Source organism: Lynx rufus, unplaced genomic scaffold (assembly GCF_022079265.1).
Source record: "Lynx rufus isolate CCGP_SWC_20201006 ecotype Redwood Valley unplaced genomic scaffold, mLynRuf1.p SCAF_8, whole genome shotgun sequence".
Lineage (NCBI taxonomy): Eukaryota > Metazoa > Chordata > Mammalia > Carnivora > Felidae > Lynx > Lynx rufus.
In genome coordinates this window covers 10,976,360-11,098,255 of record NW_025814896.1, presented here as the reverse complement: position 1 = coordinate 11,098,255, position 121,896 = coordinate 10,976,360, and the positions used below count along the sequence as shown (strand labels likewise).

Here is a 121,896-nt window from a genome sequence, read left to right as displayed (position 1 = left end):
CAAAGATGGCACAAGAAAGTTTCTTGATGTACTGAAGAGAGAGAAATCATGCTGCTAGTCGGACTCTGGAACTCCTGGCCACTAGAAAACCTGAAGGGCAAAAAGTTTCCTGGAAAGAAAATCCACAAAATTGTTCAGTCCACAGAGACATTCTCTGATTAGAAGGTGCAGATTGCTGCAGCTTTTTACTTCCAGATTATTCCAAAAGCAAACAGTAGCAACAACATTCTTTTAAAATGGCTTTTATTGAGACACTTTTAGGACTTCTCCAACATTTCTAGTTGGGGATCTTCTTTATTTCCATTTCTTAGGTGGCTAAATTCTTTTCCGAATGCCAACAATGCCCACTCCCACCACCTTAGCAAGGAAGCATGCTCATCTGTCTCTGCTCAAAAGTCCAACCAGGAACATACCTCCCCCCTCCACTAGTCTATTCAAGTCTCATTAGACCTCCGAGTAGGATTCGAGTCCAGGCTAAGTCCTTCCCACCTAGTAATTAGGCAGACTACTTTCAAACCAAGTGTGAGATGGCTTAAATTCAGCTGCTATTACTATCCTTAAGTAAGAGAAAACAGGCTTTATCAATGCCAGTTTTTCTGATTTGGTAATCTGTGGCATCTTAATTTGGAGACATCCTGTCCTAAATCTTATCAGCTGGGGTCTATAGAATTTATAATCTACTTGTATAACAGACTTAAAAATAACTCCATGCCAGCCCCAAATGCCCGAAAGGTTCTAGTCTATTCTTGCACTTTCTCCTGTAGTTGAGAAGCAGGACTTAACATTTTAGAAGGAAGTCGTTCCAACTTTCTTTGGTCTTGTTAATGCTTTCGTTACACCTATCTATGGGAAGGAGTCTTAGAAGTTATGGAAGCCAGCCACTTAACTCTTTAGACCAATGGCCCCGAGAGGTAGGTGCCTGCTGTGCTTCTGCCCTTTGTATGGACTGGAGCTTTCTATCATAGTTGTAATTACTGAAAATGTTGCCTAACACTGCCTCCTTGTAACCGTTCTTTAGTCCAAGTTGCTATTGGGAATCTGTAAATATGCTAGCTCCTTCCATCTTAGCCCTCCAAGTGTGTGATCTCCAAAGCCTTTTTAATAGCAAGATGGTCAAGAGAATTACAATAAAAGCTGACAGAAGTTGCCTGTTGAGTACAATTGTTCCCATTATAAGGTGAAGACCAACATTTACTTCCTTTAGAAGAAGGCCAGGGCATTAACATTCTGCTTGCACATTAATGCCAATCTGTTTACATCCTTTTATCACGGAGACATTTACACATACAAGCAGGCTCTGCTCCTTAAAAAAAGGGGAACTGAAAAACTCAAGGATGTTTATTTTAGCAGTTAAAAAAGGAAAAAGACGAAAACAAAACCAAAAGATTTTGTAACAGGTGCCTTGAGAGAAAGCATTCTTTTATGCCAATGGCACATTGTGGTCTTTCACAAGTTTCCTCAGTGGCCATGGCTTGTCTCTGATGAAAGTGAGCCATGGCATCAGCTGGCACAAGACATAATGGACACAGGACTGTAATGTGTAATAAAGCAAATATTTACATTAAGCACAATACAGCAATTTATTTAGATGCTTAAAATGAATACAAAGGGAAATAAAGATCACAAAATTATACATACTACAACAGTGTGTCATATATTAGATGGTATAAATGAATACACCAGGGTGGTGTTTAACTAAAGATAAAACTAAATATCCAAAAATGCAGCACTCATTGGTTTGCTGCTTCAACACAACACACTTTCATACAGATCTAAAAGGTGTCAAAATTAGTAGCTGCAAAGTCAATTCTTGCATGTGATTTTAGCTTAAAAGATTTCAGAAAACAGATCTGAAATACCAGTTTTTGTTTCTGTCAGCTGTAATGTCAAGGATATTCAGAACAAGAAAAATTCTATAATACAAGAGAGTCCAGATATATATCTTACGTGGCTGGCCTCTGTTGCAAGATTGTACAAGGTTATGTGCAAAAACTAAGTCTGTCCAAAGGTCCATACTAGCGCAGTTTCAAGCTTTTGCTAGGTAAACTAGGTATAGCGTTTATTACACAGCAAGGGCAACACTAAAAAAAAAAAAAAAAAAAAAAAAAAAACAAATCTATGATGGGTACACAATAACAATATCATAGGCATCACTTGAATAGGTCTAAAAGACTGTACAAATATACATTTCAACTATTCAGAATGAATACATGAAAAAAAATTGATTTTCCCCAAAGTCTACTATACACACGGGACTGGCAGCTTGTCTGTTGGCCCTGCACCACCACGCGAATCAGGAGAACGCCTCCCAAGGTCATCCAACCAAACATTTTACAGAGGGAAAGAAACGTCGTGAAGGCAGAAAAGTAAACCTCTGCTTTTCCTCGTGTGCGTTCGTGAGCCACCAGCTTCTTGGGTTTTCACATTTATTTACCGTGTCTGTCACAGCAAGTTCTGAAGCCAGATCAGCCGATCGTGTGTCACAGACTTGGAAACCACCACCGGGCTGCAGTGGCCACGCGTCCCCACAGCCCGATGACCCGGCGCTCAGAAGGCAGTGCCAGTGAGAGTACAGCTGTGCAGTCCTGCCGCCAGGAGAGCAGAGTTCCGGGCTGCAGCAGGTCCCCGATGCCAGAGAGCCTGGCGCTTAGGCCTGCTGGCTGCTCAGTTTAACTCCGGCGAGGCTGCCGTGCATCGGCTCAGCAACCCCATCAGTCATGTTGTCAAACTGCTCCCCGTCCTCACTGTCAATTGTGCTATTCTGCCACTCAATCTGTGGGTTAGATAAGCGCTCATCATTTTCAGATGCATTCTTCCACTGTGACTGGTCCTTGGACCAAAACCCTTCGACTTTTCCATAGGAACTATTCTTCCATTTCAACTGCTCTCTGTCACCTTGCACGGTAGCCTTTTTTTTGGCAGCTGGCTTACTGCTTCTTGCATCTTCACTCTGGGAAGACTCATCAGACCAGGTTCCTGGTTTCATTTCACACGCGTTGTCCTCAAAGTCTGACACTTGCTGGGAACCAGGACCACTCTCAGACGGAGAAGCACCGTCTTTCCACTCAACAACATCATCCTGGTCAACCTCACTGTCAGAAGCATCATGCGTTAGTTTGGTTGGTTCCTCAGTCAAATGAATAGTTCCATACTTTGAACCATCCTCCTCTTTTTGGTCTAGCTTCTCCGATTCTAAAGCATCCTCAGAAATGACCTTCGGTATGTGTTCCTCCGGGTTATCATTAGGGAGTTTAGGCTCAACTTCAAACACAGGGTCAAAAGGGCTACCACTTCCATTGGACTCTTCTTCCAAATTTTCAAAACTGTCTGAGGAGCTGTCCTCTTCCTTCCCAAGGCTGAGCTTTTTGTCAGCAGTTTTACTAGCATTCACTCTGGAATCCTTCTCATCGTGATTCTCAAACAGCCACTCGGCATCAAAATCCATCTCGTGCTTAACTTTGTTTAGTTCTTTCATGTTGAAGCCCAGTAACACACCGGGCTTGTACTTTTCACAGTCTCGGACACACTTCTTCCTCTTGTTGCTAAAATGGGAAGCAATGTCACTCTTCCACAACCATAAACTGGCAGCCAGCTTCTCAATTTCTCTCCGGGTGGGATAGGGCTGTTTGTTGAAATACTTCGTTAGGAAGCTTTTCCTGGCTTCGTAGGAATCATCTTCGTGACCCTTGGGGTCTAAAGCTAACACAACAGGCTCCTCGGGCTTCTCCTCAAAGAAGCTGGGCGAATCGCTATCCTCATCTAACTTTCGCTTTTTCAGCAAGGGAAATTCCACTTGCTCGTAAGTGCGCTTCACGGGTGCTAGGCCTGGTGACTGATTAAGCCGAGAGGGTGCGTTTGTCTTATCCTGGCCGTTCTGGGTCTTTCCGACACCCCTACAGTGAACGAGATGCAGAGTGATAGTCGAGGCGGTCATGTTGCTGGTATACACACCAAGGCAATGGATGCACTTGTAGGTGAGCTTTTTTTCCACGGGATGAACCGTCTGAATAACTTGGTGCCTCTCTCGTAGGTGATGTGCAAGTGCATCAGATATGGGTCCTTTTAGGATTGAAAAGCAAAGAGGGCAAAGGGTTTTCCCGACATCTTTTTTATAGGGCACTGCTGCTTGAGGTGAACTTTTAACAGGGATATCTGCCTTTTCCTGAACTTTTGGCTGTGGCTTTGGAGGGACTGGAGGGTTATTTTGGGCATGGTAAGCAACAGATTCGGCTGGGGCATCCCTCAGGTTGTATGTGGTTACAAGGAGATGGATGTTAGTGTGGCTACCCTGCTGCAATGTCAAATCAAAACTCAAAGTAGAATCTGTTTTAGGTCCCATCTCTTCATCAATGTGAACCATCCGCATGTGCGCCGCCATCTTTTCCACATCATTGAAAGTTGAACGGCAATATGGACAAGACAGACCGTGAATTAACATATGGTTGAGCAGGGTGTCTGTGGGCAAATAGCGATTACAGTAGAGGCATTTGCTAGTAAAATTGTGAATTTTCATAATGTAGTTGGCTACTGCTGGGACTTTCTCAGCTTTATGTTCTTTTTCGAAGTGCACACTATAGACATTTTCAGGAAAAAGCTCGTTACAGATTGTACATATTTTCCACTTTTGAGTTGAGGAAGTATTGGCTGGGGGAGGGCCCGTGGCAGCTGCAGTAGGTTTGGAACTGGACTGACCTAATACTCTGGATGCCTGTGACTGGGAGAGGGAGGGAGACTTTAACTGGCCTGATGAGAGAGCAGAGGCATTAGCAGACTGCAGGGAGTATCTTGCTGGTGCCTGGGACCTCTGCTCTGACCCAAGCCCATAAGATCTTCCATTTCCACTTGGAAGTAGCTGCTTCACAGACTGAGACTGCTGAGGGATGGAAACTGGTGCGTTGCCACCTAGACCCAGTCTCATTGACTGACCAACGCCATAGCCCTGGCCTACAGATTTGACTCCATAGTTATTCTGCTGGAGGTGAACATTAGACATCATGTTGACTCCTGTAGAATTTAAGTTAGGCTTTGGTATTGAGAGTCGATTTACCATCTGCTGTGATGGCAAAGATCGGACATTTCCAGAAGCAAGGGAACCAATTCTCGACTGGAGTCCCATGCCCTTCTTCTCTTGAGGTTTGGGAGCAATCAGCATCAAAGGTTTAGATCGGGGAACCACCACATTTGTGTGCCCAATCATGGCAGTGACCTGATAGCCTATGCGTTCGTGGTCTTCGATGACATGTTGTACCAAAGCTTCGTAGGACTTTGGCATGAAAAGGCATCGCTTGCAGTGAATACTGCTCTCTTCCCGGGCATTTGAACCTAAAGGGACTGCACCGTTGAGTGATTTTTCACCTGCCTTTGCTATGTAAGGTGCTGCCACATGCTGAAAATGTTCCCTGTAAATGTGCTTCCTAACTATTTCATAAAGAGGATCTCGGTAAGTGCACTTCTTACAGTAATAAACAGCTTGTTCTACACTGTCAGCCTGCTTAGGTTTAAGGCCATCATTTTTGCTTTTATCTTTGAAAGTGCTGAGGCTGCTACTTGGTGCGCTGGCGTTTGGAGCATGAAATATTTTAATGTGTGTTTCCAAAGTCTTTTTGTCTGCATTGAAGGTACAGTAGGGGCAATTAAGGAGAATCCTATTTTCAAAGTCTTCACTATGGACATTCCGGAAATGACTTTTGTAGGCAGAGAAAAATTTTGAAGAAAATGGACAAGCACTGCAGCAAAAAGGTTTTGTCCGGTAGTCCTAAAGAAAAGACAAAAACTAGAATGAGAATGCCACTTCAGACAGGCGCTAACAAGTTCTGGGTGTTCCCCCAGACATCCTCTATTTTTAATAGAGATATAATGATATTTTTAGAACTGAAACTCTAATGCATTAATTATTTTTCCTTCTGCAAAATGGATTTATAAAATATAAACCCAGATGGAAAAGCAGTTTGAAATCAAATAATTTTATTTTGTTTCCAGAGTATAAACAAAATACCCCGTTCCAGTTTTCCTCAATGTTTAGAAAAGATCAAAGTCATATTTGCTGATTGGTTTTAGAAAAGCCAAAGACAAATGGCTTCAAAGATAAACATTTTACAGTCAGAGACAAGAATAAACCCTGTGAAATCACTTTCACTCCCTGAATCAGTAAATCACTAAAGGTTTCAGACTTACTCTTCAGTAAAACTCAGGGCCCAGAGTGCTGTGTGCAATTAGGCAGTAAGACATAAAGATACACCTTTTATCCTTCCCATCATGGAGAATCTTCAAAAATCTCAGAACATTTTTTCCCTCTGATCGAAGTATAGTGTAGTATTCAGATTTCATTGCTGATCAAAAAGCTACTGATTTGAAGAGTCTGCTTTCTTCTAGAAGCCTTTCTTCTAGAAGCCATGCTCTCTTCTCAAGCAAGAGCAGCTTCAAAAGAAGTAATGAAGTGACAGCTGCTTTGACTCAAATTAAGAAGTTAAATAAAAATTTCCTATAGACTATGAGCAATGCATGGTGTTAAAAAGCCAGCAAGTATTGCAGAATATACTGATTTCAAAGAGCAACTTCCAGAATTATGCTCATTAGCACCTGTGCAGTTTGTCCTTTGAAAGACCAGTGAAACACCAGCTGGGCAAGAGATTACCTTTCCTCCGTAGAAACTTACTTTGTTTCAGATGCTGGTTTGCGGCAATATTAAATACTCCCCTTTTCCTTAAAGCTCAACCCTTATTTAGTGTTAGAATACGAAGCTCTGGGATTCATAAAACCGAATTAAGTGACCTGTCCCACTGGAAAGCTTTTACATTCTAAGACTTCTGGTTAATACCTTTTAGGAGAAAAAAACCAAGTAACTATACTATCAGATTTCTGACACAGAGTTGAAAAGTAGTAATTCCCTAAGTATATTCCGATGGACAAACAGATCAATAATTAGAGTTACAATCGCTACTGAAATAGGTAATGGTAAAGTCCGCAGTGACAATCACTTCCCCCTGTGGGACAGGAACCACCACCTATACCACTTTCTCTGTCACATCTTCACCTGTTGACACTTGCTGGTGCCTTGAACTACCTAATAGTGTTTTTAATTCCAATCTGTAAAAATTTAAGCTACACCTGTCACTGCCATCCTAACAAAGCCACCCTGCTCCACAGAGGTCGGATGACACCAACCTAGAAAAAAATACCCTCTCCAAAAAAATAAGAATTGTGACAGACACAAAAATAATGATGGATGACCTAGATGAACAGAATGTTGGAGGGAACAGTTTAGAAACAAATAAAAGAGCCAAAGTACTTCTGTGAGGGAATGTTGATATACACTGGGCCTCAGAACCTTTAAGTAACAAAATTTCCTATTCTCACACTTGAAGTTTCTGTCCAATGACAAAAAAGACAAATTCTTCCTAGTTTTCCCGCCACTTAGGAAGTGGACACTTTCCACACTGGGTTGCTGCCTACAAAACGATGCATCATTACGAAAAAGCCTAGGGCTGAAAAGGGGATGGGCCAAGGATGCGGTCATTAAGTCCCCTCTGCTACTTACCTGATTTTTTGTAAGTGAAGGGTCCCATAGTCCTACATCCTCCCATGTAGTGTTTTTCAAATAAAAGTCATTAGGTTCAAACTGTTTAAAATCCTAGAAAACAGTGAAAGAAGTTTACAAAAACATCATGATACCAACTCTAGCCCAACCTGACTTAAATCCCATCTCTTGGCTAGAGCTGGGGAGACACACAGAAAAACCAACCCCACCAAGAACTAAAAGTTAGGAACGATAAGGCTACTAGGAAATAGAAAAGGCATATGGAAGTTGCATTCAACATCTTCTAACAACCAAACATTCCCCTAAATGGTCAGCCAGGTTTCCAAGGAAACCAATTGAAGTTCTAATTAAGTAAAAAATTCAGCCACATATTAATACCAAAGCCCCTTTCATTAGAGTATTGTAACTCATCAATTGGTAGTATTAAAATGGAATATGAACTAGCAATGTTTGCTTAAGGCACCATGGATGTGATACTCTGTTTCTGCAGGAAAAAAAAAAGGGGGGGGGGTTGGGGGGTGGGTAGAAATGGACTGGGAAGAAAACTCACGATTTCTGAACCCACAAAAGGAAGAAAGAAAGCTATTTGAAGAAAGTAAGCAGTATTGTGTTAAATTTATACTCTCCTATAAAAATTTAATGGCCCATTTTCCCCCCAGGCCAGGAAGATAGCAAAGTCTTAGGAGAAAATTCCTCTTGGCTCCTAAAAGGTTCACAGTTCCCTGTGGAAAAATCAAGTACGTATAAATTCCAGAGGATGTAATGGGCGTAGTAACAGGAGGAACACATCAAATGCAGGATAGAAAAGGTATCTTCACATTTGCATTTATTCTTATGCAGATTACCCAACTGAGTGCAAAGTGGAAGTGGATGGACTGTTTCATTGGGCAGATCTACCTGAATTTGTGGGGTTGGAGAGGCAGTGAACTTCCACACTTGGGGACAACGTAACTAGAGAAGCCCACTTTGGAGAAGCTTCAGTCTTCATCATCCACCCCTAGAGTATTACTCATGGGAATCCGGAAAAGAAAACCCGTTGTATGAAGGAAATCACTTTTTAACTTTCAATTCCATCCAAACGTTTACTGAGTGCCTATTATGTACCCAGCACTGCGCTTGGTGCTGCTTATACGTGGATGGGCAAGGTAGTTCTGGTCCCTGGCCAGCTGGAACTTAAAGGCTAGAGGGGAAAACGGCTTTAAATATTTCAACCAGAGGCTTTGACCAACTAACCAGCAAGATCTGGAGCAAGGAGATCTGGAAAAGGAGGAGACCCAGCACACTGGCTATCCCACAGGGCTGTTAAAAGCTCGTAGAATAAACAGGTTAGAAAAACAGTTTGCAAAAGTCCAAACTGTTACACAAGGGGAAGATAATCGTCTATGATGGGTCAAAAGGGCCAACGACTGCTCAAATCCTAAGGAAAGAGACAACAAGCACCCAAACCACCACGCCTCAACAATCAGAAGGTCAACCAGAACACTCAGGCATATCAGAATGAGAACAGGCTCTGGAGTCCCGCAGACAGACCCTGCCATATGCTCAGCTGTGCGGTGAACCTATTTCTTTACCGGTTCTTCGTCTGAAAATTGGATGAGAATTCCTGCATTTCCCCCAGGGGTTGTTCTAAGGATCTGAATTTAGAGACCATTTTAAAGCACCTAGTAAAGTGTCTGACACGTATATGTCCTCAATGGTAGAACTGCTTTTGCTTCATGATGCAAAGATGAAAAAGCCCATTTTAGGGAGAAGGGAACAAGTTTAGCCAACTGAGAAAGCTCCGGGGAAGCTAATGCTGCAGTTACAATTCAGAATCCCAGCTAAGAATTAACCATCCTGGCTGCTGACACAAAGTAATGGATCAGAAGCTGAGTCATGTTAAAATTAAAAAATGGCATGCTACTTACTTCTATGTGTTCTTTACAGTATTCCAACCCAATGTCACTAAGTATTTTTTTCACAGTTTTCCGGGCTTTTCTTAAACTGCCAAGATTGTTGACAGGAAGTTGGAACATAGTTTCTATTGGAAAAAAAAATTTAAGTCAAGTCAAAACACGTACAACTTGTAATATTTCCTAGTTCCACTGATGGCAGGACCACAAACCCTGGCCCACTGACAAAGAAGGTGAGCAGACACCCTTACCTAGTCTGTTCTGGTACTTAGAGCAGGCAGGCAAAATAAGTGCTCTCTGACCTTGTCTAACAGGACATCTTACACCACAGATGGACTAGGAGTCTAATCTGGCACAATTCTAGAGCTTAACTTCATCACCAAACTGGTTTTTTTAAAGTTGAGAATTAGGTTAATAATACCAACCGATTATTTTAAAATTGAGTGTGAGTGCTTTTCTCCTTGTGATGTTGAGCCTCTGAAAATAGAAAAATGTTCACCATTCCAGCATCATTGCCACATAATTTTGAGTGCCAGGGAAAAGAAGTGTTTGTTTTCTGGGAACCGTCCTGCATGCCGCTATGATATTCTTAAAGAAATCTCCTTCAGTGTTTCCATATACTATCCCAACTACAGACACTAACGGTTGTGTAGCCTGCCCCCCAGCCAGCCAGCACCACACCTGGACAAAGGCACTCACTTATATGGTGATGGGGAAAGCTAGGCACTCAGCATCAGAGCAAGTGCTGTGTTACAGATTTTAGGGGATCCTTTTGAAAAATGAAAAGCTTATATATGTGTGAAGGAACTGAAAAATTATTTAAATGACCTAACACATTAAAGCAGAAATTTAGATCCACTTCACCAAGTTCCTTAAAAAACAAAAGTTAAGAAAATAAAATTAGTATTTGTATGGCTTTCAACATGATCATTTATATTTTCCTATAAAATATGGTAAGAACTTATCTAGTAGTCCAAATAAATATTGTAGGATATAAAAGAGTTCCAAAACCCCAAACTAGAGGCAAACCTGAAAGCCAAAGCATCAGGAATTAAAAGTTTAATACATGCAAATCTGGTTTTCTAAGTAATAAAGGCAGGTACTCTCTAATATCACTACCATTTGTAAGCACGACCATAATCAACTAATCCAAATGTAATACAGAATCGTGTTGCCTCATTTATCATTCGAATCCAAAAGTCAATATTGTGGACTATGAAAAATGGAAGAGAGTGAAGCCTACACCAAAGCAAATAGTAACTCCTAGAATTTGGTAGGTCACCAGAACTTAGAAGTTTCAAAATATTCTACATGAAGTACTGAAGTGTAATTGAGGTCAAAAAAGAAAAGCACTTCACTAAAAAAACAAAAAACAAAAAACAAAAAAATCAGCCTTCCCATGCTCAACACCAAACTCCTCTATCAGCTAAGAAGCATGACTATGGTGCCCTCCACACTGTGCCATCCAATAATCAGCCTAGTGGTTAACAGGGGACTCAGAAGTCACTTTGCATACAAATTAATGTGCATTCAAGACCAAATCCATTATTCCTTGTGGAAATTTTATTGCTAAATTGTTTTTAAATCATCTCTTTGAAACTTTTTAACTAGTTGCTTAATAAAACCATTCCCCAAACTAGGTCATTTGGAGAAAGCCACCTGATAGAAATGTTTCAGAAATAACAGAAAATGTTACAGGCTAATTCTGAAGAGACCAGGCATCAAACAGATGCCCATAAGCACCCAAGTCTGAGAAGGGACATTTTTGTTTATTCAACTCATAAACTCTGTGGGCCCAAACCCAGCAGTTCTTTCCGAACTTCCCTAGTCAGTCCTGCTTTACTTCAGAGGAGAGATGGGCCCAGAAGGCACCCTGGTGCCTTCTGGTCTCCCCTGCCTCCTGGATAGAAGCAGCTCAACATCTCAGCAAAACAAATGCCCAATGACCTGGAAATATCACCACCACCGAAGCCACCCACCTATACAGAAAACATCCAGGGAGGATAAAGGAAAACTCATTCTCCTAAGTGCCCACCATTCACAGCAAGCAAAATTGTTTTAAGACCTCCAACTGAAGCACCTCACTGCATGGTAGGTACCCAACTTATAAACCTATAGGTCTGAAAAAGTGAGTATGCTCATAAAGGAGCTTAGCTACAAGAAACTTATAATTTATAAAACTTGGTATTTCAGCCATACAGTAAATCTCAAGTTTACTTAGGCTGAATTAAACAGATATATAAATAGTGAACATTGCTTACCAGAAAATGTTGTACAAAAATGGCTTTTTTTTAATGATTAGCAACTAGGAGGAGCCTAAGTTTACACTGAAAGATACAGAATACTCGGAGTTAAGATTCCTGGCATTTTTTTGAGGGGGGGGGTGTCTGGGTGGCTCAGTTAAGCGTCTGGCTCTTGATTTGGGCTCAGGTCATGATCTCACAGGTCGTGGGGACTGAGCCCCGTGTCGGGCTCAGCACGGAGTGCAGAGCCTGCTTGGTATTCTCTCGCCCCTCCTCCCGGTTATGCTCACGCCCTCTCAAAATAAACAATAAACTTTAAAAGATGCCAGTTGTTTTCTTTCTTTTTTTTTTTTTTTTAATTATCTGGGGAATCCTTTCCACCCCCTTCCTCAGATGGAGGTACCCTCCATGTATCTTGCTTATGGAGATCACTTACAAGATTATGTCCATCTGGAGCGAGAATAACACATTCATTCATATGTGTTAGCACTATCAAAAACATTTACAAAGACTCTTGTTTTTTAAGTAAAACACTGCACAAAACAGGCACACAGTGTAAGAATATAAGCAAAGAAGCCTCCCTCCTACTCCTGCCCTCCAGCAATGGAGCTCTCCTCCCTCCTATAGGGGCCACCGTTATGTCAAGCTTTTCTACAAGCCAAAGGTTCCAAAAGAACATTTCCAACAAACTCTTATCTGTGAATGTTAGGATTAGTATGGATGATAAGAAAAAGAACTCAAGAGCCCTATGTTGTTGTTTTCCCCAGCCTGTTGCTTGCTGTTAGGAAACAACTTCAGGGTGCCTTGAGTGGCTGCACTCCGTCTGTTAAGGTGGACTTCAGCTCAGGTCATGATCTCACGGTTTGTGGGTTCGGGCCCCGCATCGGGCTCTGGGCTAACAGTTCAGAGCCTGGACCCTGCTTCAAATTCTGTATCTTCCCCTCTCTCTGCTCCTCCCCTGCCTCTCAAAAATAAACATAAAAAAAAACAAAAAACAAAAACAAAAAAACTCCAACTGCTGGCTTTAGGGTTCACCCATGTTATCTATTTGATTCATACTTTAAAATTTATTTTTTTTTCAACGTTTATTTATTTTTGGGACAGAGAGAGACAGAGCATGAACGGGGGAGGGGCAGAGAGAGAGGCAGACACAGAATCGGAAACAGGCTCCAGGCTCCGAGCCATCAGCCCAGAGCCTGATGCGGGGCTCGAACTCACGGAGCGCGAGATCGTGACCTGGCTGAAGTCGGACGCTTAACCGACTGCGCCACCCAGGCGCCCCTGATTCATACTTTAAAAAAACTTCTATAAGAGTAACTCCTGGCCTCCTCTGCACCCCTAAAAAGCCCTTTAAATTAGAAACCTGGACAAGGGGCCCATACCTTAAGTGACTGAGGGGCAGGAACAGAGTAAGTAAGAAATCAACTGGGATTAAGGGCTGTTTCCTCACTTAGCTAAAAACAAAGTGTTTACAACAATTACTCTTAGGGAGGAAGATATCTTACAACGTTAAAATTGTCTGGTGATGGGCTTTCAAAGGAATGCAGGATAGTCTTCCTCTTCAGATTTGTCCCCAGGTGGCTAGTTCTTTCTCTTGAACCTCCCTGGCCGTGAGGATGGCTATTTCACCAGGTCTGCACCATTATCTCAATACCAAGGAGAGCTCCCTTCAGTCATACCATAATCCCTTCAGCTCATGGCAAAAAAAGGGGATAATATCCAATATAATAGAACGGAACCACAGTTGAGCTGTTTGTCACTTCTGGAGAACCTATACTTTGTGCTCAGAAAAGGGAGATGAACAACAGGACCTAGGTGTTCCCTTCAAAAATCCATCGTGTCTAAGGGACAGGACCTATGGAGCACACAGTAGGCACTCGGGCACTGGAATAAAAAAGATGGTTGTTTTTACCTGCTAAGGTTCCCCCTTGGAGCCACCCCTGGTACAGATGATGTGCCATTAGGAGGCCCTTCCTCCATTAGAGCAGAGTGTGCAGGACTCAGGTACACCAATTAAGAGTATTCTATCTCTACAGACACTGACTGGTAGAGTTAGTTGGACATGTGCCCAAACAAGACTGATAGTGATGCTGAAAAGGATTCAGGACCTACTACTACATACAGAAAGCAGAGGGAGGAAGGACACCTGTTCGACTTTTCCTAAACAAGAGCCAAGTACATGCCCATTTCTGCTTAAGCTTAGTTCATGTCCCTTGCAACCAAAAATCTTAGTAGACCACTGGGCAGTGGGACACAGAAGAGGAAGTGAGCAAGAGAAAAGATGAAGAACTTTATGCCAAGTAATTACATTTGTAAATTAAGTCTAGTAGGAAGAATAAGAGTTTGCCAGGAAGACAGTCATTCTGAAAGATGATGTGGCCCCTGGTTTCATTAATCAAAACAAACACTGTATGAAAAGAATCACTTTCTAAATTCTAAAAGCTCAATGACCTATTTATTTTTTATATTGATTTATTTTTTGAGAGCCTGTGAGGGAGGGAGGGGCAGAGAGAGAGAGAGAGAGAGAGAGACAGAGAGAGAGACACTCAAGCAGGCTCTACAATGTCAGTGCAGAGCCCAACGCAGGGCTCAAACTCACGAACTGTGAGATCATGACCTGAGCCGAAGTCAAGAGCTGGATGCTTAACTGACTGGGCCACCCAGGCACCCCTAAATGACCTATTAATAAGAGTTAACATTTCCAAGTATTTTATTAACAACTGAAAATAAGTAGCATTTGGGTAAGCATATGCCATCTGATGAACTAGACTTAAAATATCGATTTCTGAGAATGATTTAAATTCACTGCTGCTGAATGATTCAGCCACACTCCTTCCTATTGATCTTTGAGAATTATATCCACACCTGCTGATTGGGGCCAAAACATTAAAGTTTTAGTAATAATCCTGGCCAAACTCCTACTCATGCACTTTCTTAGAAAGCACGAGTCAGATGGCAGAAATGAAAATCTGAGATCTGTAGCCCTAAGCTAGAGATGAAATGAAAACACGTATTGAAGACTCATCAAATACATACTCCTTCTACCCCTCCATATACCAAAAACAAAAACATTTCTCTACTCCACATACCAAGAGAGTAAATGAGGCAGAGTGAGTGTGTCTCATGAGGACGTACCATCTATATAGGCTGAATCTGTACACAGGAAGGACAATACTACCTCACTGTGAACTTTCCTTAGGAGCAAAGAAGCCATTATCTGAGAAAAAGAATTATCCTTTAGGAAGCAAAATCTCTGCCAAAAGGCTTGAATCAAGCTAGGTGTCGTACTCAGGTTCTCCTGGGTTAGGAAGACGAACAGGAATCCGACAGACGGTGCTAGTTTATCTAGCTCAAGGCAAGGTTGGCAGGACCTGATGTACCAAAAGTCAATGAGGCTTGTCTATGTATGATAAGGTCCCTCACAGAGCCATCAGATCAAGGATAGCATCCTTTAGCCTCTGTTTTTAGGGGTACAAGAAAAGCAGAAAACATAACTGTGCCCACAGAAAGTTAAATCAAAAACAAAAAACCCAACCTTAAACCTTTGACCAGGCACAGATAATCAAACAAGCCAGAAGAAAAAAAAAAAGCCCCCACATCAAACTTTTCCTTCAAGTGTGGATGTAACATGGGATTTTTCAGTGTTACAATTCTTCATATTTTTATGTGCATTCTTATGTTTCCCAAGTTCTTAATAAGAACATATGGTGCTAATTTAACATGCCAGAAAATACGGAAGTAAATACGACAGCATGTCCTAGTTTCCATCACCCCCAAGTACAAGTGCAACTTTCTCGTATCTGGGAACCAAAATCGAAAAAGCATATACCCGAGTGACAACTAATGCATCAGTTATGTTAGTGATTATAACTTGTAATTATCTTAAGCAAATGTTTCTAACAATGCACTGAGAGCTAGCCAGGAATGGTTACTTCTTCCTGGTAACACCGAAACATAAGCTGCTTAGTCTAAAACCAGGGTTTTCAACACCGCCGACATGCCCTTTGAAGAGGAAACCCTGGTTTCTAAACAAATCTTAACTGAATTATAAAAAAGTAGAGGGACTCAGGTTGAAATGGGAAGAGAAAAAAGGAAAAGTCTGTTCCCGAGAATCTCCTTGAAATAGTTACTTGCCTAAACTGTTTCTAAAGCAAATATATATGCCAAGGTGGCAGTTGTGAAATGTAGAATCGGGACCTGGTGGGCAATCACCCAAAGCAAGAAGTTTGATGGCTACAGCAGAATTCCAGTAGTATACTGAAAATCTCCGCCACATAAAATTACAGTCTGATCAGAGTATGGTTATCAGAAGCCCACAATAAGCCTAAGGATTAAAGTACAGTTTATACTTTGATGTTGTCTTTTAAACCTTTCTACATTAAGCTGTAAAGAAAAATACACATCTGGGAAAATCTTTTACTGGGGGCTGGGGGTGGGATCAAAGGCCGGGAATTATGCCATTACTAGTGAAGAAAAATGGCAGTTGTTATTTTCTAAATTAATAAAGAATTAGGAAGACATTCAAACTACTACGATATAAACAATTACATTTTTTAAAACATCCTCAGTCCAAATTAACATGTAAGAAGAAATTCAGACCCTTGATATTAAGAAAACAAAGTATTCCAATGTTCTAAGGATTCAACTATTTATATAAAGATCTTATAACCCACACTGGGGTTTAAGGGTCAGATATATTTTAAGTTTAAATCGCTAACTAAATTTTATTTTTTAAGAAGCACAGACGTTTTAAGATTTTCATGAAATCTTCATGCTACCTATGATGTACTTTTTTTTTAAAACAGCTCTTGTGACGTCTCTGTGGAAACATTTAGGACCCATTAAAATAAAAACTAGGCAGAAAGAAAACATTTCCATATTTGTGCGCTCACTCTTCCTCTTACCACCTCCTCAGCAACATATTTAATACCAGTCGCTATCACAGAGCATAAACGTGGTTATTGTAAAACAGTTTCTTTTATAATCAGTTAAGTGCTTATCTTTCCTGATAATTCTGGGATCAGAAGCAGTGAACAGACACATCTTATTTGCTTTTAAGGGTGTCACTAAGTCCTACACTTAAACTAAACCAGTCATAAAAAAAGTTTGTATGTTTGTATTTTGAAAAAGAAACCCTGTAAAAGCCTTTCTAGAACAACCTTCCAACGAGTGACAGTGTTGAGAGCCCAGAACCTAACATTCAGTCTGGAAGCAATCACCCTACTCAATCTTTTTTTTTTTTTTTTAAGCCACAGTCCTGAACAGAAGCAGCTAATCTTTCAATTTCCTATAAACTTGGGCAAAAGACCTTGCAGATGCCAGAGGCTCTTCATAGAAAGGCAGCTCTATCATCTCTCTTTCTCAATCCCAAATACCACAGAGCATGTAACTGATAATCCAGGAGCAGAATGCTCTTCTGGATTAGCAGATAAAACTGTGCAGCATGAGAGGCAGGAAAACAAAGTTTAGGCTCCCTTCTCCTTAATTAACAGAAATTGTGAAGTAGTGTTGAGGCCACAACAGGGGTTTATTAAGAAAGCCCAGGAGGATGAGAAAGACAAATTACTTTGCAAATGAAGACACACTTGTACCAAAAACTAAATCTGAATAATGAATTATTTTGCTTAGGATAATCATGTTAGAACCCTGTTAATAAAGAAGCAGACAGGAAATGTAACCAATTTCTGTTTTATTCTTATCCACTAACTGCATTGACTCTTACTATTCTCTGCTAATAATAAATCCCAATGGAGTTAATCTTGTCAAATACAAAACTGCCTCCAGAAAAAAAAAGACATTTTGATGTTCTTCAAGTCTTAACCAAATCAATGGTTAAATTCCTTAAGCTTTCATACTATTTTTTTGGTAAGTAGATGGCAACATGAGTGTATTTATGCAAATACAGCATCCTGTACAACGTTTGGTCATAGGAACACTCTTGGCCACTGTTGACGAACCATGGGTGAATCCCTCCCACAAGCAGCCCTGCTCTAAGATCATCTCTCTGCTTGATCACCTTGAGTGAGCACAGCACAAACCCTGCCAGGAAGCTTGTCCCACGCCGGAAAGCTCTGTCCACAAGCCTAGAGCTCTCAGTCCGGGTACAGAAATCTTTAATCCTCTAGCCACAGAGCAGCCTTCCACGTTTTTCAGACCCTTTCTCCTCCCAAATATTCCCCCGTTCTTTTCACCATTGCTTCCGCTATCACAGAAGCCAATCTCCAGTGGACAGGCTCCAGTCTGTCAATGTCTTTGGTGCCCTGAATAAACTTATTCCAGATATGCTAAATCAGAAGGTCAAATGGGACAACACTTCTCTAGTTCTGGATGTTACTGTTTGTTTTTTTTTTTTTTTTCCAAATTTTATTATTTTTTAAAAAAGTAATCTCTCTGCCCAACATGGGGCTCAAATTCATGACCCTGAGATCAAGAGTCACATGTTCCACTCACTGGGCATGCCCTGGATATTATTTTTAAATTAATGCTCCTGAAAGGTGTTATTTGTGTTGGCGGCAGCCACCTCACATGTGACAATTAACCAAGATTTTTTTTTTTTTAAATATGTGCTGCGTGTTTCAGTATTAGGTGGTTCAGTTGGTGAGAAAAAAAAAAAATCTGTACTGAGTCCACGTCTGGTTTGAAGGGAAGTAATTATCAAGTCTTTAAGTATCTTTTCAAGTGAAGGGGCAAGAGTATTCTGATTCTAAAGTGGAACACTGTGAATCACTGAAAGAGCCTCAGGGTTGCCTAATCTAAACTCTTCTCATTTTACAGATTAGCAACTGAGGTGAAGTGAAGCACCTGACCCAAGGGTGATCAGTTTGTCGGTGACAGAGCCGGGTCTCAAGGTCATCTTCAGATCTAGGATGCAGCCCTCCTCCCATTACCCATTTGGACCAAGGTCTGATCTCTGACATTGAAGGTAACAAACAAGAGCATGTCAAATACATACATCTCCAAACGCCAAAACTTCAAAACTCAAGACTGAAATGGCCTTATACAAGCTCAACTAAACTAGCTCAAGAGGTGAAACTGTGATTAAGAATACGCACACATCTCAGGTCAGATGGCCCCGTGAGATCCAGAGAACTGAAACAAGAACTTAGTTCTGAGACCACTTGCTCTAAAGTGCTCTTACCATCACCACGAATGCCAACTCACTAAACAGTCACGCTGGAAGGATATCTAAATCATAATAATAACTTGCAAAACGGAAACCACAACCTTTGTATCCCTAAGTAAAACGACAGCTTTTCAAAAACAGACGTATCCTCTATCTCTCTTTTACCACCTTCCAATCATCAATACTCGAACCATGCTACTCCAAAAACTGCTTGGGAAAGAAGAGGCTTTGGTGATCCTTTTTCTTTTTCTGGAGAACAGGGTTAGGCAGGAGGCTGGTCTGCTTTCAACTACCTCTTAGGCTCTTTTTGGCAAATTAAGTAAGTCCCATTCATTTTTGTTACAAAAGCAACCGGGAAATAAAAACCTACATCCACGTAAAAACCTGTACACAAAATCTTCTCACAGTAATTATTAACACCCAAGGAGAAACAACCCAAATCTCCATTAACTGTTAAATGGATAAATAAAATGTGGTATATTCACATAATGAAATGATCCAGCCATAAAAAAGTACTGATATATGCTCCAACACAGATGAAACCTGAAAACATCGTATGAAATATAATGCAAGGGAAGTCAAAGATGTCAGCTGCCAGAGGCCACTTGTTACATGATTCCATTTACACAAAAGGTGCAGAATAGGCAAATCTACAGAGACATAAAGAGTAAAGCTGCCAAAGGCTAGAGGAGTTGGGGGGAAGGTTGAAGGTGACTGCTAATGGGGACCCGGTTCTTTTGTGGGGTGATAGCTGCACAACTCTTTGAATATACAAAAAAAAAATCATATATTTCATGGGGCTGAATTGTATGGTGTATGAGTTACATCTCAGTAAGACTGTGACAAAAGAAAAAGGCAACTGGAGCTAATATAACAAAATGTAGAAAAGGCATGGAACACAAATAATCATACCCAAAGGCAAGGGTTAACATTGGGTATATTTATCCTTCTGGATTTTTACACACATGCAATTTTTCTTTCTTTTTTTTTTTTTAACGTTTATTTATTTTTGAGACAGCATGAACAGGGGAGGGGCAGAGAGAGAGAGGGAGACACAGAATCTGAAACAGGCTCCAGGCTCTGAGCGGTCAGCACAGAGCCCAACGCAGGGCTTGAACTCACGGACCGTGAGATCATGACTTGAGCCGAAGTCGGACGCTTAACCGACTGAGCCACCCAGGCACCCCGCAATTTTTCTTTTAAAAGGAAATGCATCTATGCATCTCAAGCATTTAGTCATGCAGCAAGAAAAGCAATGTTGGCTGAGATTTTTTAAATTTTTATTCTAAGAACTGTGCTTTCCTTCCAACAAGGGTAAATGCTAGCACAAATGGCTATTCTTCACATAAAATATGGTTAGCCTGAAATGAATGGAGGTATGCTTTTATTTATTAAAAATTTTTTTTTATACCTTAACTAATGTCTCCACCCAACATGGGGCTCCAACTTACAACCTGAGATCTAGAGTTGCATTTTCCACCAACTGAGCCAGCCAGGCACGCCTGGAGATATGCTTTTAAATCAATTTATATTGTGTAAAAATACACGTAACAAAATTTACCATCTTAACCATTTTGAGTGTACAGTTCAGTGGTATTAAGTAGTCATAATACCATTTTACCATCACCACCACCCATCTCCGGAACTCTTTTCACGATGCAAAAGTCAAACTCTATACATTAGACAATTAACTCCCCATTTCACTCCCCTTCTGCACCAGGCGACCACAATTCTACTGTCTCCATGATTTTGACTACTAAGTATTTCATGTAAGTGGAATTACAAAGTCTTTTTGTGACTGGCTTTTCCTTTCGCACAATGTCTTCCAGGTTTGTACGTGTTAACCTGTGTCTGAATTTCCTTCTTTAAAAAAAAAATAAATGTTTTTTTGTTTTTTGTTTTTTTAACGTTTATTCATTTTGAGAGACAGAGAGAGACCAAGCACAAGTGAGGGAGGAGCAGAGAGACAGGGAGACACAGAATCCGAAGCAGGCTCCAGGCTCTGAGCTGTCAGCACAGAGCCTGACACGGGGCTCGAACTCACCGCAAGATCATGACCTGAGCTGAAGTCAGACGCTCAACCAACTAAGCCACCCAGGTGCCCCCAAATTTCCTTCCTTTTAAAGGCTGAATGATATTCCATGCTATGTACGTGCCACATTTTGCAGTTGATGGGACACCTGCGTTGCTTCCACCTCTTAGCTATTGTGAATACTGCTGTGAACATGGGTGTACAAGTATCTTTTCACACGGTAATTCTGTCTCCACAGCGGTTCTACCACTTACATTCCCATCGACAGTGCACAATGCTTCCAATTTCTCCCCATCTTCACCAACATCTGTTAACTTTTTATCACAGCCCTCTTAATGCGTATGAGGTAGTATTTCATCGTAGGTGTGATGTGCATTTCCTTAATGACCATGAAGGGTACTGAGCATCTTCATGTGCTTACTGGCCACTTGTATGTCTTCTTTGCAGAAAGGTTTATTCAAGTCTTTGCCCATTTGAGATATGCTTTCACATGTAAAATATACTTGGGATTTCCAAGACTTAGAATTAAAAAAATGAAAAATATCTTGTAAGTACCTTTTCAAAAATATTGACATGTTGAAATGACCATACTTTGGACTTACCAGGTTAAAAACACATTACAATTAATTTCATTTTTAAATTAAATGTTAACATTAAATGAAATTAAAAGTTAAAATGTGGCTACTGGAAACACAGACGAACCTTGAAGACATTAGGCTAACTGAAATAAGCTGGTCACAAAAGGACAAATACTGTGATTCTACTCACAGGAGATACTAAATGTCACTACTGGAAAATCTGAGGCAACAATGCTGAATATGGGACCAAATAAGGTTTGCTAATAATTTCATCAGCATGGATAGTCTGGTTCGAAATCAGAGGCATTTATCATTGATGAGTCTCTGCCAAAACTGAATATTAAGCATCTGTTAAGATTTCTTTGCACAGGACAGATCTTCTAGAGCAGGTCCTGGATGTACAGGAACGTTGAAGGCCTTTGTAAAATTCTGGACCTTTTGGACAGTATTAAATGAATGACTCTATGGTAACATGCTAATGGTCCCCAACTGTTGAGTACTTAAAAAAAATCTCAGTGAAGGGGTGCCTGGGTGGCTCAGCTGGTTAAACATCCGACTCTTGATTTTGGCTCAGGTCATGATCTCATGGGTTAGTGAGATTGAGCCCCACATCTGGCTATCCACAGACAGTGCAGGCCTGCCTGGGATTCTCTCTCTGTCTCTCTGCCCCTCCCCTGCTTGTGCTCGTGCACTCGTTCTCAAAATAAATAAACTTAAAACATGTAGCAGTAAAGATTTTCAAAGATTTTCCATGTGTTAAAATTTTAAATGACTTTACATTTCTTTCAAATGGTTATAAAAGTAGAACTGCAAAAGGGGAAAGGTCCTAACAAAAATAAATCAGGAAGGCTTTTCAAAGGTGACACAGTGATGAAAATTTAAGTTTACTAAGTTTTGTTTTCTTCATGTGGTGTGGCTCATTAATATCAAACCACGAATCTAGTGGGAAATAAACAGCCCCATTCACATTATCTTCAAAATTACAATTACACTGTGACTCAAATGTTTTATTTTAAATACTCATCACAGGTGAGTTCAGATTTAGTAAAACTATGACCTGAAATTATAATTGATACAGTGTGGTAAAGAGGTAGTCATGGCTGTAAATTACAATCACTATGAATCATTTTTTTAGCAGAGACTGATCTTCCTGATCTCAACTGATGGACTTAAGAACCCTTAAAATATGCAAGAAGACAAGGGTGCCATCTCAGTATCCAAAGCAAAGAAAGTCTATTGAAAAGATCTTGCTTGGTTTCTTCCCCTCTGCTAGATCTCTAGCAATCTACAATGGTGGCTGACACATAGCAGGCACTCAACACATGTCGACTGAATGAACAGTCCCTGCCTAGAAAGGACTTACAGAGATGACACCCCATAAATATACACAGGAAAAGAAGCAAAGTGTCAGATGTGTGACAAACTAAATGCACTGAGGTTTCATAAAAGGGAGAATTCATTCTCAGCAGGGGAGCTCAGGAGAAGGTGGAAATAGAGGCTAAGCTGGGGCCACTAGGTTAGTTGAGAATCTGCATTCACTGCAAAAAAATAAAACAAAAACAAACAAACAAACAAAACCTTGCTGGCACACAGTTCCAGAGGTGGGAAAGCAAGGAGTTTTAGGAAGTACTGTACAGAGTCCAGAATGGCTGATACGTCAAGCTTCTGAGTAATAATGAATGACAAGGGTGGAAGGGTAGGTCGGGGACAGGAAAGAAGCCTTGAGTGTGAAGCTAGAGTCTGCTGCTATGTCTGGCAGGCACCGAGACGCTGCAGATACTAAAGTAGAGAAGTGATACAGTTCTAATGGCACTTTAAGAGAATCCATCTGGCCATGGTCGGCAGGTCCCATTTAAAAAAGGCCTAAAGGAAGTCTATGAAGAGTGGCATACCAGGCCTAAGCAACTGTCAGAATTGAGAGAGCTTACACCCATTTCAGACCTATGTGATCTGAAAGGTCTGCAAAATCACCAGAGCCTTAGGTACAAGGTAAGGTAAGGTAATACGATATTGAAGTGATAGCAAAAGGTGAAGTTCAAGGCTGAACCCTATAGCCTACATTAAAATCTGTTTTCCAGTAAGACTATATTGTTTTTATGAATAAAAATTTAGCTGACCTATGAGCCACATGTAAAAATTGTTACCTCACAGCTTCAAACTTATGTAACAAATAGGGACACAACAAAGTTTTCCTCTGCTCAAAAGAAAGATGGTACAATGTAGTGATTAAGAATACAGCTCCAGCTCCAGAGCTGGACAGATCTGTGTTCAAATCCTTACTCTTGCCACTTACTAGCTTTGTGAACTTAAAAATGTTACTCAACCTCTGGAGGTCTGTTTCCTTATGGTATAACCAGAAGGACACTATCCCCATTGTTCAAGTGCCAGAAGGATTAAATGAGATGATACCAGTTAATATTTATAGCAGTTATCATTATTATCTTAAGCCAGATCAGATACTGGAACAATCACTTTGAAAATTATGAGCTCACACCACAGTATATATAATCTTTTAAAAAAATATATGGACTATTATTCCTGAGAATCAGACATGGTTGCCATATACCTGTTCCTATACACATAATAACGCACATTCACACACATAACAGTGCTTTCACAGAATATGTTTATGGGAGCTTTCCATGTTAAAGAGTTAGCATATTCTTAACTTCACAAACTCTGCGGCACTTAAAACGTTTATGCAATAGCGTTATCTGCAGGTACCCACAATAAGCCTAGGTGACTTACAGTGACATAGAAACTTAAAGGTGTGATCTAGATTTTGCATATTTATTATTTTAAAAAGCATGTGGGTCACTTCTCTTTTAAGAAGACTTTCAGACTACAAGACTAGTGCCTATGACTAGAAACTCCCTATTACTTGGGAGTATTTAGATTTCAGATGAGATTCCTAGCTGTGACCGTCAGAATCTACAGAACACCAATGGAACCAATGGCTTTCAGGGTGCACTTCTGAGAGTGTGCTGAAACTGTTAAGATATATACATGGATGGAAGGGGAGATGAGGCCAGAGGGACAAGATGACAGCTGAGCAACTGGAGGTATGGTCCCTAACCCTTCACTGATATTACATACTGGAGTAGACGCAATTTTATGTGACAGGGAGAAAGATGCCTCACAGCTTACCGCCCACCCCAAAAGGATGGAGACCATCTCTAACACCCTAATCTAACTTCAGAGAGTATGAGATGGGGAGGATTTCCCAATTTACTCCGTTTTAAACAGGCATTCCGTCAAGGCAGGGACACAGCGTGGGGCACGACTCCAACACTCTGGTGCCTACGTAAGAACTCCATAGCTTAGTGATGCTGCTGTCAATTTAGGTGGACAACCTGGCTTAAGAGATATGTGACAAAGGGAAATCAATTCACAAGTGGGCCTAAGAAGACATCTAGGTACATCTACTTTTAATCATTCCAGTGACATGTCCTTGTCTTTGCATCTGAATCGCCTAAGACGAAAAACCGGTTATTTTTAATCCCTTAATGATAACATGTCCATGCTCTATCAAAACTACTCAAATAATTTTCCCAGAGTAAGGGAAAGGTTAGTTTTCTCCTCATCCATGAATAAAAGAATAATTTACTTGAATCACCTCAAGTTTTTCTAAGCTACCTCCAAAGAGTCAAAGTTTAGGCAAAGCTTTCTTTGTAGCAGAAGCATTATTCTTGCAGCAGGCTTTGCCCCTTGCTGGCTCAACCCTTACACCTTCTGCAGAGAAGTTTTTTCTTGGTGTTGTTTTTAAGCCTAACTGTTTCAGAACCAGGACTTTGAGCCCACTGTGTAACACACTTCCAGTCTCCCTTTCACGAGAGCAAGAACTCCAACTACTGACTTATGTTTACAACCCCAACTTAAAATTTTAATGAGTTTTTCTGTATTTCCACCAGACAGAAGTTTTTTCAGATATATCACATTTCAAAAGAAACCACTCATACAGGTTTCCAATTGTTGCCAGTTCCCACCAGAAAAAGATGCAGATTTTCAAGGGAAGCACAGGATTCCACACAAAACTCTTCAACGGAGCACAGAGGGTTCAGAAAAAGGAAAGGCAGAAGGGCAAAAGCCAGCAATTATCTGTCTAAGCAAAAATAACTGCTCAGAGGAGAGAAGGAGTAAGACTGCCCTAAACCAAAACACTGGAAAAAGCAACAGGACCACAAACAAACTTTCTTTTTAGATCCTTGGACAGGCAACTCCAAACTAGACACACACTACTTCAACTAACCACCCCCCAGCACAATTTTCACCGGTGCTCTCTTGCCAGCCTCTTTGTGAAGCCCACTTAGGATCCCTGGGTATTCTCTGATACAGAAGCACAAAACATCACCATGAAGCATTCGTGTGTGTCCTCATCAGCCAAACAGCACATGGGAACCTATAAAAGCCTATGTTCCAGGCGCAGGCCTGGCACAGACACATTCTGTAGCTCACTTCATCAGTGCATGTCGCAGTGCCTTGATTTGCCCACTTGTGAAACAAGGAAAATCCTGAGAGAGTTGAGAATGGTTTCATAAAGTGCCTGGCAAATAAAACAGGCATACCATTAATATTATAATACCATAAAGGCCAGCAAAGAGGCCTTTCCACTCACAGCTCACCCTTACTAAAATCATCAACCAAGTCATGTGAAAAGTGACACATAAACAGCAACAAGCCACAGCTGAGTGACTCAATTATAACTCTATACCCTTACTGGAGAGGGAGTTAGGATGTGTAGGGATTTATTTTTAATTCTAAGGGATGGTCAAACAATGCACAAGTCTCCTACAGATCACGTGCATGCTTTTGAGTTAAACCTTAACCTTAAATCTTAAACTGCAGTATATGTTCAGGGCAGTCTTCCCTTAGTAAACTCTACCAAAAGTTCTTATGCTCTCCTTAATTTCTGAACCTTCATTTCTGGAACACTGCTGACATTCTGGAGATTTCAGTATTTCTCTAGCTGCTGTGTTAGAACTAAACCAGGGATCAATAAAAGCAAGGCAGCTTGTGAGTGCACTTCAAAGAACTACAGGCAGAGGCTAGCTAATGCATACACGGAGAGGAGAGAACCCAGATGGAAAGAATGAAAAGAACTTTGCATTTTACACTCATTAGAAAATGTGCGCCCTCAATCAAAATGGTTCCTTTATACAGCTGGCTCACATTTTATCTGTGACTTCCTAAGACACATATATCACAATATAATCAAGTGCACATATCTGTACCCCAGTTTGAGAAGCTTGATAATACGTGAGGAAAGCCTTCTTCCAGTGAAGCGGAATACGGATTCTCATTTAAGCAGACTCCTAAACTGCCAGAGAGCAAAGGTAGATCACAACCAAAACATAGGTCTAAGGAGTACTAAGACCCTGAGAGACTGAGGGAGCACAATCAATCAGCCTTTCCCTCACTTTGTAATTAACAGGATCAGGCTATAAAAAGCATAAAGTCACAATGGAATTGTGGCCACTCATGCTGGGCCAAACACAGATGGCCTCTTTCAAAAAGTAGCTCAATGATTAAGGCAGAAAAGTGCCAATGAGTAAATAAGAAATGGCTTCTACGTTCAAAATTATCAATTCAGTTAGCGTGGGGCGGTTTCTCACCAATTTTAAACGCCAAGTTTCCAAACTAACATAAAATGTATAACTGACAGTGATGCACAGCAGCAAAATAGGGCCATTTGTTCCAGACTTAATGTCACAGGCTCTTAGAAAACTAGGAGAAGAAAAACTTCCTAAGTTTGTGAGGCTAAGAACATGTCAGGCTCTGTGAATCTAACTAAATTATTTACTTAGGGGAGCAAAGTTTTACTTAATGTTCATGTCTCTTAGGCAAATAAATGAAAGTTCAACTCCCCATGAAAAGTATTTTATCTTCTGGAAGACATAACAGACTTTAAAGTGAAAGTCTTTTAGAAGTCCAGGATGAACACGTGGATTATCACACAACAGTTTTGAGCATCTTGGTAAAAACTACAAATTAGCTTCTAATCTTATCATAAAATAAAATTTTTCATTTTTTTGTACTTTTCACATTTCTTAAAAGTTTATCTAAGATTTTAACAGGTTATTAAAAAAAAAACTACAACGTCTAATTCATTTTTTCCAAAGTTAACATACTGTTTCCCAACCGCATCTCTAATGCATGGACTTTGTATTTAATAACAGGCCAGTCATTTTCAAGTCTAAAAAAGCAGGTTGTATTTGAAGTGTGTATATACACACGCCCATTAATGGACTCAACCTGCCAAAGTCTATTACAACTTACGCAATTTTTGTTACTTATATATAGTTCCCAAAAGACAAAAATACTACTGAAATTCTGAGGTTTTTCTTTCAATCTCTCTCTACCCAAGTATCGATCCCTACTTGCTCCTTTTTAACAGATCAGCCACATCATCCTCGTTAAGGTAATTCCCACAATTAAACATGTAGCCCGTGTGTGTACATCTTAAATATGTGAATCAATAGACTGCTAAATATCTACATTTTAAAATACTGAAAATTATATTCGGTAGATATTTTTCAAATTCTGTGGATAGTTACTAGTAAAGCGACCTTATTTAATTCTCCTTTTCATAATCAAATAAGTATGTGCATTTACATTATAACAAAAACCAAAAGCCATTTCTACTTGATAAAAGCCTCTTAGCTGGTTATTTGGTAGCAACTACATGTTCATGGAAAGGCCTATTCTAATCAGAGACTCTTTCTGGTTTTTAAAAGCTTAGCAACTCTTCAGATTGGGTCATCAAAAAAAAAAAAACAATAATTGTGAACTTACTTGACACTTAATCTGTTCAACATGGTGACGTTTTATTTTAATATAAATAGTATTAGAACTTTTCCTGCACTCTGGTTTAAGGAAAAAAAAGAGAAATTTAAGCAAAACAAATTCACAGTGTGTATGTTTACAACCAATGACTTCCAGGATAGCCAGGGCCAGAAGTCTTTAGAGATTCAAAGCCCAATCTCCTAAGTTTTCTATACAGAGACTTTAAGAACCAGAATCAAAGATTTGGTTAGTTCAATGTATAGCAGCCTCTAATAAGGTAATTTCAGTAAATTTCCAACAAGGGCCAAGATAAATTAGGAATTTCTATTAAAAGTTCAATTAAACAGAATACCCATCCCCACCCTCTGGTTTATTAAGGCTTTTTTTTTTTCTGTACTTTTAACAAGCCCTCATAGGTTTACCTAAATTCCAGCCTTCAAGCCCAATTGTTTCACCTTTTATTTATTTATTTTGACTAGTAAAACCAGGAAACCTTGAAACTGCAAAATACATGCTTTCTAAGAGATCACAGCAAGTTTTCCTGTAGGGGAAAAATGGCTATTACCACTAAGGACATCAGTTAACACTGTATCGTATGTATAATTTGCCAAAGCAAACAAAAGCACCTTCACAAACTTCACCTCAAACATGGACTCAAGTAAGTTGTTTTCAAATTACTCATTTAAAAACTCATACAAGTATATACCAAAGACCAAGTACAGGTCAAAATTATACTTGTTTAATAAATACTGAGCAGTTTTTAAAATTATAATTAATACCACTTAGATTTAGTATCTGATTCTTGAAGTCACTAAAAAATTGCAAAAGCAATACTTAATTGTCTCCAAATGGAATATCTGAACCAAACTGCCTCCTTTTCACTCACCAAAATGTTACTTGGCAGCAAATGCTCAAGGAAAATTCTCCCTTAAGCACCAACCGAATAACTGTGTCTATCAAAGAATACATCCATTCATAACCCCACAAATTTATCTTGGTGTATCTATATAAAACTTGCAACAAAGTCTTAAAGTACCCTCTGAGTATCAACTACCACTGTCAGTCATTGGTAGCAAGTTCATGTTCATGGAAAAAGTCTGTTCTGATCAGAGAATCTCCAAGGTTTATAGAAGCTTAGCAACTCTTGAGACTGGTCATCAAGATAACAGTAATTGAGAACTTAACTTTATACACAAGAGTGCAGAATGCAAACCATTAAAACAATATTAGCAACTTAAAAATTTTTGTCTTAAACAAGCCATTAAGTCATTTCTCTGTTCAGAACCCACGACTGCAACCAGCTCTAACCGGTTCCTTGAGGAATGTGGCTAGGCTGATATTTTGGAAGTGTTGGCTTTGGTGGTGACCAAGGAGGAAGAAGTCTCTGGCCTCCCTGTTGCTGCAGTTCCCACCCTCCAAAATGAATATACCCACCGGTGTGAATTGACAATGTGGTCCAAAGAGCAAGGCAGGAACGGAGTCCAGATCCTCAAAATGGTAGTACAGGGCATAACCACTAGGCCACCTATCAGTTCAGTACAAAAAGTACAACCCTGTGCATCATGGTGCAAAAGCTGGGGCCTAGGTTTCGCATTGTGCATCTCACACCTATGGAAATAACAAGAGGAGTAAAATCTATAGAAATCAACACACCCTAAGAAGGTGGGTGCTCACAGAAGACCGGTGTCAACACTTTTGCAAAGGTGGTTGGCTACTGAAGATAATGAACGGCAATTACAAGTCCAAAGTTGGAAGGCAACAAAATTTGACAATCAACTCTGTTGAGTTTGACAACGAAGAACTCAACATGGGCTCGATGTTTACCAACAAGGCTTTGCAAATCATGACACCCATCTACATGCTTATGAAAATTACTACCCCACTGAAATCTAACATCCCTCAAGAATGATTTTTAACTCTCAAAGACTTGGAAAGATTTGGGCCATGAAGAGAGGAGGTTATCAGCAATACTCCCAAACCCATTACTCTCAGGTTTTAAACTTTCCCCCTTTACCACCTGACCTTGGAAAGACATGGTGACACATTCAAAGCTTAAGGTGGAAGAATTCCAGAGAACAGGAAATCTGTGTACCAAGGATGTGCCAAGAACAAATGTGGATTGTCTGGGTCAACAGTTCTGAACAAGTCAAAAGACAGAACTTCTAAAATGCTGGGTGGATTCTTTAAAAGAAATAAAATCACCGCTCTTGACTCACTTAATCCTTCGCCATGTTGCTGTCAGCTCACCAACTAAGAGTGCGAGAGTGTGTCTTGCTGGGTCCATTTTCCCATGGTCTGTAGAAGGCGCTGTGAAGCACATCCTGTTCTAGCTCTGGGGCCCTTCCCCCCTCTGCAGCCTTACCCAGTGCAGGGAATGCGCCCCCTACTGACTCCAACACTCATCGCCTTTAGCCGACTTGGCTGCGGTGCATTTTGGGTGGGGGCTGGTATTTTCTTCGTGGCCATAAACCAGAAGCAACAATGCAGATTTATAAAGAAACTGTATCAAGCTACCCAGGAGATTTTTTTTTTTGTTTCCTCCTGAAGGTTCAAGACACTGGCACGAGAAACATCAGGGATAGGAATTGGGCGTGTGGGGATGGACAGCATTAAAATGGCAAACACAGGAAGCAGTTTGGTTCTTTTTCCCTCCTAAGCCTTTGTCTGAGAAATGGGGTTATGGCAAGAACTGTCCAGAGGAACTGGTGAATGCAAGAACATCAAGAAGACTCAGTGTGGACACACGTGTAACTAAAAAGGATATCAGACCTTAGTGCCTGATCTTGGGCAGAAGAGGAAGAGAAGCAATCGCGCCTTTTCCAGCAGACAGGCATCCAGGTTGGGGGGAGGGGAAGGCAGGCAGGCAGGCAGCCCAGAGGAAAGAGAGGTGAATAAAAGGGTGCTCAAAGAACTCCTCCCCATTCATTGCAATAAAAAAAAAAATCTTTTCGCAGCTTTCTGAATTTCCATTTTTTACCGTCTTACTGCAAAGTTGGGGCTCAGCATGCTCGGAAGAGGTCGTGCTGACCAGGCAGCTGCGACTCTGAGAAAAGGGGGTGGTGGTGGACTCCGTGGTTAGGATAGGAGGGGAGCTGGCATGTTAGGGAGGAAGGGTTGCACGGCGGAGGCACAGACTTTCCACTCCCGTGCCATGCATGCTCCCCGCCCCCCAATCTGTCCCCCCTCCCCCCAGCTAAGGGTGGGCAGACCTGGCAGAAGGCTCGTCCCAAGCACTGGGGGTGTGCGTGGGGGGCTCGTTTTGGGGGGGGGGGGACGGGAAGAAGGGATTAGTTCCAGGGATGGGAGCTGCTCGGTTCTTGCTGGGGGCGGGGTGGAGGGAGATGCCATCAGCGGCACGAGCTCCGGGGGCCAGGCTGGCTGCTGGCCTCGGCGGGCTCACGGGGCGGGGAAGGGGGGTCGGGCTGCAGGAGGAGGCGCCTGGACCCCGGAGCGGAGCCCGGGTAGCGGTCCGCGCCGGGGCGGGCGCTCCGTCAGCACCGGAGTAGGCGAAGGAGCGTGTGCGGCCGGAGGGCTGGCGGGGGAAACAACAATGCGCCCGCGGGGCCGGCTCGGCGGGAGCGGGGCCGGGCCGCGGGTCGGCGCGCGGCGGCCGCCGGGGCTTACCTTGACTCGGCCTCGAGGCGCGCGCGGGGCCGGCGTGCTCGGGGGCCGGGCGGCGGCGGCGGCGGCGGCGGGCGGATGGCGGCGGCACGGCGGTGGCGAGGGCGCGCCCTGGGCCTCGTCGCGCTCCGGCTCGGCGGGCTCCGGCTCGCGCCGCGGCCGCGGCTGCTGCCGGGGGGCGCGGCGGGCGCAGCAGAGCGGCGGGCGGCGGCGGCGGCGCGAGCGGCTCCCTCCAGTCCCCGCGCGGGCGGCGGCGGCAGCGTCGTCGAGCGGTGCAGACAAAGGAGGGGCGGAGGGAGGAGACGGAGGGTGTGGGAGAGGCGGCTTCACCGGCGCGGGCAGGCGGGCGGCGGCGGCGGCGGCCGCGCTCCTCTCGCTCCTCAGCAGCGGGGACCGAGAGAGGGAGCTGTGTCTGAGGAGACGCCAAAATCCCCCTTAGCGCTGCCCGCGGGAGGGGGAGGGGGCACAAGATGGCGGCGGCCGGGGGGGGGGGCGGGAGTTCAGCTCATGGATCCCGGCGGGCGGCGGAGGGGAGACCGGGCCGGCGGAGGCGGCGGCGGCAACGGGCGGGGGAGGGGGCTGATCCCGCGTCTCCCCTCAGCAGACAATACAAGCGCCTCGGAGCGAGTCCCCGAACCTGCCCTAGCCAAAATGGCGGCCGAGAAAGAGCGGAAGTGACGTAAATACCTCATTAGCATAAGAGGACTCATTGTCCAGCTAAGTAGGGGGGGCAGTGGGGGGCTTTACCCCTTCCCCCCATGTCCCCCAGGGACAACTGTCTCACTCCCACTTGTGCTTGCACCAAACTTTTTTGGAGGGAGGGTGGCACCAGCACCCCCACCTAAGAGAAATTATATAATCCCCTCTGAGGGGGAGCTCTCGCGAGAACCAAGAGGATTTGCCATTGACCCACTAGGAGGCGCCGCGGATAATGGCCGCAGTGCGCTTCCAGGGCCCGTGTGCACGGCGGGCGCCTTCCTCCGGCCGCAGCGCCGGCGGCGGAGGCACAAGCAGCGGGCCGCAGCACGCCCTGCACTCAGTCAGGTGGCCGTGCTGGGGATCCCTGCGCGGGCCCAGCTGGGCCTGGACTACATCTGGCGGGAGGGGGCGTGCGGGCAGCCCGGCGGCTCCACGTGCCCGGAGGCCCGCGCTCTCACGGGCCCGGCGGCCGCGGGAAGGGCAGGGGCACCTGGCCGGCCGTGCGCGATGCCTCCTGCCTTAAATGAGGCGCGAGGGCCTCGTGCTTCACACACCGACTGGAGAGGAGACACGGGCCCTCGGAGGCCTGGCTCCGTTCTGGTGGGGTGGGCTACTCGGTGGGCAGGGGCTGCGTCTTACAGAAGGCCGGCTGCCGCCCTGGGACTGGACATTCTTCCGGGTCGGTGATGGGCTCTTCTCTTTGGCCTGAAGAAAACAAACGGGATCCCTAGCGCGTTGAGGCCACCGGACTGGGGAAGCCTGAAGATGAGAAGGGGTGTTGCCAACGGGCCTCCCCAAGATGCTCAATGACTATGCCAACTGTAGTCTCGGGGACACTTTTAGGGTGACCGCAATCTGGATGGCACACGGGCAGTCTGCCTCTCGATTTAGGTCAACCCCAACCAACACATCATGTCAACATTTCTGAACCCACCTTTCATAGCAGAGTGCATCTGAGAGTATGTCCTTGGCTAAACAGCCTGGAGAGTAACGAATACCAATCATGAAGGTTTAACCAAGCCTGTTCTCTTAAGGTCTGCTCTGTAAGCACGTTGATCTTGGGCTGTTTCTCTAAATTTCAAGTTAAAATAGTTTCAAACCATACCTAACATCTCAAAAGATTCTCACGTAATTCAAAATAGTACAAATTGTGGTTATATATAGCTCAATGTCGAAGACTTCAGTTAGCGGGCTTAAACAAGCCATTTCATCCAACCCCATCTCTGAAATTGTAATAAAATACATCTTTAAAAGCCCAATCAATGTTTCAAGGGAAAACAATAGCTGGAAAAGTAAAAAAAAAAAAAAAAAAAAAAAGGGGGGGCGGGGGAGGGGCGCCAAAGCATCTGATTTAGAGAAACAAAGATGAAAAACCTAATTACATGTTGCAGAATACAGGCAAAAGCTACCATGAAATAAGCAAAATAATTTTATCCCAAGTTTAGTTTTTCTTAGATATACTTAGATTTCATACAGTGATAATACAGATACAAAGGGAAAACATCTGGATTTCGTCCTTGGCCTAATTTACAAAGTAAAAAGAGATGCTAGATTGACATGTAAATGTTTAAGAATATTTTAGTGCTCATCATATTTACTTAAAAAATGCATCTAAATAGTCCAGATTTTCTAAATAACTTCTAAGTAATGAAAAGTCTTCATTGCTCAAATACTTTCTTTACTATAAACTCCAATAGTGACAGTGTTGTAATGACTGTGGTGTAAGAACCAAAAAGATTAAAAAGGCAAAAGATAGCTATCTACTCTAGTGAATTCTGAGGTAGTTACTTCATCTCTGCTCCACAGACCTGACAATAAAAACTCTGGGTTTAGATGAAGTAGAAGAGATTCTAAACATTCAACCACAACAGCAAGTACTGTTTCATTAGCTTAAAACTAATTTTACATCCAATAGTGATGAACTTTCTAGTTATTAACGACGAAGAGACGTCACTTCCCCAAGGGAGGTGGGTCTGTAGTGTGCTGGCTGGCTACATAGCTCCGTGTAAAAGGGAAACAGAATAGTAGAGGCCCTATTGGAATGTGTCCTATGGATTCAATTATGGGAATAGGTAATGTTCAAAATGACACCAAAGGTTTTATGTCCTGGTATTAATTTCTGGTAGTATCTGTTAGAAATGCAATGGAAAAATCAGACTTTGGGTTTCTTTAGCAGCCGAATTAAGCCAGGAAAATGTAATTAGGAATACAGTTCAATAAATATGCTTGTTAAATAACTTAGAGATGTCTCTTATCTGCAAGTCAACTCGTTTCTAAGCTTATTTGCTCAAAGTATGACTTCCTACAAACTTAAAAGATACTGTATGTTCCATAAGCTATACTACAGTTAGAAATTTTGTGTTTTTGAAACACCCAGGTTAGACAAGATAGGTACACAGAACATTCGTGCTGGCTTTCAGGAACAACTTAGCCTGCAATTTACCTGGCAGAACACTTACAGCTTAGTAAGAGTAAGATGTTTAAAAAGTGCTATAGCAGCTAAGTCTTAAAAGTCATTAAAATATCGATACCTTAATATGTCATCAGTATTCTTTTCTTACTGATAGAAGCTACTGCTCAGGATAGGGGAGAAAAAAACTATGCCATCAACTGATGTCAAGTTTCCAATTCACAGTATGTATTTTAAATAGACTTGCTTTGACAGATGTAATGCTTCATCAACACAACAGCTACAAAGGGCCAAATTCTAAAATTGTGATCTGGATATATTATTTTATCTAAGAAATTTGAGATACATTTTTTAAGAAGGGGCAGATGTGTCTACTTGTTCATTCATACAGAAACAGCCATATATATTTCATGAATAAAATTAACATTTTTCTTACTTCTGACACTATTACAAAGAGCTATGAATCCAGTTTTTATATACTTCAAAATCTTCCCCATGTAAGAAATTCTGCACTCATGTTCTAATGAAAGCAATATTTTCTGGGATAAAAAAAAAAAACAAACCAAATACATTTATTTACAAGTCTTAATACAGCAAAATGCAAGTGAAAATTGAGAACACTGCTCGTTTTTCTAATTTAATTTGACATATAAAATGTAGTTTCCTCAGAAAAAAGATTTGTATGAAATTTACCTTACCTTATGATTTATGCTCTAAGAGTACATTTTATAAAAATCAGCAACCAGGCTTCTTTTATGTTTAAATGAATCAACATGATAAGTATAATGAATAACTTTCTTTTTATGTAGTAGCAAAAAGAGTCAATAATCCTTTCAAGAAAGAGACTATTTCATTTCCTCCCAACTTGGATTCACCGTAAACACGATCCACGAATGATATTGGAACCTAGTTAAAAAAAATATATATGATAAGTCAGCCTTCAAAAATATTAGAAAGGAAGTATAGCAGGCATACACCAATACAATACAAATAACATTTAACTTCTGATAGCCAAGTCCTTCAAGTAAGTTCACAATTAGAGGATTCTTACAGCAATTGTGTGTACCTCCAAATCTTTAAACATTTCATTATGTAAAAATCGGTCATATGAACCAAATCTACAACTGTCTGAAAGCACTGATCCTGAATATTAAGCTGGTTTACCAAAGTTTCAGCCTGTACTTCAAGAAAAATTGATACTCCAAAAGTACAATTTTTCAGTAGTCCATTAAATTTATCTGTCACTATTTTAGTGTTAAGTTAAAAATCTTGGAACTTCCACACGAGAAATGGCAATCTAGTTAGCTATTTTCTTGCTATGAATACAAACATTAGTGTTAAGTGAGGAGAGCCTTCCCTGAGAGCTCACTAGCTGGCTGGAAATATTCCTGTCCTTTTCATTTACTCCTAGGAAATGGCAAAAGGATTCATCATTAGGGTGGCTCCTGGCAACGGCAAGAAGAAAAGGAGCAAAGACAATCATCCCACAAGGCTGGATGACCAGAAGAAAGGGCAAAATGAATAAGGTACCAGTAGCTTTTAATCCCTTAAAAGAGAATGCTGCCTTCTATTAAGGTTTTACATCTTAGGTCAAATGTAGGTAGTAATTTGGAAGTGAAATGAATTTTCATCCTTTAGTGAACGGACATTCTAAACAACTGGAAGCTTTCCACATTTCTTCAGTAGTTGTGCAAGTTAAACTTTTTATTATAAAAATTCTAAACCTATTGTTCCTTTACAAGGAATACAGTGGACTATTTACCATCAGTTGCCTACCTCGCCAATAGTATAATTCAACTGCCTTGCCCGAACAATCATCTCCATCTGGAAGACATAGCCTTTGGAAACACATTTTTCTATTAATTTCTGTAGGACTTCTTTTCGGTATAACCTGTGAGAAATTAAAATATACATGAACACCTAGGTAAATACGCTTGCCTACATGTAACCTGATCTTTGGAAAGTTCACTGGTATTTATAAAACCTAAAACTTTCACTAGCCATCTGTATGCAGAAAAGTGGTCACAGCTGATGATTATGACACTTGTCCTGAACCGGAATGGTCATGAAATATTTGGTAAATAATTCAGAATAATTTTGAAAATGAATTCTTAGTGTCTTTTAAGGAAGTTATAAAAATAGGGTAAAGTGAATCACTTGAAGCAGAACCACCCACTGTTTTTAGTTTTTAAATTTTCTTAAAATTTATTTTTCAGGTTGAACAAAGGGAAACTGTTCCAAATATTGCAACAATAGAGTTGACAGATGATGATGAATCCACAATATAAAGCAGAACACACTCAGTAACTAACAGGTGTTTCCTCACAAATGCCTATGACCAGTTTCTATTTCCCAAGATCTACTAAATAAATTCCCTGGGATAAACTGAAGTACCTCTAGGGGACTTAAGGGAGAGTTCCTGAAGAAAGTGACTGGGTTCACCCACAGGACTTCTTAGCTCCTCTGTCTTACTCTGTAAATTTGATGGGATCTGTTTGGCCTGCAGCCCATCTAAAGTTGGGCTGGACATCTGTCCATTATACATATCTAACTGTGACCTTAATTGGTAATAGCTGTATCTTACCAGGACTGCCTCAATCCTGTGATGCCTAAGTTCCTGTCTTAACCTAGCTTAACCTAGAGTGTCAATACTAAAAAAAAAAAAAAAACAACAAAAAAAGAATCAACATTTAATGGAAAAGAGCAAGTATCAAGTAATATAAATTATCAACTAATGCATGAGGTTTAGGCCTTAAAGTAGAGGAACAGACATCTTCTAGCTTCAGAGACAAAAAAGTGGCAGTCTTTAGTCATTTGCCATGGTCATACAAAACAGTTCATCTACTATAGCAGTTCAAAAATTAAAAACATACCCCCCCCCCAAAACAAACAAAAATTACCCCTTCCCAACCTGGCAGGAGGCTTTATTCCAATTAAACAAGGCTTGCTTTTTAATTGAAAGCATATGGAGAACAAGGTAACTGAAGTCTTTAAACTTTTCTGTGGACTGTGCCATAAATATTCATATAAATTGCAGAAAATTACTGGTAGACGTGTTCTTTGGAGCACATCACCAGTGACAGCCATGTTCTGAATAAGCAGTTGAATAACCACCTTGGCCCTCTGGGGGCCCCCAAGGGGCTGAGCACCAGTGAGAATGTTAACAAACACACTAACCTAAGCCCTGCCTTGGATGCTCTTTAGAAAGTACACATTTTTCCTTAAGAAGATGCTTAGGCCTCATTAGCAACTCTGAAGGAACTTCAGTCGGCCTTTGTGTGTTCCAGAAGAAAAATGGGGTAGAAATGAAAAGCATTTCCTAAATAAGCCATTGTATAGCAAGAAAGTTTATATAGGAAATATAAAATTACAAGTTTTTACTGTACCTGAAACTTCCTGTTAAATCAGATGCTCCTGGTCTGAGCAAAATCTGAGTTATAAAATTGGCCCCACGGCTGTTAAATAAAACAATCAGATTTTCTTTATAAAATACATTTTTTAAACAAGAGAAACACATCTGAGATCAGAGTGCTAAAATTGCTACACAAATTTCATAAATACAACTGTTTCACAAAAATGTCAATTTTATAGGGGTGCCTGGGTGGCTCAATCAGTTAAGTATCTGACTTGAGCTCAGGTCATGATCTCATGGTTCATGAGCCCCACATCGGGCTCTCTGCTCTCAGTGCAAAGCCTGCTTCGGATCCTGTCTCCCTCTCTCTCTGCCCCTACCCCACTCATGCCCTCTCTTTCAAAAATAAACATTTAAAAAAATGTTAATTTTATAAAAAAGTTTAGTCAGTAAAAGATTTGACATTCTCATTTTTCAGAAAATGGGGACTTTTATTCTCAAATGTGACATGTAGAGGGGACCTATAAAACAATCATTCTTATAAATTTTAGGTAAGAAAGGTAACATTTTAAATTCAACTTGCCTATTTGCCAACAGCCATTATTTAGAATTATGAGCATCTCTCAGAGAGCAAAAAGGATCAGGGATTTGGAGTATCCTGTTCAGATTCTAATCAGCAACAAGGGATTGTGGATTTCAAGTAATGCAACAGGTCAGTCTGCATAAATATGGCTTTTTTTTTTTTTTTTTTTAAAGTATACAAGTGGGAAAGGGTTTTGGTTTTTGGCAATCTGTGGAAATTGAACAAAGGTTCATTCTGAGACTGTGTCAGTCTCCTTGGGCCACTATAACTAAATACTGCAGACTGGGTGGCTTATATTCATTTCTCACAGTTCTGAAGGCTGGGAAGTCCAAGATCAAGGTGCAGCAGACTTGGTTCCTGAGGAGGACCCTCTTCCTAGCTTAAAGGGCTGCCTTCATGCTATGTGCTGAGGGGAGGAGGCCAAGAGAAGCCAATCTCTCTGGTCTCTTCTTGAAAGGGCACTAATCCTACCATGACTGCCCCATGGTCACTATATTTAAATTACCTCCCAAAGGCCCCACCTCCAAATACCAATGCTTTGGGGGTAAGGTACTTTAACACATGAATTTTAGCAAAGACATCCAGTCTACAACAATGACAGGATGTGTGCTTCCAACACAACCAAGTATCAGTTTCAAGCTATTACTAATAGCTATTATTAACATTTCAAAAAGACTTTACTTGCCCTTGGAAAAAGTGACTTTTTTATTGCAGCTATTTTAGTAAACTCCGATTCAGAAAAAAAAGTTTTCCGGGGCAAACTGGAAAGGACAGTTTCTCTCCAAAGCCAAGGTAACTAACTACCAAGGCCCTCCCTCAGAAAGATTATTTTTATACAAATAACATGATTAGTCATATAGCTGGGATGATGGCTAATTTCAAAAACATTTTCCCTTTCAAGATGCTTCTAATAGATAACAAAAAAATTCTAGGACACAGTTCACCTCCCCAAGATGGGTTTAATCAAAGGAAAGCATGCGTATATGTTTATGTGTGTATGTATACATATGTATTTGCAGCTCTATTCAAGCTAATGTATTTTTTTAAATGTTTATTTATTTATTTTTGAGAGAGGGAGAGAGAGAGAGCATGCACATGCAAGAGTGAGCACGCGAGTAGGGGAGGGCAGAAAGAGAGGGAGGGTCCTAAGCAGGTTCTGAGCTGTCAGCGCAGAGCCTGACATGGGGCTTGGACTCCCGAAGTGAGATCATGACCTGAGCCAAAATCAGGCATTGCCACTTAAATGACTGAGCCACCAGGGTGCCGGTCAAGATAATGTATTTTTAAATGGGGGTTTGTTTTTAAAATATGCAGCAAGGGTGAGACAGACTTGGATTCTAATTCTAATTCTGGATCACACAAATGAGACCTTGGGCAAGTGATTACATAATCTTTCTCAGGAGTTTATATACTAAGTCAGTGCAGACATTAACAAGTGATGACAAACACAACTCAATATAACTTAATGATCCAACTAAAAGCTGTAAATTGTATCTGATCGGGATTCCCTTATTTTAAATAAGAGTTCTGATGACCAAATTCAGAGGGGTCTGAGAGAGAGATCACTCATCTGTTGTTCTGAATGTTGGTTGTACAACAGAATCATCTGGAGAGCCTGTGGAAAATACTGATGGTTTTGCCCCACCTGTGGTGATCCATTCAAATGGTGTATATAGTGTGTGTGTGTGCACGGGAGAGAAAGAGCGAACAGGAAAAAGTAGTGTAGGATTTTTTCTCTGCTTTATCCAACCCCTTCATTTCACTGAAGGCTGAGGGTCCTACAGGTCTTAAACGACTTGCCCAAGGTTCCACATTTAAGAAGCAGAACGGAGATGAACTCAACAGAATCTTCAATAGGGATGAAAAGGGTGATAAAAAACACTAACATTAGTAAGAATTTGTATAAAATTATGTCGTCATGTGTAACATAGTAAGCTGGATAGATCCTTTATGGATTAAAATTGACCTCATCTTCCTAATAAGCACAAAAAAGTGATGTAGATTAAATAGGCTCACAAATTCCTTGTAGATGAAGACCAGTAAGAAGTGGATTCTCCTTCCTCACCACTTGATTATGGGCTTGCTTTGACCAAAAAAGAATGCTGTTAGCTCCAGAGCCTAGGACTAGGAGGCCTTGCTGCTGCAGCCTTAGGACTCTTGGATGCTGCCCTTAGGATGCCATGTGAAGGCACTGGCCAAGCTTTCCAGAAGGTGCAGTAGTGAGATGCCCCAGACAACAACCAGCCCCAACGACTGGATACAGGAATGAGGCCATCTTGGATCTTTCAGCCTACCTGACCCTGACCTTCCAGCTGAAGAAGCTGCAAGAATGAGCCCAAGTGAAGCTAGCAGAGGAACCATCAACCAAGTCACAGAATGAGGAGAAATAGTTGTTTTAAGTCACTCAGTTTTGACACAGTTTGTTATACAGTGATAGAAAACTGAAACAGTATGTTTCATTTCCATTTTATGATGAGGGAAGTAAGGCTAGAAAAGGTACAATATGCTATGTGACACAGGGATTAAATGACACAATCAGAATTTTAACCCAGGTCTGACTTCAAAGCCTCACTACTTTTGTTGCTTAGTAATAGCTGATCATGAAGTGTCTCATTTATTTGAAATGATTACATACATTTGAGATGACTATATATATATATATATATATATATACACATATACATATGTACATACATACATACATATATATGAAGTTAACAATCTGGTCCCAGAAATCCCAAGGCACCATGGTGATTTAATCCAAATACCTGTTACAAACATATGTCCAGTTACACTAAACAAGAGAGAAACCATAGCACATGTCTATACCTGATTATTTTTCTTTTCAAATCCCAGCCATATACACCTCCATTTCCTTTGTAGCGAGTTCCAGAGACAATGTCAAAATTACCCTCCTTCTGCTTCCTATAGAAAAAATCAGTTGTCAATTAGAAAAAGCTATTGAGCTTTCAATAGTTATTTTCATGAGTTATACAAAAAGAACTTTTAAGACTTGCACAGGAAATATAATGCCAAGAAAACATGAACTATACCACTAAGAAATCTTTTGATGTAATATTTCAATTCTGATTTTTTTCCCCTTTGTTAACTTCTAAAACTAGAAAAATAGTACTTGCTGATTGTACCATGTGAAACCATCCTAAGATGTAATCTCCCTCCTTTCTGTTCTCGGCCCCATGAAGTAAACAGTGCTAAAACACTCTGGTAACCCTCCAGACCTTTCTCTTTGCAGAAAGATAGACACACGGAACTCCAGGCTCTCTGGTTGCTTTAACAAAACTGGAACCCAAAAAAGTACATTTTGCAACTGCCTTGTGTCCATTAACAACATACATAATGGGACCACGGACATCCCTATAGGTCAACAGAGAATTTCCCCATTTTTTCCAATAGCTGCAAAAATGCCCCACAGAACACTGAACCCACATACTTATATGGTTGTTTTCATGGTGGGTTTCCCCACCCCCAACAACACAACCACAATGAAGTGTGGCAATGTTTTTATAAATGTACATCCTGGTGCTTAGATGACCCAAAGTGGAACATAACAGATTTGCTAAAATAAAGCTTAGGAGTATTTCTAACAGGTATCACCAGAAATTACTTTCCAAAAAGGTTGTAGCAACTCCCATTTCTCCGGCAATATTTGTGTGTCCACCTCCCGCCATCTTATTGGCACTAGATGTGCTGCTCTTTAAGTTTGTAATTATGACGAACTAACGGGTAACAAAATACAACCGCAGTTATTTCAATTGCATTTCCCTGACAACATGCCAGGGTATCTTCTCTTGGGTTTATCAGCCATTGGGCTTTCTTCTACATATGGCCTATTTCTGTCTTTCACAAATTTTCTATTCCCCTGATTTCATTTCCTTCACAGGTCAAAGGGGCTTTTGGGTATTAAACATATAAGCAGACAAGGTATCTCTGAAGGGACTTTATGCAGAGATCAAAGGATGAGAATAGTTGGCTATGAAAGAGAAAGGAAAGAACATTTTAGGCAAAGGAGAGGGGCAGAGGGGCCAGATCACACAGCAGTTTGAAGGGCAAAGAAAAGAGCCTGAAGTGATCTAAACAGGGGAGAAACGTTACCTAATTTTGTTTTAGTATATTCAGCTTACACTGAGCACAGCTTCCACATTCTTATTCTGAGAGGTTTCATGTTGTTTTGCATTTTCTAAGAATACAACTATACTACCTGCAAATAAATACAAGTTTGTATCCTTTATCAATATTTATACTACATGCTTGTTAATATATCACTTAAAATATCCATGTATAATAACAGCTGGTATGCCTAACTTGATGCATTTATTAATGATTCAACATTTCACCAATTAGTAAGATGTTTGTGTTAGGACTGGATTTTCTTCATCAAGTTTAAGTGGTTTCCTTTTCTTTCTACTTGCAAGTTTTCATTAGAGGTGACCCAGGAAGTTTATCAAATACCTTTTAGCATCTACAGACTCAATCACGCTTTGTTTTTTTTGTTTTTTTTTTTAATTTTTTTTTTTCAACGTTTATTTATTTTTGGGACAGACAGAGACAGAGCATGAACGGGGGAGGGGCAGAGAGAGGGAAACACAGAATCGGAAACAGGCTCCAGGCTCTGAGCCATCAGCCCAGAGCCTGACGCGGGGCTCGAACTCACGGACCGTGAGATCATGACCTGGCTGAAGTCGGACACTTAACCGACTGCGCCACCCAGGCGCCCCATCAATCACGCTTTGTTAATGTGATAAATTATGTTGATGAATTCCTGATGATGAACCATCCTGGCATTCTTGGAATAAACCCTATTTGTTCATGGTGTTTCACCCTTACAATGCAGGGCTTAATTCCATTTAACAAAGTCACCTTCTATCTTTTCCCATATTCTGGAAGAATTTAGATAACCAAGGAATTATCTGTTGCTTAGTTCCTAAAATATATCAGTCACATATCTATAGTCAAGAGCCTCAAATCTATATGTTGGTACCCATTTTGACAGCAAACAAAATAGCATGTCCGTTTTTAATTAGTAAAGAATGACAAAAATGAAAAGAAGTCCAAAATCAACATAAGATAAATAATTTGAATTAGAATTTTTTCAAATATTAGAAATACCTACCTAATGAATTCAGGAATAAATTTTGGCTGAAATTAAAAAAAAATAAACGAAGTCAGTAAAACAGGCTTAACCTATCATGAATAGCTAACAAAAAAAGATACCACTTACATGGTGTGAGAGATCAGCATCCATAATTATTATGTAGTTTCCTGTGGCATGTTTCATTCCATGAATATATGCAGTTCCTAAAAACAAAAACATATCCATTAAAGAAAATCACCAGAAATGCTTAAGTATACTCGTGAACAGGTGAGAAATTAAATTAAGCATCTGAAAAGCATACAGCAGTTCTCCAGAGGTAAAACTAAGCTACCGTTAAATCCTATTTATTCAAAATAAAAAACATCTCTTGAGTCCGTTCTTTCATCTCCAACTTCACCTTAGTCCCAGACACCATCTTCTGATGCTTGGATCCTGGCCTGGCGGGTATTGCCCTGCCTCTGCTCTTCCCCATCACTCCTGTCCCATCTTCATAAAAGCTACCCACTGAATGTCTTCTACGCTGTAAGCCCAATACACTAGAGCCCTGGTCTGGTGTCTGGGATCAAAGGCACAACCAGGAATTATTTAGCCACCCTCATGCCTAAAAGTTCCCTATGGACCTGGCAAGTAAGGGTAAATTGGGATTTGAGGATTCCTGCATTCTCCAGGTCCAAGCCACCACAGTATCTTCTTAGTAAGGGCAAAGTCTTCTAAATATTTATGAGAGTGAGTGAGCGAGCAAGCGAGCGAGCACGGGAGTAGGGGAGGGACAGAGAGAGGACAGAGGATCGACAGAGGATCTGAAGCAGGCTCTGTGCTGAGAGCAGAGAGCCCAACACGAGGCTGGAACTCATGAACCATGAGATTATGACCTGAACTGAAGCCAGACGTTTAACCAACTGAGCCACCCAGGTGCCCCAAGGCCGAACTCAGTTCTAACTTCCTTTGCTCAAAAGTCACCATCACAGCTTTTTGGATTTCTATTGACTGGTTAGTAATTCCTGGTTGCTTTCACAGCAGTTTCCAGATTACTTCAATCCCAAAGAACTTCTGGGTTCAGATATTCAGATACTTTATGATGCCAGAGAACTAAGGGTCTTCAGGACAGCAAGTACTCGATTTTTAAGAACTGTGCTTCCAGGGCACCTGGGTGTCTCAGACGGTTAGGCATCCAACTTTGGCTCAGGTCATGATCTCACAGTGCGTGAGTTTGACCCCCAAGGGATCTGTGTTGACAGCTCAGAGCCTGGAGCCTGCTTCGGATTCTGTGTCTCCCTCTCTCTCTGCCCCTCCCCTGCTTGTGTTCTCTTGTTCTCTAAAATAAATCAAACATTAAAAAACAACAAAAAAGAACTGTGCTTCCTCCATGCTCTCTCAATTTTTTAATAAAATTATTATTATTTCCCAATATAAGCAACTATAACCAAAAGAAAAGAAATAAAGGCATTCAGATATTCATCTCGGAAGGACCAAGTTCATCTGAGATTTTCTATAACCTCCTATAATTAAAAGCTGGAAAAGCTTTCTTTTTTAAAAACAAAGAGTAACTGTTTACAACTTCTAAAAAAATACTCAAAGATTTAGAGCTAAAGTGGTGTGCTGGTCCCAACACATTTGCTCTCGGACCCCTTCTCTGTTCTACACTCCATGGAACTACAGTTCCCAAGGGCTCTTGTCAACTGGCTGCCAAATCGCTTTGGGAGACACCAGGGGATAGTTGCCAGGAGAGAAAAGGAAAAGTCGAAGTGTGTCCCCACTCTTACACTGCATCCCAGCACTGACTGGGTATCCCCATGGCTCCAGCTCCTGCCAGGGAGCCCCCACTCCATTATTCCAACCCCTTCTAAATAACCTGGGGTTCCTGGGCTCCAAAAGCACCATCTCCTATTGTTGCTTCTTTTGAGGGGTGGTAGCAACCACTAGCTGTTACTAGTCTGAGTAGCTTCACAGTTCCATTTGGCTTCTCAGCATTCCTTCACCTGCGTAACCAGATTCTTCGTATTAAATTCCCTACATTGAAAGACTGACAGTGGTTTCTGCTTTCCCAACTGGGCTTTGACAGATAGAGACAACTCAAGTTAAACCATTTCAATGTCACTAAGAACATTAAAAACCATTACAGGAGGACACTGTATTTTGGCCCTGTTCCAAATTGGGAAAACACATACTGGATCACCTTACCAAGGCAAGGAGCAGGTATGAGGGGTGAGAGGTTATACTTACCCAGTCCTAACTTTTTCTCACGTGGTCTTAGAAGCTACAAGAATAAGAAACAGCATTTTAACACACACACGCACACAGAACTATTAAAAATTATTTTTTTATAGGTACTTACCCTTTTTAACAGAAACATAGTTCCATATGTTAGACCTTATATTAGACATTAAAGCAAAGTATGCTTAACATTTTTTGCCAAAGTGAAAAAGTGCTTAGTATTTAATAACAAATCAAATAGTTTAACAGCTTGGAAAATTTCACCCCAACACTGCAGGCCAAATTTTAAACATTTTTTTTTTCCTGGAGTTATCCACCAGAAAACAGTATGTAAACAATATATTATATCTATTACTTAGCATTTTTGAACAACATCTACTGGTTCCTATCCCTAGGAAAACTGAGGATTTAACCCACTTATTCCATATCTTCTTGGAATATTTGATAGCCACATTTGTTTCCCCAATTCCTTTTGTGATTTTAATGATTTAGTTTTTAGTTCTTGATTTGTTTTCCTTTTTATTTTTCTCAATTACAAAAACACAGACTTAAGATTACAAGTTAGACAATGTATGGTCATTCATTAGTTAATGGCATTCAGGTTGGTTCCAGGTATCTGCCACTACAAATATACCTACAACAAAGACACTTGTACATATATCCTTTTGTATAGGTCCTGTTTTCTTTTTTTTTAAATGTTTGTTTATTTTTGAGAGAGAGCGTGAGCAGGGGAGGGACAGAGAGAGGAGACACAAAATCTGAAGCAGGCTCCAGGCTCTGAGCTGTCGGCACAGGCCCAAAGCGGAGCTCAAACTCACTAGCTGTGAGATCATGATCTGAGCCAAAGTCGGATGCTTAACCGACTGAGCCACCCAGGCGCCCCGTTTTCTTTTTTATATAAAGTTTATTTACTTATTTTGAGAAAGAGAGTGCACCAATGAATGGAAGCGCACCACTGAGTGAAAAGGGGTGGGGAAGGGGCAGAGAGAATCCCAAGTAGGCTCCATGCTATCAGCACTGAGCCCTAGGCAGGACTTGATCTCAGGAACCAGGAGATCATGACCTGAACAGAGATCAAGAGTCAGATGTTTAACTGACTGAGCCACCCAGGTGTCCCAAGGTCCAGTTATTTCTGCAATTAACACCCTAAAAGTTGAATCACTGGCTGAAAGGGTATTTATACTCCTTTCTTTGAACTCCTTTTATGATCTTAAATGCTGACATCACTCCATCAACTTATCCTGACTTTATCCTTGGATGACCTCATTACATTCTCTAATGCCACAATTACACAACTTTAGGGTTATATTCCTAAATATATACACATACATACATATATATTTAATGTTTATTTTTGAGAGAGACAAAGCACATGCGGGGGAGGGGTAAGGCGAAAGGGGACAGAGGAGGATCCAGAGTGGGCTCTGTGCTGATAGGAGACAGCCCCATGTGGGGCTCGAACTCACAAACCACAAGACCATGACCTGAGCCAAAACCCAGAGTTGGATGCTTAACCACCTGAGCCACCCAGGTGCCCCTAGGGTTATATTCCTAACAAAAAAAATTGTATTTTTTCTTTTCTTACTGTTTCTTACAGGGCTCAAGTAGACTCACTACTGAGCCTATCTTGTCCCCTTCTGCATTTGCCAGTCTATAAGCAGGCTGCCTCAGACTGCAAATATCTAAACAGAGTATTTTCAGTTCAATTCAACCAGGACAGATTGTAGTACTTTTTACTACATGCAAACTGCATGCAAGTCTTGGGGAGGAACAAAGATAAAATACACTTCTGCTTGATGAGCTCTTACAGGAGAACTAGACATTCAATCAATCATGTACAGTAATTAAAATTTACTTAACAGGGAGGGGCGCCTGGGTGGCTCAGTTAGTTAATTGTCCGACTTCAGCTCAGGTCATGATCTCATAGCTCGTGAGTTCGAGCCCCACGTCCGGCTCTGTGCTGACAGCTCAGAGCCTGGAGCCTGCTTCGGATTCTGTGTCTCCCTCTTTCTCTGCTCCTCCCCCACTCGTGCTCTGTCTCTCAAAAATAAATGAGCATTAAAAAAAATAAAAGTTCACCTTAGATCTTCTATAATCCTATGTTTCTGCTAGAAAAGTCTTTTCTCAAGTGTTTATAAAACATAAACCACGCTGCATATGAAAGAATGCTGTGCTACAGTTAAAAGAATGAGAAAATTTAGTAATAAAAGATCTCCAAGCTATAATTACAAATCAACCTAATAATGCAGGAAGATTACATCTACGTTAAAAAAACAAAAGCACCACCTTACCCAGTTCTCCACATGTAGACCCATGCACACACATGCACAAAGGTCTGAGGCCACCCCCACCAAACTGCTGACAGAGGTCTCCCCTGGGGAAGGGACTAGGAGGTTCATAAACGGCAACTTCAGTTTTATCAGTAACTTTTTCATTTGACAACAATGTAGTTTTTTCATTTCTTAGGTAATAAAAGTTCACACTGTTTCATTTAGTGTGCTGTACTTTCAAATCCTTAATTCCACCCCCTTCCTTTTCTGCCCCCTCACATCAGTGAGGATGGCTCAAAGCAGTAAAGGGCACACAGCCATCAGGACAAGTGTGAACTCACAGAAAGTACGTGCAGGAGGGCTGGGCACACACTCTGATGAATGCTCACCACAACTGCTTATAAGATACTTCATGTGACCCTACGATTTGGTAAAAAACTTATTTTCTAAAAAATTTTTACTATAGAAAATCTTGACATTTTAGAAAAACCAGGATCAACAGTATTTGAGTGGACTTTTTTTTTTTTTTTTTTTACCATAATGAAAATAAATCTTCAGCTAAGAAAGGCTAATTGTAGTGGCGCCTGGGTGGCTCAGTCGGTTGGGCGTCCGATTTCGGCTCAGGTTATGATCTCACGGTTTGAGTTCGAGCCCCACATCGGGCTCTGTGTGCTGACAGCTGGAAGCCTGGAGCTGCTTCAGGTTCTGTGTCTCCTTCTCTCTCTGCCCCTCCCCCACTTGTGCTCTGTCTCTCTCTGTCTCTCTCTCGCGCGTGCGCGCCCTCAAAATAAACATAAAAAAAAAAGGCTAATAATTGTACTTTCCTCCTGTTTTGCAATTCCTTACTATCAATGAGGCTCCCTTTTTTTTTTCATTTTATTTTTTCCATTTTTGGCTGTTTATAGTTCTTATGAATGATGGTTTTGTACATCTCATTAGGATACTGATCTTTTTGTCAGAGGTAATATTTTGGTATTTTTAAGTAGTCAAACCTCTCAATCCTAGTTATATTTGATGTTTTAAAAGTAATGAACATGCATTACATTATCAGAACTTGTAAAAATACTAAACTATGGAATAATATAGGTGATATAATCTGACCTCAGGTTGGAGGCTGAAACAGATGATGTAAATCAAATGTCATGTAAGCACTCGACATAGAAAGGCTGAAGCCCTCCACAACCTCAGCTCTCCCTGACCTATATAACCATCATTAACAGTTCAAGGTATGTGCTTCTACTTTTATATGGTCCCACCTCTGCTATTTATTAGCTATATGACATTGGAAGTGACTTAACCTCTTGGCTCAGTTTCTTCACATAGAGTTAAAAAACAAACAAACTTCTTTCATTTTCTGAAACATTCATTCCAGCCAGTTTGAAAGACCAGCAAACAAAGCATCTGGTGCTTAGTGTTTTGAGATATTGTAAAATAGCTTCAATAATAATCCTTCTCCATCTTCTCTCCCAAGTAAACTTGTGGCACTTGTCACTTAAAAGCAAGAAGGGCCATTATTGTTGCCTGGCATGGCCTGATATTGTTGAGGGGGAAAAAAGGGCAATTTTTCTAGTTTAAATGATTTGAAGATCATAAAATAACAAAGGAACTATAAGAAAATCGTAATAGTGAATGCAGTTTTTTTCTCATTATTTTGAATTTTTTTTATTTAAAAAAATTTTTTTTTCAATGTTTTTTATTTATTTTTGGGACAGAGCGAGACAGAGCATGAACGGGGGAGGGGCAGAGAGAGAGGGAGACACAGAATCGGAAACAGGCTCCAGGCTCTGAGCCATCAGCCCAGAGCCTGACGCGGGGCTCGAACTCACGGACGGCGAGATCGTGACCTGGCTGAAGTCGGACGCTTAACCGACTGCGCCACCCAGGCGCCCCTCATTATTTTGAATTTTATTGGTTGATGGGAAAAATGGAACTCTTTGAGGGCCATATTGTTTTAGCATTTGAAAAGGTCAATTTAGTAGGCATACACTAAGATCAATCAATTATACCTCAAGGCTGAAGTTCTACGGCAAAAGTATTCAAAATATCGTCAGGTTGATATTCCTGGCTTAAACAGAAGTGCCTAACTCAGAGTATTCTACATGTAACATGTGATTTAGTGGCTTTGGCCCAGAACTTGTAAAAGAAAAACTGGGGGACTGTGGCCAAAAAAACGAACCTAGCATCATAAGAAATCACTGACAGAAGGCTGGAAATCTGTCAACTTTTAATCTCTTCCTGTACATCTGGAGGAGGATTGGAAGGGTGATAGATCTTTGAGTTGCCCAGATGTGATATGGAAAGAATAACTAGCATAGGAGAGATTTACTATGTGTGTAAGAGGAACATGTTCCCCTTAAATGCTTCCCTTCCATCAACCAATATCTCCTGCAACTTGTGCACCCTGCGACAGTTTTTTTTATAATGCTTAATTGCTATTTCTTAAGATGAAAATATCAACAAAGGTTCTCCAGGAGACCTCTTTCTTTATATCTATACCAATGGTTCTCTTTTGGGAGGAGTGGACAATTTTGCCCACAAGAGGTCATTTGATGATACTCAAAGACATTTTTGGTGGCCACACTGGGGAGACGGGCTGCTAATGGCATCTAGTGGGTGGAGTCCAGGGATGATGCTAAATGTCCTGTAACATACAGGACAGTCCCCCACATCTAAGGATTATTAGGTCCAAAATGTCAATTGTTCCAAGACTGAGAAACTCTGGTCCATACAAATTCTAAAATACCCAATGCTCAGAATGTGTTTAAATCTGGATTCAACTGTCTGCTTGGACCCCAAAATTACCTAAAGTAGAGCTCACAAGTGTATTCAAACACTTACGAATAAAAACCATTATAAAAATAAACCAGTGGTCAAAAATAAAAATTATAGGGGCACCTGGGTGGCTGAGTCAGTTAAGTGTCCAACTTTGGCTCATATCACGATCTCGAGCTTCCTGAGTTTGAGCCCTGCCTGTCAGGCTCTGTGCCATCAGGCTCTGTGCTGACAGCTTGGAGCCTGGAGCCTGCTTCAGATTCTCTCTGCCCCTCCCCTGCTCACACTCAGCCTCTCTCTATCCCTCAAAAATAAACATTAAAAGAAACATTTTAATAAAAAATAAAAATTATAAAGCCATTATAAAATGAACTCTACATCTAAGTTACTCCAGCAGAAAAACAACACCCTTTAAAGTACAGTGGGAAACTCTATAAAGTTCAAGACTCAGAGAGTCAATTTACTCCCAGATGACTGTTCTACAAAGATGCCAAGTGCTCTGACAAATAGAAAGATGCCAACTTCACATGGAAACGATCACGTTTCCCAGCTACAAGCTTTTATAGTTGCAAAAAAGGGGAGCAAGAAAGATCATGACACATATTACTAATTGCAATCCAGTTCCATTAATATTCCTGTCAATATCACTCTTTAATTTTGCCCTTCAAGAAAACTCATCTGCAGAGTAAGTTCTGAAAACAGACTTTATCCAAAGTCTCACTATTTTGCTGTAAAATTGCTACTGACCCAATTTACCAAAGACATGGAAAAACTCAAGCAAGATGTTCTTTTTCATTTCAGTTTCTAGAAAAACAGATTGACTTTAAGTATTGTCATTTCTCATCTTTCCCCTACAAACACAACTAATGTGACAGAAGAATGTTCACATGACTTACAATTTTGTCTGACCCATAGATCTTCTCCAACTGTTCAGCAACATCCCTTGTTCCATCTGGGCTTCCATCATCTATGATTATAATTTCATAGCTGATTCCACTAAAGTAAAAAAAAAAAGTTTGTATTGCTTGCAGAGACAATACTCTCCAATTAAAAAATAACTTTAAAATTACTATTTCCTCACCAATATAAGTGGGAATTTATGTCATATTAATCACCAAAGAAAACTTCAATTACCAAATGAAACAAATGTCAAACATTTAGTACTTTACCTCCAAACTCGGCAGCCTATGGATAAAAACGTTACAATGAAGTCCTGAGATAAAAAAAAATTCTCAAATCAAAAACACACTCTTTAGTTTAAAAACTCACAGCGATTACATATACATCCGTCCATTATATACCATAGGATATCATAAAATTTTACTTACCTACTTTGGAAGTGGTATTATAGAACCTTAGCATCAAGTCTTAGTTATAAAAAATATTTCAAAAGTACATTTAAAAGATATCTCAAGGGGCGCCTGGGTGGCTCAGTCAGTTGAGCGTCTGACTTCAGCTCGGTCATGATTTTGCGGTTCATGAGTTCGAGCCCCACGTCAGGCTCTGTGCTGACAGCTCAGAGACTGGAGCCTGCTTCAGATTCTGTGTCTTCCACTCTTTCTGCCCCTCCCCAGGCTGGCGCTTTGTCTCTGTCTCTCAAAAAAAAAAAAACAAAATGCTTAAAAAAAAAAAAAGATATCTCAAGTTGACTGAGTTGCTGAGTTAATATTCTTTTATTTATTTTTAATGTTCTATTTGAGAGAGACAGTGTGCATTGGGGGGGGGGGCTGGTGAAGCAGAGAGAAGGGAAGACAGAATCCCAAGCAGACTCCACGCACTCAGCATGGAGGCAGAGGCCCAAGCAGGCCTCTAACACACAAACCGCGAGATCATGACTTGAGCAGAAATCCAGAGTTGGCCACAACCCATTGAGCCACCTTAGACTGAATATTCTTTTCAATTTAAATTTTAAATAACATAATCAGGAACAAATAGGATTTCATTTCATTTCATCTGTTAAAAAACCCTCTTTAAAAATCTTTACACCACTATTTCAAATAGTTGTACCATTACTCACGTCATTAGAAAGAGCACAGAAAATTACATAAGATTTTAATGTGCTTCAAAATTAAAATCTCTCTGCTGGCTCTCCATTAACTTTATGTTACAGTTTCTATTCTAAAAATAAGCCAACACAATACTTGGATGTACATGTGATCACTGCATCTTCCTCCACCCCCCTTTTGGATTTTTTTTGGATAACTTTATTGGGAAACTTAAGGACAAAGTAAAGGAAGCACACCAAACCCCCACAACACTGTTTCCTCTTGGTCTTAATAAACATATGTAAGGAAATCAGCAAGAAAACATTCATTCTGTTAAAAGGCTTTCAAAAGTCAGCCCCAAAATCCAAAAAGAAGGGTAAAATCAGCCCATCTGTTAAGCCTTCTCCCCTAGGTGCTTTAGTACTTAACAAGCCAAAACCTGTTAAGATGTTGATTCCAGTTGATATGCTGAAAGAGATATACTTCATAAAGAAATGAAGTCATTCATAAGCAAATTATTCCTTTCTCTCATTTCAAAGTGCCCAGAACACCTGAGGGTAAGGGTAGTTTAAAGGAATCAAGCTAAACTCCCTTTAAGTAATCTGACCATATCTGAAAATAGTTGTTTCCTTCATTAAACATCACTCAGATTAAAGTAAAAAATATTTGAGAATCAGAAGACAAAATAAACAAGATCAACTATATTAAGATAATTTCTCTAATTTGCAAAGTGGTTGTAAAAACCAAAATAAAAAATAAAGAAAAAGATATGAGTACAAAAACTGCAAGGAGCCACGTACATTAAGACAGTTAGTTACAGGGCGCCTGGGTGGCTCAGTCGGTTAGTGTCTGATTCTTGATTTCGGCTTAGGTAATTTCATGATTCGTGAGTCTGAGCTCCACGTTGGGCTCTGTGCTGGCAGCGTGGGGCCTGCCTGGGATTCTCTCTCTCTCTCTCTCTCTCTCTCTCTCTCTCTCTCTCTCAAAATAAATAAAATAAATTTTTAAAAAAAGCAATATTTTTCACCAATTAGCATTTTCAAAAACGTTAAGTTTGATAAAGCTAAGGTTGGCTGGTTGATAGGGAAACAGGCACTCTCCAAATAATGCTAGTCCTAAGGTGGTACAATCATTTTTTCTGCGAGCAATTTGTTGATTTTTATATTTTTGAGAGAGAGAGAGAGAGAGAGAGAGAGAGAGAGAGAGAGTAGGGGAGGGGCAGAGAGAGAGGGAGACAGAAGATCCAAAGTGGGCTCTGCACTGAGGGCAGGTATGGGGGTGGCAGTCAAGAGCTGCGAGATCATGATCTGGGTTGAAGTCAGATGCCCGGGGCGCCTGGGTGGCGCAGTCGGTTAAGCGTCCGACTTCAGCCAGGTCACGATCTCGCGGTCCGTGGGTTCGAGCCCCGCGTCGGGCTCTGGGCTGATGGCTCAGAGCCTGGAGCCTGTTTCCGATGCTGTGTCTCCCTCTCTCTCTGCCCCTCCCCCGTTCATGCTCTGTCTCTCTCTGTCCCAAAAATAAATAAACGTTGAAAAAAAAAAAATTTGAAGTCAGATGCCCAACCGACTGAGCCACCAGGTGCCCCTAAAGCTTTTTTAGTTTTTTTTGGTTTTTTTGTTTTTTTGAGAGAGAGCAAGGGTGACCATGCAAGCAGGAGAGGGAATGTCAATTTTAAGCACATCAGTTGACCCAGTAATTCCATCCTGAAGACTTTATCCCCAGTACACTAGTAAAAGTATGAGCATGTTTGCTGTAACAGTCATTTAATAAAGGAGCATTCAGTGTGTGTCAAGCGCTCTTCTAAATGCTGGACAATATGGTGTGAACAAAGTACCTGTTTTCATTCGTAAAACAAAAGTCAAAAAAGAAAAACAAGAAAGCTCTAGAAATAATCTGTGTTCACGGAGATGACCTGGTTAAGTTATAACACAGCCATATACAAAGTTACTTAATTTTCGAAGTTTGTATGTGTTGATACAGAAAGATTTTCATCTATACGCGATCCCACTGGATCTAAAACAAGCTACTTCATACTGATACCAGGATCTTCCGAAATCTTAAAAACATTGTATAACACTTTCAAATTCAAACTCTAAAAGCCCCAGTTTCTAGCAACCACACCAAACATCCACTAGTGACCAACGAAGTTGCCCAGGCCAGCAGCAGCTCCCTAACCCACAGAGATCAAACCTCATGCTTACATAAGCACTCAGCACGGGGGCGGGAGTGAGCGTGCTCGGTTAGTCTCCCGGCTCCTGCCGCATCCTGACCACCCAGAAGTAGGAGTGAGGTCAAGCTTTCAACCTCGCTCCGACTGAAAAGGTGGACAACGCTACTAAGAAAAAGACAACCAGGGGCGTGGGGTGGGGTTGGGGGACAGAGGATGGGAGTGTACAATAAAAGGAACGTCTCATAAAACCCAAGGGCAAGAATGAGAACCCGAGACACAGAATGAACCCCAGAAGTATCCGCCGCCTCTTTCTCGCAGGGTGGCCTTCTCCCCGAGGCTTCCCCCAAGAGCCGAAGGGAGGCCTGCAGGGACTCCTCGCGCAGCCAACTGCCGACACCCAGGCCGGCGAAGCCAGCTCATCTCATTCCTCAGGGAGGGCGGCAGGGCACGCTACCTCTCGGAGAAGCTTTTCACCAGCAGCCACACGATGAGCGGTAGGTTCTCGCGCTCGTTGTAAGTGGGCAAAAGCACCGAATACTTGTCCTGTCGCGGGACGCGCCCCTCCGGCTCCCGCCGAGACCTACGAGGGCTACCGCTCGCTTCCTCGGAGGCCATGGCGGAACTGCGCGAGACGCCGGAAACGGAATGACGTCACGTGGCGCGGGAAGGGGCGGGTCGGACCGTACCAAATTCGGGAAGAGGGAGACAGTCCATGTGGCCAGCTTCTAGTTCTCCTAAGGCTCTCCTCATGGTTCCGTTGGAAATATCCAGGAACTATAAATCTTTAAACTTGAATCTTAGGGTTTCTTCAGGAAGTGCATGTCTAGTTTTCGCTTTTTTCCCCAGCTCCGTAAAATTATTTAGTTTATTCCAGTCGCTAGGAGACGGCAAGCCGGAAGCGGAAATGCTCTTCAGGACAACTTCCGGGAGGGGCGCCATGGCTTCCAGGGAGGAGGTACTCGCCTTGCAGGCTCAAGTTGCCCAGCGCGAGGAGGAGCTGAGTTTCCTGAAGCAGAAGCTGGCGGCGGCTATTTTGGCGGAGCAGGAGCCAGAGCGGCTGGTTTCGGTATCACCCCTGCCGCCGAAGGCCTCCCTGTCTCGAGATGAGATTTTGCGCTATAGCCGGCAGTTGGTGCTTCCTGAGCTGGGCGTGCAGGGACAGCTGCGCCTGGCCGCTGCATCGGTGCTAGTAGTGGGCTGCGGTGGGCTCGGCTGCCCACTGGCGCAGTACCTGGCAGCGGCGGGCGTAGGCCGCCTTGGCCTTGTGGACTACGACGTAGTAGAAATGAGCAACTTGGCCCGCCAGGTGCTGCATGGCGAGGCACTGGCCGGGCAGGCCAAGGTCTTTTCGGCCGCCGCCTCGCTGCGCCGCCTCAATTCGGCGGTGGAGTGCGTGCCTTATGCAGAGGCGCTTACGCCAGCCACGGCGCTAGACTTAGTCCGCCGCTATGACGTGGTGGCTGACTGCTCTGACAACGTGCCCACTCGCTACCTGGTTAATGACGCATGTGTGCTAGCCGGCCGGCCTCTCGTGTCAGCCAGCGCCCTGCGCTTTGAGGGCCAAATCACGGTCTACCACTATGACGGCGGGCCTTGCTACCGCTGCGTATTCCCTCAGCCACCTCCAGCGGAGACAGTGACCAACTGCGCGGATGGCGGGGTGCTCGGTGTCGTAACCGGGGTCCTGGGCTGCTTGCAGGCGCTGGAAGTGTTGAAGATCGCAGCAGGCCTGGGCCCGTCTTACAGCGGCAGCCTGTTGATCTTTGATGCGCTCAGAGGCCATTTTCGTTGTATTCAGCTTCGGGGCCGCAGGCCTGACTGTGCAGCTTGTGGGGAGCGGCCCACAGTGACTGCGCTGCAGGACTACGAAGCCTTCTGTGGCTCCTCAGCCACTGATAAGTGCCGCTCTCTGCGGTTGCTGAGCCCAGAGGAGCGAGTTTCGGTCACCGACTATAAGCGACTTCTGGATTCCGGCTCACCCCACCTGTTGCTGGACGTTAGGCCTCAAGTGGAGGTGGACATCTGTCGTTTGCCTCATGCCTTACACATCCCTTTGAAACGTTTGGAACGGAGGGATGCAGAGAGCCTGGAACTCTTAGGAGAAGCTATCCGGGAAGGGAAGCAGGGCACACAGGAAGGGGCAGCTTTCCCGGTTTATGTGATTTGCAAACTGGGCAATGACTCCCAGAAAGCCGTGAAGATCCTGCAGTCCTTGACAGCAGTCCAGGAGTTAGAATCTTACACAGTTCAAGATGTTGTGGGGGGCCTTATGGCTTGGGCTGCCAAAGTCGATGGAACATTTCCGCAGTACTGAGGTGGATGGGAGAGTCTGACCCGAGGAAGATGGCTGTGTTACCCAAAAGATACATTTACTTGCATTTTTTTTCCAGGAATGTATGGAAGAGCCTGAATACCTCAACTCCTTTATATACGGGGCTTTGTTGTCGTAACGTATTGGATGCTGTCATTTTCAGTTATATTACTGTTTCTGAGATCTGTCTTGTGTTTTTAGCACTCGGATGAGGTCTTGAACGTGTGAGTTATAATGTGAAGTGACAGGGTTTTGCGTTTTGATAGATCGTGTGTCCTTTTTTGTCCACCTCCCTCAATCAAAAAGTACTTTAAATCGTCCGTGTTGATGCTTGGAAAAGTGTTGTAAACGTAGTTTTACTAAATTGATCACAGATGATATACTTAAGGTCAGTTTAATGTTTGCTAAGACATTGTTTGGGTCTTTTTTCTACTCCAAAGGATAGACTATATTGCTACCGAAGTAAGTGTTTAAAATGTAAATTGTTTTAATTATGTGGGGAAGGGTCATTCTATTAAACATTTTGGATTAATATCAAAGTGAGATATTTGTAGTTTAGCAAGATAAAACTTTGTAGTCTGTCAGTTTCTCTTACAAATTGATGATTTAGAAAAAACGTTTCTTATAGTGTTGTATACATGATATACTGCGGTTTGGCTTGCTTTGATATCTTCAAGCTTAAGTCCCAACCTTCTGCCCTCCCCTGTCCTTTTTTCCTTATCCAACCTGTTAGTTTTCTTTCTTGCTTTACTGGCCAAGGACCCCAAATACAATACTGAATTAAAGTGGAATAGTGAGCATTCTTATCTCCTTCACAATCAGGTGAAAAACTTGACTATTTGACCAGTATTACTTGTTATTGCTTTACCGGAGATTCCCTTTATCAGATTAAAGAATTTTCCTTCCATGTATAGTTTGCTAAGCTTTGGTTGAATTCGTCAAGTGCTTTTTCTGCATTATTATGTGCTGCTTTTTTTTCACTTCGGTTAATGCAGTAAACGACATTGATTCTTTTTATGGTGGCAAAACACACACACACACACACACACACACACACACACACACACAATTTACCCCTCAATAACTTTCAGGCATACAATACAGTATTGTCAACCACATGCACACGCTGCGCAACAGATCCTGGAGCCCCCATCCCACATGGCTGAAACACCCACCAAACAACTCCCCACTTCTCCCCTTCAATTTACTCTTTCTACTTTGATTTAATCTATTTTATTCCAGGATTTTATGGCAGTACAAATTGTAGGTGCTTTTATGTTTACTTACTAAACAACATTTTCATGAGATGGAAGGTAGTCTGCCTAACTTCTAAATACGTACAAAATTAAAAGCAAAGATTTGGTGAGTATCTGGGGCAAATTGAGTACATGCCATGTCAAAAGAGCCTCCACTCTCCAGCTGATTGTTGCCTGCGAGTCTGTAATTCTCAGAAATCACAGATGTGTGGAATCTTTGTATCTCTGGCTACAATATATATACATAGAATATATACAGTATATATGCAAAGTTTATGCGGGCCAGACAAAACCCTCTGCAGGTCAGATTTACTCAGCAGTCCGCAATCTCTGATAAAGACTCTTAGTTTATCATAAAAGGATGGTATTATTTACCAAATGCAAAATTAGGGTAGCCCTTAACTTTTTAACTGTGAAATATGGTAACCCATGTTACAGGAGCAGGTTTCTTGTGCTTTTTCCCCAAGGAATTGTGGAAATGAATGACTGAGGCCAGGAGAAGAGAACAAAGATAGCAGGCCTGTGTCTCAGCTTCTTACTTCCAGGACAAAAGCTGCTTCTGATCCATATTAAACAATAAAGTGGACGTAGGAACTCTTTGATATTCTAAAGAGTGATGGCCTAAAGTTAAGCAGCTTTGGTAGTCCCTGCAAACTTGGTTGTCAATAGCACAGGTGACTCTAGCTGCTGACGTGGGAAAAGGGCTTATGAAAGTGAGATACGGTGCTTCTAAGTATCTGGGTGAGAGCCTGGGAGCTATTCATTCCAGGAGTGATGGCCAAAGCCATGCACAGAACTGATCTGAGACCACTTGCTGTGCAATGCTGCCCCATCTAGCACTAGGGGGAAACTGCTAGGGTACCTCACTGCTCTTACTTGACCTGGCCCGCGCCTCTCCCAGAAAGCCCAACACTTTAGCCACAGCTCAGGGCAGAAAGCAGAATCGGCTTTACATCGATTGCTCTTTTTTTTTTTAATCTTTATTTTTGAGAAAGAGAGAGACAGAGCATGAGCGGGGGAGGGGCAGAGAGAGAGAGAGAGAGAGGGAGACACAGAATCCGAAGCAGGCTTCAGGCTCTGAGCTGTCAGCACAGTGTCCGACGCGGGGCTTGAACCCACGAACCGTGAGATCATGACCTGAGCCGAAGTCGGACACTCAGCCAACTGAGCCACCCAGGTGCCTCCATCGATTGTTCTTAGCCTTCTGAGGTGTGTCTGTTAGAGTAAATCCTAGTCACATGCCTATATCCTAGTGGCAAGAGCGGCTGGGAATGGGAGTTTTGACGTCTACAATCAGAGGCAGAACTCAGTCTGGGTTTTTTGTTTTGAAAAGATGGGCTGTTGACATGGCAGGTATCTGTTACAGGATCCGGATTTTTTTATTCTTTGCAATTTTGTTTTCTGTGGGGATTGTGGCCAGTTTTTTAGTATTCATATGGGATTTTAATTTGTAACTTTTTTCCTTTTCATTTAACACACATCAAGTGTACCAGTCACTATTCTAAACTCTGGGATAAAGAACAAGAGATTTCCTGTTTCAGAATTTACGTGTAAATGGGGGGAGACCAATCAACAAGTAAATTTGTGTTGAGTGTCATAAACGAAATGAAACTGCTGTTTGGGGGTGGGGAAGGAAGAGCTATTTTGCATCATTAGCTCTTTGCAGAAGGGTCCACATGAAACCCAAACGTAAATGGTGATAATGAGCCATTTTGATTGGGGAGAACATCCCTGACCGGGAGAAAAACAAGTGGAAAGACCCCGAGGCAAATAAACTTGTCAAGTTCAAGAAACTGAAGAAGCAAGTGGGTTGTGAACAATTGAGAGTATAAGAAGGCAAGGTTTATGGAGATTGGGAACACATGAGGTAGGTAGTAGGCCAGAAGTTCGGTTTTTAGTCCAAGTAAAGTAACAGCTTAACATTTATTGGGCAATTACACTGTGATTTGGAATTTGAACCCAGATGGTCTGGCTGAAGAGCTAGGGCCCTAAGCAGTATGCTATACTGCCTCTCAGTGAGAACTTTGTAACTTTCATGTTTCACTTTGGAAAAACAATCCATGCCCTGAGAGTCCGAAGGGAAGAGCTTGGATTTCAGACGCAGAAGAAATGGACTCGGATGCCCTTGGCTTGCACACTTCTCTCTAGGGAAGGAAAGCCTGGAAATCCTCTGACACCAGTGGGTTACCTAGGTAATGTCTGGTTAGTAATGAGCCACTTTGGTCAAGGAAGTTGAGAAATAAGGTCTCAACATGAGTCACAGATGGTAAATAGAAGGGTTGCCAAGGAGGGGGGTCAAAAAAGGGCAGTAAGTCTCCTGAGAATGTTCCCATAGGAGAGGAACAACTTTTTTCCCCCCAATGTTGTTTATTTTTAATTAGCTGCCCCCTCCCACAGCAGCAGAGGGGCCCCTCAGAGCCTGAGGTCAGGTATGTAGCCTAGCTTCTTCACCCAGGAGAAGATTTGTTTGTTTTTATAGGTTGTATCTTCTCAGGATTTCATAAGTAAAGTGAGGTAGCCCTGTCCAGGTAATAATAAAATCTCATCATTTGAAATAGTGCACCTGCTTTAAGATTCAGGATAATTCTGGAGTCAGTTTGGAATATTAAAAAAAAAAAATGGTGCAGGGGTGGTAAAGTCTTTCACAAATAAAACGGTAAAAAGGGTTAATTCATACCTTTGATGAACTATAATCTCTGAAGCACTCAGGATATGAGAGAAAAGCTCATTAAGCCAGCCCAGAATTGGGGTAATAGATAGGATGTCATTTATTACGAAGTTCTATATAGTGGTACTGATTCTGGCTTTTAATCTTCAGTCCAGTTATTCAGAACGTAAGAAACAATTGTGAATTGTCTAGGTGTTTCGTCCCTTACTCAGAATGCTATTTGTCAAACAAGCTGCTGAAGGGGAGGAAAGTGAAAAGTCTCAGGTCTTAAAATTTCCCTCCTCGGTGGCACCTTGGTTATAAAACCAGGGGTCGGGTGACATTGATGGAAGATATTTTGGGCATTTTTCTTTAAGTTTGTTTATTTTGAGAGAGACAGAGAGAGTGCAAGCAGGGGAGGGGCAGAGAGAGAAAGAAGAGAGTCCCAAGCAGGCTCTGTGCACTAAACCCACAAAACTGTGAGATAAGGACAGGAGCCGAAACCAAGATCCCAGCAGCTTAACTGACTGGGCCCCCCAGACCCCCCTGGGCATGCTTTCAAATGAGCAGTGCTTTACCCAATGCTTCCAGATGAGGGAGGCCAGAGACAAAGTATTAGAACAGAACAGTCCAAAGTTCAGGTGAGTTGAAACAGGGGATTGTTAAGTCCAGTAAAACTCCAAGCAAGGCTTGCTTTATTGGGGAACAAGGGGAGGTGGTGTTTTACAATCTTGACTTAATCATCCCCTGGGGTGAACTCTGGCTTGTCTACCCAACAGCCTCCCCAGTTCCACTTTCCCCTACACTGGCAGGGCTGAAAATATCCTTTCTTAGCCTCCCCTGCAGTTTTTGAGGAACGTGCCTTTCTAAACACTTTCTTCCATCAAATACGGTTCAAATCTGTTCACCATAGTCATGCCACAGCTCTCCATCAATTCTGTAACTTTTAAGAAACACACACCATCAGTTAGTTGCACTGTTGAGGGCCAAGAGTGCTACTCATCTCAGGTCTTAAGATAATAAAAAAGGAAGGGGGCGTAGGGTGGCTCAGTCTGTTAAGCATCCGACTTCTGCTCAGGTCATGATCTCACGGTTCGTGGGTTCGAGCCCCGCATTGGACTTCCTGCCGTCGGCACAGAGCCCACTTCAGATCCTGTCTCCCTCTCTCTGCCCCTTAACCGCTAGCGCTCTCTCAAATTTTTTTTTTATGTTTATTGTTGAGAGAGAGAGAGAGACAGAGCGTGAGTGGGGGAGGGGCAGAGAGAGAGGGAGACACAGAATCCAAAGCAGGCTCCAGGCTCTGAGCTGTCAGCACAGAGCCCATTGTGGGGCTCAAACACACAAACAGCGAGATCATGGCCTGAGTCGAAGTCGGACACTCAACCAACTGAGTCACCCAGGCGCCCTTCTCTCTCTTTTAAAAATAAATAAACGGGTGCCTGGGTGGCTCAGTCGGTTGGTTGGGCGTCTGACTTCGTCTTAGGTCATGATCTCACCGTTCGTGAGTTCGAGCCCTGCATCAGGCTCTGTGCTCTGTGCTGACAGCTCAGAGCTTGGAGGCTGCTTCCGATTCTGTGTCTCCCTCTCTCTCTGCCCCTCCCCTGCTCACACTCTCTCTCTCAAAAATAAATAAACATGAAAATTATTTTTAAAAAGCATATATATTGAAAAATAAATAAACATTTAGAAAAAGGTTTTTAAATGTACCTTTGTACAGCAGGGACTACTGCCTTAAATTTATAGCAATGGAAGCATCCTTTTGGTAGTCTTGAGAGCTGTGAAGGAAAATAGGACTTTTAGATCACAAGCTTCATTTGACATAATGAACAACAGTTAAATATCTATCTGGCACGGAGCTTCAAGTGATTTGTAAACTCCATAACTCCAGGGCTAGCCAAGAAAATGAGGAAGGGTGGCCAGCTAGGGACCCTGGCGGTCTAGGATTACACAGCACGTCTAAAACCACTAAACAGCTTCAGCCCACTTGCCTGTGCAGGAATACGGGTATGGTATTGCGAAATCTCTCAGTATTACGAAGAAAATCTGGATGTTTGGAGACCCGAACCTGGATCCTTGGCGTTTTCTGTGAAATCTCCTGATTTGGAATGTTGAGAATGGATTTTAAAATTCTGAAACTGTTTTACCAATGGAAACATACCTGTAGGCTGGATAAAGGCTTTAGGTTTAAAGAGAAACACGAATGACAGCAAAACACGATTTGAGTCTTATGTAGCTTGGTGCATATGGAGTTAATTAAGTTAATTAAGTTAATTAAGTGTTGGGGGTAGTAGCCTACAGCAGTTTAACAATTTTAACACCTGTATTATATGCTTTGCATTTATATTGTATTCATAAGCCGATCATCTTAGGTGGTTCAGTTTTGAAGGCAAGTATATTTTTTTGTTCATTTTCATGCCTTGTAAATTTAACATAAAGTGGTTTGAGATTGATATTTTTCAAAGACTGAAAAATCAGTATTGGGGTGTTTTGTGCACTGTCAATCTATGCTCTGCTTTTCCTAGTATTTTGATGAATTGGTGATTGCATGTAATTTCTTTTTTTGTTTGTTTACATTTATTTTTGAGAGACAGAGAAACAGAGCAGACGTGGAGAGGGGCAGAGAGAGGAGACAGAATCCAAAGCAGGCGCCAGGCTCCAAGCTGTCAGCACAGAGCCTGATGTGGGGCTCAAACTCACAAACCATGAGATCGTGACCTGAGCCAAAGTCGGACGCTTACCGACTGAGCCACCCAGGTGCCCCAATTGCATTTAATTTCTTAGAAAAAGGTACCTGCATAATAGATAATCGGAGTGGAGATGGGCACGTGTGATGGAAATGAGAGTTTACATGATATATTTGGAGATTTGCCCCCTGTAGTGTTTAGGCCGGATTAGACTCATAAATTAACCTCTAATAACAGCAGGAAAAAAGAGTATGGTTAAATGGGTTAAGTTTTCTTAAAAAAAAAAAATTGAAGGATAGGTGATTCATAATGATTATCTGAAAAAGAGATTTTTTTTTAAATTTTTTTTCAACGTTTTTTATTTATTTTTGGGACAGAGAGAGACAGAGCATGAACGGGGGAGGGGCAGAGAGAGGGAGACACAGAATCTGAAACAGGCTCCAGGCTCCGAGCCATCAGCCCAGAGCCTGACGCGGGGCTGGAACTCACGGACCGCGAGATCGTGAACCTGGCTGAAGTCGGACGCTTAACCGACTGCGCCACCCAGGCGCCCCTGAAAAAGAGATTTTTATTATCCTTTTGAACATTTACTTTTTTACCAATTTTTTAAATTTTTTTTTATTTTTTTAAATTTTGTTGTTTTTTTTTAAATTTATATCCCGATTACTTAGCATATAGTGCAATGATGATTTCAGGAGTAGATTCCAGTGATTCATCCCAACAGTGTCTTCCTTAATGTCCCTTACCCATTTAGCCCATCTCTCCCACCCACAACCTCTCCAGCAACCCTCAGTTTGTTCTCTGTATTTAAGAATCTCTTATGGTTTGTCCCCCTCCCTGTTTTTATGTTCATCTGTTTTCTATCTTAAATTCCACATGAGTGAAATCATATATTCGTCTTTGACTAATTTCGCTTAGCATAACACCCTCTTGTACCATCGCATTGTTGCAAATGGCAAGATTTTATTCTTTGCTTTTTTAATGCTTTTATTTATTTTTGAGAGACAGAGCACAAGCAGGGGAGGGGCAGAGAGAGGGAGACACAGCGTCCAAAGCAGGCTCCAGGCTCTGAACTGTCAGCACAGAGCCCAACGTGGGGCTTGAACCCATGAACCATGAGATCATGACCTGAGCCAAAGTCAGACACCTAACCAACTGAGCCACCCAGGCTCCCCTTGATTTCATTCTTTTTGACTGCCAAGTAATGCTACATTGTATATATATATACCACATCTTTATCCATTTGTCAGTCGATGCACATTTGGGCTCTTTCCATACTTTGGCTATTGTCAATAACACTACTATAAACCTTGGGGTGCATGTGCCCCTTTGAAACAGCACACCTGTATCCCTTGGATAAATGCCTAGTAGTGCAATTGCTGGGTCATGGGGTAGTTCTATTTTTAATTTTTTGAGGAAGCTCCATACTGTTTTCCAGAGTGGCTGCACCAGTTTGCATTCCCACCAGTAGTGCAAAAGAGATCCTCTTTCTCTGCATCCTCACCAACATCTGTTGTTGCCTCAGTTGTTAATGAGCCATTCTGACAGGTGTGAGGTGGTATCCATTGTGGTTTTGATTTGTATTTCCCTGATGATGAGGGATGTTGAGCATTTTTTCATATGTCTGTTGGCCATCTAGATGTCTTCTTTGGAAAAGTGTCTAGTCATGTCTTTTGCCCATTTCTTCACTAGATTATTTGTTGTTTGGGTGCTGAGTTTGAGAAGTTCTTTATAGATTTTGGATACGCACCCTTTATCTGATATGTCGTTTGCAAATATCTTCTCTCATTCTGTCGGTTGCCTTTCAGTTTTGCTGATTGTTTCCTTCGCTGCGCAGAAAATTTTTATCTTGATGAGGTTCCGATAGTGTATTTTTGCTTTTGTTTCCCTTGTCTCTGGACAAGTAAGAAGTTGAGTAAGAAGTTGCTGTGGCCAAGGCCAAAGAGGTTTTTGCCTGCTTTCTCCTCTACGATTTTGATGGCTTCCTATCTTACGTTTAGGTCTTTCATCCATTTTGAGTTTATTTTTGTGCTCTACACTTTCTTTTTAAAAAAATTTTTTTTTCAACGTTTATTTATTTCGGGACAGAGAGAGACAGAGCATGAATGGGGGAGGGGCAGAGAGAGAGGGAGACACAGAATTGGAAACAGGCTCCAGGCTCTGAGCCATCAGCCCAAAGCCTGACGCGGGGCTCGAACTCACGGACCGCGAGATCGTGCCCTGGCTGAAGTCGGATGCTTAACTGACTGCACCACCCAGGCGCCCCAAGTGCTCTACACTTTCTTTAACCAGTTCCCCCATTGAAGGACATTCAGGATTTTTACTTTTTTTTTTTTTTTTTTTTTTTTTGCTATTAGTAATAGTGCTTCAAAGAGTATCTTGATATTTATATCTTTGTACAAATACATTTAACAAATAATCAAGTGCTTCCTATGTGCCCAGCATGGTTCTAGGAACACCTGTGAGAGTATATGTGTAGGATAAATTCCTTGAAATGGTATTGTTTCAAAGAGAGTGCTAAGCTCTGATTTTGAGTAGGCAGTGCTAAATTTCCTTCCCAAGGGGCTATATTCATGTTCTCCAACATGCCTATGAAAGGCTGTTTCCCAACACCCTTGCCAGCTTAGTGTTTTCAGACTTTTAGATCTTTGCCAATCTGATGGTTAAAAAAAAAAAAACAGCAACACCTCATTGCGTTATTTTACATTTTTTACTATAAGTTTGAGTAGTGTTCCATTTGCTTAAAAGCGTTTTTGAATAAGAAAGTTCTTTATTCTTTGCTCATTTTTCTACTGAGTGATCTCATTCTTATTGATATATGTGTATAATTAAGAAAGACAACTGGGGGGGGGATCTGTATTCCTTAGCAAAATGGTTTTGAATGAATTCATTCTGCAGATATAGTGACAGTCCTCTGTGTCCCAGGTGCTGGCTACGTTCTGGGGACTCAAGGTAATTAGGATGTGAGGCTTGCCTTCTTTATTTTACAGCTTCATACATGTCATTTACAGAGTATTTCTAACCTACATTATTTCATCTAATCCTTCAGCAGGGAATCAATTCTTTATCTGAGATACAGGGAACTATCTCTTGTTTTCAGGGTCATCTTATGTGTTCTTATCAATAATAGATTTCCTTGAAATAATTTAGTTGGCGGGGAGGCTTATTCTCAAAGTGGAATCCTTCTGCTGCTAATGAGATGAGCCTCTCTTGTCCCTATAGAGCGTCTTAGAAAAGATTCTACTGTAACCTGAGTGAAATTTGCAGCTGTTCCCAAATATTTTATGTGTCCTGACCATCATCAGAAAACCTTTTTCTTGGAGCCATGGCGGGACATTGTAAGCAATGAATGCCACTGTAAAGAGACCTGTGTCCTGTTCGTCCATTGCCGATGGCCTCTTGTTGGGTCTTAATTTAAGAGGAGATGGTTGGGGTCAGGGCACTTAGGACACCTAGACCATTAGTTAAGCTCAGATATTTCTCTCTCTCTGTCTCTCTCTCTGTCTCTCTCTCTTTTAAAAATAAAGTTTTCTTATTTATTTTGAGAGATGCAGTATGCACGTGAGCAGGGGACAGGGAGAGAGAGAATCCCAGGCAGGCTTTGCACAGTGCAGACCCTGATGTGGGGCTCAAACACGTAAACCATGAGATCATGCCCTGACCTGAAATCAAGAGTTAATGCTTAAGTGACTGAACCACCCAGGCGCCCCAAAGCTCAGATATTTCTGATACATATTCTTTATTTCCAATGCATGGGTTGCATATACTATTTTATTTAAGATTCTCTGTGTACACATTTATGATATAATTTTACACTTGAGTTCCTTGATTTGAAAACAAGCATACCATGGGAACTGGTTTAGCACTTAGTACTTTTCCAAGCCCCTGTCTCACTCCTCCACTGTACTACCAAAGCTTCCTGGGATCTCCTCCCACGTCAATGGCTTGCACCCAGATTCTCGTCCCAGGACCCCTCCTCACTCAACTCTCTCCTGGGAGCTGACACTCAGCAGGTGTCCAGAAAGCATGTAAAAAAAATGTCTCCGGCAGCTGAAGCATGTAAAGAAGACTGGCATGGAAGCTTAGGAACTCATTTCTTTTTGTTTTGGTTTTTGATTTACTTTCTAATTAAAAAAAATTTTTTTTAAAGTTTATTTAGTTTGAGAGAGAGCCAGAGACCAAGCAGGGGGGCGGGTGCAGAGAAAGAGGGGGGGGGGAGAGAAAATCCCAAGCATACTCTGTGCTGTCAGCTCAGAGCCCAACTTGGGGCTCAATCCAAGGAACCATGAGATCATGGCCTGAGCCAAAACCAAGAGCGAGACACTTAACCGACTGAGCCACCCAGGCGCCCCTTGACATATAAAGGAGGACTAGACAACATAGTTACCTGAATGGACTGCATTGCATTTGGTGCATTCCACAAATACTCTGGTTTCTTCTGCGTGCCGGGTACTGGAACTTCTCCTCTGGAACTTTATTCCGGGGGCCCTTAGGAAACACACGGAAGGGACGCCTGCCGGGGCTTCTCCCTGCGCCCCTTCCCGCCCCCGACCTGGGCTCCCCAGCCACAAGGTTGCACAGGGAGGCAACACCTCCTCACACCCACTGCAGCTCTGGGCAGGCTGATTGCTTGGCTGGATGCCGGGGACACCTGATGGTCAGCAAGGGACTGACCGACGACAGTCATCCAGCAAATCACATCTACTGCAAATCTCACAAAAGATACAGAATTTCACAAGGCTAACACACGTGATGTTGGAGAACTGCTCAAAGCTCCCAAAGGCGCCACACGAGGATCCGAAAGACAACAGCAAAGAGGAAATCCACAGGACGACGCTCCGAGAGGCACTTGTGTAGGAGAATTACGTGAAAACAAACAGGAGTCTTTTAGAACATCAGCGAAACTTCACATAATTTCCAGGAGTGTCTAGAAATTATATTGCAGGGCACCTGCGTGGCTCAGTCGGTTGAGCTTCTGACTTCAGCTCGGGTCATGATCTCGCGGTCCATGAGTTCGAGCCCCGCGTCCGGCTCTGTGCTGACAGCTCAGAGCCTGGGGCCTGCTTCGGATTCTGTGTCTCCGTCTCTCTCTGCCCCTCCCCTGCCCATGCTCTGTCTCTCTCTGTCTCAAAAATAAATAAAAACATTAAAAAAATTAAAATAAAATAAAACATTAAAGCTTCTGTGCTGACAGCTCGGAGCCTGGGGCCTGCTTCCGATTCTGTGTCTCCGTCTCTCTCTGCCCCTCCCCTGCTTGCATTCTGTCTCTCTCTTTCTCAAAAATAAATAAACGTTAAAAAAAACAAAAAAGAAAAAAAAAAAAAGAAATTATAGTCCAGAAACAACCCTCCTTATGTTTGGGCTATGAGAGTAAAGTGGTCGTTTGTTGGAACACGGAATGGTTTTTGTTGAAAATTTACCCCCAAAACCTATTCCTCGTCTATCCTTTGTTCCAAGGATGAGATTATAGTCCACAATAGCCCACCTTTTATTAAATAAAATTATTATTATTTTTTTATTTTGGAGTAATTATCGATGCGCCACAAGTTGCAAAAAACCTACAGAGTCCATGTGCCCTCCCCCAGTTTCCCAAGTTGCTATCTTGCATAACTATGCAACAATATCAAATTGAGGGAAATGACATCAGTACAATCCAGACGTCATTCAGATTTCACCAGCTACGTGCATTCATTGGTGTATATCTTTGCAGTTTTATCAAGCGTAGCTTCGTAACAGTAAAGATACAAACCTGTACTATTACTCCAGCTACCCTTTTATGGCCACACCCACCCGCCCCCATTCCTAACCCCGGCAACCACTAGTAAATAATTCTGTGATTTCGAGAATGTTACATAAATGGAATTATACAGCGTGTAACCTTTAGCAAGGGGCTCTTTTTCACTGCGAGTAATTTCCCTGAGGTCGCTCGTGGGTAGAATAGTTTTGCCACAAAAGAGAAGCCTCAGTTCCTAGCCCTCAGGACCCGTGAATGTGACTACACTTATACGGCCAAGGGGTCTTTGCAGATGGAATTAATTTAAGGATCTTGGGATGTAATTATGTTGGATATCTGTTGGGCCCGAAGTCCTACGCCTGGTGTCCTTGTAAGAGAAAAGGGAGGGAGGAGTGAGAGAGAGACCCACAGAGGGGAAGGCCACACGAAGACAGAGGCTGGCACGCGGCACCTACAAGGCCCAGAGTTCTAAGAGTCGCGGGCAGCCGCCAGGAGCTGGGAGACAGGCCTGGAAGATTCTCCCTCGGAGCCTGTGGTGGGAACGGGCCCTGGGGACACCTTGTGTTGGATTTCTGGCCTCCAGAACTACGAGAATAAGTTTCCTCTTCGTAAAGCCCCCAAATTCATGGTAATTGCTTCCGGCAGTTGTAGGAAACTGGCAGAAACCCCATCCAGGTTGCTGCGACGATCCCTTTCACTGCTGAGTGGGGTCCGTGGTGCGTGTCGTGCGGTGGTTTAATTGTTCATCTGGTTATTTCCGGTCTGGGGCTATTACGAAGAAAGCTGCTAAGAACATACATAGACATATTTTCAAATAAATTTTTACTTTCATTTTTCAGGAGAAAGCCCCGAGGAAACTTTTTTCCCCGCCACTATTTAATCTGAAATTTGGTCTTCCCCCCTCCCTGTTTTTTTCTTGAAATATTCATTTTTTGAGAGAGACAGAGCACAAGTGGGGGAGGGGCAGAGGGAGAGGGAGACACGGAAATCGAAGCAGGCTCCAGGCCCTGAGCTGTCAGCACAGAGCCGGACGCGAGGCTCAAACCCACGAATCGTGAGATCAGGGCCTGAGTGAAAACCAAGAGTTGGATGCTTAACTGACTGAGCCATCCAGGTGCCCCTGGTCTCCTTCTTAAGTAGACTTACTATAAACAGCCTTTTCCTAGTGGTAAGGAAAATCTGCCTAGCTAGGGCCCGCTGCCGTTAGCTCATCTGGCTGTAAGAATTGCACCCTGGTGGACCCGTAGTTTTGGACGGGGGCGCAAATTAGACTGGCCAGAATTAATGCAAAGTGAAAGGCTGCTTCAAAAGAGCAGAGTTTAGAAATTCAGTGTTAGGACTCTCACCCCGGCCTTGTCTTCTTACATCTGGGGATTAGCGCTCGCTCCAGCTGACATGGCATATGGAGAGCCACGTGAAAGACCCACAGACCACACAGGGTACACTTGCCGCTTGACACGCATGAGGAGTTGAGAAGAATGTTCCGGCAGCCTTGGGAAGGAAGGCTATTGAATACGGCAGCTTACGCGGCTTGGCCGAGGTTCTATTTCCCTTCTGTTCCGCAGCCAGGAGAGGCTGCGGGGCCTCGAGTCAGTCTCCGCCTTGCTCCTTGTCTTTTTCGAATATTTTTTGAGCACTCTCTCTGTGCCAGCACTGGGGGGAGGGGGGTGCGGTCAATAAGGTAGACATCGCATGCTCTTTACTCGCAAAGCTCGTGTTGTAGTGAGAGAGAAATATTTTTTTTACATTGTTTTTAATCTTTATTTTTGAGAGAATGAGAGAGAGAGCGTGAGCAGGGGAGGGGCAGAGAGAGAGGGAGACACAGAATCTGAAACAGGCTCCAGGCTCCCAGCTGTCAGCACAGAGCCCGACGCGGGGCTCGAACTCACCGACCGCGAGATCACGACCCGAGCCGAAGTCGGACGCTTAACTGACTGAGCCACTGAGGCGCCCCTGAGAGAGAAACATTTAAAAAAAAAAAAAAAAAAAAGGCACAGACCTGGAACGAGCCACATCATTTCCGGGGCCCCCTATTCAAACACTGCCGAGAATTTCACGGTGGAGACAGCGGAGCATTAGACGGTATGTGGGACTCTATGTGATTGCACCTGCGGCTGGCCTCGAGCACAATTACAGGGGGTAGGGCATCTGGGGATGTCACAGCTAGGGATAAATAGTGGCGTGGGTTATTGACACCCAGTGAACAGAGGTCAGGGACACTGCTAAACATCCCATAACACACAGGACAGACTCACGACAAAGATTTATCCGCCCCCAAATTTCAGTTGTGTCAAGGTTGAGAAGTCCCGCTTCAATGACAATTTTAATACGTGTCTAAAAAAAAAAAAACCCAACCCCAAAGTCAGAGGGTTTTATGAAAACATACAGCTAGGGGATCTGCCTTAGTCTGGGGAAGGCTTCTTGGGGGAAAGGCCCTTTCAGTTGAGACACAAAGAATGTGTATGCCTTAGCCAAGCCCCAGAAGAGAGGAGGCAGCGGCCAGTCCTCCCCCCCACCCCCACCACTCACCAGCTGGGTCAGCTGTCACCCTGGAGGGTAAGTGAGGGTCGAGCAAAGACAGACTATTATTTCAGGGCAGTGTTCCCCACCATGGCCGTGGAGTAAAATAGGCTGGAGACCTTTGAAAAGCCCTGTTGCCCAGGGAAGCATTCTAACTCAATGAAGCCACAATTTAAGACGGGTGTGTGTGTCAGTCATTGGTTTTTATTTTGTTTTTGTTTTTTAAAGCTCCCCCCTCCCAGGACTTTCAGAAAAACCACAAGATGCCCAGTTAACTTTCAGATAAACAACGCAAACATTTTTTTTTTTTTTTTTTTTAGTTCAAGCATGTCCCAAAGATTGCATGGGGCGTATTTATAATGCAAAGGTATGTGTTGTTCATCTGAAATGGAAAGTTAACTGGGCATCTTGTATTTCTATTTGCTAAATCTGGCCACCCTGTGATGCCAGATGATTCCCACCTGCAGCCAAAGTTGAGCCACCCCGTCCCGCTGAACCAAGGAAGCAGGAAGTGTGGGACGTAGCTGTCCTCCCACATTTTCCCGCCTTTGGTTCTCTTGACCCATTAAGCGTAACTATGAAGCCTATGGACAAACCAGGGTTGGTCTGTGCCCATGGGGGGATAGTAGCCCCTCTGGCCAGTCCTGGGTCTGCCTTCTCGAGCCCCAGTATCAGCTAGTGCTCCTTGAGGCCCTCCGGGACCTACTGGCTCAGCAGTGGGCTGGGAAAAGCATGGTCTTTAAATCCACACAAAGCCCACTCAGTACTCATCACTGAAAATTAATTCCCTATTTATTTTCCTATCTCAGATTACGTCCAGCCCTGTGATCCAATGTGGCTCATTAAGGGCTCAGTAATGAGATTATATATACCCCCAGAATAAAAGCCAACAGTATATTCCCCCACATTTGAATATAAAGGCTTTATTATATTCCCAGGATGAAGTAATGTCCAAAGATTCCTGGTAATTGGAAGTGCAAGTAAATTGAAGTCCAAAAGAATTAAAGGCTGAGCTCCAATCCACTTGCCTCGTAAGTTGTAAGACCAAAGCAGTTAGGCTCCAAATTCATCTTCCCCTGGGTTCCTGCTCGGCTCAGTCTCAGTCAGCCCTGAGGGGTCTCATTCCCATGCCAGGTAGAGCTGGGGTCCTTCAGGAGCTGCAGTCTGAGCTGTTTCTCAGTCTCCAAGGTTGACTTAGTCTCCCGGAGCCCCCGCTTAAAGGACCGAAAGAGAGCAAATGAAACCAGGATGTGACGGCACCAGACCCGCAACCACAGCATTATCTGAGGGTGCCAATTCCCGCTCAGAGCAGCCCTTCCAGCAAAATGATAGTGCTACCCCCCACCTCTCGGTAGTATCCAGGCCCACGTTATGATTGCTAATGGCAAGAACAGAAAATAACGTTGGTACCAGCTTCATCGAGACGCAGTGCAGCCAGGTGGAGTTTCCACACGTCACAGCTAGCACACGTACATCCAGTTGGAAAAGGAGTCAGAAGGCTTGTTTTATAAAGGGCCAGAAAGTAAATATTTTTGGCTTTGCAAGACATATGGTGTCCCTTGCAACTACTCCGCTCGGCCATTGTAGCATGAAAGCAGCTGCAGGCAATATTTAGCCGAAGGGTATGACTGTGTTGCAATAAAACTTCATTTATAAAAACAGGTGATGGACCGTAATGGGCCAGTCCTTTAATTGGGAGAAATCTCCCACCAAAAAGTTACTTTTGGCAGTAGCCATTTACCATATCCAGGGGGGAAATCCATGAACCCATATGTCTTCTTCCTCCCAGGGTAGCACTTAAAATGTTGGGGCGCCTGGGAGGCTCGGTTGGTTGAGCGTCCAATTCAGCTCAGGTCACGATCTCACAGTTCATGGGTTCGAGCCCCGCATTGGACTCTGCGCTGACAGCTCGGAGCCTGGAGCCTGCTTCGGATTCTGTGTCTCCCTCTCTCTCTCTGTCTCTCCCCCGCTTGCACTCTGTCTCCGTCTCTCTCAAAAATAAATAAAACATTAAACATTTTTTTAAAAATATGAGGATCTCATTTGAAGTCTTTTTCTTCCCACTTCAGATAATCATTTACGGCAAATAAGCCTCTTTGTGTTTACTTCCGCTTTGAGCCTTGTGTTTCCAGAGCCTTTATGGGAACAGGGCATGGTTTCTTGGTGAGATGCTGTCAGGCTCTGGCCTTTCTGTCCACAGGGGGGCATTCTGCAAGAGTGGGCTACACGCTGCTAACGGGGGTTCTTAAATTGGCGGGGGCCGGAAGGGTGAGGGCTGGTGTCTTTGGCAGTCTAGGACTGCCCATGAACCCCTTCTCAGAATATCCAGTTGGCTTCCTTTGGCACACAGAGGCTTATAAAGGAAGTCACTTACAGGGAAACACAGTAAACTGTAGAAAGAAATTTGTGACGTAGGGGTATTTGTGCTTCCTGTGTTTTTGTGCTGTTTGTGTATCAGATAACAGTCCGACGACAAGGTCAACCCCCATGACTGAGCATAAGCAATATTTTGGGATACTTGCAGCAACTCTGATGCATTATAAAAATATCCGTGATTTCGATTGGTGGCCAAATCATAGGTACCGTTAATCTGCTAGTACTGAAATGCGGCATGTTGGTTAAAGGTGAGTGAGCATTAAAGATGTATTTGTTTTTTTCCCTGATCCAAGTTCACAGACACCCCAGGCACTCCTGGAAGGCTGTGGACCTAGTTTAAGAACTGCAACTCGGGGTGCCTGGGTGGCTCAGTCGGTAGAGCGACCGACTTCGGCTCAGGTCATGATCTCACGGTTTGTGAGTTCGAGCCCCGCGTCGGGCTCTGGGCTGACAGCTCGGAACCTGGAGCCTGCTTCGGATTCTGTGTCTCCCTCTCTCTCTGCCCCTAACCCACTCACATTCTGTCTCTGTCTCTCTCAAAAGTAAATAAACATTAAAAAAAAATTAAAAAAAAAAAAAAGAACTGCAACTCGTTTTGCATTTCTCCTCCTCGTCTCATCCTATAGGCAAGGCTCATTTGGCGTTTTAATGGTTTAACTCAGGGGTCGGCAAACATTTTTGTGAAGTCCCAGACAGTGAGTGGTTTTGGTTTCGCAGGCCATACAGTCTTCCTCACAACTACGCCCCTCCACAGCTGTTACAGGAAAGCAGCCATACTCACAGTATGTAAATGGATGCACGAAGCTCTGTTTGAATAAAACTTTATCAACGGACCCCGGAATTCGAACTTCATGTATTTTTTACGTGACACGAAATATTATTTTCCTCGTGATTTTTATTTTCAACCACTAGGGGGGAAAAAAAGGCAAAAACCATTCTTAGTTTGCAGGCCACACAAGAACGGCTGCAGATGGGGTTGGCCCACAGGTCACAGTTGGGCCAACCCTTGGTTTAGGTTGTTTCTCAAGGCTGGTCCCCGTCCCTTTCCTCCTCGAGGAAGGCAGGCACAGTGTGCTCGCCCTCGGGTTGGTTTTCTCGGCTTTCTCTCTGCTTTCTGGCCCTGCCATTTGTTTTTCTTCCATATTCTTCTCGTGGGGCCTCCTCATTCTTTGTGGGTCTCTTCAGGTGAGATATACGGAGCTAATTCGAGGTCTGCCAGGAACCTCCACACAAGCCTTTTTCCCTTTTCTTCCTTGACTTGGGCTGTCTTCCCTGGGAGACACTCTCCTCACAGACCGACATCTGGACCAGCCCCGACTTGGTCTATGATTCCTCTCTAATTTGTCTCATCTTTGCCGAAGTCATCTTTGGACCCATGACTGAATGAAATCTGTAAGCCTGCTTCTCCTTTGGACGCAGGCAAGTCCTGTGTGCTCACCTGAGTCCCTGTTACCGCGAAACTCACCCAATAATAATTTTGATTCTTTTACCGTGATGTTTTCCTCTCGAGTCGGAGCCACTTGGTCTCGATGTCCCTACCTTCAAGGGATGATTCCATTCTCATTCTTCCTTTGGAGTCTCTCTCTGCAGCTGTGAAGGTTTTCTGTGTCTCTGCCCCATATCCGATGGCTGCTCTAGGCTGTCAAGATCTGGCCTTTCTGCCTCTGGTTGCTTTCTCTGGGTGCTCGTCGCAGTAGGATACGGTAGACCTGAATGCGATCCCTTTTCCTTGAAGACTTTGGTCTCTCCTTTCTCATTTGCGCCTTCATTTTGGTCTGGCTGCCTTCTGAGATGTTGACGCTGGTCCCTATGGACGTATCTTGTTTCATCCTTAGCTTCTTCAGCGACACCCCCTCCTTTTAGTAGCTTTGTATGATGGAAACCTTCAATCACAAGAGGAGACAGAATAGCAAAATGAAGCCCCATGGGCATCCGTCAACTTGCAAGCGACCCTCTTTCTGTGTACCCCCACCCACCTTCTCCTGCCTTTAGTAGCTGGAAGGAAACCCCAAACATGGCTACTTCTATCAGTTTTCTATTGCTGCATAACAAATTACCACGGACTTCACAACTTAAAACAACACACACCGGGGCGCCTGGGTGGCTCAGTCGGTTAAGCGTCCGACTTCGGCTCAGGTCAGGATCTCACGGTCCGTCAGTTCCAGCCCCGCGTCGGGCTCCGTGCTGACAGCTCAGAGCCCGGAGCCTGCTTCGGATTCTGTGTCTCCCTCTCTCTCTGCCCCTTCCCTGCTCAAGCTCTGTCTCTTTCTGTCTCAAAAATAAATAAAAACATTAAAAAAAATGAAACACACAGTTTACGATTTCATAGTTTCCACGGGGCTGGAGTCTGGGTCTGGGTTAGCTGACTGTTCTGGTCGGAATCTCACCAGGCTGACGTCAAGATTTGGTCAGGCTACAATTCTCACCTGGGGCATGAAGTGCTCTTTGAAGCTCACTGGTTCTTGGTGAAATTCATCTCCTTGAAGCTGTAGGACTGAGGCCCCTATTTTCTTTCTGCCATTGCTCGTGGGAGCTGCCTATAATTTCTGGCCATGTGGCACCCACAAACAGTTCACAACATGGCTGTTGGCTTGGAGCACATTTCTCTAACTTACTCTGTCTCTGACCTCCAGATATTGGTTAAACAGCTCGCCTGATTAGGTCAGGCCCACCCAAGAGAACCTTCCTTTTGGCGAATTCAACCGATTAGGAACTTGGTTTACAACTGCGGCAACCCCTTTCGCCTACATGTGACATATCACAGGAATGGTAATCCTCGTATTACAGATCACACCCATACTCAAGGCAAGAGAGATTGGGGATCGTCTTAGAATTCTGCCTACCACATCATTTTGTCCATATTTTTAAAAATAAGGGCTTTAGGGGCGCCTGGGTGGCGCAGTCGGTTAAGCGTCCGACTTCAGCCAGGTCACGATCTCGCGGTCCGGGAGTTCGAGCCCCGCGTCAGGCTCTGGGCTGATGGCTCAGAGCCTGGAGCCTGTTTCCCTCTGTGTCTCCCTCTCTCTCTCTGCCCCTCCCCCGTTCATGTTCTGTCTCTCTCTGTCCCAAAAATGAATAAACGTTGAAAAAAAAAAAATTTAAAAAAAAAAAAAAAAAAAAAAAAAATAAGGGCTTTAAAAAAAAGGAATAACCACAATACCATTATTGTATCTGAAGAATAATAGTTCCTTAATATCATTGGATATCCAATAAATATTCAAATTTCCAATTGTCTCAAAAGTATTAGAATTTTTAAAAAGTTGGGGCTCCTGGGTGGCTCTGTTGGTTAGGCGTCTAACTTCAGCTCAGGTCATGAGATCGTGGTTGATGAGTTGGGGCCCCGCGTCGGGCTCTGTGCTGACAGCTCGGAGCCTGGAGCCTGCTTCGGATTCTGGGTCTCCCTCTCTCGCTGCCCCTCCCCAACTTGTGCTCTATTTCACTCTCTCTCTCAAAAATAAACATTAGCATTAAAAAAAATTATATAAAAAAAGTTGAATGAAGATTTCTATAAAGTTCACATATCCCAGTGGGTCAATCTATGTTTTACGTTTCTTTTCATCTATAGACTACTCGCTCCAACTTTTCTTTCCCCCTGGCGGTACGTGTGTTGAACACACGGGGCGGCGTGTCTTGTAGAGTTTCCCACGGTCTGGATTTTGTTGATTGCAGCCCCGTGGTGTAGTTTCAAATATTCCTCTATCCTCTGCTGTAAAGTGATATTTTGATCTAGTGGCTGAATCAGATTTAGGACCATTTTTTTTTTTAACATTTATTTATTTTTGAGACAGAGAGAGAGCATGAACAGGGGAGGGTCAGAGAAAGAGGGAGACACAGAATCCGAAACAGGCTCCAGGCTCCGAGCTGTCAGCACAGAGCCCGACGCGCGGCTCGAACCCACGGACCGCGAGATCCTGACCCGAGCCGAAGTCGGACACTTAACCGACTGAGCCACCCGGGCGCCCCTCAACTTTTTTTTTTTTTTTTTAGGCAAAGCATCTTCATAGGTGGAGATGTAGGCAGGTAATGTCTCTGTGATGTTAGCAGCCTTTGATGGTCTACAAGGATTTTCAAAATAGGCTCATTTAGGGGCACCTGGGTGGCTCAGTCTGTTGAACCTTCGACTTCAGCTCAGGTCACCATCTCACAGTTTGTGAGTTCGAACCCCACGTTGGGCTCGTTGCTGTCGGCCTGTCAGCATAGAGCCCACTTTCGATCCTCGGTCCCCCTCTCTCTGCCCCTCCCCCACCCGCACTCTCCCCAAACTAAACACAATTTTTCAAAATGCTTATTTATTCATTTTCGAGAGAGGGAGAGACAGGATCCCAGGCAGGCTGTGCCACTTGTGCAGAGCCCTACGTGGGGCTTTTCAACTCCCTCCGCCCAGTGCTTTAGTTCTAGCAATGCCTTGAGCCGTGGGCCCTACAAATCCATGATCCTACAACCTTCTCACTGCACCCCAACCCATCATTTCACTTCCCTCTAACCCGTTCTAGACTCCCTTGTCCGTCACCACCATCACGTTCTAGCATATTGCACGCTCTTGGCCTTCTTGCTGTGTTACATGCGCAACAGACATGTGTTATAGGTTGGCCAAGCCCCGGAGCTAGCTAAGTCGAGCGTAGCCCTGCAGATGCCTTACTCAACATGGCCAGAGAAAATAGCGCCGGGCTGACTGGCGTGGCTCTTTAGTCAGGTGAGGTCGGGCTGCCCTCGGGCGGGGTAGGGGGTGGAGAGTCCGCTTGAAGTGAACTCAAGAGTAAAGCAGCCGTGAAAGGTCATCTTCTCGGCCACCTTCCCAGTTGCTCTAACTCAAACCTCCGGACTGACTCTCCCTGGGCATTGAACTGTGTGGCAAGTAAGCACGGGGTCCCTGCCTGGCCAGATCTGGTCACCTGCAAGGTGCGGAGGGGTGGTTCTTGCCTTAAATAGCAGGTTTGTATTGTTTTTCAGGAATGGGGAGGCCGGCAGATCAGCAGATGACTGCCGTTGACAGGATGGTTTTCTTTTTTTTTTTTAAACATTTTTTTTAACGTTTTATTTATTTTTTGAGACAGGGAGAGACAGAGCATGAACAGGGGAAGGTCAGAGAGAGGGAGACACAGAATCTGAAGCAGGCTCCAGGCTCTGAGCTGTCAGCCCAGAGCCCGACGCGGGGCTCGAACTCACGGACCGCGAGATCATGACCCGAGCCGAAGTCGGCCGCTTAACCGACTGAGCCACCCAGGTGCCCCAACAGGATGGTTTTCTACCACAGCTCCCAAGCGGAGGGGGCATGCTATGGGACAGCCACACGGGGAAAGCGCTGGGGCTGGGCAGAGTGAGGGGGAGAGGGGAGGTGGACAGGTGCCTTTACTGTGGTTACTGTGAGAAGGAACGGGGAGACAGGGTGAGCAGCCTTAGGACTGGCTGGCTTGAATCATTTCAGCGGGCTCTGGGGCAGGGGGACTGTCCCTAGTTGCTTGGTACCTGGCCCGGGAGTGATTAGGGCAGGTGGGTAGGGCCCTGGAGGATGAGAGCACAGGACAGAGGGGAAGGTTGGCCATTGGTCTGCAGAGGAAAAGTGAGCTCCCGGACAGAGCAGTTTACTGTCTCTAGGAATTGCTTAGCTTTGGGAGGGGCGGCCCCTCCAGGTCCGGCAAGGCCCCCAAATGTGAAAGCATCAAAAATACACAGGGACAAGATATAATTACTATACTTCTCCAACTAAAAATCCAGTTTCCATGGGCAGAAGTAGAGACAGACGCTGGGCAGGCAGAAAAGATCCACGGCACAGAAATACAGTTCCAGCCACTTCTGACCCCAAATGTGAGCCCTGCTTTCTTGGTCAGTTCCTGTCCCAGGGCTCCCGGAAGGGCCCTCCCTCCCTGGGGCTGGGATTCACGGCAGCCCCGAGCCTCCTGGTTTGCCCTCTTGGGGTCTGAGGAAGCATCCGGCTCTTCTCCAGCCCGCTCCGCCCCCGGGGTCCCAGGGCCCGTGGGGGGCACCTGCCACGGCTCTCCATTCTGGACGGCTGTCGGGAAAAGCTGACAGTTGACAATGGCTGCGGTTCTCACTGCCGCTGGCACCAGCCCCTCGTGCTTCATTTAAAACCGCCCAGAAACTGCGTCTGCTGTCGCCGGGAGCGAGGGGGTGATCTGAGCAATTGAAGATGTTTATCTTCAGGCTTTAACAGGAGTGTCAGTCCCCGTAGAGGCACAGGCACTGGGCAAAGTGAGAGACACAACAGCGGGACAGCTGCCATTCGGACAGCTTCTGCTGAGAGACGACTGTCAGGTTTGGGGACACATGGTGTGCCAAGGGGCCTTGCCCCTTTAGTTCCTGCCTCTTTACTCATGGAGACCCTTCCCCAGGGAGCTGGGAGCCCATCAAGAGCTGCAGATTGGGGGGCGCCTGGGTGGCGCAGTCGGTTAAGCGTCTGACTTCAGCCAGGTCACGATCTCGCGGTCCGTGAGTTCGAGCCCCGCGTCGGGCTCTGGGCTGACGGCTCAGAGCCTGGAGCCTGTTTCCGATTCTGTGTCTCCCTCTCTCTCTGCCCCTCCCCCGTTCATGCTCTGTCTCTCTCTGTCCCCCCCCCCAAAAAAATAAATAAATAAACGTTGAAAAAAAAAAGAGCTGCAGATTGGAAGGCGGCCTCCTTTGTGGTGTTGGGGTTGGGTCGCGTCCGAGTTGGGAGCTGATCCATCCAGGCCCCGAGCCCCCCGGCCTGGATCCTGTGTGGGGACCGAGGGCTTGGCACGCCAAGCCACCCTCCTCGTGCGGGAGGCTTTTGTGCTCAGCCTCGATCCTTCTATTTGCTTCAGCGGCCCGTTGCGTCCTGCATCTGATGCCAGCGGGAGTTTCTGCAAACCCACGTAACGGTTTTCTCTGCCGCTTGCAAAGGGCTTGAACTGGTTCTGGACTGACGTTCGGGTTTCTGTGAAGGATTGGTTTGGGGACCATCTCCAGCTTTATGGACCCAAAGCAGCTTGGCGTGCCACACAGATCTCCCAAACTCGCCTTTCTACAACCCCTTCTGCAGCTTTGAAAGTGGCCCCGCCATCCTTCCGGGCGCCGAGGCCACAAACCTTGGAATCATCCTTGCTTCCTGTCTTTCTCTAACTGCCACATCCCATCTGTCATCAGACACTGTTGGCTTCCCCTTCAAAATACAGCCAGAACCTGCCCGTTTCTCACTGCCTCCGTTGGTCCGGGCACTGTCACCTCTAGCTTCCCTCGTAGCCCTGCTGTCACCTCGCCCACCTCACCCACAGCTGCCAGAGGGAATCTGTTAATAACGAGGTGGTCTCTGTCGTCCCTGTGCTCAAAATCTTCCCCTGGCTCCCGTCTCCCTCAGAGCAAAAACCAAATTGCCCAGAGGGCGGCCATCTGATTTCGTCACGTCTCCTGCTCACTCTGTCCCAGGCACACCGCCTCTCTGCTGTGCCTCAACACACCAGATGTGTGCCTCAGGGCCTTTGCACGGGCTACTCCGGCTTCACCCACATGTCAGTTTTCAGGGAGGCCCTCCCTAATTAGCTAATTTACATAACTTAAACTTTGAAAATGCGATTTCAAACCGCACCTCCTCCCGGGCTTTTTCCTGCTTTGTTTTCCTCCACGGAGTGTCACCCTCTGCTGTACCATATGTTCCCCTAGTTTGTTTGTTTACCATCTGTCCCTAGAGCATCAGCTCTGCAAAGGTGGGAACTTGCGTCTGTTTTGTTCCCTGCTGTATCCCAGGGCCTAGAACACAGTAGGTGCTCAATAAATATTTGTCCAATGATTGATCAAATCACCCGGGCAACCACCTTATGGTCTGAATGAGGGTTTGGAATAGTTGATGACCCCTAAAAAAAAAATGTGCTGGATGTGTCTGAGCTCTGAGTATGCATAAGGGCTCCCCTTCTGTCCACAGCTCCCAGAGACAGTTCACTTGCCAATCTGGTGGCTGAGGGAGTGAGTAATCTATTACTCTTGCCTGTGAGTGAAAAGTTCCATTGATACTGTGTCTACACATTCTTTGAAAATGTCAGGGGGGATGAATCATGGGCTGAAGGGCTGTACCATGGAGCTGGCCAGTGAGTTGGCTCCATGACTAAGTCTCCCCCCGTGATGTCACCAGAGTCCCAGCCCCACTACCCAGCAAAAGGGAAAAGCAATTTCCCTGGAGATGACTGACCCGACTCTGGTGTGGCCGTGCCAGCCCCGAGCAGTGTGGGCTTCAGTCAAAGGCGTGACCTGCGGGGACACTCGTAACCGCGTGGCAAGTCACTTTACTTCTCTTGAGTTCCCTTGTGCGTAAAGTGGGGATAATGGTCATTCATTAAACCACCATTGACACAAAGTAGGAGCTGGAGAGGGTGAGTGAACCAGCCAGGGAGGCACCTGTTGCTGAGAGAGATAGGTGACAAACAGGTAAGGGAAGAAAGACAACAGTCGCACCATTGAGAAGCTCACGAAGGGGATAGAACGGGACATAGAGAGCTGGGGTGAGCTGGGTTGGGGGGGCCAGTGTGAATGGGGACTTCAGGGGGGGACGGCGCCAAATAGAGACCTGTAGGTAGGGACCGAGCGATGTGAATATCTGGGTGGAGGAACCAGCAAGGGCACCAGCCATGAGGTGGGAAGAAGCTCCCAAGGTTGGAGGGCAGAGACCAGTGTGCTGCCGTGGAGGGAGGGCAGAAGAGGGGGTGGAACAAAGTCAGGGTCAGAGGATGTAGGGACCGGAGAGCCCAGTGGGAAAGTTGTGTTTTATGAACCTGCCAAGGGAATGTCGTGACGTGTAAAGCGCACAAGGGCAGGAAAGACGCGTCCTTCCTTCGGGGGTGGCTCTGCTGGAGGGGCACAGACCCCTGCTGGAGTAGGAAAGACCCTCTGGTGGGTTGTCTCCTGGGCTTCCTCAAGTCTGCAGCTGTCCAGGCAGGGCCGGCCCGGGAAACCAGACAGGGATCCCCAGGGAGGTGCAGGGTGGCCGGCTGAGTCTGGGTCACCTTCCTACCTAGGGCCACATTGGGCCCTTCGTTACCTTCGAGCAGCAGCGGTGTGGAGGGTGGCTCCCGATAAGCTACTTCGACACCGCAGGGCCACGTTTATTGGGGGCTGGCCATCCATCACATCTTCAGGCTGTGAAGACGTGAGCGATGGGGCTGACATCTTCCATCTTCGCGATTTTCTGCTTCTGAACCGGAGGGTTGCCGCTCCGGCACCAGGAGGGGGCGCTAGATCACTTTAGAAAAGGTCACAATGTCTACTAGACTTCCCCCCCCCCAAAGGTAACATTCTTTAATTCAACTTTCTTACATTAAAAACACACTTTAGTCTTATTTTTAGAAATAACGTCCACGAAACCATAGATTTTCTGTACTGGTTCAGTCTTTTCTCTAATACCCACGAAAATAAATCCATCCTGACCACTGCAGTCCTTTAGAGAGCACGTCTGGTAAGCCAGGCATCGTCTAACAGCTCTATAACGATGGCTTCGTTTAACCCCCACAACAACCTTATGAGCTCAGTACTATTATTATCCTCGTTTTACAGATGAAAAAGTGGAGGCAGGTGTTCCCAGACTCGATGTGAGTCCCACTGTGGCCGGCGGTAGAGGCACCCACAGGAGGTATCTTGAGTAGTCAAAACGGAAAAAACAAGGTTGGCAACCAGGGGCTGTGGGGGAGGGGGAAATGGGGGGGGGGTTCAATGGGTGCAGCGTTTCAGTTTTGCAACACAAAAAAGTTGGAGATCTGTTGCATGACAATGTGAATAAATTGAACGTTCAGATGGTAAATTTTATGTGTATTTTTTTGAACCACCATTGAAAATTTTACTTATTTTTTAATTTTTAAAAATGTTTATTTTTGAGAGCACACACACACGTGTGAGCAGGGGAGGGGCAGAGAGAGAGGGAGACAGGATTTGAAGCAGGCTCTGTGCTGTGCAGAGAGCCCCTTTTGGGGGTCAAACTCACGACCCTTGAGATCTGACCTGAGCCGAAGTTGGATGCTTAACCTGCTGAGACACCCAAGTGCCCCTACCACCATTGAAGTTTTTCTAAGAAGTAGAATAAAATTTTTTCTTATTTGAGGTCCAGCCATGTAGATGTTCTCCAGTGCAAAAATAAAGGTTCAAGGGGGTGCCTGGGTGGCTCAGTCGGTTAAGCGTCCGACTTCAGCTCAGGTCACGATCTCACGGTCCGTGAGTTCGAGCCCCGCGTCGGGCTCTGGGCTGATGGCTCGGAGCCTGGAGCCTGCTTCCGATTCTGTGTCTCCCTCTCTCTCTGCCCCTCCCCAGTTCATGCTCTGTCTCTCTCTGTCTCAAAAATAAATAAACGTTAAAAAAAATTAAAAAAAAAAAAAGGTTCAAGGACCACAGGAAGAAAGCTGTGTGCAGTAGGTGCCTCAGCATGGTGTCCGTGGGAGGGCACAGAGACTGGGGACCTCTCAGTCTACCTTGTGCCAGGCTTGGTGTCACTCCAAGGGCCCTTGTTTGGGGGAGCATTCTGAGCAGGGTGGACCATGAGTGTGATCTAGTATGCCTTTTTTTTTTTAAAGCTAAGTATGTAGTCACTGAGTCACTTGTTTGCACTTATCTTTCCCTCCAAAAATGTAATGAGACTATCAAATGATCTGGCTTCAAGGATTAAGCTTCAGATTTATTGACGCTTTCCAAATTGAACTCTGGAAACAGAGACGCCTGCAGTGTTTAAAGAAAAAATCCAACAACACAAAAAGAGTAAAACGTAAATGTCTACCCTCATTCCCAATTCTGAGACCCCCAGCCTCCTGCCCTAGAGCAGCCATGGCGATGGGGCATCTTGAGTGTCCTTCCCGAGGTGATCTCTGAGTTTGAGGACTGAAGACAGAGGCAGCCGGGCATGTGAGGGTCTGGGAGAAGACTGTATTCCTCTTGTGTTTATATTATCCCAGTTTTGGGATTGACGTCTCCTCTGACGTGGAAACCAGAAGACTATTGTGAAGATAGCCCACCACATGCCTCCATGTGACCGAGAACACATGTTAGAGATAGTCTGAATGAGTCCTCCCTGCGGATATGGAAGACCATGGGGAATAAAGGGGATCCTTGGGGAGAACTTCTTCCAGAAGCATAGATCTTACAGGGTTCTCACCTCCTTTAGGGAGTTTTACAAGCGAGGTCGGTGGGGAGAGCTTGGGCTTGACTCAAGGCTGTACTTCTTGGAAAGACCTGTAGGTGGGGCCGAAGGATAAAGAACAGATAAAAACAGCGGCCCCGGGACTCTTGTCGTTCAGATCCACCCGATTACCACTCCTACAACCCTCGCACAAGTACAGCATGGGAATGCCAGCTTCTGGTACGTTAATATCTCTGAGATCCACAAGGCGGAAATTAATGGACACTTATGTAGCATCTGTTACGGGGCGAGGCCCCTCCACGCTCCTTTGCGTACCAGCATCTTTCTCCTTCCTTCTCAAGACTATAAACATCCGGGATCACGCAGGGAACAGAGATTGAGTGGACGAGGCAGGGGGTGTGAGAAACGCATCTCCTTTTATTATGTGTTTCGCTTCTCCATTTTGGGTGGGTGTCAGAAGCGCAGAGAAAGATCTTTCTGTTGTAAGAAACGTTACAGGCCCCAGAGAAGCAACAGACGCTCTGGTTGGAGGTCAGGCAGTGACGGGTCTGCCTGCCGTTGGGGGCAGGGGACTCTGAGCCACAGGACAGCACGCGACCATCGGGAGGGGATGGCTGTTCCTCAGCCTGTGTTCCTCACCGGCGCCTGCTTGGCAAGAATACAGGCCTGGTGCTTCCCGAGGTTCAGACTGTGTCGAGAAGCCAGACGCCTAGATCGTTATGCAAGAGCTCCAGGTTTTAAAATGTTAGCGACTCAGGGGACAATGTTGTGTGGTCCAAATAAAAGGCTTCCATGGGCTATAGATGCAGTCTCCACATTGCCAAGTCTCCACCTCTGGAAAGAGTTGCTATTGGTCTCTTGGCTGGGGGGGGGGGGGCGGGAGGGAAGAAGGGAGCCCTAGTGAGTGTCACCAGGTGCCTGGGAGGAGACTTGATGTCTGTCACCTCATGTTACTGTTTACCTGCTCTGCGAAGTGTTCTGAGTAAGCAGAAGAGCTCGAGCCTCTCTGCCTGCTGTCGCTCTGTGAATAAGAGGCCAAGCAGAGTGGGACGCCAGGCTGTAGTGCCTCCTTCAGAAGTTAGGGACCAGGACATCTGGAAATCACCCACTCAGAATGAGCCTGCCTCCCAGCAGCACTCTTCACAATCCCCGAAGGCTGGAAACAACCCAGATGTCCATCAACTGGTGGGTGGATAAACAAAATGAGGTCTATCCACATGAGGGAATGTTACTCAGCCATAAAAAGGAACAAAGTACTGATACATGTAGCAACATGGAGAAGCCTTGAAAACATTATGTCAAGTGAAAGAAGCCAGACCCAAAAGGCCACATATTGTAGGATTCCATTTATATGAAATGTCCTGGGTTGGCAACTCCACAGAGACAGAAAACAGGTTAGTGGTTGCCAGGGTTTGGGAGGAGGGAAAATGGGGGGTGACTGCTTAATGGATGTGGGGTTCCTGTTTCGGGTGATGACAACGTTCTGGAACTGGATGGTAGTAATGGCGGCTGCCCAACGTTGTGAATGTACTAAACGCCCCTGATGGTAAATCTGATGTTTTATGTATTTTGCTGTAATAAAGAGAAGCCACTGGGGGCGGGGAGATCAGTCTGTGGACCCCCCTCCCCTCTGGTATTGAGACTGCCTTCGTGCATCGCAAGGTTTCCTGCGCGGTCACCTGTCACCTGGAGATCTCCTGACATGCAGTTTCGGATGCAGTTTGTCTCTGCAGGGCCTGAGAACCTGCATTTCAACAGGCTCCCAGGCGAGGCTGATGCCGCAGGGCCGGGGACCGCACTCGGAGCACCCACGTTACCTTAAGAACTAGTAAAATAGACACAGAGTTCTTAAGGAACCTGGCCAAGTCCTCCACCTCGTAAGTGGCCAAGCCAACACTTTAAACTCATTCCAGCCAACTAAACCTCAGGGGAGGTGGGGAGGCCACTAATTGATGCTAAGGGTTGAGCTAATAGTTAAGTGGTACTTTGTGTTGGGCCGAGGGTTCAGTGCTCGAACTTGGATGGGAAAAAAAAAACCCGTCTTTGTTTCACTAACCTCGAATTGAAATTTAGCATTTTCTTCCACCATGTGCATAGCAACAAACCCCCACAGTATTCGCAGTGCCTTTGGCCTATGATGGAGTTCAGGACACGGGAGAGAACTCAAGACCTGCCTCCTCCAAATGTGCTGTTTCGACATATTGATTATTTGGAGCTGAAGGCACTGGAAAAACAGCAGGTGCAAAAAAGACACTGTGACCTCCCTTTTCCTTTTTGAAAGCAGGAGATAAACTCCCACGTGAAAGATGTCTCCTCCTGCACCAGAAGGAAAGCAACATTCTTATCACCAGAGACAGGGAGTCTCGGCAGAGAAAAATCTGCACAAGCTCTGCTGAAATAACTCATCCTCCTTTAGCCTTCCCATGTATTTTGGTTACCTTTCCGTAACTGTTACTTTGTTCAACCTAGTGTAGCACAGAGGGGTTGCCATTTCTTTGGTCCTCACTTCCTTATGAGGGCTCCACCTCACCCGAAACTTTTGTGAAATAAACATTTGTGCTTTCTCTCTTGTTAATCTGTCTTTTGTTACACAACCCAGCTGAGAACCTAGAGGGGTAGAAGGAAGAAGATTTTTTCCCCTTCCCCTACGTGGATCCCTCACATGACAAATCCCAGATATTTTTCGTAATTCCTTACACTTGCTGCAGACATCTTGAAATACTGTTCCTGTCCCACATTACCTCCAAATTGTGGTTAATTGGGAGCACTGCTGTATCTTGTTAATGGGTGAGTAAAGAAGCTCATTTATTATTGAACTGCCGACTGGTTTTAAAAAATAATTTGAGGGCATCCCTCTCTCCCTCTAAACAAACAAACAAACAAATAAATGTTAACACATATTTTGATAACTGTATCTCAGTATGGTGGGTTTCTATTGCAGTCCTATGCATTTTATTTCCTGAATTGAGGACTGTTGTTCTGAGCAGGTGTCCGTGGCCCAAAATGGTTAAGCACCTGTGTTTTAGGTGCTGCGCTTTACAGGCTGTGCCTCATTTAACTTTGAAAGCAGCTTTTCATGGGGCGTCTGGGTGGCTCAGCCGGTTAAGCATCCGACTTCCGACTTCCGGCTCAGGTCATGATCTCATGGTACACTGTGGTTGGCAGATCGTGGTGTTTACAGCAATACTAACTGAAAACTTACTATGTGCCAAGCAATATTCTAAGCATTTTACGTGCGTTAACTTGTTTTCTCTCCGCAAAACAACCCTGTGAGATAGGCATCATCATCGGCATACCCATTTTACAGACGAGGAAACGATGGCTGAGAAAGGGGAAATCGCTCCCTCTCGACCACTTTCAAAGCCATTCATTGACTGTGCTTTGCTGGGACTGCCATGGTCACAGCCTTTGATTGGGTCGTGTACCCTACAAGGCCTGCCACCCTTATTATCTGACACGCCTCCCAATTTCTGCATGCAGGTTGTTAGTCTGGGCCCTGTAGTTTTCCATTTGAAATTTCATCCTCTGCTCAGTCTCCTGAGACCTTTGGGGTAGGAGTGGGAGTGGGGGGTGTCTTCCAGATTTATCTCAGGGGTTCCTGACCAGAACCTCTGGTATCGATGATTTTTTTCAAAGCCCCACCCCCCCCACCCCCCGAAGAGAAGCTTCTAGCGTAGCAGGGCTGAGAACTTCTGGATAACTTAGGAAAGAGCCTCAGCCCCGCTCAGTGTGATGAGTCCGGATGACACGCTGTCCACACGCTGCCTTGGTTGTGCCTCCTTGCAAATGTGTGCAGAGCGAGACACGAGCTAGAGGCTGGGATGTAGCAGGAGGGAGAGGAGACACCTGACCGTGACGTCATGACCTGAGCAGCTCCCAGTGGGGTTGGGGGGAGGGGAGGGAGTTAAGGAGAAGGCGAGCTGGAAGGACAGTCCAGGTAAAGAGGATCCGCAGTGTGGCAGAGAGAGAGGCTGAAAGGTTTGGGCGTGAACCCTTACGCTATCAACTGCAGCTTGCCCGGACCTGAACCTCCTGTCCTCTGCTTCCCCACGGCCTGGGTGCAAACCCCTACGTGCCCAGAGCTTCCAAGAGAGGAAGGAGAAGCAGAGAAGGAAGACGATGGGGAGAGGAGCTGGGGCCTGGTCACGGAGGACTGGAGATGGCGTTATGGGTCTTAGACTTAAAAAAAATTTTTTTTAACATTTATTATTGAGAGACAGAGAGGCACAGAGCATGAGCAGAGGAGGGGCCGAGAGATGGAGAGACACAGAATCGGAAGCGGGCTCCAGGCTCTGAGCTGTCAGCATGAAGCCCGACGCGGGGCTCAAACCCATGGACCGCGAGATCATGACCTGAGCCGAAGTCGCACGCTGAACCGACTGAGCCACCCAGGCGCCCCTATGGGTCTTAGACTTTAGCTTGAGGGTCGAGGTGTTTACTTTTTTTTTTTTTTTTTAAGCACATGGGCCCCAGAAGTTGGTAAAGGTGGTTGGGGCAGCAACGGAGGTGACCAGCTATTGTGGTTTGTGCAGGACGTTAAGCACCAAACCAGGAAAGCCCCAGGCAAACCGGGACAGCTGGTCACCCTGGCAGAAGCCAAGTGTCCCATCACCTTCACCTCTGCCTCCTCCCGGTCCCACCAGTGTGGGTTTGGACCAGTGTCTCTCAAACTCCACCGTGTACATCAGTCATCCAGACACTTGCTGAGATGCAGACAGATTCCACTGCCGGGGTAGGGCAAGAGAACCTGTATTTCTACCAGCGGCACCCATGCCCCTGGTCCACGCACCAGAGTTTGAGTAGCAAGGGCTGAGAGCACACTTAGGTTCATTGCAAACCAGCTACTTTTTAAAAAAAAATGTTTATTTATTTTTGAGAGAGAGAGCAGATCCCAAACAGACTCCCCGCTGTCAGCACAGACATGGGGCTCGAACTCACGAACCATGAGAACACGACTGGAGCTGAAATCAAGAGCTGGATGCTTAACTGACTGAGCCACTCAGGATCCCTGAAAGCCAGCTACTTTTGACCGTGGCGAGGAGAGAGCGAGGCTCTCATCATCCAAAAAGCCCACTTGTATTTCCACTGGCTTGTCCGGGCCCCAGCTTTGCAGTGCAAATCAGCTGCTGAATATATTTTTGTTTAAAATCCACGCACAGCACCCACAGACCGCGCCCGTCACAGGCACGTTTGGTTTGGTCTTTCTAATTGGGTGCGATGGGGCCGCCTTTGGTATCTTCCTCTCCTCCTTTCTCCTCCTTTTAGCTCACTTACTTCTCACCCCACAGTAGGCCGGGTCGGTGTGCAAGTGAAGACATTCCCGGGGAAGATGAGAACTCTCCCTGAGCCGCCCCCTGGAGAGAGATTGCAATAAAGAATTGTTTCCCTCTCCTTCTTCCGAACAAGTAGAGGCAAGTTTGTTGAAATGCCGGAAGGGACAACAGTGACACTTGAGTTCCTAGGAATGCGGTTTTGAGGGGAAGGAGTCTGTTCGAGCCCCGCCCCCCAGCCAGTCCTGCTCCCTCTCACTGCTGCGTAGATAGGATAGCTCCGGAGCGGTCAGCACGGCGGAGCTGGGTCATGTGTGGCCTTGGCAAGTTTCTTATTCTACCTGTAATGTGGGGATAGTGATGGGGCCTGCTGAGCTGGGCATTCCCTGTTTGCTCCCCACACCCATTCTCTGCTCCGGGGGACTGGCCAATAGAAACTGAATCTCTCAGGCATCCTGCCTTCTGGCTTCTGGTTGGGTTTGCAAAGGGAGGCACTGGCAAAAGATGGGCATTTTTTTTTTTTTTTTTTTTTTTACCTGTTTCCTCCCTGCTCGGGCCTGCAGCTGTGGGTTTCTATACGACCACAGCTCCTGCTGGGAAGATGCCTCTATAGCTCCAGGGCTGGGGATGTGTTCCGATTACCAATGTATTTTGCCTGTCGGCTCCAAATTCACCCTTCAATACTACCTGTTCTGTGATAACGCACAGGGCTCCGCAAACATCCTTCCTTTGTAGTGAGTGCAATGTGAAACGCCATCAGTAGAGGGCGCTAAAGGGATGCGGCTGGCTCACCTGTTTTCATGCTTAGTCCGCTTTCAGCCCAGGGGGTGGAGCATGTCCCCAGGCCAGGCCAATCAGAGCACTGACTCCTGGTGGCCTCACTGCTGGACTCAGGGGTGGGCACATGGTCTAAGCCACCTCACAGTCAGAGTGAATCTCAAAACTTGTGGCAGGAGCCACCCAAAAGGTGCCTTGCTCCTTCCTGTTGGACTTGAATTTGAGGAGATGAGAGGCGGGGCGTCTGCAGCCCCGTTGTCACTATGCAGGGAGAGTCTTGAGCTGCCAGGTGGAACAAGAGAGGGGAGCCCAACAGGTGGAGGCTGTAAGATGGTGACTCCTCATGACTTTGAACTGCACCTGAGGCGGGCAGGACCTTGGACTTTCAGATACGTGAACCTATGAATGTCCTTTCTCCACACTCCTTTCTCCCCACTCCTCACTTAAGCCAGTTTGAGTTGGGTTTTCTGCTATTTGGAAACATAATAGTCCTGCCTGATATAATATCCATTACAATTTTTACAAAGTGGCGTTAGGAAAAAACTACGACCAAATACCTCCTCCTTGCCAAACACTTGATTGCATTATCTCACGTGATCCTTTCCCCGTCCCCACACAGCCTTGGAGAAAGGCATTATTATCCCTGTTTTCCAGATGAAGAAAACAATGCTCAAAGAAGCTAGGTAACTAGCTCAAGGCTACTTAGTTAGGCACTGGTGGAAACAGGACACAGCCCCTCATAGCACCCCATGCTGCTTCCCAGCAGAACGAAGCCATTTGCCCACCTTCTCGAGTGGCCCGAGCCGTGCACTGCAACAGGGAATACACACTGGCTGCAGGGGAAGGCAGGGGGAAATCTGGGTCCCCGAGTAATTGGATAATACAGTTCCCCCACATTGATTATCTAACTGCTAATGAAAAGATCTCCCAATTGCGGTCCTGCCAAACCTGTTGGAACGAAGTGCGAACGTGCATTTGTAATTAGCAGCCGCTGCCGTGCAGGCAAATGAGAAACGTGTGAAAGTCCTTTGGAATGTTATAAAAAAGCAGGCTAAGGCATACCCTTGTTATCTTGTGTATGCTATTAATTTACCAGACCTCTTTCATTGTTGCTAGTTGAGTTCTCGGGGAGCAATTAACACTAATGGCCATAGCTACTATTTATTGAACACTTACTATGGGCCAGATTCTGTTCTTGATGCTTTATAGTGTTTGTTTCACCCAATTGGCTCATCACTCCAGGTTGATGGGGCTTATTATTCCTTTTTTTTTTTTTTTTTTTTTTACAGAGGACCAATGAGAGGCTTAGTAACCTACCCGGAGATACACAGCAAGGCAGTGTCAGGGAATCGAACTGGAGATTCCTTGGCTCCAAAGCCCAGGATCCTTCTTTCTGTTCTGGAACTTGGAACGCCTTCTGCTACTCCAAGTTTTCCCACTCATCGTAATAGCATGTGCCTATCTGGGGTGGTTTAATTAAGAAAATTGGGCGGGTTGACTCTTCTGAAGGCAAGTGTGCCTGGTTGGCTAGAGTGCTCAGTTCAGCTTTAAGATACTCTTATTCTTAAGGCTGTCTTGATAGATGCTAAAGTTCACAGGACCCTTCCCGGACGCCCAGTTCAGACTCAGGTATGCACCACTCAGTGAACATGACAGAAACCCAATTCACTGAATCATATGAATAAAAAGTCCAATGGAAGGGATGGCTTCAGGTATTTCTGGTTCCAGAGATTCAACACTGCCTAGAACCTACTTTCGCTCTCTCCGTCCTTTGGATCTCTTTCCTCTGTATCGGCTCTATTCTCAGGCCAATCTTTATACCATTTCTATACCACTCAGGTTTATATTCAGTGAGCAAGAGAGAAGATCTTTGCTGACAGGCCCATAAGAATCTGAACATCCGTTTGGAGGATAGATTCCAGAAATATATCTGCTCTAAGGTATCCTCAAGGACCCAGTTCTCATCTTCCTGTCCTACTGCCCTCAGCTTGTATGTTTATGGTCACCTCCTGGTCCAAGAGGGCTGTTTGAGATCCAGCAATCGCATGTATGTTCCAGGAACAGGAAGAACAGAAGTACCATCTCCTCCCTTTGAGGGAACCTTCTCAAAGTCCCCCATAAGACTGTATCTCACTGGCCAGAACTAGGATTGGCCATTGGCCGTTTGGTCGCATCCAGCTGCAAGGGAGGCTGGGAAATATAACCTCCATTCTCAGTGGTAGCACATCTGGGTCAACTTGGTGGCATTTTATCGACATCAGTAAGAAGGAAGGGGAGTGTGGATGTCGGACGGGCCACTAGAATTTCTGTCCCAGTGGCCGTTGGCAGAAGCTAGTGGAGTGAGGGAGTCCAGGCGCCCACTAAAGCCGGCAGGCAGTGTTGTGCTGAGGTCGTATAGCTCCTCCAACGTAAACGGGTATCTTAGAAGTGGCCCTAAGTTCTGGATTGCTAAATAAGCTCTGCCACGGACGTCATTTTGCCTCTTGTGCCTCAGTTTCCCCCACTGTAAAATGGGGATCATAATCCCACCAGCTGGATATGCTCTGGCTGCAAGCTGGGAACGCCTGACAAGCAGTCGGATGACCAAATTGTCCAGGTTTTCCGGGAGCTTTTCTGGGTTCAGAATGGAATGTGGCATCCCAGGAACCACCCCGGGCCTGGGCAAACCAGGGTGGTTGGCGCCCAAGTGGCAGCAACTTAAATCACGAAGCTTAGTCACATCCTCGCGGCCTCCTGCGGGCTCTTTGCGTCTTTCAGCCCCGCCTCCTTCACCGGTTGGGTTTCCTTCCTCCCAGCTGACCAGCCCCTGGTGACGGGTGTGGCCACCCAGCTGCGGCACCCATTGCCTTAGCCCGGGCAGAAGCTGGGGGGCTGAGATGGGGGTTGACGGGCGCGTGATTTAACAGGCGTGCTCGCAAAAGAAACCAGCAAGGGAGGAGGGGAGCAGGACGGCGCGGGGAAGAGGGCCAAATGTGGTTTCAGCTGGAGCTGGGTCTCAGCAGGACCCCATGGGGAGCTGGGACGCATACGCACCATCACGGGAGGCGCACGCCCCCGGTCAGCCGGGCATGCTGTGAGTCCCTGGGGAGGGCGCTGCCATGAGGCACGACAACGCCCAGAAGCTGGGGCTGGACACCCACAGCGTCTTCTACCCCCGTGCCCCCTCAACTGCATCCAGGGCAGAAGGGAGGAAAGAGGAGAAAAGGGCTTTCTCCGCCCAGAGGGAATACATCCGCAGTAACCTCAGGCCGGCTTCTCCTGGGATCTCATTGCCAGGGCTGGTCACGTGCCTGCCCCTGGGACACGCCGGCGAAACGGTGATGGGATGACCTTGGCTGGCCTGAACCCTGGGACTGGCTGAACGCTCGACCTCCTGGTGGGGAAGTCAGGGGAACAGCCTTCACGAAGGCACGCAGCAGCCTCTGCCCCCCGAGACTGAGCACTGATCACAGACACAAGTGGTTGTCACTGACCCTCTAGATCCTTCCCCAGTCCCTGCAGGCAAATATGTTAGACTCCCTTAACGGAGAGGAGGTGCCCTCCGAACTCTCCCAGACCCCGCCTGGCAATTTCTGGGTAAAGGCAGGCTCTTGCCTTACGTTCGTGGAGGAGGCTGGAGGACCCACTCCTGTTCTTTGCCAGCAGACGACCAGGCTCAGTGTTTGGGGATGTGCTTTTGGCTGGGCCTCCCAAGGTATTCTCCTTTGAAAGCAAAATATAGCCCAGCAGCCCCTAATGGGATACAATTGAATACAATTGAATAGCCGAGGGCCAGAGAAGAAAGGTACTGCTTCTTTTCTGCCGGCTCCCCTTTCCCCACAACTGTCCCCAGATACCTTGATTGACTGTCACTGCTGAGTAATTTTTATGCCAATTGCAAAAGACCTCTGAGCCTCCAAAGTGAAGAGGCTGTTCCTATTTAATTGACTGTATGGAGAAACCGTTTCTGTCCATTTAGCAGCAGTCCTGGCCACCTATTAAATGCACTTGTCATTTAAAGAATGATTCTAATTACTTTTTTTCTTGGGGGCCCCTGTATGTATAATAATAAAACCTAATAACCAGGAACCCGCACCTAGGATCTGGTCCTTTATTATGCCCTGTCCCCACATCCCCCACCCCGCAGCACCATTTCTTAAAGCAAGGCCAGATGACGGCTTTAAATTTATTTCAAGAAATTCATTTATTTGGATTTTACAGGTCCTTTGCATAAGCAGCACGTTCGTTCCACAAGAGGAAAAAAATCTTTCAGGCTGTTTTTTTGGTTGCAAACAAAGCCCCACAGTATCTTTTCATACATTTAATTCAAAATACAAAGACGTTGGTGGAGAACTAAATTCACACGGGAGACATTGTTTCCAAGCAGAAACCGTCGGGTGACCTGGGTGAGGGGCAGGTTTTCTGCCTGCCGTAATTGTAGTGTCATTGCAGAGGAATAGATTTTAATGAGATTCATGTCACCGTATATATGAGCAGATAGGCCCAATACATGTATGTATTTTGTAAGGCTCTGTATAGAAGTAAGGGATTCATGTGGATTTGTTGATTCAGCAAGTGTTTATTGAGCACCTACTATGTGCCAGCTGCTGTCCTAGGCCAGAGATGCTCCTGTGAAGGTCCCTGTCCTCATGGAGCCAAACATCTAGTGGAGAGCAAAAGACCATAAGCAAATAAATATATAATGTGTCAGGTGACAATAAGGGTTTTAGAGGAGGATGAAGCAGGGTAAGGGGGCTGGGTGCCTTAAAAAAATGGATTTTATTACCATTAAACTATGGTGAGTCCAACAGACTAGGAGAAACTGCCATTGAAAAGCCAGTTTGTGGGGTGCCTGGGGGGCTCAGTCAGTTAAGCATCCCACTCTTGATTTCAGCTCAGGTCGTGATCTCGCAGTTCATGAGATCAAGCCCTGCATCGGGCTCTACGCTGACAGCGCAGAGCCCGCTTGGGATTCTCTCTCTCCCTCTCTCTGCCCCTTCCCTGCTTGCTCCCTCTCAAAATAGATGAATAAACTTAAAAAAAAAAAAAAAAAGCTAGTTTGTTATACTCACAGTTCCTAAGAGGAGGGGGCACACCTAAAGAGGGGAGGGCACATGGGGATGCACCAGGGCTGGTCAGAGGCAGAGGTGTGGGGGGTCTGTGGCAGGAGTCTTTATCGTGATCTCTGAGGGAAGGAAGCGGCGAAGCCAGGCAAGCCGGCTTAGAATTGTCTAGTTGAATGACTTCAGCAGGTCCTGGGGGCCGGGGGCTGTTCCTGGTTGTCTGGTACCTAGCCCTGGGGTGATTAGGGCAGGAGGATGGTGTCCTAGTATGTGAGAGCCTGAAAAAGGAGGTGGTTGGGTATGGGCTCTGGACTGGCTGGTATTTGAAAAGCACATTTATGGGCGCGTCGTTGATCATCTCTAGGCATTGGCTAATCCTGGGAGGGGCCATCCCTCTAAGGTCTGCAAGGCCTCAGATCAAAGCATCAGAATACAGAAAAAAGAAGACAAGGTTAATACGCTGGGGTGTTCTGGGAGTGAGGTCTTTATGCAGGGCTGGGGGAAGAGGTCAGATAAGGCCTCTCTGTTTCAGTGACATTTGAGCAGAGAACCGAATGAAGAGAGGGGGGAGCCAGTGGGTGTATCCCAGGGAAGCGTCTCCCGGGTGGAGGAAACAGCAAGTGCAAAGGCTCTGAGGTCGGGCTGTATTTGGTTAAGGTTCAAGCTGAAAGGAGAGACCAGAAAAGCAGATCAGGGAGGTAGGGCTGAGACCCTGGCTTTTACTGCGCACGGGATGAATGTCACCAGGTTGCAGGAGGCGGGGTGCTCCCGGAGGGTGAGCATGATGGGACTTGGGTTCTCTGCTGCTGTGCAGAGAAGGGGTGGGGAGAGGAGGCAGGGAGGCAGGGAGACCAGAGAGGAGTCTCTGGCAACAATCCAGGTGGGAGAGAGAGGATGGGGGCTGTAGCAATGGGGGAGACAAGCGTAGATTCCCACTCTCAGCCGACAGGCCAGGATGGGGAGAGGTCTGACAGAGCGGGAGAGGCAGGAGAACTAGTGTTGGGAGGAACCGTGTTTGTTTCTGAAGGAAAACATGCATGAGGCCATTTTAGCAAATGGAGAGCTGAGTGAAAACCATGCTTTCTTTGGCTGGTGTCCTCCTCCAGGCTCCTCCAGCCCCCGGGCCTGCACCCCCAACATTCCATATGTTTCCATGTATCTTCTTCGTGTGTCCTTTCGCCATCAGATGAGCAGCACCCCTGGGGCAGGGACTGGGTCCAGTTCCGTTGTTTTGTTTGTTTTGTGCCCAGTTGCCGTGATCACGCCTGCTTCAGAGTAAGTGCTCTGGAAATGTTTGTTCAGAGCATCTACTTTGCAGATCTGAGTTTTCTCCCTGGGAGGAAGGATGTTCCCAGCAGGGACGTGTTTCCATGCCCATGTGTTCCCTCGACAGCTGGTGGAATGTCCCGATCTTCCCCGCCTCTTGGCCTTTGCACTGGCTGTGCCCTCTGCTTGGATTGCTGTCCATCTCCCTCCTCCAGGTCCCTTTTACTTACTTTGTAGTTTTTAAAATGTTTGTTTATTTCGAGCATGCACCAGAGCAGGGAAAGGGCAGAGAGAGAGAGAATCCCAAGCAGGCTCTGCACTGTCAGCGTGGAGCCCAATGCGGGGCTCCAACCCACGAACCGTGAGATCACGACCTGAGCTGAAATCATGAGTCGCGCTCTCAACTGACTGAGCCACCCAGGTGCTTCCTCCAGGTCCCCTTTTAAATGCCACCTCCTCAGGGAGTCCTTCCCTCACTCCCTCTCTCTTTTTTTTTTTTAAAGTTTTTTTTTTTAATTTAAATAATTTCTACACCCAATGTGGGACTCAAACTCACAACCCCGAGATCAAGAGTTGCGTGCTCTCTCGCTGAGCCAGCCAAACGCCCCCCTTCCTTGACCCTCTTAAGTGGCTGTTCTCCCTGGTCCCAGTCACTCCTTGCCAGGTCACTCTGTGCTTACCGACGTCAGAAATTATTGTCTTCGGTTCACGTGGTCCACTGCGGCGGGAGGTGGTCTTGGTGACTTCCCTGATCCCCCTCAGGGGGACGGGTGCCCATGCCCCAGCAGCTGTGAGTGCCAGGTGCTCAAAGCCCCCACCTGCACTTCTTGGGAGACTTGCCCTTGGCCAGTTGGAGTTGTCTTTCAGGATATGCGGTGGGGGGTGGTCAGGGGTAGGATCAGAACCAGGGAGGGGCAAGTTGGGGCCAAATCATGTCAAGTGCCACGGCACTTGCCTTTACTTAAAATTCTGATATTTTTTTCACCATGGATTTAGGGTATTAATTTTGATTTTTTTTTTTAAAGATTTTCTTTTTTAAAGTATTCTCTACACCTAACGTGGGGCTCGAACCCACAAACCCGAGATCAAGAGTTGCATGCTCTACCGGATGAGCCAGCCAGGTGCCCCTAATTTTGATTTTTACAAAACACTGCATTAAAATCTGATTTATCTTGATTACTGAGTCTTTTTTGGCTTCCCCTTAAATTCTCTGCTTAAGGGGACAAGTCCTGAACCTGCTCAGAGGTAGGGCCTGAGAATCTGTATTATTAAATTGCCTTCCCAAACCCCTGCTGCAAGTCTTAGAGAAGCTCCGAGCTAAATTAGAGATAGGGGAGAACCACGTGACCTAAGAAAGAAAACAAATTAGGAAAGGCCTTCGTTGTTTCCCATAGAGCAATGAGTTCGCACACCATCGTCCCAGCTGTAGGGAGTCAGATGCCTGTCCCAGGGTCAAAAGGGAAGGCTCAGTAGGGCAGGGGCAAGGAATTTGCCCCCATGCTCCCATGAGAAGGGGTCTTTTTTTTAAATTTTTTTTTTTTCAACGTTTATTTATTTTTGGGACAGAGAGAGACAGAGCATGAACGGGGCAGGGGCAGAGAGAGAGGGAGACACAGAATCGGAAACAGGCTCCAGGCTCCGAGCCATCAGCCCAGAGCCCGACGCGGGGCTCGAACTCACGGACCGCGAGATCGTGACCTGGCTGAAGTCGGACGCTTAACCGACTGCGCCACCCAGGCGCCCCGAGAAGGGGTCTTATATTCAGTGTGATTTGGAGCTGGGCTTTCTGCATTACATTCCACATTGCCAGGGAAAAGTAGAAAAGCCACAGTTGTCAAGTTGGTCACTTTTGTCCTAGAAGCAGCAGGTTAAGTGTTCCAAGGCCTCCTACTTCTTAATTAGGGCCAAAGACCCTCAACCCCTCTCTGGGTGTGAGGGTCAGTGTCTAGAGCTCCTCTGTCCCTCAAGGGAGGTCTGGAGAGGTGCCCAAGTCTGGGCCTCTATCTTGGCCACCAGCGCAGATCAGAATCTGTGGAAGAACATGCAGACGTCTCAGCCCTTCAGTGACCCCAGCTCCTTCTCTGCACAACCCCAGACTCTGTCTTCAGTGTGTGTGTGTGTGTGTGTGGGGGGGGCACATCTCCCCCACCAGGGCTGTCCCATTTGGGGCTCCCTCCTCCACCCCAAACGGTATTTGCTTTCCACTCCCCTCCATTTTATACCCCTCTGTGTCACGTTTCGGTCTGTTTAGCATTTTCAATTGACCCCTGTCTCTCACAGCCACTTTGAAGGAGGGGGAGAAGGTCATCCCATAAATCTAAGATATTAGTACTGTGACGGCAGTGCCGGATTGCTTCGGTACCCGCCAGGCTGGGGAAGTTAGAGCTAATTAGTCTGAAAACTTACTTTTCAGGCATGAGTCACTGGAAGCAGGTGTCAGGGGAGCCTTTAACAAGGCCCTCGTGACTCAAATGATGTTTCCACTCTGCACTGCTGTGTGTACATCGTGCTGAGATGGCCATGCCCCTCCGCCCAAGACAGAGAGAGGGACGTGCTTGAAGGCCTGTCTACTTCCGGGCCCTCTGTCCCATCTCCCTCCACTCATTCATTCGTTCATTCCACGGGTGTTTCGGGAGCACCTATTAGGTGCCAGGCCCTGTGCCGGGTGCTGGGAATCGGCAGTGCGAGTGGGGCTCACAGTGCGAGAGCAGTGCTGACCTCCTCGTGCGGGAGACAGCCCATAACTGAGCGGCAGAGAATAAAGGGCACCGGGGAAGGTCGACAGGTGGATGAGGAAGCTCAAGCAGGGTAGGAGGGAGTTGGGGGGAGAGACTGGTGTGCATTCTTTAGAGAGGTGGGCAGGGAGGCGAGGGAAGGGGCAGCCTCGCGGTGTTCTTTGGGAAGGGCATTCCCAGCAGAGGGATCCGCAGGTGTGAAGGCCGGAGCTGGGAACCGGCTGGGTGGGTCAGAAGGGCTGAGGCCCCTGTGGCTGGGGGCGGTGAGCAAAGCAGACAGAGGTGGGTGACGAGGCTGGAGAGGAGGGCGGGGCCTGGGTCACTCAGGGCATTTGGGCTTTATTCTCGATGTAATGGATGGCCACTGGTGGACTCAGGCAGGACAGTGAGGTGGTCAGATTTGTGTCAGAGCGTGCTTCCTGCTGCCGGCCCAGGGGAGGGGCGGTGGCCAAGGCAGTAGCGGCTTTGTGATGAAGAAAGCAATGTTGCCCTGCCTGTGAGGGTGACAGCAGGCTGTGGCCGTGCCCTGGGGGTGAAGCCCCCTCCCTGTCCAGGCACAGGGGGCTCTGATGCCCTCGAGCTGAGGAAATCTGTTGGCGGGCTGGGGGTCTCTCTATGATGCATCACCCACACTACCTGACATTCCCAGTCAGAGGGGTTGTCTTTGCTTCCCAGACTGCCCAGGGGACCACGGCCACCTTCGCAAAGCATCCAACCTACTCTAGGTGTAGATTCAGGTAAATGATTTAAAGCATTTTTTTTTTAAAAGAATGTGACACTAAATGTGGATAGAAAAGAAAATCCACAGTGGTTTTAAAAAATAAAATGAAGTGACTTCTCCTTTATAATCAGCGATGCTGACAGGCCCCCTTGGCGTCTACTTAACTGCTGGGGTGCCTTGGGGGAAAGTCGGAGAATCGTAAGGTACAAGGAAGAGAACAGAGGATATGAGAGGAGGGAAAAGGAGGAAGAGAGGCCAGGAAAGTGAGAGGAATCGAAAACTAGGGGAGGATATGTGGTATTTATTGGCCATTTCCCCAAAGGCCTCTGTTGTCTCTCTTTTCCCCAACGCCCCCTGGGCCCCACCAGGCCTGAACGACCCAAGGAAACAGGCCCCTGTACTCCCAGTACCGGCCCTGGCTGGCTTTGCAAACAGCTTCCTCTCTTCAGAGCCCTGGGGAAGGCATTTTCTCTCTTTTTCACTGGTTTTCTTTAATTGCATACGATCCACACTACACACAGACATTTGCTGTTGCCATTTGTATTTTTTTCTCCAGGCAGGCCCATGAAGCAAGTCTTTGCTGGGCATGTTATGTACATGGTGGAAAGAACAAACAGACATGGGGGGGTGGGGGGTGGCGGGGGTGCTGGGCTCCCGGCCAGCTTCCGCTTCACTTGTGGAGGCAGAGTGGCAGGGGCTCCTCTGTGGGCCTTGCAGGCTTCCTCCTCGGGGTGTGGTTCCAGTCGGTTCTGTGCCAGGGCCGCGCTCGGAGCAGCACGTGCCTGAAGACGCTTCTGATAGTGACGGCAGTAGCTTCAGGCCGCAGAGGGCAGGCAGGCGGAGCTGGGGGTATCCTGGCGGCGGCGGCGGCGGCGGCGGCGGCGGGGTGTGTCCTCTGGGCTCAGTTGTTGTCTCTGGTGTCCGAGGAGGCACTTCCGAACAAGATGTCACTGTCGTGCGACATGCTGCTCAGCTGCGACTTGGTCTTGATGAGGAACTGCGCCCTCCGGAACATCACCCTCTCCTGCTCCTGCTTGAGCTCCAGGTAGGAGCGCGAGAAGGTGTGGAAGATGGAGGTCACCGGGAAGGCCATGAGCAGGATGCCGCTGAGGATGCTGCTGAGCGCCACCACCTGGCCGGGCGTGCTCCGGGGCACCATGTCGCCGTAGCCCACGGTTGTCATGGTGATGACGGCCCACCAGTAGCAGGCAGGGATGCTGGTGAACTCGGGGCTGCCGGCCATCTCGTTCTCGATGACGTAGAGAAGGGGGGCAAAGAGGGCGATGGCCACGCAGAGGAAGAGCAGCAGGAGCCCGAACTCGCGGGTGCAGCGGCGGGCCGTGAGCCCCAGCGTCTGCAGCCCCAGGGAGTGGCGGGCCAGGCGCATGACGTACAGGATACGCAGCGCCCGCAGGACCCGCAGCACCAGCCCCACCTTGTCCAGGTAGCTGTTGCCCGCGCCGGGCTTGCGGCGGCCCGCGGAGGCGCCGTCCACCAGCAGGGTGATGTAGTAGGGCAGGATGGCCACCATGTCGATCAGCGTCAGCGGGCTCCGCAGGAAGGCGAACTTGCTGGGCGCCTGGATGAGCCGCAGGAGGAACTCGAGGGAGAACCAGCCCACGCACACCGACTCCACAATGAAGACGTTGCGGCACATCTGCGAGCACCGGCCCTGGGAGAGAGGCAGGGAGGTCAGGGGGAGAGGTCAGCCGTCCTCCCAGCGAGGCCGTTGCGTGCTATGCCCCGGCCCCCCTCTAGTGAGGCTCCCTTCCTGGGCCACGCCGGCCAGGCCGAGGGCTGCAAGCACCTGCATCCACCGCTCTTCATCTCTCTCTGGAGGCCACACCGGGCTCCTGGATTCCAGGCCCCGCCCCCAGACCCCAGGCCCCGCCCCTGGATTCCAGACCCCGCCCCTGGATCCTGGAGCCCGCCCCCGGATTCCAGACCCCCACACCCCAGATTCCATACCCCCGCCCCCGGACTCCAGGCCCCGCCCTTGGATTCCAGACCCCGCCCCCCAGATTCCATACCCCCCTCCAGGCCCCACCCCCGGACTCCAAGCCCCTCCCTTGGACCGCACACCCCAGATTCCATACCTCCCCCCCCCCCCCCCTCCCCCCCCCCCCCCCCCCCGGCCCCGGACTCCAGGCCCCGCCCTTGGATTCCAGACCCCACATCCTGGATTCCAGACTCCCGCCCCCAGACTCCAGGCCATGCCCCTGGATTCCATACCCCCCCCCACCCCCCCCCCGCCGACTCCAGGCCCCCCCCCGCCCTTGGACTCCAGGCCCCGCCCTTGGATTCTAGACCCCGCCCCCGGATTCCAGACCCCACACCCCAGATTCCATACCCCCGCCCCCGGACTCCAGGCCCCGCCCTTGGATTCCAGACCCCGCCCCCCAGATGCCATACCCCCCTCCAGGCCCCGCCCTTGGATTCCAGGCCCCACCCCCGGACTCCAAGCCCCTCCCTTGGATTCCAGACCCCGCCCCTGGGTTCCAGACCGCACACCCCAGATTCCATACCCCCCCCCCCCCCCCCCCCCCGGCCCCGGACTCCAGGCCCCGCCCTTGGATTCCAGACCCCACATCCCAGATTCCAGACTCCCGCCCCCAGACTCCAGGCCATGCCCCTGGATTCCAGACCCCACCCCCCAGATTCCAGGTCCCACCCCTGGATTCAAGACCCCAGAAGGGCTGCCTCCTTGACTCCACCCCTGGAGTGTCTGATAGGTGTCTCAAACTTATGCCCCAAAGTGGCTCCTGATTTTTTTTAAGTTCTTTTTATTGATTTTATTGGCTATAATTGACACAATATTGTGTAAGCGTCAGGTGTACAACATGTTGATTTGATACATCTATAATATTGCAATATGATTACCACCACAACCTTAAGCTAACACCTTTATCACCTTGTGAAACTATCATTTCTTTTTTGGGGGGTGGAAACCCATTAAGATTTAGCCTCTTTGGGCTCTTGCTTTCCCCTGCACACCTGCCCACCAGTGCTGTCCCTTCTTAGCTATCCACCTTGCCAGTTGCTGGGGTCTGGGAGACTCAGCCACATTCTAACCCCTCTCAAATGATCCTCAGGAAATCTGGTTGGTTCTTCACTTAAAATTATTTTGGGGCATGTAGGTGGCTCAGTCGGTTAAGTGTCCGCCTCCTGATTTTGGCTCAGGTCATGATCTCTCGGTCTGTTGTCACAAAGCCTGCTTGGAATTCTCTCTCTCCCTCGCTCTCTTCCTCAAAATAAGTAAATAAACATTTAAAAAAATAAAATGATTCCAGAATCAAACCACTTCTCATATGTCTGGTGCCCTCACCTTGGTCCAGCCACCGTTCTCTCTTGCCTGGACAGTCGCAGGCACCTCTTTCCTGGGATCCCTGGTCCCTACAGTTTATTTTGCACACAGCCAGAGTGATGCTGAGAACATGAATCAGATCCTGTCCATTCTCTGCTCAGCACCTTCCATGGCTCACAGAGATAGCTTGGAGTCCTTTCTGGGACACATGGCCTTGCTGCTACCTCTCCCACTCCCTAGCCCCCCTCCTGCCCTGTTCCTGTGCTCCAGCCTACACCCGGGGCTCCCTGCACCCCCAAGCCAGGCCTGGAGTTTCTGCTCCCCCTGTGGGAGTCTTCTTCCCGGAGACACCCACATGGCTCTGCCCTCCTTTCCTCCAGCTCTTTGCCTCATTATCACCTTCCCAGGGAGGTCTTTCCTGATCCTCACCCTGATTAAAAGTCCCCTCCTCCCTTTGTCCTCCACCCTGATTCCCCTTTTCCTGCTCTGTTCAGAGGGCTCATCATCTCTTAATATGCTTTATAAGTTACTTATTTGTCATGTTTATTGTCAGTTTCCACCCTCCACCTCCCCTGTTCCCCTGACCCAGCTGATTATAGCCCCACAGGGAGGGGCAGCTGTGTTCTCTCTCTGTTCACCCTCAGGACGCCAGTGACTGGAGCGGCCTGGCACGTGACAGGTGACCAATTCATGTTGGTCACCAGAATGGATGGAAGCACATGGGACTGGCGTTTATTTATCTATTATTATTATTTTTAAAGTTTATGTATTTATTTTGAGAGAGACAGAGAGAATGTGAGCAGGGGAGGGGCAGGGAAAGCGGGAGGATTTCAAGCAGGCTCCAGAGTGGAGCCCAAGAGGGGCTCGAACTCCTGAAACTGTGAGATCGTGACCTGAGCCAAAATCCAGAGTTGGACGCTCAACCCACTGAGCCACCCAGGTGCCCCGGGAGTGGCGTTTAGATGGGAGTGCCAACTCAAGGCCAGGTGGGCAAAGGGAGCCCAAGAGAGGTGGGCACGGGGGTGGGGGGTGGGGGTGGCGGCCTGCCAGAGAACACAGCTGTCCTGCTAAGTACCTCCTGACGACTGTCCCAGGAGAATTCAGGCTGCTGCCTCACCAAAGTCTGCAGGGGGGCTGGACATCTGGAGTTGTGCGTGAAATTCCTACGTTTTAAATGTTGCGATAATTCAATACAGAGAAACCACTCTGTGGGCCACTCAAACGCATCTGTGTGCCGCATCTGGCATACGGGCTGCCAGCGGGTCTCTCTGGTCTGCAATGGGACTGGGCGGGTAGACCGTCCCCAGTGGCTTCAGACCTCCGTCTGACAGAGTGGGCAGGTGCGTGTGGTGCCAGCCTGGGCACCTGTCATTCCTGGGCACAGCTGGGTTCTAGGAGGCTTGCGATAGCAGCTCTCTCTAGGAATACGTTAGAGGCTGGAGAGATGAACTAGGCCTGGGTGGGGCTCTGAGGTCCCGGTCCTCTGTGATGGGAAGCCCCCTCCTCTAGAAAGCCCTCCTGGAGTGTGCCCCCTCGAAGTATCCCCAGCACAGTTGGCGGGCCTCTCCTGAGAGCCCCCTTGGCTTGGGTCTCACGCTCAGGGTCACAGGGGGTATCCCCGTCCCTCCTGCACTAGACCTGAAGTCCCTGTAGCTGGAATACTCATTCTGGTCACCCTGCGATGCCTGGCGATGCCTGAAGACAGTGCAATACACTCAAAGGTGTGCTCAGGGAGCAAGTGAAACAGTGAATCCCACTGGTCTCCAAAATGAAGTCAAAGAATGGCATTTTCGGTGAATCATGAAGAAGTCCAGGCATGATTTAAAAAAAAAAAAAAAAGCAAGGGTCAGAAGTTGAACAGAACAGTGGCTTTATTGGTATTTTCCTGGTAAAATCAGGATTGCCTATGTTGGAGTGAAGAAGAAATTTATGCTACACACAGGTGCTTTCGGACAGGTCTCAAACAATGAGCCTTTTCTCTTTCTTTTTTTGGCAGGTGCATGTAATCCTTATCGTTAGCACTTCCTGCACGCTCCAGCACCAGGCATCATTCCAATCACTTCCCTAGACTCGCTCAGAAAGTGAGGCACAGAGAGGTTAAATAACTCGTCCACAGACACACAGCCAGAGTGGACAAAACGGGATCCAAATTCAGGCCATCTTCATCATTCCCCCTTCTGCTTATCAAAAATTAATTTTACTGGTCGAGTGCTGCTTCTTTTCAATACTTATTTTAAAAATTCAAAGTACAGGGGTGCCTGGCAGCTCAGTCTGACTTCGGCTCAGGTCATGATCTCACGGTTCACAGGTTTGAGCCCCGCGTCGGGCTCTGCTGACAGCTCAGAGCCTGGAGCCCCTGCTTTAGATTCTGTGTCTCCCTCTCTCTCTCTCTCTGCCCCTCCCCTGTTCGTGCTCTCTCTCAAAAATAAATAAACATTAAAAAATTTAAACAATTTATTTATTTATTTATTTATTTATTTATTTATTTATTTATTTATTTTTTCAACGTTTTTTATTTATTTTTGGGACAGAGAGAGACAGAGCATGAACGGGGGAGGGGCAGAGAGAGAGGGAGACACAGAATCGGAAACAGGCTCCAGGCTCCGAGCCATCAGCCCAGAGCCCGACGCGGGGCTCGAACTCACGGACCGCGAGATCGTGACCTGGCTGAAGTCGGACGCTTAACCGACTGCGCCACCCAGGCGCCCCAAAAAATTTAAACAATTTAATGTATACAAAAGCCCTAGAAACCCCCCATGTATCATGAATGCAACAGTTGGTGTTACTTCCTTCATAACATATGTACACAGAAAAGTCCTCGTGTGGTGAGCAGTTCCAATGTTCCATCAGAGTTCACGTGAAGCACTTAGCACATGCAGGGTACACAGCCAGTGCTCAATAAATGCTGGCTTGGCGCTATTTTTATGTTGAGTTCACACAACCATACCTATTTCTCCATTGCCTATACAGTTTGTACCTGTCTGAATGTTTTGGTCTTGAAACTTGCTTCTAGAATCGTCCCTCCCCACCACCCCTCCCACCCATATGGGGAAAGGGTCCCAACTCAAAAGCCCAAAGGTCTCATACACTACGAAGTTGAACTGGGAAGCACACACTTTCCGTAGACTCACCGCCCCCCAAGAGCTGCTGTGTGGACTGCACAGGGGGCACAGGCCAGAAGGCCTGCTGTATACATTTTGAGAGGCTGAGAGTTCAAATTAAAAAAAATTTTTTTTTAATGTTTATTCATTTTTGAGACAGAGAGAGACAGAGCATGAATGGGGGAGGGGCAGAGAGAGAGGGAGGCACAGAATCGGAAGCAGGCTCCAGGCTCTGAGCCATCAGCCCAGAGCCCGACGCGGGGCTCGAACTCACAGACCGTGAGATCGTGACCTGAGGTGAAGTCGGACGCTCAACCGACTGAGCCACCCAGGCGCCCCAGAGAGTTCAAATTTTTAAATGAAAAACACCTACTTTTATTTTTAAAAATTTTTAGAATTTTTTTTTTTTTTTTTTTGAGAGAGCGAGAGACAGTGCGAGCAGGGGAGGGGCAGAGAGAATGAGAGAGAATCCCAAGCAGGATCCACACTGCTAGCACAGAGCCAGATGCAGGGCCCGGACTCTTGAGCTATGAGATCATGACCTGAGCTGAAATCAAGGGTCAGATGTGTAACTGATGGAGCCATCCAGGCACCCCCAAAACACCTTAGTTTTAAAAGTTGGCAACCAAGTCAGACTTTTAGGGAGCACGGTACGGGCCAATCACACACTTCCGTGAGGCTCTGTGGAGTCCCAGGCTGCCATGTGGGCCCCGTACTTCCTGGTTTAAGACCACAGGATTTGGATGCAGTCAGACCTGGGTCTGGGCAAGCTGCTGTGCCTCAGCGTTCTGTCACGTGGGTATAAGCACCCCTCCTATACCGGGGTGCTGGAAGTTTCACTGAGAACTTAAGATTTAAGCAGAACTACAGCCCAGCCCCTGGCTCCTAGTAATTGCCTGCCATGTGCTACCCCTGAGACCTGAGCACACACCTCAGTCAGGCCATGGAGCAAACAGGTTACACGTATTTAACACAGAAATGCTCACTATTTGAGCACATGTGCACACACACATACAGCTACCAATAAAAATTACGTTCAGGACCTGGAAAATGGTTCTGGGATATTTACAAAATATACAGATATATATATTTATAGACATATGTTTTTTAGGTTTACTTAATTGTTTTGAGAAAGCCGGAGACAGCACAAGCGGGGGAGGGGCAGAGAGAGAGGGAGACAGAGAATCCCAAGCAGGTTCTGCACCGTCAGTGCAGGAGCCCGGTGCGGGGCTTGAACTCATGAAACCATGAAATCATGACCTGAGCCCAAACCAAGAGTCGTATGCCTAACCAACTGGGTAACCAACAGTCACCCAGGTGCTCCTTAAATATATTTTTTACAACCGTTTATTACTTATTTTTGAGAGAGAGAGTGTGAGCAGGGCGGGGTGCAGAGACAGAAGGAAACAGAAGATCTGAAGTAGGCTCCACGCTGATAGCAGAATCCCATACGGGGCTCAAACTTACCCCCAGATCATGACCTGAGCTGAAGTCAGAGAAAACTCAACCGACCGAGCCACCCAGGCACCCCATTCTGGGCTATTTTTAAACACGGGAATTAGGAAGGCTGAGAGAGGGATCACGTGGGTGAAATAAATTTTGAGGATATATTATGTGTTTAGCCCAGGGGCAGGCACATCATAAATCACATCATCCATGTACTATTCACTCATTTGCTCCTTCCCCAGAGTGGCTGAGCACCTCGTCCGGGCTGGACCCTGTTCTAGACCCCGGGGAGCACAGCGCACACCGGGAGGGGCCCGGGGCTCACGTGTGAACGCGGAGTTGGACAACACGCGTGGAAACAGGCGGTCAGAAGGGACTGGAGATGCTGCTCGGCCAGCGCAGGCCAGGAAGGCCTCCTGGTGGAGGGGACAGTGCGGGCGCGGAGGGTGTGGGCGTCTGGGAGGGAGCGGCCCGCAGGACTGCTTGGTGTCCTGAGTGCAGAGACCCTCCCCGCACGCAGCCCGGGCCCGCGGCTCTTACCTGCTCCTCCTCTTCCCGCAGGCTGGGCAGGGTGCTGATGGACAGGTTGACGGCAGTGACGGTGACGAAGAGCACCGAGAGGCAGGCGAACACCTTGCCCGGCAGCCCGGAGTGCGGCCTCTCCACCATGTCGCGCAGTCTCCGCATGCAGCGGCCCAGGCGGCCCTCGCCCTCGGCCGCGCCCTCGCTGCCGGGGTCCTCGCTGGACGGCGGCTCGTCGTCGTCCTCCTCCGCTCGCTCCACCACGTCGGCGAACTCCTCGATCTTCTGCAGGTAGCGGCGCTTGCAGCAGCCGTCCAGGCGATCCTCGGCGACGCCCCAGTACAGCAGCTCCTCCTGGAAGGACAGGGCGCACATCTCCCGCAGCAGGCGGAGCTTGCCGGCCCGCAGGAAGGTCAGGATGGTGCCGAACGCCCCCGGGTGGCGGTCGAAGAAGAACTCGTTGCAGGTCACGTCGTAGTCATCGCACACGTTCAGGATGTCGTCGAAGTTGGTGCAGGCCTTGAGCTGGCCCAGGCGCGTCAGCGGGAACTCCTCGAGCGTGGTCCAGGGCAGCGAGTACTTGATGCCGCCCACGTTGATGATGATCTGCCGCCGGCGGTCGTCGGGCTGGCCGCCCTGGCGGGGCGCGTCCTGGGGCCGGGGCCGCAGGCGCTGCGCGCGGCGGTAGAAGACGCCCTTGAGGGACTGGCCCTGCGGGAAGAAGGCCGGGTGGAAGGAGGCGTCCGAGGTGCAGCTCAGGGCGCTGTAGTCGTAGTCAGAATTGTCTCCCGGTAAGAGGGTCATTTTGGGCCTTCACATCCCCCTCGGGCCTGGGGGGAGAAGGGAGGAGAGACCCTCAGCGACTCCAGAGCCTGGGCAAGCAGTCCCGAGGCTGCAGACATGTGCTGTTAGGGACCGAACTGTGTCCCCCCCGGATTCATAGGGGAAGCCCTGAGCCCCGCGGGCCAGCAGTAGGAGGCAGGGCCTGTGGTGTGTGTGTGCGCGTGTGTGTGTGTGGTGGGTGATTAGATTTAGATGAAGTCATGAGGGGCGGATGAGTGCCCTTCTAGGGGGGAGGAAGAGACACCAGAGCTCCCCCTCTCCCCACCTTGCAAGGACACAGTGGGAAAACAGCCCTCTCCAAGCCGGGAAGAGAGTCCTCACCAGAAGCCAAGCACACGTGGCACCTTGAACCTGGCCTTCCAACCTCCAGAACCGGGAGCCAGGCATGTCTGTTGTTTCCAGCCCCTGCGTGGGTGTTTTGTGACAGCAGCCCAAGCTGACTAAGACATGCACTTAAGAGTAAAATGAGCAATAGTGTCATTCAGCCTTTATTGCACAGAACGATTCTTCTACATCCCCCTCACTTAGGCCATCAAAACTTACTGAGTGCTCCCGTGGGCCAGGCACTGCTCTAAGCACTGGGGGTTTGCACGGAGTCAGACACGGTCCCTGGCCCCCAACCCCCACCCCCCCGAGCCGACATCCCAATGAACTGCCACACGACATCTGTACTATTACCTACCTAATGCTCTGTTTTAAATTAGCCTGGTTTTTTGTTATCATTGTATTCATGTGGCTTGGAAAGTCAGTTTAGCGTAGACCAGGGGTTCTCGGGCTGATTTTGTTCCCAGGTAGACGTGTGGCAATGTTTTGATGGTCATGACCGGGGGAGGCCACTGACATCTAGTTGATAGGGGCCAAGGGTGCTGCTCAACATCATATGATGAGCCGGCCAGACACCACAGCAGAGAATTCTCTGGCCCCCAAAGCGCACGGTGTGAAGGTGGAGAAGCCCTGATGTGGTGGTTCCTCATGGCCTGGGCAAGTAGTACTTAACCTTGACCTGTTTCAATTTCCTCATCTGTACAGTGGGTAAAACCGCTTGGCCTACTTCCTAGAATTGCTGAGAGGATTCCATGAATTATGTGCATAAGAGCCCCTCGTAACAGTGGCTGGCACATAGATACTCAATCATTTTTGTCTATTGTTACTGTTTGTGTTTATCTGAAAGGGACACCTTGCTTTGCTTCCGTAAGTGGAAAACCTGTATCACTGGCCATAAATAACAGGCAGTGTCCAAAGAAATGCATTAATTATCACAACAGTGTCACAGCTGCTCATGTATCAGCAAACATCATTTTGGGGAGATAGGGGTGAACCGGGCAGGCATGCCCACTCCTCCAGGAAATGTTCCTTGGCTCTTCTGGGTGAATTGAGTCTTCCCATGCCTGTACCTGGGGCATGATCTTTGCCATATCTGTATGCAAGCCTGGCTCCTTTATAAGACTGCTTGCTCCGTGGGGCAAGAACTGGGCTTGATACTCCGCTCCGAATCCCCGTGCCCAGCACTGTAAGAGCTGAAAGGGCTTCCCGAATGAGGCCAATGTGATGAAGGCACTTCTGAGAACCTGAGGTCAAAATATCTGCTCGCACAGGCCCGGTCTTTCCCAACCCTCAAAGCTAACCAAGGCTATGTATTCATTCATAGCTCATGGGCTGAATTTGGCTCACAAATATTCTGCCTGGCTTGGAGATTTTGAAAATGGAGGAATTTTGTGTAAAAATTTATATTCTCGGTTTCTCTTGAAAAAAAAAAATCAGACACTTGGCAACATTTGGCCTCAATTCCGGCTGAGAAATGACCGCCTCCTGTCAGCAGGGTGTGCATGCTACAATCTACCACAGTCCCCACCCCTCCCTGTTATCTTTCTCACAGCCACTCCCCTTCACTCTTGTAGGTTTCCTTCCTGGCCCCTGTAGGCATTTGAGTCGGAGACCCTAGATGATGGCAACTGAGCTCTCCAGAGTTAAGCCGATCCACAGGAAAGTATTAACAGTCTAATACTCTGCTTTTAAAAATCATCATCCTTCCCTCCAGCCCAGTACCCCGTGGAAGCAAGTGGTACCAGCAAAGTCTATCAGTGCCAATGGAAACCCATTGCCAATACCTGAGCGTCAATCTGTGCTACGGACACGTTCAGGGAAAATGCACGAGCGCACACACGGGTGCACGTACACCTGTATGGATGGAAAGAGTTCAGCAGGAGCCGGGCGGGGGGGAGGGGAGTCCATCTGAAAGAGGCTCCCATCCTAACGGAAATTCTTTTACATACAGCAAATCGTCACTCCACTCATTTGTCTTTGGGGAAAGTGTCACAGATTGGGTGCTGGGAAACTAGGGGACACCTGCGTTTGAAATGAAAATGATTTGATTTTAGAGTGTTGAGAATGTTTCTTAACTTCGCCTAAAATTGGAACCGATCTCCTCGGGCACAGCCTGCCAGAATCCTTTGGGGGAGCGAGAATAATCCCTTTCAGGCACTTCACATTAGCGGTACCGCTTTTCAGCTCTGCTGTCTTCTCTTTGCCACCGAAGACAAGAGGAGAAGCGACATTCTGTTTGGCAAGAGTGGTGGCGGAGGAAAAGGAACATTCATTCCTCTTGTCCTGCAAGCCCTGAAGAGCCCCTGAGAAACCCCCTTGGCTGTAATCACCTCTTCCAGAATGTCTTCCTTCAACCTGTAGCTTTCCCGCCGGCAGAAAGCTCCCCCAATTAGAGATCCCTCGTTTCTTCCTCCCCTGACTCATGTCAGTTGTGAGTCAAAGCCTCAGCGTCCTATGTGGAAAGTTATCCTGTTTAGTGTGGAGAAGGGAACAAGAGCATACTATACGGTATGGAGAAGGAAAAAGCCCACTTCGTTTGGTCTGCTAGCACGTGGAAGGCCAGATGCTAGGGTTTGCTAAATGAGGAACAGGCACGCTTCTCCTGGGCCTTTGGTCTTGGGGACACCTCGTCTGATGGGTGTAGGGAGACGGCTCTGCATGCTAGACTCTAGAGTCTCGAACGAAGTCCAGAAATCAAAGAGGCCCCAAAGCCCTGCTTCTGGAAAATACTGCCGCTTTTCACCCAGCCTGACACCCTCCTGAGAAGTTTGGTCTTTTAAAACTTCTCTCCGGTGTTGTATCTGTCAGTTCCAGAGCACCATGGATTTTGGTGATTTTGCCTCTGAGGGGCTGTGGACGGTTGGGAAGAGAGCTGTCTGAGAACGGGGCTGTGAGGATAAGGATGAGGGATCCAGAACTGTCATTCTGCAATTACTGCATGTTGGGGCTGTGACAGGTCTATAGGCAAAGCAAAGACAGACCCAGCCCCTGTCTTCAGGGAGTGGACATTCTAGTGGTGGAGGCGGTCCCTAAGTAAGGTCATTTCAGGAAATAGAGCAAGGAAACGACAGCAGCATGAGCTGGAGGGGTCTGGGAGGGCTTCTTGGAGGAGGGAACCTAAGGGCTGAGGTTGGACGGGAAGGGGCGGGGGGGGGGGGGGGGGGCGGGAATGGATTCCAGCGGTGCCATTCACCGAGGAGACGCTAGGTGGCGCCATGATGAGAAGGGAGTTAGGGGCAGCATTTGCTGGCTGTGGGATGCGGGACAGGAGGGCAGGTGGGCAAATCCGGGAGAGAGAGCAGGGGTGAGCGTGGCTCGCATGGGTGGGTGGATGGACGGATGGTCGGATGGAGTCAGACCACACCAAAGCTGACCTGAGGATTTTGTGTGTTTGTGTGTGGGGGTGGGTGGGTGGCAGCGTCATCAGCCCTGGCTGGGCTGCAGAGGGCGGGAGGACCAGGCTGGCAGAGAAATGGCTTAGCCCAGAGGCTGAGGGGCTCCCCGTGCCCAGCACCCACTTCCCCATCGAAGCCGCACTCCACACCAGGTCTGGTGAGCACAGGTAGACACCATTGGTGGGGCATGTGTAGGCAGAGTAACGCGACCCCACCTGGATGTCCTAATCCTGATCCCTGGAGCCTGTGAATATGTTAGATTACACGCGAGGAGGGATCAAGGCTGCCAATCAGCTGCCTTTGAGATGGCAAGATGATCCCGGATTCTCTGAAGGCCCAAGCAATCACGAGGGTCCTTAAAAGATAGAAGAAAGAGGTGGGAAAGTGTGTCAGACGCAATGCGATGTGAGGAAGACGCGACTGGCCTTGAAGACGGAAGGGGCCACAGGCCGAGGACAGCAGGCCGCCTCTAGAAGCTGGTAAAGGCAAGACCTGACTCTCCCCTGGGCCCTCCAGAAAGGAACGCAGCCTTGCTGAGACACCTTTATCTTAGCCCCGTAACGCCCATTTGAGAGACTTCTGTCTTCCAAAATGTGAGGTAGTAAGTTTGTGTTGTTTTCAGCCACTCAGTTTGTGGTACTCGGTTACGGTAGGAAAGTAACACACGGGATGTTGAGAAAAACCAGGTCCTACTCCCGCTCTGGGGTCAACCTGCTGACTACTCCAAGCTGGAGAAGAGCTCACTGGCTCTGAAATCAGGAGACCTGGGTTCCAGGCCAGTCACTCTGACTTGGGGGAAGTCAGGCCTCTCAGACTCACTAACCATATCTGTAAAATGGGGATACAACCAGCTCTGACCTCCTTGACTTATGGTGAGGACTAAGGCAGGTGACACAGGGTGATGTGCTTGGCCCAATGCCTGACACACGGTGGACCCTCAAGGGACACCTGCTGTACTATTAGCTAGAAGAGAGGCCGGTCATCTTTCTCTCCACCAGCCAAGGGTGACTCCTTTCTTGACCCGACCCAGTGGGATCTGAACCCAGCATTTGTCTGACCCCCAGAGCCCACTGCTGGAGGGAGTACAGTCTGGTACAGTCTCTGGGAAAGCTGTAAGGGGTATTGAGGGAAGTGATGGATGTTGCTGCAGTATGGCCCAGGAATCCCAGTCCCGGGTAGATTTCCCAGTCCTGGGTCCACAGGGATTGTGGCACACAATAGTATCTTAATTGTACTCAGATCCTTGACTCAGGGTCTGCTTCTGGGGAATCCGATCCAAGAGAGGAACAAGGCACAGGAAAGCATGTCCTGCATTGCCTGTGGTGCTAGATGTCCCTTGGTGTCTATCCCAGGGTGGGGGGTGGGGGTGGGGAGGGATGGACAAGCGAGTCGTGGTAGACACAGATGGCAGAGGAATTAGAAGCATTGAACTAGATGTAGGTTTAGTAACACATTTAGATCTGAAAAGCATGATGCCGAGTGGAAAAGAAACAGAAGTTTATAGCACTATGCTATTTATGTAAATGAACACACACACACACACGTACGTTACATATTTCACAAAGACTCAAGCACATGGAAGGATCTATATCAACCACAGGGAGGATGCCTGGCAGGGCAGGGGGAGGGGACAAACAGGGCGGCTGGAACGAGGGAACCATGAACAAGACAGCCTGTGGCATCGGCCAGTGATGAAGAGCGGCATGAAGGTAACACAACTCTGGGAGTTAATCCAGGTAAAGCAAAATGCAGAGCACAAAACCAGCCAAGTCACCAGGTTCTGAACTGCCCCTAGGGCTCAGTGGAGATACAGATTCTTAGGACCATCCCTAGACCTTCTCAGTCAGAATCTCTGAGGTTGGGGGGTAGGAACTGGCATTCTGATTGGCTCCCTTAGAGATTCTCATGTGCGCTCAAGTTCAAGGGAGACCCAAAGAGTGGACGCCTTGAAAACCTGGAGATCACCCCCCTCAGGGGCCGGGGGATGCTAGAGCTGCTCTGGATTTTGGTAGGGAGCCCCCTGACCAACTTTTCCATCTCTCTGGAGGTTCGGGAAGGCTCTGCGGTACCCAGTAGAAACCCTTCTGGTGTGAGAGAAAACCTTCTGCACCGGGGCCGCCTTGATCAGATTCCCTCTGTGAGCCTACAGATCTGCTGAAACTCCCCATGCAACTTCTTTTCCTTCCCTTGGGAGAGAGATGCTGTGCGCAAGTTATGACAGAGGGCTGAGTACTCATTTCCGAAAATAAACAGTCATTTAAACCGTAAGGAGTCCTGAGTGGCTGAGGCTGCTCAGAGCCCATGGGGCTGCTGTGTGGTCAGCGTCTGACTACGAATGGAGGTACGAGACCCGGGGGTGGGGGTAGGAGGGGAGAACGGGATGGGACGAAGGTCCAAGTCCGGCTTGCCTGGCCGCCCCGGCTGCTCCTGCTGATGAGCCTTCAGCCCGAGACAGCCATCTGCAGCCACCGAGTCACCGGCCCTCTCTGAGCCGCTTTCCTCCCTATGATGTGGGGATGAGTGTGCCTACCTCACAGGGCTGTTGTGGGGATCTGGTGAGTGGAACTCCTCTACGGGAAGTAGCAGTGCTGCCCGACTGCTCGCCCCCACGGCCGTGTCCCGTCAAGGTCACCAATGGGTTCCATAAACTGCTGCGCACTCATCCCGACTGCGAAGACGCCTCCCGGCCTTTTTCACAAACCACTGGTCTCTCTTGCCTCTGTTTTCCAGCCCTGTGCCGATCCCTCGGGACGGAGCGGTCTGTCCCTCTTCTGAGTGGGAGGGGGGATGCAGGGAGAGCGCTGAACACTCACCGCGCTGTAAGAACAGCAACCATGGCCACCCTTAATTGCACACTCAGTGCTAGGTGCTGTGCTAAAAGCCTTAATTGAGTGAGTCATGTCAGACATGACCATTAACACCCCCATCTTATAGATGAGGAAATTGAGGCTTTGAGAAATAAAAACTCAGGATTCTGGTGACAGAAGTGATGAAGCCAGAATCAATCTTCGCCTATAGGACTCCAAGGCAAACTGTATTTCATTGCTTCCCTGGATTACTGGTTCCTAGGAGGAGGGAGAGGTCTCCACCACCTGCAGCAAGCTAGGGACTGGAGCTCGCATCTCTTATTTTCTACGGACAAGCTTTTGGAAAGTCTTTTGTGGGGGGGGGGGGGAGCAGACAACTGCCCACGGCTGGGGGAAACACATTTATTCCTATTGTATATTTGCACAAGAGCAGCGTTAAGATATCGACAAAACCCTTGATGTTGTCAAAGTCTGAGGTGCCATTTTGGCCTCAGGGCAGAAGAGCTCTCCTGTGGTGTAAACGGGTTCCAGCCAGAGGTGAGGGTGTGGCCTCTGGGCCACACTGCCGGGTTCACCACTTCCTAGCTGTGTGCCCTTAGGAAAAGTGACTGCACCTCTCTGTGCCTGAGTGTTCTCAGCACACTGGGGTAATTAGCCCACCTTGTAAGTGCTTGGAGCTGTGGCTGCGCATGTTAGGGCTCTGTGTTTGCTAGAAAGGCTTTTGTGTAGCAAGCCTGGCACCTCCCCTTACATTTCTTTAGAGGAGGAATGTGAAGTGGAAAACACCTGTTAGAAGAGGGGGCTTCGGCGCTGGCTCTCCTCTCACCTGGCACCCACATCAAGTCGTCCACTTGGTTGGACCTCAGTTTCCCCATCTGTAACATAAACTGAAGAGGCAAACCCCTATGGTAGGCACAATAATGGTCCTCCTAAGAGGTCTATGTCCTAATCCTCGGACCCTGAGAATATGTGGCCTTACGTGGCAGAAGAGATTTTGCCGGTGTGATTAATTAAACCCATGATCTTGAGGTGGGGATATGAGCCTGGATTATCTAGGTGGCCCCCCGTAATCACAAAGCATCCTTAAAGAGGGAGGCAGGAGAGTCGGAGTCAGAGAAGTAGATGTGATGACAGAATCAGAGGCCGGAGTGACATGGGGCCAGGAGACAAGGATGCGGGCAGGTTCTAGAAGCTGGAAAGGGCAGGGAAATGGATTCTCCCCCAGGAGGAACACAGCCCTGCCGACCCCTTGACTTTAGCCCAACGAGACCCATTTTGGACTTCCGATCCCCCAATCTGTAAGATACTAAATTTGTGTTGCTTTGAGCAGCTACGTTGGTGGCAAGATGTGGCAGTGGGGACCTAACACAACCTCAAATGCCAACTTGCTAAACGAAAAGCGTTTCTGTCCTGAGCAGCTCAGGCTTTTGCTTCTTTTACTCACACCACAATTCTCAACCTGTGCCCTCACCCCAAGATCTCTCCACTCCGTCCTTGCCCTGCCAGCGCGGCTTCATCTGTCAGGGGTAGGGGCTCCTGGCTGGGCTGATTCAGAGGCGGGTCATGCTGCATTAATTCCCAATTAAAGCATTAAAATGGATCCAGCCAGCGGGCTGGCCCAGGTCCCAGCACGCTGGATCTCCTCGAGATGCGGCGCCTGCATGGAGACTCTGTCTGTCTTAGTTACCTGCTGTCCATCCTTGTCACAAGGCAGCCGTGCCGGGCGGATCTCAGTCCTGCTTCCCGAGAGCCCAAGATACTGGTGGGAGTGAAGTATTTGAGGGAGAGCTGGCTCTTCCCTCCATCTCCACCTGCTCCCCAAAAGAAAATGTGCCAGAGTCCCTGCACCCCTCTATAAAAAAGACAGATTGGCCTCCGGAGTCTCCTTATTCTACTTCTGGCAAAATAACACCCGATGCACATCTGTCTTCCACTGGGAGCTGTTCTGGGATGGAGGCAAAGGTTCTTTTCTATTTGCCTCCTCGCAGCCCCGAACCCCGGGAGCACAGGCATAAGCAGAGGAACAGTCTGGGGGAGCAGCGAGGACCTGGGGCAGCAGGCAGGGGACACTGCACACGCAGCCCTTCTGTTCCTTTTCCTTCATAGGTGTTAAGGCTGCAGTGCCTGTGGCACGGTGTGGCGGGGCAGTGAGGAAGCAGGGAGAGCCTGGCTGTACCAGCCTGCCCTGGGGAGACGCAGGTGTGATGCAAAGCCACCACAGGGCAGGGGCAAATCTGAGGCACGATGCAGGTCCTGTCGGTGGCCCACTCACTCTGTGTTCTGATTTTGCCAACCAAATACTGTCTGCTCGATGATAAAAATGGCCAACAGTGATTGAGTGCTCGCAGGCTAGACTTTCCTGCCTCTCCCTTTTTATTCGTCCTATTTAGAGCGGCTTTTCCAGCCACCATTTTCCACCCAGGGACTACATTTCTGGGTTTAACAAACCAGCCAAGAGTGGTTTCCCAGACCCCTATGTCTTTGGCAACCGGAAATGCTGACTCTTCATCACGGATTTGGAAGAGGGATGTGGAGACAGGACAGCCCAGTGAAGACACTTTTTTGGGGTCCAGGGGGTTAATTCCTAATTTCTGGTTTGAGTGTCTTAGCCCTGCACCCGGGGGGGATGTTCCCTGGAGGCATCTCTCAAGCCTTTTGCCAGGACCCAGCTGTGTGTCTGATGCAGAGAGTTCAAGGTGGCAGTGGGATGGGAGCCTGGCTCCCAGATCCACCCCAACCAGGCTCTGTGGTGCCCCCAGCGTGGGTTCTCAAACCTTGGGACAGGGGTCAAGGCTCCCTTGTTTCCAGCACACGCACAGTTGCCCACAGGTTTGGAGACATCCTTCCACTGGAATGGACTGCTTTAGGGAATGACCCATAAGGGCAATCCCCAGAGGCCGTCCTAGCCTGTCTTTCTAACTCACCGTCCCTCACTCCCCACTCGGCAGGGGCCTCTGCAGAGGTCCAAGACAGAGGACACTGGGGCCAAGCTCAGGTCCGGGAGAACCCCAGAAGTCCACTCAAGAAAGCCAGCGTGCCCGGGCCACCTGTCCCTCCCCTGGCCCCGGCACTGGCCCCAGGTCTCCGGCAATGCCAAACTTCCCCTGAAGACTTGCTCCCCATAGTGGCTCCGGCTGCTGTCATGTGTGTGGGTATCAGACACACCCTAGTGAATAAAGCTCTGCTCAGATTCATAGAGGCAGGAGCCCCTCCACCCCCCACCCAATGAATCAGAGCAGCTCCCGCTCCCTCCTGGCACCTCCCCCCTGTGCCTCATCTCAAGGTGTCAGTGAAGGAGATCAGGTCTCCATGTCTGTCTCATCCTCTGGGTGACTTTGGTGCCTGGCACCCTTTAAGTGCTTAAGAAAATGCTGCCTGAACAGACAACTTTAATGAACCGTCATTGGTGGGAGCCTGCATTCATCAGTGTTAGATCAGGATTTCTCAACCCCCTTCCCCATGATCAGCCTCCCCTACGGAGCTTTTTGAAGACATTTTCTTCCTATCCAAGAAACCTATTCCAGCTTTCCCGCTCCCCTTGAGAATGACCGCTTTACAGGAACCAAGGAAAAGGCGATTCTGCTTCTGCCTATACACAGGGGGGCTGCTGCAGTCAGCTACCCCTGTAGGCTGGGGCCTCCTCACGTCAGGGGCTGGGTCTCAGTCCCTACTTCTCTCCAGGTTGCAAGATGCTTCCATCCTATCCCACCCGCATCCCATCCCTCTCCTTCAGTGTTTTCTCCCCAGCTCAGCACCTCAACAACTGTTAAGTGAATGAAATAATGCATGGGAGGCACTTGGCTTGGTGAGCTGCGCACAGTAGGTGCTCAACCTAGGTTTGTTCTATTCATGAATGAACGAATTCCTCTCTTTTCCTTTGGCACCCAGACTCCAGTCCATCCAGGCCGAGCCCCTCCTGGGTATGGAGCCCCTGAGGCTAAGGAGGCGACCACCACTTTTCCTACCATCAGATGCTAGAGGCTCCAGGGAACACAGCCGTCTTGGGATCCCGAGCGCCAAGCACACAGTGGGCGCTCAATAAAAGCTTGAGTAAATGAATGACTTAGTAAAGCCCATCTGCACTGGTGTTGATGCTGCATTCTGTGCCTAAGGATGGAGTGAATAAGCGAGTGACGGCCCCCCCTCTATCACCTCTCCCCAACACCCCCTCCACCCGGGATCCAGAAACCTCCGCCACAGCCAGGATTGCGCCCCTGCCCCGTCACCGCGGCGGAGCACGTCCGGCACTTCGCACCCCGGGGGACCGCTCGGGAAGAACTGAAGCCGGACCCGCACCGTGACGGTGGCGAGCGCGCCCCGCGCCGCCGTCCGCAGCCGCTGCCGGGTCCTCGGTC

The 121,896-nt window shown here is 46.3% G+C and overlaps 4 protein-coding genes across 6 annotated transcripts; 1 reads left to right on the top strand and 3 right to left on the bottom strand.

Moving 5' to 3' along the window:
* Positions 1 to 226: 226 nt before the first annotated feature.
* On the bottom strand, positions 227 to 31,857 carry ADNP (activity dependent neuroprotector homeobox). Of its 3 annotated transcripts, XM_047067517.1 has the most exons (5): positions 29,623 to 31,486; positions 28,198 to 28,268; positions 9,445 to 9,557; positions 7,538 to 7,630; positions 227 to 5,755 (listed from the first exon to the last, which is right to left on the bottom strand). In XM_047067517.1, the coding sequence occupies exons 3-5, from the start codon at positions 9,550 to 9,552 to the stop codon at positions 2,648 to 2,650; spliced, it is 3,309 nt and encodes a 1,102-aa protein (XP_046923473.1). In that variant the 5' UTR covers positions 9,553 to 9,557; positions 28,198 to 28,268; positions 29,623 to 31,486; the 3' UTR covers positions 227 to 2,647. The 3 variants fall into 3 exon arrangements, with proteins under 3 accessions (XP_046923473.1, XP_046923474.1, XP_046923472.1); XM_047067518.1 differs by lacking the exons at positions 28,198 to 28,268; positions 29,623 to 31,486 and adding an exon at positions 31,813 to 31,857; XM_047067516.1 differs by lacking the exon at positions 28,198 to 28,268.
* A 3,267-nt stretch (positions 31,858 to 35,124) lies between these two features.
* DPM1 (dolichyl-phosphate mannosyltransferase subunit 1, catalytic) lies at positions 35,125 to 55,993 on the bottom strand. The gene is made up of 9 exons (XM_047068402.1): positions 55,832 to 55,993; positions 52,119 to 52,218; positions 46,190 to 46,223; positions 44,093 to 44,169; positions 43,985 to 44,010; positions 41,683 to 41,778; positions 38,305 to 38,373; positions 36,695 to 36,809; positions 35,125 to 35,824 (listed from the first exon to the last, which is right to left on the bottom strand). The coding sequence occupies exons 1-9, from the start codon at positions 55,990 to 55,992 to the stop codon at positions 35,720 to 35,722; spliced, it is 783 nt and encodes a 260-aa protein (XP_046924358.1). The 5' UTR covers position 55,993; the 3' UTR covers positions 35,125 to 35,719.
* Positions 55,994 to 56,281: 288 nt separating this feature from the next.
* MOCS3 (molybdenum cofactor synthesis 3) lies at positions 56,282 to 58,597 on the top strand. The gene has a single exon (XM_047069451.1). It carries the CDS (start codon positions 56,282 to 56,284, stop codon positions 57,689 to 57,691), a length of 1,410 nt encoding a protein of 469 aa, XP_046925407.1. The 3' UTR covers positions 57,692 to 58,597.
* Positions 58,598 to 102,700: 44,103 nt separating this feature from the next.
* On the bottom strand, positions 102,701 to 110,976 carry KCNG1 (potassium voltage-gated channel modifier subfamily G member 1). The gene is made up of 2 exons (XM_047067620.1): positions 110,191 to 110,976; positions 102,701 to 103,471 (listed from the first exon to the last, which is right to left on the bottom strand). The coding sequence occupies exons 1-2, from the start codon at positions 110,974 to 110,976 to the stop codon at positions 102,701 to 102,703; spliced, it is 1,557 nt and encodes a 518-aa protein (XP_046923576.1).
* Between the last annotated feature and the right edge of the window lie 10,920 nt (positions 110,977 to 121,896).

Coding starts and splice junctions, on each gene's coding strand:
- ADNP (XM_047067518.1), bottom strand. CDS start 9,552: ATGTTCCAACTTCCTGTCAACAATCTTGGCAGTTTAAGAAAAGCCCGG. Junction 7,631..9,444: donor ACTGTAAAGAACACATAGAA/GTAAGTAGCATG, acceptor ACTGTTTTCTAG/GATTTTAAACAGTTTGAACC. Junction 5,756..7,537: donor CTTCACTTACAAAAAATCAG/GTAAGTAGCAGA, acceptor TCTTTTCTTTAG/GACTACCGGACAAAACCTTT.
- DPM1 (XM_047068402.1), bottom strand. CDS start 55,992: ATGGCCTCCGAGGAAGCGAGCGGTAGCCCTCGTAGGTCTCGGCGGGAG. Junction 44,170..46,189: donor TGAGAAAAAGTTAGGACTGG/GTAAGTATAACC, acceptor TTTTGTTTTTAG/GAACTGCATATATTCATGGA. Junction 35,825..36,694: donor TGAATTATACTATTGGCGAG/GTAGGCAACTGA, acceptor TTTTTTAACTAG/GTTCCAATATCATTCGTGGA.
- MOCS3 (XM_047069451.1), top strand. CDS start 56,282: ATGCTCTTCAGGACAACTTCCGGGAGGGGCGCCATGGCTTCCAGGGAG.
- KCNG1 (XM_047067620.1), bottom strand. CDS start 110,976: ATGACCCTCTTACCGGGAGACAATTCTGACTACGACTACAGCGCCCTG. Junction 103,472..110,190: donor TGCGGGAAGAGGAGGAGCAG/GTAAGAGCCGCG, acceptor CCTCTCTCCCAG/GGCCGGTGCTCGCAGATGTG.